At 39.1% G+C, this 139,956-nt stretch overlaps 9 protein-coding genes, 1 long non-coding RNA gene, 1 other non-coding gene and 2 pseudogenes across 20 annotated transcripts in view; 7 read left to right on the top strand and 6 right to left on the bottom strand.

Moving 5' to 3' along the window:
- LOC148740710 (uncharacterized) overlaps positions 1–3,217 on the bottom strand; it is a 4,320-nt pseudogene extending 1,103 nt beyond the window's left edge. The window contains exons 1-3 of the transcript XR_015991757.1: positions 2,384–3,217; positions 923–947; positions 128–668 (exon numbers count right to left, since the gene is read on the bottom strand). The product of XR_015991757.1 is annotated as an uncharacterized LOC148740710 (transcript). The remainder of the gene's footprint in view (positions 1–127; positions 669–922; positions 948–2,383) is intronic.
- A 6,512-nt stretch (positions 3,218–9,729) lies between these two features.
- On the top strand, positions 9,730–15,204 carry LOC111334337 (uncharacterized). The gene is made up of 2 exons (XM_022940044.2): positions 9,730–12,242; positions 12,767–15,204. The coding sequence occupies exons 1-2, from the start codon at positions 9,730–9,732 to the stop codon at positions 13,104–13,106; spliced, it is 2,853 nt and encodes a 950-aa protein (XP_022795779.2). The 3' UTR covers positions 13,107–15,204.
- A 3,092-nt stretch (positions 15,205–18,296) lies between these two features.
- LOC111334336 (uncharacterized) lies at positions 18,297–31,069 on the top strand. Of its 2 annotated transcripts, none has more exons than XM_088729777.1 (8): positions 18,297–18,794; positions 19,660–19,958; positions 23,581–23,890; positions 26,151–26,213; positions 27,449–27,558; positions 28,216–28,413; positions 28,818–29,232; positions 29,825–31,069. In XM_088729777.1, exons 1-8 carry the CDS (start codon positions 18,770–18,772, stop codon positions 30,061–30,063), a joined length of 1,659 nt encoding a protein of 552 aa, XP_088585903.1. In that variant the 5' UTR covers positions 18,297–18,769; the 3' UTR covers positions 30,064–31,069. The 2 variants fall into 2 exon arrangements, with proteins under 2 accessions (XP_088585903.1, XP_088585910.1); XM_088729784.1 differs by having other exon boundaries at positions 18,298–18,794; positions 19,660–19,913.
- Trnaa-ggc (transfer RNA alanine (anticodon GGC)) lies at positions 20,488–20,560 on the bottom strand. Its single transcript has one exon. It is a non-coding gene; the product is annotated as a tRNA-Ala (tRNA).
- An 11,591-nt stretch (positions 31,070–42,660) lies between the features above and the next one.
- LOC111334334 (uncharacterized) lies at positions 42,661–57,092 on the top strand. 2 transcript variants are annotated; one of them, XM_022940038.2, is made up of 8 exons: positions 42,661–43,167; positions 44,504–44,757; positions 47,116–47,425; positions 48,508–48,570; positions 53,128–53,237; positions 53,718–53,915; positions 54,756–55,167; positions 55,939–57,092. In XM_022940038.2, exons 1-8 carry the CDS (start codon positions 43,143–43,145, stop codon positions 56,175–56,177), a joined length of 1,611 nt encoding a protein of 536 aa, XP_022795773.2. In that variant the 5' UTR covers positions 42,661–43,142; the 3' UTR covers positions 56,178–57,092. The 2 variants fall into 2 exon arrangements, with proteins under 2 accessions (XP_022795773.2, XP_088585871.1); XM_088729745.1 differs by lacking the exon at positions 48,508–48,570.
- Positions 57,093–57,877: 785 nt separating this feature from the next.
- LOC148740708 (uncharacterized) lies at positions 57,878–69,073 on the bottom strand. The gene is made up of 2 exons (XR_015990457.1): positions 68,854–69,073; positions 57,878–59,746 (listed from the first exon to the last, which is right to left on the bottom strand). It is a non-coding gene; the product is annotated as an uncharacterized LOC148740708 (long non-coding RNA).
- Positions 69,074–69,191: 118 nt separating this feature from the next.
- LOC148740707 (uncharacterized) lies at positions 69,192–74,180 on the top strand. The gene is made up of 8 exons (XM_088729733.1): positions 69,192–69,343; positions 70,088–70,335; positions 70,902–71,172; positions 71,497–71,559; positions 71,659–71,756; positions 72,050–72,247; positions 72,513–72,921; positions 73,821–74,180. The coding sequence occupies exons 2-8, from the start codon at positions 70,093–70,095 to the stop codon at positions 73,928–73,930; spliced, it is 1,392 nt and encodes a 463-aa protein (XP_088585859.1). The 5' UTR covers positions 69,192–69,343; positions 70,088–70,092; the 3' UTR covers positions 73,931–74,180.
- A 6,514-nt stretch (positions 74,181–80,694) lies between these two features.
- Positions 80,695–98,938, top strand: LOC111334333 (glutamyl aminopeptidase-like). The gene is made up of 21 exons (XM_022940037.2): positions 80,695–81,069; positions 84,459–84,731; positions 87,611–87,788; positions 87,943–88,213; positions 89,614–89,734; positions 89,922–90,076; positions 90,490–90,603; positions 91,583–91,717; positions 92,413–92,478; positions 92,677–92,742; positions 93,260–93,441; positions 93,838–93,935; positions 94,217–94,341; positions 95,034–95,089; positions 95,493–95,643; positions 95,993–96,066; positions 96,313–96,423; positions 96,929–97,096; positions 97,742–97,885; positions 98,110–98,191; positions 98,523–98,938. The coding sequence occupies exons 1-21, from the start codon at positions 80,853–80,855 to the stop codon at positions 98,715–98,717; spliced, it is 2,982 nt and encodes a 993-aa protein (XP_022795772.2). The 5' UTR covers positions 80,695–80,852; the 3' UTR covers positions 98,718–98,938.
- On the bottom strand, positions 81,702–83,547 carry LOC148740706 (uncharacterized). Its single transcript, XM_088746953.1, has 2 exons — positions 82,970–83,547; positions 81,702–82,837 (listed from the first exon to the last, which is right to left on the bottom strand). The coding sequence occupies exons 1-2, from the start codon at positions 83,313–83,315 to the stop codon at positions 82,329–82,331; spliced, it is 855 nt and encodes a 284-aa protein (XP_088603079.1). The 5' UTR covers positions 83,316–83,547; the 3' UTR covers positions 81,702–82,328.
- LOC111334335 (uncharacterized) lies at positions 96,076–117,701 on the bottom strand. Of its 6 annotated transcripts, none has more exons than XM_088746939.1 (8): positions 117,211–117,452; positions 105,249–105,384; positions 102,519–102,829; positions 101,869–102,056; positions 101,130–101,395; positions 100,204–100,411; positions 99,510–99,646; positions 96,076–96,795 (listed from the first exon to the last, which is right to left on the bottom strand). In XM_088746939.1, exons 1-8 carry the CDS (start codon positions 117,252–117,254, stop codon positions 96,781–96,783), a joined length of 1,305 nt encoding a protein of 434 aa, XP_088603065.1. In that variant the 5' UTR covers positions 117,255–117,452; the 3' UTR covers positions 96,076–96,780. The 6 variants fall into 6 exon arrangements, with proteins under 6 accessions (XP_088603065.1, XP_022795774.2, XP_022795775.2 ...); XM_022940039.2 differs by lacking the exons at positions 96,076–96,795; positions 117,211–117,452 and adding exons at positions 98,059–99,196; positions 117,560–117,701 and having other exon boundaries at positions 105,249–105,397; XM_022940040.2 differs by lacking the exon at positions 96,076–96,795 and adding an exon at positions 98,059–99,196 and having other exon boundaries at positions 105,249–105,397.
- Positions 109,061–109,938, top strand: LOC111346080 (uncharacterized). Its single transcript, XM_022953372.2, has one exon. The coding sequence runs from the start codon at positions 109,270–109,272 to the stop codon at positions 109,936–109,938; it is 669 nt and encodes a 222-aa protein (XP_022809107.2). The 5' UTR covers positions 109,061–109,269.
- On the bottom strand, positions 113,604–115,881 carry LOC148740705 (uncharacterized). Its single transcript, XM_088746941.1, has one exon. It carries the CDS (start codon positions 114,765–114,767, stop codon positions 113,607–113,609), a length of 1,161 nt encoding a protein of 386 aa, XP_088603067.1. The 5' UTR covers positions 114,768–115,881; the 3' UTR covers positions 113,604–113,606.
- Positions 117,702–118,054: 353 nt separating the features above from the next.
- Positions 118,055–135,726, top strand: LOC111334347 (uncharacterized; annotated as a pseudogene). The gene is made up of 12 exons (XR_015996008.1): positions 118,055–118,891; positions 119,376–119,552; positions 120,240–121,174; positions 121,472–121,664; positions 125,248–125,706; positions 125,927–126,259; positions 128,082–128,232; positions 128,556–129,559; positions 129,802–130,040; positions 130,289–130,766; positions 132,342–132,365; positions 134,453–135,726. The product of XR_015996008.1 is annotated as an uncharacterized LOC111334347 (transcript).
- The last annotated feature ends 4,230 nt before the right edge of the window (positions 135,727–139,956 follow it).

The raw sequence follows: 139,956 nt of genomic DNA, 5'->3' as shown, positions 1-139,956 counted from the left end.
ATGGAAATGGATACACACGAATCTAATCTATACATCTGCCATGCTGCTTTAATGATTCAATCCTCTCTTACATTACCTGCTTACCTACGTCCTGTATGGGACACGAAGTGTACCTTACAAACACTACAATATCCTCCTAAATATTGCATGGCAGCTAGTTCATTCTCAGACAAGAAAACAGTTGTGACAACATCTTTAGCAGAATTGTTTTTCAATTCTTCTTTGGCATGGCCCAGAAGAGTGTCTGCTAGCTTGGTAGCGAAGAGTGTTGCTGCTCTCTGGGGAAGTCCTTTGAAGTATTTCGAAGAGTTTAGCACAATTTCCCCATAAAACTTAGCATAGAAAGCGTCAGAATTTCCTTTGGAAATAAAGGAATCATATAGGTTTTGGACTGTTCTAAATTCCGAAGTAGTTTTTTCAAATTCAAGACAATAATCTTTGACTTCGTCTTTCAAGGACTTGTGGAAAACTTCACGTTGTACGATATTCTGTGTCGTGTCTTTCACGAGCTGGGCAAACACGTCATATTTTAACGCTGTCTCCTTCTTCTTTTTCGTCTTAATAGCTTGGTCCTGGTCTTTGTGTTTGGCAGCAATGTGTCTACTTAAGCCTTGGTTGCTTTTACAGATCTTCGTGCAAAACTGACATGTAACTCCTTCGTTTTGAACCTACAAGGCAACAACAGATACATACCTCAGCATTGCTATGAAAGCTTTCTTGCTTTGAAAATTACACTATCATTTATAGAATTATTTCAGGAATGTGCACTGACTATATTAGGACAGAAATAGCGAAAGCAATAAATAAAACTCTTTGAGTAAAACTTTAGCTTGCGTATAAGCTACCGGCCCTTGAATTCGCGTGAAGAATCGCGTACAAATCATAATAATTCCGCGAAATAAGCGCATATTTATACGCTCACCTCCTAAACAATAGCTTCTAAATAGGGAAAGAGTACCATATAACCACATACATTAATTATGCATTCAATTTCATTAATTATGTATGCACCCCATTGTTTTTAAGACAATGACTTATTCCCACGGGTTTAGCATATATACATTACCAATAAGTACTTACTGCTTCAATAAAAGAGAAATTGATTGAAAGCGGTTTTTTCGTCTCCAGTCCTTTCTCACGTTCTTCTTCCTTCTCCCCTTCGTTCCTAACTTCTCCTCGGTTTTTTTTTTCTTTCCTTTCCTTTTTACCTTCTTCGCAGTTCTGCTGAGCCTTGAACCATCTCTCCTCAGACAACGCGTTATTATCAGACAATTATCAAACCATAGCCTTACCACTATGCTACGCAAACCAGTTAGGAGTTCCTCTCCAAAAGCTACATTTTCTTTTACCTTTCAGTAAAAAAATTTTTCATAACAATATATGTGCATTGATATAATGCACCAAAGGTCCCCTTTGCACTAAAGAATGCATTTCTTCTTCTCTACGATTGGCCAAATACCACATAGAAAACAAAATTTATTCATACCTCTTTCTAATAACATCAACGAAAGAAGAAGATAGAGGGAAGAAGGAGAACAACAACTCGGAGATGGGGAGACTTTCTCGAATATTATCGGATCACGACCGGTGCATACAGTGGTGTAAGGATCCCAACCTACTTGTGACATCGGTAAAATGTCCTCGAGCTGGGTAAATCAATGAACTTAGCTGGACGCGACGTGCTTCATCGTGAGACGGGTACGAGTGGCGATGTTCAAAAAAGCGTTGCGATGGAATGGCTTCAATGCGCCGGAATTCACCGGTGCGCACACACAGGGTATCGAAAATACATGGTGGGGAATCAAGCGAGGTTTGCCCCAAACAGGAACATCCAAAGGACTTTTCGATGGCTACCTACAAGAATATATGTGGCGTCAGCACTACGGAAACGATCCCTTTGGAAACATTATCGAACATATCGCCCAACTTTGTGAAGTCCAGAAAGACTAGATACAAAGGTTTCTTTGCATCGCTGTATGCACCGGCCTTCACGAACAATTTTCATCACTAGGACACGAAAGGATAATGAAAGAATCAACCAAAACCACAAGAACAGGTACGACACAACATTTATTTAAACTTTGCATTGACAAACTTCAAAGCCTGACCTTAGACTTAACGTTATTTTCCGGCCAATTTTACGCTTTCAAAGCGAAACTGAACATTCAGTTATATTTCAAATTTAAAAACCTCTAGAAAATTGCAAAGCCAAAACGCGCCAAATTTACCCTGTTTCAAAAAAGACTTAGGAAAAAAATCCAAATTTGAAAACAAAGACTACTAGTCTCTGCGGAGTTCTATTGTTATCGCTATTGTTTTAATTGAACAAAGACTGAATGCATATTTAATGTATGGGGTTATATGGTACTCTTGCCCTAAATAGTCCTCGAAGTCTTCATCTTCGTGTAAAACTTCAAATATAGCATCAAAATCGTCTCCAAACAGAAAATCAGTACTAGAAGTCCCTACCGACGCCGTGTTTGTTTGGTGTTGTGTGTTGGGTCGCGGTCACGTGACGGTACTTTTAACATAAAACACGAACAATAGGCTCACTCTCAGAAGTTCGCCGGCTTTCCTAACCAGTCTCCCTCTACTAACTATAGTCCCACTGTAATCCGGTATTGTGATTTTTCACTTGCCAGGATACATTCCTCCGTCCATTTGCCACTCGATTTCTGGTTGACTTCGGCTTCAATGATACAACTCTTCCTTCGAACCTTCCTCTCCAACTCTGGTAATGACTTGACATCTGGACTCAAGGGATCTTCAGTCACGAAGATGAACAGAAATGAAATGAACAGACTTGCAGAGTTGTGTAGCGCACAACTACTTTTTTAAACTGTAAAAATTCCAGATATTATTGTGGTATACAGTATCAGTTGGGTATATGTGCACGATCCTTCGCAGTAAAGCACTATTTAAGCAATAGTAAAAATCAGACCTGAAAAAAATTCAGGCCTGTACGGGATTCGAACCACTGACCTCTGCGATACTAGTGCAGCGCTCTACCAATTGAGCTAACAAGCCAACTGGGAGCAGGCCATCAAATTAATTTGACATAAACCCGTAGATGATAAATCAAACAACAAACATACGAAATACATATATATGAACTGCGGTTATGAAACGTAGATGTGCACGATCCTTCGCAGTAAAGCACTATTTAAGCAATAGTGAAAATCAGACCTGAAAAAAATTCAGGCCTGTACGAATTTTTTTTCAGGTCTGATTTTCACTATTGCTTAAATAGTGCTTTAGTGCGAAGGATCGTGCACATATACGTTTCATAACCGCAGTTCATATATATGTATTTCATATGTTTGTTGTTTGATTTATCATCTACGGGTTTATTTCGAATTAATTTGATGGCCTGCTCCCAGTTGGCTTGTTAGCTCAATTGGTAGAGCGCTGCACTAGTATCGCAGAGGTCAGTGGTTCGAATCCCGTACAGGCCTGAATTTTTTTCAGGTCTGATTTTCACTATTGCTTAAATAGTGCTTTACTGCGAAGGATCGTGCACATATACGTTTCATAACCGCAGTTCATATATATATGTATTTCATATGTTTGTTGTTTGAAGTATCAGTTGGGTTATATACTATACCCAATTTATGTAAAATGTAGATTATAATTTTACAGGTTTTTAGTGAAAGGGCACAAACTTGTGATAGGCATACATGTTATTTCCTAATTTTAAAAGAACTTTGATAATTTTTGAACATGTCGCTATACACATTTTGTTTTGTTATTCTTATTGTGTAGTTCCAGTAACTAGCCATTATCCTTCCCCCCCCCCCCCCCTCCACAGAAGGCAAATGAAAATTCCTGGGGGTCTCATTCTCAAAGACCAAAAACTATAAAAAAATATTGGGAGATTTTTCAGAATTTCTGGAGGGTGGGGGTGCTTATAAAAAATCCCTTCCATGGGGGAGATATCAATATTTTACAGAGCTCCACATTTTGTAGAAATATCCATAATCACCCTACAGACCCCTACCTCTATTGTTGCAAGGAAAGTAAAGCTAAAGACAACTTCCTGGTGGCTAGGTGTGTTAAACCAAAAAAACTTTCTGTGGATGAGATATAGATATTTTCTGGCACAATACAATCACTGTTGATGTGAACTAGTTTGAAAAAGGCACATTTTACCTGCTGCAATTTTTGCAATTCACATAGTGTTTCAGGTGACTGAAACCCAAGGTGAGCATTACCAGAGTAGTACTCCAAAAAGGCTGTACCATTCAAATTTTTACGCCCAGTGTTCCCAAGATTTTGTTTTGCAAACTCTCTGCGCTTTTCTTTCGTGGGGGCTTTTCCTCATAGTTCATTCTCGAATTTTTTTTTGCCAACTCTCTGCATCTAAAACTGTCCAAACTGGTTCTGGACAGATGATCTTCATGTCACCCAGTTGGCTCTAGTGCTCTGGAGCTTCTGGGATTAGATAAGTAGATTTGGCAGATGAACTGCCAGTAGATAACCTCCTTTCCTTACCATCCCCACAAGTGTGTCTTAGACTAATAATTTTCATTTGTTGCCCAGTCAGTGGATGTTTAATTGTTTTTAGCTCTTAAAGCAGTTTATAAACAGGATGACCACATTTTTTTTGTTGTCTCCTAGTTATCATTCCCCAACCAAAAGGCAACAGTCAAAACTGTGCTGAGTAAATTGTAAGGCTCAACTAGTTTCACTCTTACACTGGTTTCTGCGGTAAAATGATGAGACCATTTAAGCCATGGAAAACCATCTGTGTAATCCATTAGAATCAGACAATTGCTGGGTGTATTTATTACACTCTGAGTTCCAGGTTGGGCAAGAAACAATGAAATGTACTTTTCAATGTCAACATGGCCTACAACCACTTCTCCAAATTCATTAAATTCCAGACCAATTTGTTTCACTAATTCTTGGTGGGTGTCACTCAGATTACCAAAAATCTCATCTTTACTTAAAATTGAATTGATGCCAATGGCCACTTCCAATTTTTCCCCACTTGTTTCTTAGTGCATCTTGTGTTTCCTTTTGTCCAATCGCAAGGGACCCGACAATTCCACAAGAAAATTCCAAAAATGCCGAGTGCTGTTTTTTAAAAACACAAGGCATAACAACATCCTTGAAAAAAGAACCATTGTCAATTTCAAGACGCCAGTTGCAAGAATTAGGTTTGTTCTTTTGAACTATTTCGGTGAACACTTGCCTCTGGTTATAGAAACCAGTGCTTGTTGAGGGCTCTGGAGAAAACAGTGCCTAAAGTTCTGGGTAGTGCAGGAAAAGTTCATCTCTGAACTTGCATAATTTGCTGTGAAAATCATGATTTTCATCAGTTCCTTGCAATAAAAAGTCCACAGGTGACATAATTTTGGCAATCTTTGGTAAAACTAAATCTACAAGTTCTTCATCGTTCAGACAGTTCAGCAGTTCATTGACCCTTTGCTTCCTGGTATAAGGATTACTCTCGTCGTCTAGTAATTTTTCTGCACATTGTCTTAATGAAACCTGTTTCCGAGAGGTTGTCAAGCCATCCAGTTTGTGCTCCGGATAAAGACGAAGATGTTCGTTTAAATTCTTTTTGTTTTTCTGAAATTTACCACAGTTTTGAAATGGGCAATGAAGTCGAATTACTGACTCGGCGTGAAGCACATTTTCCTTTGCTCGACAAGACATCCAAACAAACAACAAAAATCACAATAAAAACAATTACCCGGCAAAAGAAACAATACATGTCTAAAAGTACTTTAAATGCTGAATATCCCCGCGTCAAAAAGCGCGCGATAATGGAACTGACTTTGAGAGAGCAACGAAGGCTCGATCAAAACTTCTTTAAAATCAGCACATATAAAAAATAAAATCAACAAAAACACACCATTCCCAGAAACAAGGCAGCTTTAATACGAATAACATTTACTGTTGATAAAGCGAATGCCCGATCCAGTACATAAGTATGAAATAAAAAAGCAAACTTCATACAAATTTATGCATGAGTACATCGAGCTTGGATTGTCTGCAATGTTCATCGCGAAAAGCTGTCAAAGTATTTAACCACGTAGACACGGAGTTTCTTTTTATGGCAGTAGCTGCATTGTTCAAACTACCCATGCCAAGTCTTCTCACTTGTTAAAGTGCGAAAGTAGATAGCTACATCGACCTCGCATCACGCCGACCGGCCGCCATGAAAACAGGTTGAATTGGTGCGCGCGTTGGTTAATGGGATACGGCATTAAAATTTCTTTCCCCAGGCCCCCGCAATGACGTCACAGATCACCTGGTAATAGCTTGACTTGTGACGGATTTGCACAGAATTGGCACAAAAAAACTCACCTCTAGCAAGCCATAAATGAAATTATACAAAAAATTTATCCTTTTAGCTTGCGCCTCTATTTATCGTGAGATTTGTCCGTCTCGTCGTGAGACCGTGAGATTGAACTGAAAATCGTGAGACTTGAGAGGTCTGCTGTGGAGGGAACTGCTGGAAGCGTGGTGGCAATGCTGTTTATTATTGCCAACAATTATTCAGACACCAGAATCAGTTACTAAGTGTCCCATTTCAACCTACACTTCCAAAAAAATAACTCCTGCATGCGTAGCATGCCTATGTTTCAAATATCCGATTGAAAATAGATAGTAACACCTACTTTGCCCTAGAACAGCTCTCAAGCATGGCAGCTCCTTTATTCGGGCCCATTGTGTGTAACTTTAGAACGGAATTCCCAAAGTTGTTCACCGGACTCGGGAAGATGACATCGGAATACCGTATTGCCCTTAAACCTGACGCCCAGCCAGTGTGCCTGTACACACCAAGAAGAGTTCCCCACCCATTACTCCCTAAAGTAAAGGAGGAATTAGAGAGGATGATTCAAGAAGGAGTCATCTCCCCAGTTACAGAGCCAACCGAATGGTGCTCCGGGATAGTCCCAGTCCTCAAGCCAAACGGAAAAGCTCGCATCTGCGTAGACCTAGTCCAACTCAACAAAAGCGTTAAGAGAGAGGTCCATCCAATGTATTCCGTAGATGAAAGCCTAGCAAAGCTGAGTAAAAGTAGAGTCTTTAGCAAACTCGACGCTAACAGCGGGTTTTGGCAACTCCCTCTCGACAAGGAGTCCCGCCTACTTACAACCTTCATCACGCCATACGGTCGTTACTGTTTTAATCGTCTTCCCTTTGGGATCACCTCAGCCCCGGAAGTCTTCCAGCGCACCATGACTAGTATCCTGGGGGACCTCAAGGGAGTCGTATGCCATATTGATGACACCCTTGTACACGCGGCAACACAAGCGGAGCATGATGAACGACTGAGAACTGTCCTTAAGCGGCTACAGGTAGCCGGAGTGACGCTCAACGAGAAATGTGAGTTTTCTAAACGTTCTGTAAAATTCCTGGGACATATTATCGACGAACAAGGCATCCGTCCAGACCCGGCCAAAACTGAAGCTATACGCAATTTCCCAGTCCCACAGAAAGTCAACGACCTCCAACGCTTCATGGGAATGGTCAATCAAATGGCAAAGTTTATACCAAACTTGGCCAATCTCAACGAACCACTACGACAACTCCTAAAAAAAGAGAACGTGTGGAAATGGGATAAAGCCCAACAGCAGTCATTTGAAGGAATCAAGAATGAACTAACATCTGCAACAAACCTTGCCCACTACGACCCAAGTCGTCCTACAGTCATCTCAAGCGATGCCTCTAACTTTGGACTTGGAGCTGTTCTTCTACAGCTCCAAGAGGACGGTACCAGGAAGCCGGTGTACTATGCATCTAGATCCCTCTCAGAAACTGAGAAAAGGTACGCAGTCATTGAGAAAGAAGCCCTGGCTGTGACATGGGCTTGTGACAAGTTTTCCGACTACGTACTCGGAATGAAGTTTACAGTGGAAACGGACCACAAGCCGTTAGTACCCCTTTTCACTTCAACTGATCTCTCCAAAATGCCACCACGCATCTTAAGATTCAGAATGCGTCTCATGAAGTACGAACTCGACGTTGTATATGTACCCGGCAAGGAACAAATTACCGCAGACACGTTGTCACGCGCTCCTATCGAGAAGAATGTAAATGAGAACATAGATCTTGTGGAGGAAGTGGAAAGCTTCACACAACAGATCGTAGCAGGGCTTCCAGCAACGCCTAAGCGGCTGCAAGATATCAGTGAAGCCCAAGACCAGGATGAAGTATGCAGGATGATCAAGAAGTACTGCCTAGAAGGATGGCCGGCTTACATGCCAAGTTCTACCATACTCCGTCCATACTGGGAGAATAAGAAACATTTAACTGTGATAGACAAGATTCTACTATATGATGACCGTATTGTGATTCCAGCAGGAATGAGGCTGGAAATACTTGACCTCTTACATCAAGGACACCTTGGGATAACAAAGACGCAAGCACGAGGCAAGATGTCTGTGTGGTGGCCGGCGATTACTACAGCGATAACAGACATGGTGACGAAATGTTTTACGTGCGCTAAGAACAGACCAGTGCCCAAGGAGCCCCTGATGCCATCGTCATTCCCATCCAGGCCATGGGAAAGACTAGCCGCTGATCTCTTCGATCTAAAGGGAAAGAAACATCTTATTGTAGTCGACTACTACTCAAGGTGGACTGAAGTTAAAGCACTTCCCAGTGAATTGTCCGAGTCAGTAATCAAAGCCATGAAAGAAATATTTTCAACTCACGGAATTCCAGACTTACTGGTGTCCGATAACGGCCCACAGTTTGCTTGTAAATCCTTCCAACTGTTTGCAAGTATTTACGGGTTCACTCATATTACTAGCTCGCCAACGTACGCAAGAGGAAATGGTGAAGTAGAGAGAGCGGTACGTACTGTCAAGGATATCCTGAAAAAGAACGATGATCCCTATCTCGGTTTTCTAGCATACCGAACAGCACCTCTTCACAATGGCCTGGCGCCATGCGAACTTCTGATGAACCGCCAACTCCGCACCCAGTTACCAACCTTCCCTGACAATCTACAACCAAACTTACGACTGAAAGACCTGGCAAAACTAGATGCAAAAGAGGAACTTTACCGCAGCAACCAGAAAAGCAACCATGACCGCAGATACAAGGCAAAAGACCTACCAGAACTTCAGAGCGGAGAGAAAGTTTGGATTCGCGATCAAGATCGGATGGGAAGAGTCCCAGCGGCATCTTCATCACCACGATCCTACATATTTGAAACAGACAAGGGAACACAGCTTCGATGGAACAGGGCAGCCCTAGTTTCAGCAGATACCTGTACAAAGACACCCGACACCCAACCAGAAGCTAACGTTGAGACAGAAATGCTGAGGAAAAAATCGAAAGTGCCAACCAGCAAAGACCTGACCACAGCTGCGATCAGGCCTACTGAGAGCTGCTACAAAGCTGAACCAGACACCCCGAAAGTGCACATGACGCGCTCAGGGAGAGTAGTAAAACCGCCGCAGAGACTTATTCAGGACACTTGAACGTTGAACATTTGAACATTGCTTTTGTTTACAGTAGACCCGTATACTGTTTGATATGTCGTTTATAATTGTCTGTTTGATTACTGTAAAAGCTTTAAGGGGAGGTGTAGTATGGTATCCCAGTGTATTATGTATACGTCTCACGTGACTAGCACATGAAGATAGATCCGCCATCTTGATTAAAACTGTTGACATTTATATTTGTCTCGTCCTGCTTCTTAATATTACAGTTGGGTACGGATGTGTAACATGATCACACTTCTGCCCGAACAAGAATTTTAAAATGGCTGTGACAATTACTTATTTACGTATTACTGACGACCACACTTCAAGAACTGCTGCTGAAGTGTTGTCGAACCTGCAGCTTGATCAAGGTTCACCAGACGCTAAACAGAAATGCGATATGCTATTGAGAGACCTTGATTTTCCAAGTGAACATCAAAACGAAGAGGACTACAGTCAGTTTGTTTTTAATGGCCAGTGTTTGATACTGGGTGACTCCGGGGCTGGAAAAACGAGCTTAGTGAACTCTCTCACTAAAAAGCCGTTTGACAGTGAAGAGTCAAGTACGCTGGGAGTCCACAGAAACTCGGTAGACCGGGAGTGGCAAAAGACAAGCCTCGAATTCGGAGATTTTGCTCGATTCGGAAAAGCTGTTCGTTCCGTAAGAGCTCTAATTTCATCAGAAGGATACGTAGCTTTTGAAAACGTAACATCAAAACTATCTTCTTTTTTTATTTGGTCGCTGTATCTGTTTTTTTCAGTGCTAGTATGGGAGTTAACGAATCCAGTTATTCTTTTAATAGTGCTACAAATTAATCTTTTACCTGGCATTCTGCCTCCATGCCCTCTTCATTTCGCAATAGGTCTCCTGTTTGCTCATTTAGCGGGCGGTGTTTTTAAAGGTATTAACTGTTGCTGTACAGGGTTACCGTGCATTGGACGTAAACATTTAGATTTGCTTTATTACAAATTTATGGTAACTATGTTACGCCTTTTTTACCTTAGTTCCCTCACTGGCAAATGTATTGATTACTTCTTAGTACCCCTAGAGAAGAAGTGGTTACGTTGGCGTATTCAGAGGCGTCGGGGTGATATTATTTTTAAAAGTTCTCTTCCGGGACAAGTGAAAGTCTACAATTACAGACAAGTTTTCTCTCCGGAATTAAACTTTTATGCGATAGGATCTTTGATTAACGGTATTGGTCTAGGTCTCAGTGCTGAATTGTTGATAGATATGTCTATTCTCAGTTATTGTGAAATTCTTCATTACACTACTATGCTGTGTTTTGGTCTATCAGTTCTTTGGTTCATTCGTTCATTGTGTAAGGGAAGTCATTTCATGGAGGGAATTGTAAGCCCTATTTTATATATTTGTATATTCGAAAATACGCAGTATAATTGGAGATCATCTTTTCCAATGTTTTTGTATGTAGCAATGCTTGCAGGATGTGCCTGTTGTGCAAGAATCTTCCATACAAATTCTGAATCAAACTTTGTTACTCGTAGCTACAATGATGTCTTGGTACAAAAGGTAACACTGAATTACCAAGAATTAAGACAGGCTCTCAATGCCAAGTTTTCAAGTCTCACATTGAGCATTCTAGACTTTGGAGGGGATTATAAAGAACATTTTGCATACCATCATCTCTTCTACAGAAGTCAAGCAATGTATGTTGTTGTCTTTGACTTGACACATTTTACTGCTGGCAATTTCCAAAATATAAAAGCAAACCTCCAAAGAATTTGTTTCTGGTTGGAATCCATCCGTGGTAAAGTAGCGACAAAGACACCAATGTTTCTTGTTGGTACACACAGAGGAAACATGAGTAAGGCCTGCCTTGGTGATTTGAATAAACATCTGCAACAGAGCCTTTGGCAAACCTTTTCTGATGATCTGATGATGAATGAAGAAGATAAGTTGATGTATTTTCCTGTTGAAAACAAATATGGAATTCATGATCAAGGAATTAAAAATCTTCAAAGGAAACTGATCCACATAGCTGAGGAATACCAAACAACTTTGGGATGCACAGTTCCATTTTCATGGATTAAAATTCAAGATGCAATCATTAATTTGTGGGAGGATCACAAAGCAAAGTTCTGTGTATCCCTGGAGCATTTTCCAACTTCATTTAGTCACTTTATTTGCAGCAACTGGTCCAAGGAAACTTTGAAGTATTTTCATAAAAAAGGCTTTGTGATTTACATTGACAAAGGTGAGAATTCAGTGATTTCTAAGTGGGTTCTTCTGAAGCCATCACTTCTAGTTGACATCACAATTCAGCTGATCACTCCAAGGACAGATGATGAATTATTTTCACAACATGGATTCAGGCGTGATTGGACATTGCTACACAACAAAGGAATGCTTACAAATTCCCTCTTGAGGCACATTCTTGCTAGAATCCAAGAAAATGAAGTAGCAATGACAGGCTTTCTTGAGGAGTATGGCATTATTTGTCCTTTATTTTACATGGTTGACAATGACATGACCGAGGCAACAGTAACACATTTTGTTCCTGCACTGCTTCCAGTTTCAGTGGAAGGGAACAAATCAGTTTGGATTGATCATCCCACAGACAAGAGGCTGTATGTGTTCTTTGAGAGATTTCTGCCAGAGTCTCTTTTCCACCGTCTTTTATCACGTGCTCACCAACTTAACAAGGAATCCTTCTTCAAGGGCCAGCCTTTAATAAGCAGGAATATTGGCAGGTTTTGGCTGACACCCACTCAGTCCTACAGGCTGCTGTATCTTAAGGAGGAGGATATAATCGAAGTGACATTTAGCTTCAGGTTTGTAAAATCAAAGAGTATTGGTCATGAATAGGAATCAAAGCACAGCTGTCTCTGACATACATGATGCAGATACCATTGAAGAAAATTACACCCATTTACAGTGATAATCCTCACATTAACAAATTTTTTCTCTAAGACATAAAGCAGACCTGTAACATAAGGTTAGAATGTCCTCTGCCATGTGATGCTCATTAAGCCAAATTACGCAGCAGTGACAATTCAGATTTTCAAATTGTGTTATTTGGATCATCTTCAGTCTTAAATCTACTTTACTGAGAGCAAACACAAAAACAAAAACAAAATTAAGTTATCAAAATCTGATGATTGAAATGCAACAACACTCCAGAATATACACCATACATGAGATAAGCTAGGCAGCCCAAGTCAATTCACTCAATTCTCACAAATGAAAGTACAGTGCATGAGATTTCTGTTTAGGTGGTACAAAGGTTGGGAAATGAAATGAAATGACTTCTGCCAGTTTTATGGCAAAGTTCTAATTGAACCATTTACATTGGCAGATGTGACGCAGAAAATTTGCATCCTTCAATTGTGTTGAGTCAAGTGTTTGGCATGGTCAAATGGCTCTGTTGGGGGCACTTTCCACATGTCAAGTTTCACTGTGGTCCTGCCTGTCCATCAGAGAATTGTCCTGGACATCAAAGAGACCATATATCACATCCAGGTGTTCAAAAGTCAATCTCAAGACGCCATGTTATTCATGTGTTACCAAAGAAAGAATCTTCATTTTACTGCGCCAACCAAAATTTTGAAGACGATCTAAAGGAGTGGCAAGAGCAAGGTGGACTAGCAGGTGTGCAACCTGTATGTGTACATAGTGCCTGTGTTACTTCTTTGTGAATGAGATTGAAGTTCTTTTTTCACTTGGTGGTGGGGCTGAGACCACTCAGAGTGAGAAGTTTGAGGATCTCTATTCAAACTAGTCTTTTGAATTTACACTTTCTAAAATTTGTTTAATGCAGATCACCCCCTCTTAAATTTCAATTTTCTTTAAAAGCGGCTAGAGCTGAATTTATCATTCAGCCAATTCATCAAAGTAATAGCTACACAAAAGTCATATTTATTTGCTACTTAGATAAACTTGTCTGACAGTTTAAAACAGTCATGTTTCATCTATGATAAAGACTTCTATTCTCATAATTCATGAACACAGTCCACAGACTACATAGACTGGAGAATTGGAGAACACTAAGAACTTACTTAGACTGTTAAAAGCGATTTTAAAAGCGTTTATCAATACTTGAACACAGCCATCGACCGAAATGGCACCACTCAAACACCTCCTTCCTCTAATATCACTTCACAGGGTAAACAATACTTTTATAAGTTACCTTATTTAGGCCATTTTTCTACTGTAGCTCAAAACAAAATACGTCGCCTTGTTAGTTGTTTTTGTAATGATCTTGACATTGAATTAATGGTTACTATGTTTAAATTAAGAAATCTTTTCTCAGTGAAGGATTCTGTCCCTAGAGAACTTCGTTCACGTGTGGTTTATAAATTTACTTGTGCTTGCTGTAATGCTTGCAATATCAGCGAAACTGGTCATCATTTTTTCACACGTGTCCGTGAACATCTCTCTTCAGACAAGTCCTCACATATCTTCAAACATTTACAAAACTCAGAAAGTTGTCATCAATCTTGCTCTGCGGATTGTTTTGAAATCCTTGATTCCGCCCCTACTAAATTAAAACTTACCGTATTTATTCGCCTATAAGCCGAGCGATTTTTCCAATAAATTAAACTGAGAACAGGTAAATTCTCGCCACGGAAGGGGGTTCGGCTTATAGCCGAGTATTTTCGCCAAAAAATATTTACGGGTGCTTAACAAGATCCGAAATTCAATGTTTATTCGACTGTAAGCCGAGCGATTATCAACAAACACAAATTTCCGAGATCACGAAAGGTAGGTACATGTAAATCATTGTTGGTTCTGCTCGACGGAAGCTCGAATCGCATAGGAGTTTCAGCTATATATTTGAACAGCCTGCAGAGCGAATGGCCATACCGCTGCCGAAGTGCGATCACGAACCGATGGAACTGGATGATCTTTTCTTCCAGATCTTGTGGGAGTCGCTGGGCCAGGGTTGTCCTAGTGCGAAGGCTGATGGAATGGCGCTTTTTCCATCTCTGGTCGCAACCCAGTGAGACTCTGAAGTCTGGATCACTGCTCAACTCCTCCGCTTTTAGCCGTAGAATTAATCCGCTTACAGCAATTCCTGTAAAAGATAACAGAGATCAATTGTTTGACTTGTTTTGACGACATGACAAACTGGCCAATGAGAAGCGGTCATTCCCGCGGTTTGTGAGACTCTGAAGTCTGGATCACTGCTCAACTCCTCCGCTTTTAGCCGTAGAATTAATCCGCTTACAGCAATTCCTGTAAAAGATAACAGAGATCAATTGTTTGACTTGTTTTGACGACATGACAAACTGGCCAATGAGAAGCGGTCATTCCCGCGGTTTGTGTAAACATTGCAACACGATCTGACAGATATCAGTTGATCGAAGCTTTTCATTGTTTTAAAGAAGCGAAAGACTTACCTTGACTCCCCTGCTCTGAAAACCAGTCCAGTAGTGTTTGATCCAATTCAGGATACTTTGGCGAAAAGCGGCCCATCGTCTTTCGCTTTGCTGACATTTTAAGCTCACCATAAAACAGCTTCGCTTGATCTTTTCGCCAGAGACGCACCATCGATTCACTGATTCCGTAATCTCTCGCGATGTAGGAGTTGTTCTCGACGGCCTCTGCTTCAGCAACGACTTTTAGTTTGAACGCTAAGTTGTATGAAGAACGACGAACTTTCGGCATGATGATCGATTACGATAACTTTGAAAGAGAGCGATTGTTTGAGACAGGATTCTGAACTCAGGTGAATGTTTTGTTATGTCACGCATGGTTCTATTTATTTACACATTAAATTCAACTTATCTGTGATTTGTTGTTACTTTCAATTAAACGACCAATAACAACTGAGTAAATAACCTACTTTTTGGTTACATGTTTCCCGAGAGGGAAGCTCCTTTTGTTTTCGGTTTAGGTTAATTCATCTCAGTTAACGACACGCGTGGAGTACTTTGCAATTATTAGGTCTCAGCTTATAGCCGAATGTTTTGTGTTTATTTTTTATTTCAATGCAACAGCTGCTGACATGAAGAAGTTTAGGGTCTCGGCTTATAGCCGAGATCGGCTTATAGGCGAATAAGTACGGTAAACTTAAGGAGGCTATGCACATAAACTGGGAAAAGCCTAATTTAAACCAACAAGTTCATCACATCAACATGACGCTTACGCTTTAGGCTTTGTATTCTTTCCACACTTTGTTACTCAAATATGTAATTTTTGTTACTTAATCATAATTAATTATGCATGTTTCGCCTGGTTATATAGTCCTAACAGTATTTCAAATATTCTGTAACTGAAGATGATGTTCGTAACATTGAAACATGTCTTCAAGATTAAAAAATGTCGTACTCTTCTTGAAGATATTGCAGTGCTTTCAATAAGACCCGGCACCCGCCGGAGCTCCGGCGGGTATTCTGTTGTGAATCGCCGGGTATATTTCACCGCGCTCAAGTCACAGTCACCACGCTAAGTCGCAATCAAGTCTCTTTCCGGCGGGTGTTGTACCGAGGTAGCCACCTATTTCAAATCTTATTGAAAGCATTGGATAATGATTTACTTTCTGCTGTCTCGACCTTTTGATTTTAATTATATTTGTATGATTTTATTCTTTAAAAACAAGACAAGTTGGACATTCAGTCACAGAATTTCAACCTGACTACACTTTTCTTAAATCAAACAGCAATATGTTTGAAAATTGAACTAAAAGTGCAGACAGTTTAACCAAAATATAAATATGTATGTGCAAATGACATAGATGGTAAATAATTTTGCCCTTATGCAATTCAACCTATGTCTACACATGAATAAAGAGGGTAAGTTTGTAAAGAAAATGTGGTGCTGTGACAATGGGGGAGTATGAAAAGGTAATTTTGTTTTGTAGATAAATATTAACACTCACACAACCCACAATTCCTCCACTTGCTCTCTCAAAGGCCAACCTTAAAAATGTCAGCTTTGAAACTTTATGATGGCCAATTTACATTGATAAAACAAAACTACCCATGTCTACTAAGCCCAGGAATACTTATGTACAAAGAATATACATAAATTATGGTACATGTTACAGGTACATTGTTCCTTAAAATTAATTTCTTATTCTGCTCAACTTTGAAACTGTTCTTTACAAAATTGAAATAAAATGTACTTTGTTATGAGTCAGGGTAAAAATACAATCCATGTAAAAAAAATTATGCCACACTTTCTAGGTAGCACTCAAAGTTAAAGCTGACAAGACAGTGCTGATAGCTCTATCTTCAACTAGTATCCATGAGGCAGGAAGGAGGCACGGGTTTCAATCCCAGCTGAATTGAGATTTTCCAGGCTTTTCTTGTCAATCTTTTCAAATGCATCTCACCTACAAGGATTATTTTTCCACTATCTGGAGTTCATCATATTGACTTATTTCATTTCACTGTAAGAACTACTGTAAATGATTGCTTCTGTTTTTCAATTCAACCCATTTTGCACTAAGCAAATTGTACCAAAAATATGAAAATCTCAGTTGCAAATTTATAAATAAATGTGTTTATCATATGACCAGGCCCCTCTCAGGCAATCCAGTAGAAAACCATAGTGAAATGTGCAGGGCTGAATGGGTTGATGTAAGCCAGTCCAGAAAAAGGCCATTTGGTTCTGCTTCCCATGCATAGCTTTGTTGCAAAAACCAATAGGAAAACAGAAATGAGAAAAAATAATGGCATAGTTTTCAAGGAATTAGGGGGTTCTTGTTCTGACTTGAAAAAAAAAAATAAAGGAAAGGTTTTAATAGGTGGTTTGCACGTTACGTCATCGCCGCCATGTTGGTAGACATAACAAGAGATATCTCTTTAGCTTCGTTTGTTCGTCCACCAGCATTTGTTCCTTTCACCGTTGTTACCTGTGTCTCCAGAGATTGGTTGCAAACCACCTATTGCAGAATTTTTTGTGCTCATGTCTGCATGTGCCCTTCTACCGTGTCCTATCTAGAATCAGTTGAAATTTATGATAAAATGCTTATTGACTGAGTTTAGTCGGGCCAAACAGGAGAGTATTTGGCTCCCAGACATGAGGCATGGACCGTGCCGCGCGAAGTCTACGTTACGACCTCGAGCCGAATATTTTCCCGTCCAGTCCTCCAATTCAGTCGATGTGTGCATGAGATGTCACCTAAGTATCAGACTATTATCGGCAGAAAAACAACTTGAAAGTTTGCTTATTGACCCAATAGAGCTGTAACAAATTATTAAATAACCATCATTCACCAAAGTAGAGGTGAATAGTGGTGTATACTTCGTGAGAATACACTGTTGGTACATATTTGGCTGATTTCCACAAATCCCCATACTTCCATATACATAGAGCCTTGAATAAAGAAACCATTACCTTTGGGGCTAAGGTACCGCAGTGTGGGTCTGTAAAATAATCTTAGCTAAATTAATCTGGATCCTGAGACTGAATAGCCTCTATTGTGTTATGCTTCGTTCTTCAAAGCCTCCCGACACGGGTAAATGAGGTGGCCGGGTATTCTGCAATTGCTCCGACTTTTTAACCAAACGATTTGAGAACAAGACCTCTTTGTTTCAATGAATGAGGAGACTGGTATATCAATACCGTCATTACCACCGCAGATGTTGGAGTTTCGTTAAATATTACAGGCAAGCGAGTCAGGGACAACTTAGACACGAGTGAAAGAACTTCGATCTTGTGTGGTGAATATTAAACCTATCATGGTTAAAACGACGTGACGCGCGATGAAATTGTAGACGGAAGTTGTATCAAACAACGCAGTGACCACGAAACAAAGTGCGTTGTACATACCCTTCCGATTGGTTGTCTACCGATGTCTCATTGTATGCTTATTGGTCAAAATCCTTGACTATAATGCCACCTGATTGGTTTTCTTACTTCTACCCAGGACTTCGGAGAGTGTATTTCCAAAATGGCGAACGACCGGGAGGGTCGACTTGCTTCCTTGTCAATTCACCGCAATGTATCGAAGGAATCGAAATGTTACATGCAGTACACTATTGACCCAGTGAATATCTAACCAATGTTTCAAACTTGAGTTAGGAATAATAACGTTAGTGGCTTTAGAAGCTTTTGGATATCATCTGCAAGATGAAATTGGCCAGACAAAGGATAGGGCGGGAAACTTGGCGAAGTAATTTTGAAGTTACCTCGTTAACCTATCGCAAATTGGAGGGGCTTTCCCTTGCGTCATTATGGAAGACTCAAGTGCATCACGGATAAATTTCTCAGTCAATGGGAACGTAAACATCGTTTTACTATGATCGATTCACGACGGAACAGATCCTCGTGCGCAGGAATATTATTATCGAGAATTACAAATTATCCATGCCTGTAGATCTTTCCTGACTAACAGCTGCTAAACGCTAAGATGCAAAGGCAAGAAAGTTTCAAAGGTACGTGAAAGATTTCGGAGTTCGATGAGATGATGTTGTTGTTTGCATGCAAATCTCGCGGAGAGTCGCCTGCAGTATTTATTTTTTTGCAATCGTGTAGAAAATATCGAGCTTTGTTTTAATTTCGCTTTCGTCTGTTTGAATTACGCAATTTTTTCGTGCTGAAAACATTTTGCAGTTATGAATATCAGATATTATTGCTGCATTAGGGCAGGTTTGGACGTCAAGATAATAATAATTATAATAACAAAATTTCAGCTGAAACGATTACGTTGCATGTAAGACCACCTTCGTTTGAAATGCGAAGTCATAACCAGGTTGTCTGGAGAAGTGTAAGATCCGTTTGTTAAGGTTGAAGAAACAGGAAAGTATGAAGTAAATTACGCTCACTGAAAATCCATTGAACATGCTTAAAAATTATATATTTCAATTTTACGGAAGGCGACATGATTTGCAGGTAAAAAATTATTAGGTTAGTCAGTGGAATATTCTGTTGTTAACCTTATCAGTTGTCACTTTAGAAAGCTGGTGCGCTTGCTTTAAAATGATTATTAAGTCAGTAATTGGCAATACTTCTGGTGACTTAACTTTTTTCAGTTTTGGCATCAGTGGAATAGATGTAATTTGTTTCATATTTTTCCAAAGTTTACCCAATGTATTGTCAACTGAAATCTGTTTAAGAGTAGTAAAGCAATCTGGTTTTAAATTTATCTTACATGTTCTTGTTGAATCAAGACTGACAAGACTGAAGCAGACAATTGCATTCTAAAGAAATTTCTCATCAAAGAACAGTTTTTATGTTAGATGAATGATATTTATCAGTTTTGAATGTTTTTTTGCAATACTACTGCTCTCCCATTTGCAGGATCTTGGCCTCTTGGTTGTTACAGCTTAGAAATGGCAACATGCAAGCTTGAAATTTTAAAAGCTTGCCGTCATCATATTGCACATATTGATGTTTCCTTGCCCGAAGATTCATTGTGTCTTCTTTCATCTGAAGTATCACCTCTTTTGCCTGGTCCATTTGTTCAAATCCAACTCGTGGTTTCACTGAGAAATGATAATCAGGAGCTGGTTGATTGCTATCTTGAGGCTGATGGAACTGGACAATTCAAAGTGGTCTGTACATTGCCATTTGCAGTACATGTAAATTGTCTAATAAAGGTAGTAGTAGAGTAATAAAACCATATAGTTGGCCTGGATAACTGGAGGATAAATGCATTGAACTTCCTTTCAGGGTAGTTGGTTTTGATAGCTAGTGAAAATCAGTTTTTCACAACCAAAATTTTTAAGGCTATTTACGATCATGTGACAAATTTAACATGGTGTCCTGTCAATGTTCTAAGCATAATGATTTTGTCTCAGGTTGCAATATTTCTGGTCATGTGTGGTTTCTAAATCACTGTTTATCTCATATCATGCCAAATTGTTCAATTCTTAGTGAATATTTTTTTTGTTTAGGTTAAAAAATCCAGAACAGTAGAACTGTATGCTTTGCCAAATTGTCATCATTTGATGGCTGACATATTATTTTCATTGTAGTGATCCCTTACCGAAATTAAGTACACTTTTATTATACTATTTCTGTAATCAAATTATGCTGCAAATAAGATACACGAACGCATATGAGAACGATCTTCGCAGTGAGCAACACTATTTAAGAAATAGTGAAATTAAGACCTGAAAAAAATTCAGGCCTGTACAGGATTCGAACCCATGACCTCTGCAATGCCAGTGCCGTGCTCTACCAACTAAGCTAACAAGCCAACTGAGAGCTAGTCATGATGGTGATTCGTAATACCCATAAAATGATGAGTCAAATGCTAACAATATATGAGAATCATATATTTGAACTGCGGTTACAGAAATGCATATGAGAACAATCTTCGCAGTGAGTAACACTATTTAAGTAATAGTGAAATTAAGACCTGAAAAAAAAAAATTCAGGCCTGTACGGGATTTGAACTCATGACGTCTGTGATGCCAGTGCAGTGCTCTATCAGTTGGCTTGTTAGCTCAGTTGGTAGTGCACTGCAATGGCATCACAGAGGTCATGGGTTTGAATCCCGTACAGGCCTGAATTTTTTTCAATTTTTTTTTTCCAGGTCCTAATTTCACTATTGCGTAAATAGTGTTGCTCACTGCGTAGATCATTCTCATAGATGCATTTCTGTAACCGCAGTTCAAATATATGATTCTCGTATATTCTTAGCATTTGACTCATCATTTTATTGACTTTATCATTTTAACCTTACATCTGACTGACTTTCCCTTGTCACATAATTTTTTCAGATTTGCATAGAAAATCAAACAACTTAGCTCTGTACTCGCACAAGATGACAAAAAAATGTGCTCGGACTCACCACTTTTAAAGTAATTGTGCACAAGTAGAAGGCATCCCCATACTGTGCCTCTTTAAGGCCATCTTCCCTTGTTTCTGAAGTCGTTGTCAGTTTTGATGTCTAGAATACCATCATCTACAAACTGAACCAAGTAGTAGTGCCACTACTAGCAGGAAAGAAACAAATTACACATTAAAAGGAGAATTAAATAGTATGAAGAGAAAGTTTCATTTCAAATATGTGCTCCTAATTGAAAAAATATAATGCCCTAACTTTGACATGAAACCATGTACAGACAAATTGAGAGGTAATGTTAGTATTCATTTTCACGTTTTGTGGTCTCTGGACCATCTCTCTTATCATCAATGATGTGGCCGGAATTCGAAATTGAGCGCAAAATCCACAAATAGACATTTCAAGTCAACCACAAGAAAACTAAATATATCTCATTTTCGCATTGTGAATGCAATTTGGGAGATGCTTTGGGCCACAACAATCAATTTCAAAAGACCTGCAACCTGTTTCTGGAATATATTTCGCAAAAAATGAAATTAAGACAAAATCAACTGGTGAACGATCGCTATGCTTCGATCTCTTTTGTTCATGGTGAAGGCATCTTAAGTTATGAACCCAAGGATTAATAGTTACAAGTATTTGAATTTAAGCTATAAAAATCCTTTTCGTAGGGTAAATAACGAATTTCAAACTACCGTGACGATTTAAGTGCAATAATTTAGGCATACACATTCCGACGTGCTTCGATTCACTGATTAAGAATAAAGGATACTAATTCAGACTTAACACAAAAGATCACAAACCTTGATCCTCCAATCATTTGGGAGCCTTGTTCAATCTTCTAGAATTGTTATTACCTTCCTTTGACATGGTTAAGTAATGATAAATATATAAGCACATACTGTAATTGAATGACAGTGAGGCAATGGGCCAACTTGACCTTTGATAAACATGCTCTTTGCAGAGCATCTGGTGAAGAGCCATTGTGGGTCACATCATCATCGGAGCATGTGGGTCATGTAAAAGTCACTGGGGTCATTCAGGTCAGCAATTGAATGAGTGAACACAACCAATGACAGTGAGAACATCAGAGGTCAATATTTATCCAATTCTTCCACAAGTAATGTTCCGAGAACTACAAAATATAGATGGAGCAAGAAGCCAAATTAATGAGTGAGAGAGAGGAGAGTTATCCAGAGGATAGAAACCTAACAAAAAGTCACATTCATTTCCGTTGCACAAGTTCCCAAAGGACAGAAGCAGTTCCCAGTAGCTCAACCTCATCTTTTTTTTCAGAGGATTTCAGCTGCCTGAACCGAAATATATTAATTTTAATGAAGAGAGTGGCAACAGCAGTGAATCATCTGATGATAATTCTATTTACCTACCTCTCTATCTGGGATGTTATCTTTCACTTTAAGGATCAAGCATTGTATTATTTTGTGCGGAAGTATTGACACCTCTGCAAAGTGTTTGTTTCAAAATATGTCACAATTCAATGGAACATATGGATGCCCATATTGCCTTCACCCTGGTGAAACTGTGAAAAATAGTGAAAGAGGACACACCAAGGCATACCCCTTTCATATATAAAAGGACATCAAAATGAAGAAGGGGACAACAAACAAAATAATATACCTGCCAGGACAATTAGGAAACAGACATATGAACAAACACCACTATTTATCAACTGAAGTACCTTTCCAGTATAGTTATTTCCTACTCAATCAGACCTGAACATGATTTACACTTGTGTGAGACATTTAAAGTAATTATGATCATTATCAACTGAAGCATAAGTGACTTTTCAGTGTAGTCATTTCTTACTTAATCAGACCTGAACATGATTTACGTTTGTGCGAGACATTAATTTAAAGTATACTTGTACCCTACATCAACAATAAAGAAAGTGATTTTAACTTGAGTGGTATACTGGGTACTTAAAGTGTACTTCAAAAATGGAACTGGAGTTGTATTTATTATTAATAGTAAGTGCAGTAATATTGAAGTATTATTGAAGTATGATTGCAGTACAACTATTATTGATGCAGTATACTTGTAGTATACTTAAAGTATACTTCAAGGTTATCTTTTTTGGTAATGATATGCATAAAATTCTACTTTTCTGGGCTTCTGTTTTGTTTTGTTTAGTGTATTGCAAATCATGGAACACATTTGTTATAATTAGAGGAAGAAAGGACAAAGGACTTTATTTGAAGTTTGTATTTAATAATACAGGGCCTTGCAGATAATGGGAAGTCATTCTCTTAATGTACACTAAAAATAATTATAAGAAGCTGCTGCTGGCCAAATGAACTTCTGATCAATACTTTGTGACTCTTTTTGACTGGTTAAACCATCAAGAGGTAGTTACTTTTATTTTCTGGTGCAGTTCAACTTATAAACCTCCTTTTGTGGTCATTTTGCAGAATGAGGGACGAGGTGTGATTGAAGCAGAAGTGAAACCAGTTGGTTGCAAGCATTTGGCAGAAACTATGGCCATAGCCTGTAATGGGAATGAGCTGCCATCCTGTGCTGGAAAGTTCACGTTTCTCCTTCCAGCTAATATTCCTACTGCTTACCACATTTTCCTTAAGTTCAGAGCATTAACTGGAGAAATGCTAGATGCAATTTCTTTACCCATCTTGACCCATTATCAACAAACAAACTTGTTGGATTATTGGGAGGGCCACTCTCTGCCATCATTGGAATTGCCCATTCCCAAAAAGCAACTAGTTGGTATGGTTTTGTTTTGTCTGTCTGTTCAACTGCATCTGAATATCTTTTGTTCAGGATGGTGTGTTTCATAGAATTGCATCATTAAATAAAATTTCATATTTTGGTTGGTTAATGAAGCAAGGTATTTTGCATGGAATTGTGAGTTGAAAACGAGGCTAAGTGAAAATTGTTTTGCATCTACTTATACATAAAGACTATAGCTAATCCAGTTTCCCTTTTTTCTTATTTTGATTCAATTAAACAATTCAAGGATAATCCATTACTTGATTGTGAATTCCACATTGAATTGTACCTGAAAACTGATGTTGCTTTCATTGCTTTGTGATTTGGGCAATATCAGTTTTGGCAGGCAATTTAATGGGATTGAATAAATCCCTCGTCAAGCAATGAATTTTCCTTCAATTACTTTCCTCGATTATGTGGACTCGTCAGGACCTCGATAAATAGTTCGGATAACCGAGAGTCCGGATAATCGAATAGTCCGGATAATCGAGGTTCAGATAATCGAGGTTTGACTGTAGTCATTGTTCATGTACATGATTCTATTTGTGAATTATGGCTTTAAATTACATGTAAAATGTGTCATGTACTGTGTACTCTTTGTGTACATTTGCCAAAAAATAATTAAATTCGTGTGCATAGCAATAAAAGTGCATTGTCAAAATCACGGTGAGGGTTCAGTAGCTTAAGGGGTCAGAGTAACCCATGCAGTAAGTTATTTTGGAGGACTCGCTTAACCATTTTATCTTTAAGAGTGACCAGCATCTAATTTCTCCTTACAACATCACACATAAAGGTCACATGAATAGAGGAAATGATCACAAACTAAAGAAGCTCTTATTTTTAAACAAATCGTCCTCATCAGCACCTGGGTAATTGTGAAGAAGAGCTCCCCAAAAAACCTGTCGGCCGACAGTCGGCCGACAGACGACCAACTGTCGGCCGACTGTCGGCCGACAGTTGGTCGTCTGTCGGCCGACTGTCGGCCGACAGTCGGCCGACAGTTGGTCGTCTGTCGGCCGACAGGTTTTGCCTGAAATATAGGCTACCTGTCGGCCGCCAGTCGGCCGACAGTCGGCCGACTGTTGGTAATGTGTCGGTAACCTGTCGGTACCTTGTCGGTAGCTTGTCCGTGAAACGATCACACAATGTTAGGGATTCTAAGTTTGCCGTTACAAAAGCATATGGGTTTAAATTATTAATTTTTTAATTTGCGTTTGTCGCAGAGTGGCAAAACGAGGTATCGTGGTCGTTTTAGATCAAGAGTTTTTGGTCTGGTTTACCAGAAACGTTGAGTGATCCGATATTTCACTCGTAGAATCGTGCCTCGCTTGATACAACATCCAACATGTTTAATACGTTGACAATTGACTTTCAAGAACCAACATGTGTATTGTTCAACATTAGATTAGCGGCGCGCTCCTAAATCAATTATCGCATCACGCATCCAAGTCTAATTATCGAATTGTTACGTATAGTATTTTATTACTTAACATAACGAGTAAAAAGATTCACAGTTGTATCATTTATTAAACTTGAAATTGGAAATAAAAAGATTCACAGTTGTATCATTTATTAAACTTGAAATTGGAAATAGCAATTCATCCCAAACCTGCAAGATAGATTACGATGCTAGCAACAAATACATACATACATACTTAACATACCATAAGAGGCCGCGTTGCATTGTTGGGCGATTGGAACGAAAGTGTTTGTATTGATACGTAGCTTATGGTTTTCAGAGTTTTTGGCCGAGTTTTCGATTAAATTATCTTCCTATGCGATTCTTAGATTGTCTGGTGTGTTGTAAATTACGCAAGTGATATATCCTATACGCATCTGATAACATTTTGGAAGAAACGTTTCTTTACATACTACCAACTTTGCCGTCGATCGGTAAGTAGGTGAAGTCTGTCGAGTCATACATCACCATTACGGATTGTTATGTCACGTTAACTGTTCGTTTTTTACACAATTTTTCTTTTTTCTTAACCTGTCGGTAGACTGTCGGCCGCCTGTCGGTCAACTGTCGGCCGACAGTCGGCCGACAGTCGGCCGACAGTCGGCCGACAGGTTTTTTGGGGAGCTCTTCTTCACAATTACCAGCACCTGAGGAAATGTATGCATGTAGAGAACGTTATGGATAATATTCTTGCTGAAATTAGGGTATAAAGGGTTCATGTGAAAAAAAACTTTCAGTTGGCTGCCGATGGGATATCTGATTCAATTTTGATCTAATGGATATTTCTTTTTTTTTTAGGCATTCTTGGAATCCCTGAAGCACAAAAGATTGTCTCATACTTTCAAGAATTGGTGGAAAATGGTAAATTTTCAGAAATGCCAATTCCTTCTCTTATCTAATGTATGTGTACCCAAAAGTCATTAAAGGGAATTAAAAAAATCGTCAACAATATTGTCAGCAGTATGCAGGAAGTTTGACTCTATGGAGTTATTTAAATGGTCTAGCCCACCACAAGTCTTCCATAGCCCAGTGGTAGAACATGTAAAGTACCATTCAGAAGGTTGAAGCCTGGTTCAACCCCTTTAAGTAGCACTCAGAGTTTTTTTTTTCTGAGTATACCTGTGTCATTCACTGAATTCATTTTTTGCCTAGTCTTATTATAATTATGTTTTGTGCTGAGCTGATCCTCACTAGAAGTTTATTTACTCTGTCTGCTATTAGTTTGAATTGATATCACCAAAAGAATTTAAGATCGTTTATAGGGAATTTGCAACAATTTATTGACAAGCTGTTGATAAATTCCATGATAATGATTGTGGTGAATCCATCATTACACATGAATGCATATGTTAAGATTTGAATGTTTTGTAATCTCACCAGGATTAAAGGGTCAAAATAATCACTTGCATGATTGAATATAGGAAAAGAAAGAAGCCAGAAAGGAGAGGAATTTTAAACAGGCTACATTGATCCTACAGAGTAATTTGATTTTATGATCAACTGAGTTGATAAACAATGTTAATTGGCTACCACAAAGAGTTTCTTCTGCTGACATTTTGAGCATTAGAGCAAGTGACAAAGGGCTGATGTTCAAAACATCAACTTTAGGAACTCTTTATGGTGGCCAGTTTAAATCATAAACTCCGTTGGTAAAATCACATTATCTTGTAATACCCCAACTATGCAGCACTACGGTTTCCTTAGAAACTTGCGCCCCAGATTAATTTTTCTGACAACGTTTGACTAGTATACATGTAGCTCTAGTGTAGTGCTTAACCTATTAATGAATCTTTCAACAAACAAGCCAAACAAAAAAGTTGCTAAGATTCCTCTGGAAAAAACAATACTGTATGTTCATATATTTCAAGAAATGTTTTTACTTGTACAATCAATTTTTTCTCATCAATGTTACCTTCATGTTGGTAATGATTTCTGAAGTGTTTTTGATGACAAACTAGGTGGATATCAAAGGAGATGTAACACTCTTTGTAAAGTGCACACAACATTCATTGAATTAAAATATAAAGAGGTGAATGGGAATTTTCTACCCTATTAGTTGAATAGAAATGAATATTTTATTTTTCAATTATATTCAGGTGCAATTGGATGCTTCAGACAAGATCAGCTCCGTCTCATCCAGCACACACAAACATCCAATCATGTGGAGGCAAAATTTCAGGATTTGCTTCTTGCTGTGCAGTTAGAGGTATTAAACAGTAACAGTAAATTTTAATTACTTTACTCACAGCTGCACCCTTTGAGACACTTAAGTGACGGACAGAAATTTTAATGTTTTGACCCCTCAGCGTTACCTGTCTTTCGTTTAAACCTTGTGTTGGATTGTGTCCCATGTCTTATGCATGAAATGCCAAGGTCACTGTTAATCTCTGGTGAGGAAGAAACCAGATTATTTTGGCTGTATTTTTGTATATGTATGGGTCAGCTTGTTGACAGTTTACCAACAGTGTATGAAACACAGGTCTGCACAGAATCATCTCAATTCTTTTCAACAGGGTTCCCACGCTCCTTGAAAGTCCTTGAATTGGGTTCCTGAAAGAGTGCAAAAACCCTGTTTCAACAAATACTGTAAAATACCTAAAAAAAAGCGTTCCTTACCCAATCTAGTGCCCACCCCCCTAGGCCACAAAGTCAAACTAGGGCCCCACTCTGATAAGTCCCCCCCACACACACCTTTTTAAATGGTACTTAAAATAACTTTTTAGATTGTATTACAGCAGAATCAGAGCAGAAGAATAACAAATGCCCTCCTCCCTCTACTAAATAAACACTTGGGCGCTTATTTGAGAAAATACAATGGTATATTTAAAATACTCATGTGGTTGAATTTTAATTTATTTTTCAGGAGTGTCTCATTTGCTATCAGATGGAAGATCTTGAGGGTTGCAAGCGTGTAGGTGAACATGTCTGTATTCAGGCAAACAGGAACCATTCAACAAACTATAATGCCCTTGTTGGAAGAGCAAAAAGTGTTGTCTCTGGGGCCTACAAGATGGAAAAAGAGTTTGTGAAAGCAGAAGAACTATTGGATTCCTCTACTGAGGTGTGTTGTAACTCCTCTGTTTCATGGTATCTTTTACAGTGTGAGACCTTTACACCCCAGCATCAGTATGCATATTCTCCTTACAGTTCTCTATCCATTTGTGCTGACAAGGAGAAATTGTTTGACAATGAAGAGCTTCTCTACTTGGTGACTGTTTCCTTTAATCTTGCAACCTTAATGTGTGAGTCAGGATTGATATTGAGAAATTAGATGCTAGTCAGTCTTAGGAGTCAGGTGCTCAATGCTTTTGATTCCTCATAAATACCAAGGGCCTATTTTAAGCCATGCTAAGGCCACTTTTTACATTATTTTATTGTAATTCAGAGTCCTGTTGCTACCCAAAGAAAGCTGGAAGGAGGGGGAAGGCTTGAGTTTTGCAGACTTTTTATTTTTGTTACTTTCAGCTGTTACAGGCAGTTGTTCCTGGTGTGGAGACTTCAATCAACCGCACAAGGTTTGCTGCTTTGTTGTGCGAGAAGGCAGATGTTGTGGGAATCAACACATCAGAAGAAAAAAAGTTGAAGAAAGCCTTGAAGGATGTCATACAGCACTACAGACACCAACTTGAGGGAAATCAAAGCAGGATAGCCAGGAGTCCTAGAAGAGCTCTTATCAGGGCAATACTCTACTACCTTTGCTCAACAAAAGATAAAGCCACCAACTTGCAAACAGATGTGTCCCATAAGGCTTTAACACGAGCCGAGGAGTTTGCTGAACAGTTCATGAGGGAGTTTCTTCCCAATTGTCCTATGAGAGATAGGGCAGGGTTTTTTAATGCTTATGGTGATCTGCTAACAAGGAAAGGACATTATGAAGAAGGTTTGTGCAAAGTTGAGAGTTTTGTGCTCTTGACATACATACATCACATGATATCAATTCAATGGTAATTATGGAAACTAATTATGAAAGACACCGTTACTGTATAATACTGTCTATGGAAGAATATGGGAGAATGTTATTGCTTACAGAAGATTACAAAATAAATGTTAATTTTTGAGGATGCATCACAATTTAAGAACTTGAAGATTAAAAGAGACCCAAACTTAAACTTTCCTTATAGAATGTTGTAGTGAGTTGTCAAGTGTTATTGCATTCATAGCAAAGACTTACTTCTTCATTTGCTGTGATACTGGGGCCAACCTGCAATCCTCTTAAGGGATTTATGTTACTCGTTTATTTTCTCCTATATACATAAAAATACATTGTACAAATGAAATAATCATATGGTTCATTTGTACCAAGTGGTACAAAATTATCTTCTCTGATTGGTTGTGTACAAGAGTGCCCATGTATACTACCGAGTTTAAAGATAAGAACAACAGAAAATAAAGAGCTGTGATCAGTTTATTTCTGCGATATTTGTTTTCTTTTTCTTTTCTTTTTATGTCTGTTTTCTTGTTTCCACGCACAGCCACCCATTCAGTGTCTGAGGCATTGAAAATAGCGGAAGATCTTCAACTGGGGATAGATATAAAGGGAGCACGTGACCGACTTCAGCAACTCAATCGGCTGGGTATGGAGCGAGCGGAGACTGGAAGGAGGCATCCTGAATTTGCCGAGAGGAGAGTGGAGGAATATCACGGCTTCCAAGGACCAGGGTGTGAAGTCCTTCAAGGACTTCTTATGGAACTCGAGAGGGCAATGAATTGAAACCCTAACAGAAAGGGAAGCTCCAATACTTCGAATAACGAGATTTACCATCTCCTTTATTTAAGTAAACCATCACGAACTGTCAGTCGCTGTCTGAAGCACACTCCTGGTAGTATTTTTGTAAAAACAGATTTCACAGTTGGGTGTCCTTTTGTTGCAGCATCCATTCAACGTGTGAATGTACATACTCTAAAATATAGAGGAGGAGTCGGCCAGTCATATTTTCCTCTATAGCTCTAGAACGTAGGCGTGTAGAGCTGTAACTTTTTGTTGAAAAGCTGTATTTTTCCCTTTTGTGTAATAAAGATGGCTTGAGGGAGAGAAAAAGTAATTTACTGTAGTCGCAGCCTGATCAGCTCGATCAGCAGAATGCGAAAAGACTAGGAAAGATTTCGGCGAGTGAGCTGCCTCATGGATGAAATTCTGTTTTTCTCGGATAAGGAACTTCAATGTAAAAGTAACCAGTATATTCACGGCTGTAGTCATTAGGTGCGTTGAAGAAGTCAGTTCTAAGGACTGGTCTTGTTTTGCCGGTTTGTGCCTCACATAGGGGTGACCTCATCGCAGCTCACCCACTTCAAAGAAAATGTTGCCGTCGTGATATTATTTACCACTGTACTGTAATGATTGCAAATCGTGATACATGTATTCCAGATGGCAGTATATAATAACGTATTTTTTGTATATCGCATTTAATGGGGAGATGGTAACAATTTTACCTTGCTGCTAGACTAAACTGTTACTAAGGGGTTGCCGTTTTTTCCAACAGTGTCAGAGAATCTTGAATAGTCATCCTTGTTTATATAATGGCTTTGTTTTAAAAGCATTTCAGAGAGATGTGTGAAGGGGCGAAAACTTCTGTTATAGGAGGATTGACTGGTTTTCACGTATGAAAAGGTACACAAATATCTGTCGGGCGTAAGCTTGTTAACTGTAAGCTAATAAGAATTTCATTTAATTTTAAAATGTGTCCTTTTCCTTACAATAAAATGCAAGATTTGTTGGATGTTTGGCATGTTCATCGTGTTTCACAAAAAGCACAATCCTAGTTATTGGTCGTTTTGTTTTCGACCCCCCAAAATCGGACCGTCCGTCGCGACTTAAGGAGGGGGGGGGGGGGCATTGACCACTTTCATAAATGGCTGCTGGATTAATATTCTTTTGTTTGAATTTAAATTAGCCTTTCTGGCCTCGCTTGAGATAATGTATTCTTTTGAATTTTGTACGGGAGAACGAGGCCAGAAAGGCCAATTTAAATTTAAACAAAAGAATATTAATCCGGCAGCCATTTATGAAAGTGGTCTATTGGGATTTTCGGTTTTGTGCTAAGAAAACTTCGGTTTTTCGGTTTTAGGGTTCATTGAGGTTTGCGGATTTTCCGTTTTTTAGCGGTTTTCGGTTTTCGCGAAAAATACCAACGGATTTTCGGATTTGATATCCGATGTGGTTTTCGGTTTTTCCCATTTGACCTTTTTGGGTTTCGGTTTCTCTTCGATCTGAGCGGCAATTACGCGCCTCCACTGATCTCGAATAGCCTCCAAACGCAAATGTTATTGAGAGGAATGCGTGACAAACCAATTGAAATATCGCAGGGATCCCAAGGGTGTTCACACGTCTTGAATAACGCCTAAGACTTTGACCATCCGTAGGGGTTCACGCGTCTTGGGCCCCGTCCACACGTATCCGGATATTTTTGAATCCGCAACTTTTTCTTTCCGGATACGGATATCGTCAACACGTATCCGGTGAATTCGCAAGCAGATCCGGATATTTTTTAATCCGCTCTCCAGAGTGGAAATTTTTGAATCCGATATCATTTTGGATACGTGTGGACGGTCGAATCCGGATATTTTCTGATACGATGACCTCAAAATTGACGCCAGTGTTTACCGCGCAAAGTTAAATATGGCCGCCGATCAAAGGCAAATAATAATAATAATAATAATAATAAATAGATGCTTATAGGGCGCATTTCCAATCTCAATGCGCCTAACAACAGATTATTAAGACATAAGAATAAGTATTTAATTAACAGTAATGTCTTTTAAACAAAAATGTCTTAAGCCTAGTTTTGAATGTTTCACTGTAAAACAGTGATTTACGAAGCAATCTAAAATATTGTTATGGCTATATCCTATATATATATTATAGGGCTCGTTCAGGACAATACAGACTTAAGAAGACTAACAGTCCTTAGAATACGCCATACACTTAGAATACGCAATATCTAAACCTATAATAAATTGCAAATTCGCGATTGCCGGGTGAGGAAGATCATGGCTAACTACCCCCTGGGGTGGGATGGGTGGGTACTAGGGCCCGCAGTAATTGGCGCAAGCTGTTGCGGGTCCCCGCCTGTCGGCGAAGCTAATAAACTAAATTAAACTGACTTTTAAAATGCCTTATTGGTGTTACGCTGACTTAAGACTCGATAAAGTGGATGATTAACCTATAAAAACGACGAATTCAAGGATTTGCAATTCATAAAAAAGAACTTTGATGGTATCTATAATCGACCGTGCTTGGAGTTTTTTTACTCAAAAGCGCTGAGGGAATGAAAACTTTCTTACTTTTATTGTGTACTTCTTACAGATTGATGTTTATTTACTAATGTTTAATACTGTATTTCATGTAGATTTACATCAGGCAGAGTAAATTGATATTTACAGTTCACAGTCCGAAAGGTCAAGATTCGAGTTAATTGCCTTAGAGCCTTCTGAGCGTTCCTGATTCTTCGTCTTTTCCTCTGAGCTTCCTGTTCAGAGGGCCCTGCAGTCTCTTTTTGCTTTATACCAGTCTCTTTTTGTTTTAATCCTGTGGGATGCCTCCCCGCCATGGGACAGACGCACACTGGAGGACATCCACCACACAGTAATCTCGTGAGTGGGAAATTAACGTCTCCTACTCCAACTCTGCAGGAGACGGGACCTACGGTTTATTCGTCCTTATCCGAGAAGACTAGAATGTCTAACCATTTCTTGATGTTATAGAAAGGCAGCACATTCTCGTCAGTAATTTTAAGACCTTGAGTGTTGGTCCAGCCGGGGCTCAAACCCTAGACCTCCCGCTCAACAGTCCGGCGCCCTATCTATTGAGGTAACCGAGATGCGGTTAGTAATCGGATTAACTTTTCTCTGTAGATCATCTCAATGGAGAAGTGATAATGAGGGTACTCAGGACATCACTGATTCTGACACTGACGACAGCGACTCAAGTGATGACCGTATGAAAGAGTCTGAAGTAGAATCAGATTTGGATGAAGATGATGTGTTAGAAGTTTGCTCTTGCCCCTGTGATGAAAAGGCGTGTGACAGTGATATTGACGAGGATGATTTGAAGACGGCTTACGTCGGCATTCACGTAGATAGTTTATGCAAGAGGCTTAACTAGCTTATCAAAAGAGGAAAAATTCAAAAGGACAGAACTTTTTACAAGTTCGTCAATGATGCCGTAGAAGTAATGTACGATCCGTTTCATCCGTATGACCGAGAGGTTATTGAGTTCTTTGACACGACTACATACCTGGGTGGTAAGGGTACGGCCTCCTTCATTAGAGGTCCTATGAACCTTGGCGATGGTAAGGGCAGCCACAGGACGAAAGAAAAGAGAATAAATATGGGTGGACCCTCAGAGTCAGTTTGTAGAAAGTACCAGGCTGGCTATACACCAGACCCAGGTGTAATAAAGGCGTTGTCCCTTGCTTTCATCGACCTTGTGAAGGACGACGGCGAGACTGCTCCTCTTCTCATGTCGGATAACTCAGAAGTGACACCGTGTGCCTTGGAAAATGATGGAACGCCTTTGAAAACAGCGATAGAATTCGATTCGCGCCTTAAAGAAAATGTTGCACTAAAATTCAAAGTTGATCTTGCTTATGTCAAAGAGCACACTAATCCTTCTGCTGATGAATGTCGAAACAATATCATTACAGAGGCCGTTGTTTCATCGTTAACAACCTTAGACAAATTCAGTTTACCTTGTGCAGTTGATTACGCGACACAGAAAGGAAAAACTGGGGAGGCAATGGCAAATGAGTTTGAAAATCACATCAGGCGTGCGAAGCATGCCAAAGGCGCGCACCAGGCCAGCGGAATATTTTGAAATTGTAAAACGTTAGATGTGAAAGCTTTTGTAACGTTTGCTTCAGTTTGCGAAAACAGATGACCGTGAAGAATGTCAGGGAAAAGGTCATATGAGCCACATACCATCTGTAAGATGTTGTGATCACTGCCTTGATAAAAGGTTCATTTGTAGACGCATGGTTGTCTTAGTTCTGTCGACAGATTGTGAGTCGGGTAACAAAACGGCGTTTGAGATTATCAAGTCAAAAATCGTGAAAGGTGAAGTAGATCCGTACTTGTGGCTATTCTCGATTTTGCCTGACTGCCCCCATGTAGGAAAAAGCCTTAATTAAGGCATCATTTTCAAACTGGTGACTGAAATGCGGAGATGAACGATGTAACCTCTCCCAGCTAAGAGCCCTGCGAAACAGATCGGATAACACTACTGAGGAGAAGTTTTGAAAACTGATTTCGAAGAACTATCATGTCAAAAACAAGGATCGACAAGACCCTCCGCCGTTCTTGAACTGAGCAAGCAAAGCATAATTGACGAATTGAGTGAAATTGGGTTCGTCTGTCAAATCATAATACCAGAGCTTGACAAGTTTACGCAAGAAAATCGCATGGGGATGATCCCATCACCCATAGGTATTGCTATTGCAAATTATGGGTGGGTTCTTTTCCTGGCATTTGATGCGAATTCAAATACATCCACATTATACAGGGCTCGATTGCACACTCCTGTTGATAAGTTAATCTCGCTTAAAAAAAGGCATAAGGGCAAAAGAAGTTCATTATGCGCATGGTATTGCATTCCTTGCTGTGAAAGTGGCCCAGTTAAGGCAGTAGAGGTTTTTCCCAGTCTATCGCGATATCCTTGAAAGGAAAATGGAAAGCTGATCTCGTAGAGATCGCTAATAAGTTGAAATTGAGCTCTGAGGGAACTGTGCAAGAGATAAAGAATCGTATAGAAGAAAACTGAACTGAAGTATGACGGTCTTTTGTCGAGTAAAGAAGACATAGTTTTCCGCAGAAACGATAATCAACCATCGTTTGAATCAGTGGTGTGCGTAGACAGCAAACTTTTGTATGCAAGTCAGAATTCTGGTGGCGATCAACGCAAAATTGTGCAGTTAATCCTACAGAGTGATGGTGTTAGGCTCAAGTGTATTGAAGAGCATACTATCGTGTCGTGTGATGAAGACTGGGAAATGGTAGACAGTAGGTGCATCAATGACAGCTACCTCCTTGTCTAACCAATCAAGTCTGATTTTCGCTATTGCATAAATAGCGCTCTCTCTGCGAGGATCGTGCATCATACGTATCTAATACCGCAGTTCAAAATATACGAACTTCATATATACATTGTATCTGATTTATCATCACGGGTTTATTACAAATCAACTTAACGGCCTGCTCCCAGTTGGCTTGTTAGCTCAATTGGTAGAGCGCTGCACTAGTATCGCAGAGGTCAGTGGTTCGAATCCCGTACAGGCCTGACTTTTTTCAGGTCTGATTTTCGCTATTGCATAAATAGCGCTCTCTACTGCGAGGATCGTACATCATACGCATCGTGGTATAATTAGGATAGATTTGACAACAAGACAGCATTCCCTCATTCTTGATGCTCCAAGCGATCCATGCATTTTAACTAAATTTGGACCATTTTAACTCAATTTAGAAGGCAGCATGGTCGAGTGGTCAGCGTGTCGGACTTGCAATCCGTCGCTCCCGGGTTCAAGTCCCGCCCTGGCCACTACTTGGATTTGTTTCACGGTAGCTCCAAGTTTCAAATCCTCGGCCATGCTTGTGATATAGCCAAATGGTTTGCCTTCGGCCAATTGGGATTCTTAACAACGTTATTTTCAATTTTAATTATCTGTTTAAGTTGTTTCGTGGAAAACCTGTAAACTAGCTTCTAGCTAAGTGTTTCTCCACGCTAAACTGTTTATTATTATTATTTTTTTTTTGAAAAACCTTTATTCACTATAATCACTAAAAGTATTTACAAAAATTATGATAAAAATTGGCCCGCTTCGTTTAATAGTAATGATAGCAACTTTTTACAATTTTAAACCATATATCTAATTATTTACAAATTTTTAAAATAATTAATATTAATGTTCCACTAAATAGGGGACTGATTACAATTTATGAGAAAAGAAAAAATTTAGCATTACTAAATAGGAAAAACTATTAAAATAATAAAGACCTAAATATTATGAGTGCCATCGCCATCGTCATCGCCATCGCCATCGTCATCGTCATCATCATCGTCATCACCATCATCGCCATCATCACCAATCAGAAAAGTTGTTCAGTTTGGAATTTGAGATCAAATGGAGAAGTAGATGTGTTTGCTGGTAAAGAAGAAGGCTCCTTGGATGGACCAGTGACAACATGTTATTTTAAGCAGCCGATGGGAATCGCCACCGAGTTTTACAGTGTAGTTTATGTGTGCGAGGCACAAACAAAGAGCATCAAACTAATGAGCAAAATGAACCATTGCACAAATTTCCTCGGGGAAATTGGCGTAGTCTACGAAGCTTTCTCTGTTCGAATTCATAACAAGGGCGCTTCGTATGAGTAGAAGACAGCAGAAGAAGCGATCAGTTTGATTCGCCATTGTAAAACTGTTCTAGAAGAGCATGCATATCAAATACGTACTGAGTAACATCACTGGCGCCCTGAATGGTCCCCAGGGCCATGTCTCTGCAAAAACAATTAATGTCGCGTTCCCAGTGTCGTAGACGCGTGGCGTTAGGCACTGGAGTTCGCCAGGTCAACCATGGTGAAGCACTAGGCGGTCAGCAAGATTCAATGTTTATTATAATCAAGCTAATCCAACTATTTACAGCACTTGCGGTGAAAACTAAAAAGAAACGTGCGACTCCTATAGTTGTAATAACTCTGAAAGTACTCCGAAAGATCCTTACAGTGTGATGGATTCCTAACAATTGAGTAAACGTGCTTAGGAAAAGACTAATCTAGTGCATGCCTTCTGACGTGAAGGAAATAAACTGAATAAAGCCTTGTACGCCTAGCCGAAACAAGGCTGATAGTTTCTAAAGAAACTGTTTGGGGCTGCGTCGGTGGGGGTAACGAAATAATTTGGATATATCAACAAAGTTGAAATGGTAAATTGGCCACAGTAACGATTACAAAAGCTGACGTTTCGAGCGTCAGTCATTCGCTCTGATGTAGGGCTAACGCTCGAAACGTCAGCTTTTGTAATCGTTACGGTGGCTAATTTACTATTTCAACTTTGTTGATATATCCAAATTATATAGCCAAAAAAAAGGATATACGATTTTTTTAAATTCATTTTTTCATTTCATTTATTTGTTTTAGCAGGTTGATAAATTGGCAACTGTAAGAGCTGATGTAGGCCTGCTGTCCTTACCCACCCATCCCACCCCAGGGGAGGACATCCATCACACAGTCATCTCGTGCGTGGGAAATTAACGTCTCCTACCCCTAACCCTGCAGGAGACGGGACCTCCATTTATTCGTCCCTATCCGAGAAGACTAGAATATCTAACCATTTCTTGATGTTATAGAAAGGCAGCATATTCTTCTCAATTATTTTAAGACCCTGAGTGTTGGTCCGGCCGGGGCGCGAACCCTCGACCTCCCGCACAACAGTCCAGCGCTGTGTTCACGAAGAAAAATAATCCTTGAAAGTAACTAATTAAAAAGTTTATTTGCGGATGACGTGACTATTAACTCTGTTGAGTTTATGGAATGGGGCCTAGGAAGACTAGCAGACATTCTAAGAGAGTATGACTAGCAAGCACTTGATCTTTTAAGCTGTATGACATTAGACGTTGAAAACTGTTACGCCACTGTCCATTCCAAGAAAGTGAACTTGTCTAAGCTTGAGTATGCTAGGTCATTTGGTGCAACTATGAGGAACAGCGTGAAACGTGCGGCAAGCTGGGCTACATATTATCACACCAGTCGAAAGTCCTGGTACCCAAAGCCCGACACAAATTAAAGCCGTCTCTTGATAGTGTACCGTTGATGATTCCTCAACCCGCAGTCAACCTTCCTTCAAATGACTGCGACATCTTACGAAACTGGGCCTCAGCATATGGTGCAGCAGTAAGACAAAGGACTGTGCGGCAAGAAACAACAGTGGCGAAGCACGGAACATTGCCAGAGTTTCTTTATCAAGGCGGCACCTCGAAGGTGGTGACAAGGTGGATTTGAACTTCGGAGTTAAAGAAGATGAAGATCTGAACGCGCATGAAGTGAGTGAAGAAGCTAGTGTATCTGATGAAGGCCAGAAAGAATTTGACTAAAACAGCGATGAAGAAGTTGACGTCAGTACTGATGACGTCAGTACTGATGATGTCGTGATGACGTCAGTACTGATAAAAATCTGCAGATGTTGCTAGTTCACCTTGCTGGTCTCTGGACCAGCAAGGTGAACTTGCAACATCTGCAAATTTTCTTTTGGGTGCAAGGTCGCGATCAGTGGAAGGGCGGTGAGGTTCAATAATCGACTGCTGGTTTAAAAAGTAAGTAAACGTCACAACAAGTTCTTGCCGGCGTCTAAAAAAAGGGACAAATTGTTCCGCCGAGCTTCGACGGTGCAATCGGAGCTTAGACCAGGTTACAGGCCACGCGTGACTGATTGATTCAACATTCCAATAGAATCTCCAAACTTTCAGGTCTTAGTTCTGAAATGGAAATGTTACATTAGGGATTTTCGATGGAATTTTGCAGAGCTATAACTTTTTGCGACTGCAAAATTGCAATCCAATAGACTTTTGTGCGACTTTCCCTAATCAGTTAACTGGGGTCCATTACCTCTTCGAGAGAGCAACTGAAATAAAGCCTATAAAGATACTAAAAGATAAGAATGCTAAGTCCATGGCATTCACAAAATACTGTAATGAAACTAGCGTAGTTTACTCTGTATGTTCCACTTATCACCACTGTATCGGATCGATCAGGGTTTTAATAACTGGGGTGTTTTGCTGCGGTTTCGGTTTTGATCGATTTTTGTTTCGGTTTTGGATGATTTTTTTCTACGGTTTTTCGGTTTCTAATAAGCCCCAATGCCACCCCTCCGCCTCCCCCCACTCCTTAAGGAAACGGTCAACAGTTTGTTATTTAATTCTTGATGTTTTAATTATTGGCTCCTTGCGGAACCAATGTATTGGTCTCCTGCATAGTCTTATGGGTTAGAGCACACAAACATTAAAGCAAACGCATAAATGATATGGAGTACAAGGGACTGCGTCGAGACAGGACACACCCAGTGTAGTTTTTGTCTCGTCCTCATACCTTCTCGTGCCAATATTTTCACGTCGCAAAGTTCGCCCGAGCTTGAGAGACAAGCAGCCTTCTGGCAGTCTCGTGGGAACTAGTTTCAGCTGTTTACGTAATTAGTGAGACAATTCTAAGGAAGTGAGGATGTCGAGGTGGAAACCGTTGGCAGAAGAGATGGAGGTGAAATGTGCAATGATGACTGGCATATTGAAAACATTAAAGGATATTTTGCAACATTTCATTTCCCCAAGCACTTTACTTGCGACTCTTGAACGAAACAACGAAGTTGTTTTCTAATTACCCAAGAAAGCCTCCCGTGGTTAATGATAACATAATGTAAGCGATGAATGGATGCGGCCAGTTCAGTTCGATATGTAATTGCAGCTGACGCAGTCAAGAGCAGTAAAATCATAGCTAATTCATTGGTTAAAAAGACTTCGACACTAAAACTCGCAAGTTTTTCTGATGAAAGAAAACGATCCAGACTGTTAGTAACTCAGTCAAGACATATGGTTAGTTACAAAGGTTGCATTTATTCAGGATTAACTCTATACTAAGCCATCTTGGATCAATTCTCGTATTAGTTGATGGTCACACAACAAAAACAAAAAATAAACCAAACAGACGAGTCACCCTGAAAAGTTATAATTACTTTCTAACTGAAGGTGGATACATCATTCAGATAGAAAACCACTCTTCCGAGTTGAACTGAACTGAATTGGCAAAAAGCAGTAGCAGAAATATCCTATCAATCCAATTAGGTTTTGTTATGTTTATGGAAGCTCTAATAATAATTACCTTGTTCGAAATCAGTATGTTATGGAAACGGTTAGGGTTACACTGGTGTCACGAGAATCATTTCCCTCACATGAATAAAAGTTCTTTGCTCGAAGACAATTACAAACTTTTAAGAAGGTTTAAAGTTATACGTTGGACCAGCATTAGGACCCTCGGCAGGATCACTGTTCTCTTTAATGGGCGTGCTCAGTAACTTCTAAACTATAAACTGTAACAAGCTTGGTTATCGGCCCAGCAATTTAAGCCTGACTGATACTCGATGCAAAACTCAGCCTCGTTCTGGGTTATGTCCACCACATTGCTTTACGCCAATTAAAAAGTGCTACGTAACGCCTCTTATGCATATTCCTGCACAGGAAAGACCAAACGGAATTACTGAATCTGGCCCTTTACAGCTGGAATAATAATTACGACTTTGTCTCCGACAAAGAGGCGGCAGTAAGCATTATTATAGCCTATGAGCAGGTAGTTCTTTGATCTCGTCACGCAACATCGGAGAGAAAGCGTTGCGTGACGAGTTCAAAGTGGGGCTGTGGAGAGGGCTACAGGAAGCGTGCTACCAATGCAGTTTGTTTTTGCCACCAATTATTCAGACACCAGCATCATTTACTGTGTCCCATTTCAACCCACATATCCAAAAAATAACTCCTGCATGCGTAGCATGCCTGTATTTAGCTTTATGACAATTGTATTGTAAATTTCTGTTTTTGCTTATTTAGACTTAGTAGTAGTAGCTCCACATCAGCTGTACAGTTGCCTATCTCTAAAGCCTACTTATCAAATAAATGTACGTATGCATGTATGTATGTATGCATGTATGTATGTATGCATGTATGTATGTATGCATGTATGTATGTATGCATGTATGTATATATGTAAGATGGAAAAGGGCACTTGCCAGTAAATCCATATCATTTTGACTGGGAACTTTGCGTCGACGTGGGATAGCTGTGATCGTAAACACATGAAATGCCTCCCGGTTAGTTCAATGGATAGAGCGCCGGACTGTTGAGCGGGAGGTCGAGGGTTCGAGCCCCGGCTGGACCAACACTCAAGGTCTTAAAATTACTGAGGAGAATGTGCTACCTTTCTATAATATAAGGAAATAGATAGACATTCCAGTCTTCTCGGATAAGACCGAATAATTTAATTTAATTGATTTGATTTATTACAGACTCCAACAATTTATTACAGATTCCAACAAGTGCTCAGTTGGACCTTTACGCAGACGATACGACTGTCAACGCTTTTGTGGATGTGAAAAACTTAGCCAACTTAAGTTCGTTTTGTAGTCTTTCGGTTTTCCTTATATCGAACCTTCATGTATCCGTTCTATAGTTTTTACCGCCTGTGCTGTACAAAGACTGCCAGCTCAAGTGAATAAAGAGTTTGATGCTGCTGCTTGTCTAAAGTTCAACACTGTGGTTATACTGGCGAACTCCGGTGCACAACACCACGTGTCTGCGGTATCGGGAACGCGACAGTAGTAACTAATTAAAAGTATAATAACAATAATAAAATTACTCAATGCAACTTATCGTGAGATATTAAAATATACAATACATATTATGTGGATTCAAGACCGATATTTAGCAAACAAATGTTTCTTAGCACTACGGCAGAAAACATGTTCTAAAATGTTTCTTGTTGCTATTGGGAGTCCGATTGAGCAACGTTGCCGCCGAGTGCTGGAAAGTTCCTGACTCTCTAGGAGTAAAAAATACGGGTGCTGTTGATGATCTTAAATTATAAGCAGTTACTTCATGGAGAGTCAGTTTCAGATACTCAGGAAAGGTATTATTGTGGTACAATGATTTATGAGCGAGTTTGAGAATATCGAATTCAACGTTTTCTTTAACTGGTAACCAGTTTAACCTAATAACATCCTCGAGACCTGCAAATTTTCTTGTGACAAAGCCAGCACACGCATTCTGTAGACGTTGGAGACGCTTTTCCAGATGCAAGGGATGAACTACCGTGTAAGCATAGTTCAGCTCTGAGAGAACTAGGCCTACTGCGAGATGTTTTCTAACGTGCATGGAATGGCGCTAGATTTTTGAGCCTACGCAGAACGGAGAGAGTCCCATATGACGAGCTTAACAGAGGATCCACATGTGTGTTCCATGAGAGATGTTGATCCATGTGAAAAAACCGTAGGTCCCGTTTCCTGCAGGGTTGGGGTAGGGGACGTTAATTTCCCACGCTCGAGATCACTGCGTGGTGGATGTCCTCCCCTGGGGTGGGATGGTTGGGTACTAGGGCCCGCAGCAATTGGCGCAAGCTGTTGCGGGGTCCCTGCCTGTTGGCGAAGCTAATAAAAAAAGATAAATCAATTTGGACTTTTCGGCGTACCAAGGAAGCTCTTCGTACCCCCTTATTAAAAAAGAGGACTCAAAATTTCCGTGGGGAATCCATCTCTCCCCTCAGTTGGGTTTCTTACTCTAACCCAGGACTTCGCAGTAAGCTATACTAAAATGGCGGACGATCGGGAAGGTCCCCTACCTTAGCTTCTTGAACGTATTTCACGACGAGATATCGAAGGCATCGAAATGTCACAAGTAGCACGTTATTCACACAGTGAATATGTTACCAAAGCTTCAAATTTGCATCAGGAAAAATAGTGATAATAGCTTATGGATTTCAAGAATCTTTGAAAAAGCTCGTTGACCTATCGCAAACTGCGATAATCGCAATTTGTGATAGGTCAAATAATTTACTTGGAGGGACTTTCCCTTGCGTCACATTATGTTTAGATATGGAAGGCTATTCTACATCATGTGACAACCTTCCCAATGGAAAAACGTGAAAGTCGTTTTACTACAATTCACGTCGGATCAGATCCCCCCCATAAACAGGAAACTACAGTATTGTCGATAATAATTATCGATTTACGATTCTTGCTGGTGAAGCTTTCCTGACTAATAGCTGCTAAACTTTACGATGCAAAGGCAAGAAACTCTCAAAGGTACGTGAAAGATTTTGAATTTCGATGGGGCATTTAGTTACTCCCAAAAATCGCCTGAAGTATATTTTCTGTTTTCACTTTTGTCTGAATGGTTGAAGGTTAAATTTTTCGGTGTTTTTTTTTTTTTGGCGTTGAAACTTCACTACTGATTGTCGCTGTTTAGTGTAGGGTTGGACGTCTAAACAATATTGTTGATCATAATGATAACATTTCATGAATATCAAAGCGATCTTCGCAGTAGCGATAACATTGAACAATGCGATTGCGTACATGCAGATTTAGAACCAACTTCGTTTGAAATGCGCAGAGTTTATAACTAGGTCGTCTGGAGCTGTGTAATACGCTGTCATAAGAAACAGGAGCGTATTATTAAATGATTATATACGGTCACCCCGTTCGATGGTCACGTCGTTCTAAGTCAGTTGAAGTTCCAAGTTTCGGTCAGATCGTACACTGATATTGAGTTAATTAATTGTATAAGTAGGTAGTCATGCTTGTTCCATAGCATTAACTCATCATTAGTTATTGTATAAATGTAGGTAGCTTCAAGGTATTAACATTTGGGGTGCTACTCTATATTCCAAATGTAGTCCCATCTATTACGAAGTCATATCATTTTAATTCCAAAATTACAAACTTTCTTGCCCGAATTCGGGACGTATTTTTACCGTCAACGGTGTTAATTCATTCTTATGCATTATATTGATCGACATTTTTGCAGTAATAAATATCAAGCTTTCTTTTGGACACCCTTAAGTGGAACAAGGTTACTTTATAGTGGAACAAAGTGACAATGGTTTGGGACGAAAATGAAAACAAAACTTGAAATGAACTGACTTGGAATGAAATTCCCATGAAAGTGAAAGTGATAGATGTTATAATTGTATTAGTTTTACAGTCGATGATATGGTTTGTGTGCAGATAATGATTAGGTTAGTTAATTAACAGAATACTCTCTTGGTTACATTTTTTAACACTTTATCAATTATCATGCTATAAAGCTGATGCATTTGCATTGAGTTAAGGTCAAATATCATAGATACCTTTGGTTGAAATTTTAATATTATACCATATTTGCATCACTGAGTGGAACAATTTGTTTCAAATTTTTTCCAAAAATTGACTCTGGTTTGATCTTGGTTTGACAGTTTTCTCAACCTTAAATACAATATGAGTTTAATTTTGTACCTGATTAAATGTAAACTTGTATGTATACAACTATGAATAAGGTTGAAAATAAACCCAATGTTTTTGGAGAGGCAGAATTAATGTCAAGTGTATAAAAGAGCCTCCATTATTGAAAGTTTTTCCAACAATACTGTTCTCCCATTTTCAGGACCTTGGCCTCTTCATTCTTGCTGTTTAGAAATGGCAATGTACAAGCTCGTAATTTTAGAAGCTTGTCGTCATCATTTTGAACATCTTGGTGGTTGCTCTCCTGAAGATTCACTGTGTCTTCTTCCATCTGAAAGAGCACATCTTTTCCCTGGTCCATTTGTTCAAATCCAACTTGCAGTTGCATTGAGAACTGATAATCAGGAACTGGCTCAGTGCCGACTCAAGGCTGATGGAACTGGACAATTCAAAGTGGTATGTACATGTGCAGGACAATAGAAGTAAATTGTTTAGTACCAGGCATGGATCCAGGGGAGGTGAAATGGATAAATTTTCATCCCCCCCGGCCTTTTTGCTGGGCCCCCTTGTTTATTTTTATTTTCTTATCCCCCAAATATTGAAATAATATTTTATTTCTCTTTCTCTGATTGAAGTGGAGAATGTGCATAAGCGATGACTGGTTCTACCAATCAATTTATTCATTTTGAACCCACAAACACACTGTCCAGCATGTAATCCAAAAACGCCTCGTTTCCATGCTTTAGCGACTTTGTGTAGTAATGTATTCATGATTGCATATTTTTCAGGAATCAATGTACACACGGTAAACTCTCATTGTTCTTGACAAAGACTAGCAACAATTCAAATGCAACAAGGCACCAAAAGCTATTTACTATTTCGACAAGAAATTAGTCGTCCTGGTTTAGAAATCCGCAAATGAATTTACAAATCTAACATAATATAATTGGCATTTGCGTTCGCCTAAAATTCGAAAATGTTAATTATTCATCAGAAATCAATCATGCTGATGCACAGATTGACCTCAAACACCTCAACTAGGCTTTGGTTCTATTACATTATTGCAAAAATTCATCCCCCATTTCAATATCCTGGATCTGTGCCTGAGTACATGTGATAAAGCTCTTAGGTTGGCATTTTAGTGCTTTGAAAATCATGGAATCTATTTGTAATAAGGAGAGGAAGATAGGAGTAAAGGACTTATTTGGATGTAATAGTCTCAGCAGGGTCGTCATTAGAAGCCAGTCGGCAGCTGGAACCCAATGGCTGTTGGACTATATTGCACCTGTCCAGCTACCAAGTGAATTGTGATAAAGACAGAAAATATATTTGAACTGATTCTAGCGTTAATTAATGTAATGTCTAATTTTAAAAAGTCACTCATTTTTCCTAGAATGCTGGAAATCACATCTCAGAAAGTTTCAAATTTTTCTGGAGGAGCATGCCCCCAGACACCCCTAATGCTTGCTAGTGCAAGCAGAAGTCAATTCAGTCACCAACTCAGTTCAGATCATACACCTATTAAATTTTCTTGTGACAATCCTGCCTTTGCCTCGCAAGCAGTGGGAAGTCATTCTCTTGTTGTAAACTAAATATGATCACAAATAGAAGCTGCATGCTGACCAAATGATCCCCAATACTTCATAATTTGTTTTGATAGCTTAATATGTGACTTAGAAAACTGTGAACACATGAATTTGGAATGTGAAAAGCAGTTAAGTGCAATTTAATGGAGTTAACAACAAAGAGCATCAGCATTCTCTAGTAGTCAGCGGTTTTTGCATATGTGCATGCATCAGAATTCCATGTGCGCTGTGTTTAAGGCACTCTTGTGTGTGCTTTGAGCATGTACTTGCAGTATTCCCAGGTAGTTTTTCCTCACCCATTCCCTCCCTTTATCCTATTGTTTATTCAGTTTGACAGGTGCTTGTTTCCCTTTCCTGTGTGGGGGCTCATAACTGGGTTGCTAGGATTTGCCAGCCATGGGAGAAGTCTCCATCTAGGAGCTAGCTGCCAATAGTGGAAGCTCCTGGATGTTTCAGGCACTCAACCTCCACTTAGGGATGCAGTTGTTAATTGTGCACTAACCAATGAATGGCATGCGAGTATTGTGGTTTATTTTCACAAAATTATGTTGCCATTTTGACACCATCATGACAATGTCACCTTTGTTTAAAGTAACCACACCTGACATATGAATAGCTCTCATTAAATTTAGAGAAGAAAGGTCATATTTTTTGTTATAATCAGGTAAGTTGTAAAAAAACTTGCCAGGATCATATGCTTTTTAAAAGTGCAGATTTTAAGCACTGAAGAACAGTTGTCTTGGCTAAAGAGTGACTCTCATCCCACCAAACATGATGCTTGATTCTTAATACATTAGGAAATGTTTATCTATATGAAACATGATAAAGATTGCATTTTCTTCATTATGAGTTTATTGCCAGGTGCTTGTCTGATGAGCTCCTTGTTGTAGTTAAGCCCTTTTGGCTGGGGTTACTACTTAAATGGGTTACAGTGCTGTTGAATTTTTTTTCTTTTCTCTTTTTTTGAGTTAGATTCATTTGGCTTGTTTTCTATGTCTAACCAGAGTGACTGTAGGTAACAACCAATGCATCCCATGTTAACCCGTCCAAGTGTCTTGTTATTTATTGTAGAAAGAGCAGAAAACAAAGTTTTATAATGCTTTTAGACTTGCTTGCTACTGGTTAGTACACAATTTTAAAATGTCCCAGACATATTCTGGTGTTTACGGTTTTCTGTGTCCCACAGTAAACCCTTACTGATAAACCACATTATATGCTCATTTTGCAGAATGGGGGACAAGGTGTGATTGAAGCAGAAGTGAAACCAACCACTTGCAAAGCTTTGAAAGAAACAGTGGCCATAGACTGTTGTGGGAATGAGCTGCCATCCTGTGCTGGAAAGTTTGTGTTTCTTCTTCCAGCTAGCATTCCCACTGCTTACCACATCAGTATAAAGTTCAAATCAGTAGCTGGTGAATTGCTTCATGAAATTCAGCTATTCATTTTGACCCATCATCAAAATACAAACTTGTTTGACTACATGGATGGCCACTCCCTGTCATCAGTGGAATTGCCTGTTCCGAAAAAGCAGCTTGGTGGTATGTTTTTGAGCAAGTGCATCTGAATTATTTTTTGCTAAGGCTGATATTATTTTAAACGAATCTTCTAGTTAGTCATGTGAATGATTTTATGTGTAAATTTAATGGCTTTCTACAAGGTCATACCTGTTAAACTGTGTGTTGATTATGTTCTTAATTAACACAAAAAACGGTTGACTCATGTGAGTAGCAATAAAATATTACTTTACATACCCCTCTATGTGAAGGTGTAGTCTGATCGTCCGGGTGAGTGTAGTCCTGAGAAGGACTGTTGTCGGTGGTAGTGACTGACGTTTCGACAACCTGTGCGGAAGTCATCATCAGAGTTGTTCTACCTGCTCCATGCAAACGACTCATTCACGACATAAACATCACAAACAACCGAAAAAGAACGACCTAACTTTACCGACAGATCGAAACAGACCAATCACGACTGACTTACGTCACTTGAGTCTTACAGCCAATAACATCACGGCAAAACCAACCGATCATTTCACACGAACTGGAATAAGAACATTCTACTGACAATCATTCACTTGACTCTGATGATGACTTCCGCACAGGTTGTCGAAACGTCAGTCACTACCACCGACAACAGTCCTTCTCAGGACTACACTCACCCGGATGATCAGACTACACCTTCGCATGTTACCCCCGGGTTCAAACCATTTACTGCATACCCCTCTATCATCCCAAAGCCTGAGTTTTTTCAGGCTTGTTTTCTGCAGTTACTAAGATTGTAGCTCACGTGTGAGGATTATTGATTTATTGAATTTTCATCTGCAACTCAAAAAAATTAATTAATTTCAATGAAAGTTGTGAGTACCTATCCTTGAAGGGTAATATTAAGCCTGAACTGTCAGTTCCTAAGGCGCATCACATGGGTTTATTACACGTTCGTGTAGCTTGGGGGGGGGGGGGGGCAGAAAAACTCAAGTACTATGTGCTCAATTACTGTGTACTCAAGTACTGTGCTTAGTGTTTTTTGTAGACTTATTTAATGTGCATTAAATCTCTTTCATTTGGCATCTGATGGTTTCCAAATCAAGTTTTAATTTTTTGTGTACTGCATATATTTTAAGGCATTCTGGGAATCCCTGAAGGTCAGAAGATTCTCTCACATTTTCAAGAATTGGTGGAAAATGGTAATTTTCAAGGGATTGCTACCTAATGATAATAATAATAACCTTTATTTTAAGAGGGTGACACCAATTACTTTGAAAGTATTCTCCCTAGTGGCCCTGTAAGACATCATTCTATAATTGATATTGTTTCCTACAGTCATTACAAGAGTTCAAAAATTGTTAACAACATTGTTAGCTGTATGCAGGAAGTTTGTCACCATAGACCTACATGTACTTAAATGGCCTATAGCCACCATGTTAGTCTCCTAGAGCTTAGTGAGTACTATTGGGAGCACTCAGAGTACTTTTTCCATGTCTGCCTGCGTCATTTACAGAGTAAAATCTTAAAAAGACGTGGGTTATTAACCGAGCATGAGGTCAAGATGGCTGGATATTGACCATTAGTTTCCTTTTTGCATGGTCCATAAAAATGTGAAAAAAGAATGAGGCTAATATTTAGACCCTGTTCATTTTTGGAACCTAAACTGTATATAGTTACTGAAATAACAATAATAATGGTTTTGGCAATGGAGTGCTTTTGGATTGCGTGTCGTAAACAGCCAGTCTTGACCTAACAACCTTGGTTAATAAAGGATTTATTACATTGCAAAATGATTTCCCTTTATTAAAGTGCACCTAAACCCAAAATTTTTTTTCACTTAATGAAATGAGCGTATTTTTTGGAGTATTTCTGTGCAAAAATTTTTTTATGTGCTCAAATCTTCAATTTTCTGCACCCAGTCAAGATACGGAAAATCGGCCGCCATCTTGCCCCACGACTGAGTTTAAAGAGGAATGGCTCTAGCGGGTAATGCGACGTCAAATCGAGAACACGAAAGTCTGCATTTCACACATTTTCACTTGTTTGAGAAGGTTGTAGTCAATATTGTCTGAAAATATGCCAACTAAGTGTGTTGTAGAAGGATGTAGCAACGTGCGAACTTTGGAAGAGTGTATCGCGCTTCGTACATTCCTCACACAACACACCTAGTCGGCATATTTCGGACAATATCAACGACAACCTTCCCAAATAAGTGAAAATGTGTGAAATGCAGACTTTCATGTTCTCGACTTGACGTCACATTACCCACTAGAGCCATTCCTCTTTAAACTCAGTCGTGGGGCAAGATGGCAGCCGATTTTCCGTATTTTGACTGGGCACAGAAAATTAAAGATTTGAGCAAATAAAAAAATTTTTGCACTGAAATACTCCAAAAAATAAGCTTATTTCGTTAAGCAAAAAAAAATTTTTGGGTTTAGGTTCACTTTAAGAATTAAGAATGACTTTTTTACTTTGAGAGCTGGGAGAGAAAGCCAACTCTGTTTGTAGCACAACAAACTCAGGAAAGTCATTTCTGTTTTCTTTGGTTTGACTTTCTTCTGCCTCTTTTTGCGCTTCCATCACCGACATATTGTCCAAGAGCTACAAACGTAGTTCTAATTCAATTTTTTTCATGCGTGGGATCAATGCAGATAATCTCAAACCAATCAGAGCACAGGATTCACTTCATCTTTCCCACAGGTGCTGCGAGCGATGTAATAAATTGTTATTAACCAGGCAGGAGGTCCATATTGGGAAAAACTGTGCTTGAGGTCTTGGATGCTGCCTGAGACTGCAGGTTGAGGGTGGTACTCAAGACAAAGGCCACAGTTTTTACCAAGACAGACTGACCGTGGCTGGTGGAAAAAACAACCCTTATAATTTAGGGCTGTAATTAGGGGAAGATCCTCCATTGACAGAACAATTTTGGGCAAACAGATGGTACGGTAAACAGGGAAATGCAAATTAAGAAAGCATGATACAAAAAAAGGGCAGGTGGCACTTTGAAAAAAACAACAGCACTGGCTTGACAAGTGAACTTGGTTTAAATGACCATCACAATGACTTTTTCTTCTTCATTGATATTATGGAAAGTATTATCCTCTTCCAACAACAATTAATCTACAAAGAATTACCTCTGTTCAGGTTTAAATGTCAAGGAAAGTGAAATTATTAGTAAATTTAGAAGTATGTTTCGAAATTGTAAGGGTCTGCTTGTTTGCTTGCTGCAATGGTGTTAATGTAAATCGTGCCTTTCCTCTACCAAAAAACTGAAGTTAAATGAGACACCTTTTCTAGCTCGACACAGGGGGATTTATTGCGATCTTAAGTCATCAAACTGCTTCAGTTTCTTTTGTAAAATGTTCGGTAGACATATCCAAGTTCTTGTGACTTGCAAAGAATTAGCGAAAGTTTATTTATAGTAGAACTCAAAACTTTGTTCAAAGTCTTACATCTAACAGACTGTTATGGAGGATTTGAAGATCTCAAATGAATGAATGTTACATTCATTTGATTAAATTGTTGACTGCAAACACCTCTTGTTTTAACTTTCCAAGTTACTTTTTGAGGAAGATTATTGAATAACAAATGGTTTGTAGGTCCAGTATCTTTCTTTTCAGTTAAACACATTTGGTACGACAAAATTCATTTCAAAATCAATTTTTAGGGAAAAACCATAGTGATTTTAGAGGGAGAGAATTTTAAATTATATTTATTATATATGTAGTGCCTAAAGAAATCTTTGCTTATAAATGCTGCTCAGCTGGGAAAACAAAATATATTTATGAAAATTTGCAATGAAGCTGAGGATGTACCAGGCGACACAACTCGTAATGAATAGGGAACTGCCTGCTTGAGTGGGTGGGATGGGAGAATATTGCACGCACTTGGAACCAATCAGGTTGCAAGATTTGTAGAATGCTGCCCACTCGTAGTGTTTGATGGAATAGGAATAATTTCAAAGCTTTGGATGGCATGTGTATTTTTCGAGTGAATATGCACAGTTTATATTCTCTTGGTTGTTACATATTCTGTGCAGCTGATACCCTGGCTGATTCTCACCTGAAATTACTCTACTCTGTCTGGTATTTAACAATTGGTTCATATGTCAGTGTGCATTCATCAAGATATGAAGCATGCAGGAAGTTTGGAGAGCACAAAAGATGCATAAGAGTTGCTTGAGGCGTAGCCGAGAGCAACTCTAGTGTCTTGAGTGCTCTCTAAACTTCCCAAGTGCTTCATATCTTGATGAACACACGGCTGACATATGAACCAATTGTTTTATAACATTTTCAACATTGTAGTTTATGTATAAAGGGCAGAAATTCCCTCTCCTACTCTTCAATGCATTGTTTATTTTGTTTCGGAAAAGTATTTCGCCATGCTTTAATGATCTTTTCTCAGATTGATCAAAAACTGACAGGTGAATTCATGTATGGAAAAAATGAAGTTAGAGTTCCAAAATGAGATGAAACCATTGACTATTTTGTTTTCCCTTTCTCAGGGTTCTTTCTCGGGAGTTAAAAAATCCATTCCCAAAGAAAAAGTAGGCTGATCTTCATCGGCGTGTTTGCTTGTTGCCATGTCTAGTTTAACTTTTTTGCAGAAGTTTTTCCTGTTTTTTAATGAAAAATGCTGAAGTCACCCACAAGAAAAAAATATTTTCAAGGTATTCGTTTGCTGACATCACCAGTGTGTACAATGGAAAATTGAAGCACGCTCGCGCTATTGAATTTGATTGCACAAAATTAATTTACAAGCTATGTTATAATAGTTTTTTATATCAATTATTATTTGTCTAGAATTTGCAACAATTTATGTGGATGAATCCATCATAAGTGCATGCACAAGTTAAGATGTTAAATGGTTCTTAACTTCATCAGTGTTGAAGGTGCAAAATAAACACTTAAATATATGATAGAATATAAAAAAAAATTTAAAAGACTGGAAAGGACATGAATCAAAACAAGCTACATGTACTTTGTAAAGTTATTTGCTTTTATTTGTTGATCAATTTGAAACTTCAGCAGCTCCCCCTTTGTGGCAACCCCTTAATTTGAATTTTTGAAGATTTGTTTGTACAAATTCTTGCCTTCCAGAGCAAAAACTGGTGGTCAAATGCCCCACCCAAGTGCCAGATTTGATTATAATTTTTTTTACAAATGCAAAATCAAAGATCATGACTTACCACACGTTGACCAAGCTTTAAGGCCTAGACCTTGTAGAACTTTTCTTCTTAGCCATTTGCTCACATGAAAGAACTATTTACCTTTAAACACCTCCATTATTTAAGATATAAAGCTTTTCTTCCTATGGAAAGCCTTGACCCTTCTGGTTCAAATTCTCTACCCCAGTGAGACAAGGTTCAAATTCCCCAATCCCCACACACAGACAGTGCCTGTGGGTTGCCAAGGGGGAGATGTTGAAGCTTCAAATTGTTCTGCGCATAATCAACTGAGTTGATAATGTAAATTGGTTACCATAAAGAGCTGATATTTTTTAACATCAGACCTTCATCATTTGCTCTTATGATGCTTGACCCAGATATTATCAGATATCTCTTCCCTCTAATTTTAGGTGGGGAACTATTTTTAGTTGTTGTTTGATTACCAAATTATGTGGATATTAAACTAGATGTAAGACTCTGTGAAATGTGCATGCCACTCAGTTAAAAGATAAAGAGGTAATTAGGAATGTCCTAACTTATCCTTATAAGTTGGAAAAAATTGAATATTTCATATTTCTGTTTCTTTTAGTTGCAATTGAATGCTTCAGACGAGATCAGCGCTGTCTCATTGAACACATACAAGCATCCAATCAAGTGGAAGCAAAATTTCAGGATTTGCTCCTTGCTGTGCAGTTAGAGGTATTAAACAGTAACATAGTAAATTTAGTTGGCTATAATCATCTCATATCCAACAAGCGCGAGTGGAATAATTGTTTTATTAAAAACGCCCTCAAGAAATTATTATTTTGTAAGAAGAAACTGGATTTTTAGCTCCCTTTTGATTTTAGGCTGACGCGTACGCTTACCATATTTGTAGATTATGGTATATTGGCTCATATACCATAATGGCTAAGCCAATAAAAAGTCTTGAATTGCATTATCCAATGATTCAGTTTTTAATAAATACATGTAATATTTGGGTCACTGTGGTTTCGGGTGATGGAGGAAACACAATGATTTGGCCATACATGTTTTTTACATGTACTTGGCTAGGTAAGGGTCATCTGGTTAAATGACAGTTCACATAGAGTATATGAAGTGCAGGTCTGTGCAGACTTATTTTCTTTTTGAAAAATAGATTTTAAAATGTGATGTGGTTGAATTTCATTTCTTTTTCAGGAATGTCTCATGCTCTATCAGATAGGGGATCTTGAGAGATGTAAACGTATAGGTGAAGATGTGTGCATTCAGGCAAACAGGAATCATTCAACAAACTATAACGCCCTTGCCGGAAGAGCAAAGAGTGTTGTCTCTGGAGCCTACAAGATGGAAAAAGACTTTGTGAAGGCTGAAGAACTATTGTATTCTTCTATTGAGGTTTGCTGTGACTGCACTGTTCCATGCTCTGTTCCATGCTCTGTTCCATGCTCTGTTTCATGCTCTGTTTCATGCTCTGTTCCATGCTCTGTTCCATGCTCTGTTCCATGCTCTGTTCCATGCTCTGTTCCATTCTCTGTTCCATGCTCTGTTTCATGCTCTGTTCCATGCTCTGTTCCATGCTCTGTTCCATGCTCTGTTCCATGCTCTGTTTCATGCTCTGTTTCATGCTCTGTTTCATGCTCTGTTCCATGCTCTGTTCCATGCTCTGTTTCAGGCTCTTGTCCATGCTCTGTTTCATGCTCTGTTTCATGCTCTGTTTCATGCTCTGTTTCATGCTCTGTTCCATGCTCTGTTCCATGCTCTGTTCCATGCTCTGTTCCATGCTCTGTTTTATGCTCTGCTTCGTGCTCTGTTTCATGGCATGTTTCTCAGTGAGACACGGAGATGCAGGAGATACAGGACTTTACATTGTTATAAAGTTAGTAGTATGCATATTCTCCATATTGTTCTCTTTACATGTCGTAAGGTGCTGACAAGATGAATTTGTATAACAATCAAGAGCTTCTGTAGTTGTTGATAATTTTCTTTATTCTTGGGACCTTAATATTTGATTCAGGGATGATATTGTGAAGAGGATTAACTCTAAGGGGTCAAAACTTAGGGTCAATGCAGTTGCTTCCTGATGAATCAAAAGGGCCCATTTTGAACCCCACTAAGGCTTCTCTTTGTAACATTCATTTTATCGTGATCCAGAGTTCTGTGGCTACCATTTGTTAAAGAAAGCCAGAGAGATGGGGGGTAGCTGAAGCATTGCAAACATTTTTTGTTTTCTTTCAGCTCTTACGGGAAGTTGTTTCCAGTGTAGACAATTCAATCAACTGCACCAGGTTTTTTGCTCTTTTGTCCGAGAAGGCAGCTGCTGTAGGAATCAACAAACCAGAAAAAAAGAAGTTGAAGAAAGCCTTGAAGGTTGTACTGCGCAACAGACATCAATTTGAGAGGAATCAAAGCAGGATTGCTAGGAGTCCTAGAAGAGTTCTTATCAGGGCAGTACTCTTCTACCTTCGTTCAACAAAAGATAAGGCCACCGACCTGCAAACACATGTGTCCCATAAGCATTTAACACGAGCCGAGGAGTTTGGTGAACAGTTCAAGAGGGAGTTTCTTCCCAATTGTCCTATGAGAGACAGGGCAGGGTTTTTTAATGCTTATGGTGATCTGCTAACAAGGAAAGGGAAATATGAAGAAGGTTTGTGTAAAGTTGTAGGTTTTGTATTTTTTTAGATACAATTAATTCAATGGTAATTATGAAAACTAATTATGAAAGACACCATTTCTGTATATACATTGGTTACAGAAGATTACAAATATTAATTTTTGAGGGTGCATCATAATATTATTTCAAAATCTAAAGCGATTAAAAAAGGCCCAAACTTAAAGTGACGTAATAGAATGTTGTATTTAGTTGTCAAGCGTCATCCTTGTTTATTTCCTCTTATGCACATAAAAATACATTGTACAAGCAAGCTATAACTGAACCAAGAATGAAATTAAACCTTAACATATCCATGTCTGTAATTGTAATATCTGCTGCGTACATGATGTGATAAGCCCACATCTTCCATTTGTTTTCTTTTCCATCTTTCTCTGACGAGTCTGTGGACATAAAAATGACGTGAGGTCGCTAGCCAAATGCCACAGGTTCTCTCTTTTTTCTCTACACAAGATCGTAATTCAAGCCGAAGCGGCTGTGCTCAAAGAGTTAAGTAGTATAGTGTAAAGGGGCACTGTGGTACACAGCCAATCAGAGAGGAGGATAATGCACCACATGATGCAAATGAAACAGTCATATGGTTCATTTGTACCAAGTGATACAAAATTATCTCCTCTGATTGGTTTTGTACAAGAGTGCCCCTGTATACTGCTGAGTGAGAGGATAATAAGAATAGGAGAATGTAATGAGTACTGATAGTTTATTTCTGCGATATCTATCAGTCTGTGTTCTTGTTTCCGTCCATAGCCACCCGTTTAGTGTCTATGGCGTTGAAAATGGCAGAAGATCTTCAATTGAAGATAGATATAAAGGGAGCACGTGCCCGACTTCAACAACTCAATCGGCTGCTTATGGAGCGAGCGGAGACTGAGAGGAGGCATCGTGACTCGGCTGAGAGGAGAACGGAGGAGTATCACGGCTTCCAAGAGCCAGGGTGTGAAGTCCTTCAAGCACTTCTTATGCAACTGGAGAGGGCTATGAATTGAGACCCTAACAGAAACGGGAAGCTGTGACACTCCGAGGAAGGAGAATCACCATCCTCTTATTCAAGTAAACTACCATGAACTGTTATCCACTGTCTGAAGCGGGCTCGTGTCAGTTTTTACAGTTGGGTGTCCTTTTGTTGCAGCAACTTAATTTTATAACTTATATTAAGTTGAATTCAACGTATAACCGTACTGACTAAAAAATAGAGGAGGAGTTTGCCAGTTGTATTTTTCTCTGTAGCTCTAGAGGATAGGCATATAGAGCTGTAAGTTGTCAATGAAAACTGTTTTTTTTTTCTTTGTTATAAAAAAGATAGCTTGAGGGAGAGAAAAGTAATTTGCTCCTACCTGAACAGCTCGGGACGGATTTCGGCTTGTGAGCTGCCTCATGGTTGAAATTCTGTTATTCTCGGATAAAGAAGTTCAAGATAAACAGTAACCAGTATATTCAAGGTGATAGTCATTAGGAACGTTGCTAAGGACTGGTCTTGTTTCGCCTTTTCGTGGCTTACATACAGGTTGACCTCATCGCACCCTCCCCTTTTCTCAGAAAAATGTTACCGGTATGTTACAATAGTAACAGGTAGTATACATATGCATTTAATGAGAGGCAGTAACATATTTTTACCTTACTGTTAGACTTGACTGTTATTTAAGTTGGTTGCCTCTTTTTCCTGACAATGTCAGTAGAGAATCAGTTTTAAAAGTGTTTCAGAGAGAATTAAGAAGAGGCGAATACTTCTGTTATAAGTGTATGTATGAAAAGGTACACAAATATCTGTAGGACATAAGCTTGTTGTTAGGTGTAAGGTAATAAGATATTCATTGTATTTTAAAATGTGTCCTGTTTCTTACAATAAAATACGAGATATGGTGGATGTTTACCATGTTCACCATGTTTAACGAAAAGCACAATCCTAGTTATTGGTCGTTTAGTTTTCTACCCCTTAGAAAATTTAATTTATTAGATTCGCCGACAGGCAGGGACGCCGCAACAGCATGCGCCAATTATTGCGGGCCCAGTAAACCCACCCATCCCACCCCAGGGGAGGACATCCACCACACAGTAATCTCGTGCGTGGGAAATTAAGTCTCCTACCCATAACTCTGCAGGAGACAAGGCCTACGGCTTATTCGTCCTTATCCGAGAAGACTAGTATATCTATCCATTTCTTGATATTATAGAAAGGTAGCAAGTTCTCCTCAGTTATTTTAAGACCCTACGTGTTGGTCCGGCCGGGTCTTGAACCCTCGACCTCCCGCACAACAGTCCGGCGCTCTACCAATTGAGCTAACCAGGAGGCGGTAGAAAATCGTATCGTCTGTAGCGACTTAAGGAAGCGGTCGGCAGTTTTTTAAATTAACTTTTGATTTTTTAACTACTGTTTCCTGCCGGAACCAATGCATTGTTCCCAGCAAGGTCGTAACGGTCAGAGGACAGAAAGACGAAAACAAACGCATGAATGTCTTGTGAATGCAAGCTGCTGGGTCGAGAAGAGACACCCGGCTTTGTTGGTCTCCTTTTCTTTTCGAACCATATATTCGGTCTGCAAAGTTCGTCCGAGCTCGAGAGGGAAGCAGCCTTCTAGCAGCCTCGATGAATGGATGTGGCCAGTTGTCCGACCTGAAATGGGGCTAACGCAGTAAAATAGCCAATTAAGTGACATAAAGACGATGCAGACTGTTAACTCGAGACATGGTTAGTTACGAATGTTTTATTTATTCAGGATTGACTCTATACTAAGCCGTCTACATTTGATTCTCGTGTTAGTTGATGGTCTAACACCAAAAACAAGAAATCAACCAAACAGACGGGTCACGTTGAAAACTTAGTTACTTTCTAACTGGAGGTGGATGCATCATTCAGACAAGTAAAAAACACTCTTCTGGGTTGAATTGAACTGAATTGTCAAAAGGCAGTTGCAGAAATATCCTATCGATCTAATTAGCTTTTGATTTTTTCTTAATCAGCATCCCACGCACGGGCTCATCCTCTGGCTCCTGAGAGTGTTTGGCACCTCACGTCTTCCTCCAATATTACCGCCGGTCATGAGAATTAAGGAAATGATCATCAACTAAACAGGCTTATGATGGTAAAACGAATTCTCCTTGTCAGCACCTTGAAAAATGTATGGAGAACTTAACAGTATGAAGAATATGCACACTGTTATATTATGGTGTAAAGGCTCAAAGCCACTAGATATCCTACCAAACTCCAAATGTCTATGGCTGTGTCTACCATAACTGGCAACACATTTCTTCACACTTATTAATTCAGTTCAATCTACAACCTCTACAAAATAAACCATTAAAAAGATGAAGAGAAAAAAAATTAAAATATGCTACATTATCAACAAACGCTTCTAACTGGCTAGATTTAAGGCCAATGATAAGTGGTATTTTCATGTACACTCTATCGCATGCATTTCGATTGTTGTTTTTTTTCCCTCAAGATTAAGGCCCTACTAAGGGTAATCCGGCGACACAGGATGTTTTGCTAAAAAATTAGAGGGGTACTGGATACTTGAACAAATTAAAGGATAAAGTATAGTTAAAACTGATAGAGATTCCGGGATACTGAACTGGAGTAACAGGGATACAAACCACAGGAATCGATGGGATACGTGATAGTTAGGCCAAATCTTATAGGTTACAAGATACTCAGACCTCCCTCGCCAAAAAAAATGCTAAGCGAACTATTCAGTGCAATCAAATGCAAGCTCTAATAATCACTATAATTTGAATGTATCAACAAAGTTGAAATGGTAAATTGGCCACCGTTACGGTTATAAGAGCTTACGTTTCGAGCGTTAGCCCTTCGTCGGAGCGAATAGAGGAATCGTGGGTTGTGTGTGCTTTTAAAGGCAGAAAATGGAGCTACGTGATTGGTGGGAACATGGCAACGAGAAAAATAATAATCATTACCTTGTTCGAAATATGTTATGGTTACATTAGGGTTATATTAAGGTTACAGTGGTTTCACGAGAATCATTTCACTCACATAAATGAAATTTCTTTGCTAGAAGAGAAACTTAAAACTTTCGTTACGGTTTAAAGTTATACGTTGAACCAGCGTTAGGACCCTCGACAGGATTCCCGTTCTCGTTAATGGGCATGCTCAGTAACTCAGTGACTCGTGCTCAGTAACTCAGTGACTCGTGCTCAGTAACTCCTCTAGGTCGTTTTTGATATTGAACATAGTGCCGATGGCGGTTCCCAGTGATTCCGGAGAATCTTTGAAAACTGTGCAACTCCGTTAATGTTTTTAAACAACGTTTAAGGACCAAATTACTCAAAGAGTTGTAATTTTATTTGTATATTTGTATACAAATAAAATGGGGAAAGTCAATAAAGTATGTATGTATGTATGTATGTATGTATGTATGTATGTATGTAATTCTCCCAGAAGCTTGGTATATTCTCTGTCGAAGTCTTCTGCTTTTGTGTACGATATTGAACCAGGCTTGTAATCTTCCATCTTGGGATTGTCTATCATCGATCATCGGCCAAACATCATTTGGATCAAAGTCGATCTTAGAACAAGTGAAGTGGAAGCGAACATCACATGGCTATTGAACAGGAGAAAATGCAACACGCCCATAAGTATTTATTGGACGACTGGTCCATCAAAAAAATTTACGGGATCAACAAAATTTAAAGAATGCTTAGGGATTCAGAAATGTAGCGATTTTGAATTCCCGTGGTCCTTGTGCCGAGTTTCAGCCAAATAGGTTGACCACCACTTTCGGCTCCTGGAACACTTTCTCAGACAGGGACACTTAAGCGTCTTCACTCATGGTTACATCTTTAGTCTTTGAAAGAACTTCAATTAGGTTACACATATGTGCTAACTGCGACGAGTATTTTAATTAAAATCGAGACTCCTTCGAAGAAAGGTCGAGTTAAATTTAAACGTCGCAGCATTACTTCGGAAATGTGGCAGAGGCGTTCCCGTATAATTTCGGAAGGTTGCTATCAATTGGTCTGCCGTTGACATATCGATTTGTTTACATCTGAGTGAGTGACATATTTGCATATTCTGCCCATTCTAATAGTCGTTTGTACGCTTCGTGTACCCGCGACTAAAAAGTGCCTTTCAGAACACGGAGAAAAGTTTTCTCCAATGGCCCATTTTCCAAGTAGTCATGTGTTAGAGATATGGTGCCGAAAGGTCAAGTGTAAAGTCCTTCTAAGTGGCACGAAAAATAAAAGCTCTTAAGGGGAAATGTTCGGGTCTTTGTGAGCAATATTTCGTGTTGTTTACAAAATGGTTTATTGTTCAGTTGCTCACGGTACCAGAGGGAAAGATATTTCCGTAAATCCTCTATCAAGCTCCCCGGGGGCTTATTTCTTTCAAGCATTTTTGAGGGGGGGGGAGGCTTAATAGGTATGGGGGGCTTATTTAATTTAGCGAAACGATACAAGGGAAGAAGCAAAGCTTTATGGTGAATTTTCAGTTGGCATTTACCGCCTATCTACCAGCAGCTCTCAAGATCACAAACTAGTTGGACATTTGTCTGTAGAATTATCATTTCTGCTGTGTACATTTTTTATCTCGTGAAGGTTGCAGCTTAGAATTTTCACCGACAGGAGCAAGGTTTCTCGAGGACGGACTTGTGGTTCCCGGGCGGTACACTGCTTTGTCCAACGATAAGAAAATGGTGGCAATTCTACACAGAGAACTAGAGCGCAAAGTTGCGAAAGTTAAGTATATGAAGTTGGAGGTCATGCGGCCAAAGACCAAAAACAATATGAACTTCCAGCCTGAATAAATCATAACTGATCAGTCCACGTTAAACGTTAATTTTTTTTGTGAAGAATAAGGATTGGGGGAGGGGGGGGGAGGGGGCTTAATAGAGAGGGGGGGCTTATTAACTTTCCTCCTCTGGAAAGGGGGGGCTTATTTGAGAGTGGGGGCTTAACGGAGGATTTACGGTAGACCATATTTGTCCTACTTTACTTTCCCTTGCGACACGAGAATTTAGAGAATGATTTTAATTCCGCCGTTGGAGCAGAAAGAACGTTTTCACCGGCTAACAAGTCTGACAAATTGAGGATAAGTAGTGCACATCTTTTATCCAATCGTAAAAAAGAACATGGAAAGGTAGAGGTAAAACTCTCGAATCAGCTTTGCCAACGATTATCAAACCGAGCGAAGACAGTGAAGAGTGCTCGCTACGAATCAAAAAAATTAAATTAACTGAGGCAATGTTAATAAATAATAATAATAATGTATATGAGAACGATCCTTCGCAGTAAAGCACTATTTGAGCAATAGTGAAAATCAGACCTGAAAAAAATTTCAGGCCTGTACGGGACTCGAACCACTGACCTCTGCGATACTAGTGCAGCGCTCTACCAATTGAGCTAACAAGCCAACTGGGAGCAGGCCATCAAATTAATTCGATATAAACCCGTAGATGATAAATCAAACAACAACAAACATATGAAACATATGTGTGAACTGCGGTTATGAGACGTATATGAGAACGAATATAATAATAATAACAATTTTATTTATATAGCGCTAAAATCCAATAATTGTCCAATGTTGTAAGCGGACCCCGGACAGAAGCTCTGGAATGTTAGAGAGGTTGCACATCCAAGCATTTAAAGTTTTTTAGTGTCTGGCAATTTTTCCTCGCTTGTCTGCAAGTTCTCATCCAACACCTTTCCGTGGTCTTCGACATAATCGGCTATTTTAATGTTTCTTCAGTTCATAACTGCAGCTTTCTAAGATAAATCGAGCAGTCCTACTTTTCGCTTTCCTTTGGCACCATCATAAATTTCTCTCTTTCTGGCAAACGATTATAACTCATCCACGTTGAATTTCGAAAAGTCCTCGTTACCCTACTTTTACATTAGAGATAAACTCGTTGTTCGTGCCGTCGAAAGCGACTTCGCTCTTCGCTCGTTCTTGTGCCCTTGTTTCGGCACAAGATCTCTGACTCGTGATAACTCGGAAATGGGCCATTATTGAATTTGAAAATTTGTAAGAGGAATACATTGGAATTCCGGCCAGCTCTCCTTTTTATGGTAATATCAAGAGGATATTCGGTAGCCTCGAATGCACAGGTTGCAAAACGTGCATAACTTAGCCACGGCTATTTAGCAGCTTAGTCCTGCCGAATTTTAATTATGGTGTGTCCGTTTATGGTGCGGTAGATTCAGACCTCACGGTAATACAAAAATTTCCTCTATAGGTGCTTTAAAAGAAAATATATATCTAACAGAATAGACATTCGAGACCTATTAGAAAAGGCAGATAGAGAGCTCTTCACGGTACGATCCACTGACCCCGGTTGCCCGCTAAGCAAAATTATTCCCAACAAAAAAGAGACAAAATACAACCTCAGAAATAAAACTGTCCATCATCCTGGAATAAATTCGGAAAGGTTTAAGAATTTGTTTGTAAATAGGCTAGCTTTTAGATATAATATTTAGATTATAATTTGTCTAGTTATAGTTAATGATTCTTACATTATCTTTTTTAATATTCAACGATTCTTAGATTATCTTTTAATATTGTAACTTGAGATATGCACTTTTATCTTCAGAGAATAAAAATTATTATTATTATTATTATTATTATTATTATTTTTATGATTGAAAGGAGATGAATCCTTTTTGGCGTAAATCACCTTAAACGATTAAAATGATTATAACTTAGATATTTGTTTCCTTTAAATATATTTTAGCAGATTGTCCTGGTTTATGAATGATTTAGTGTTAACCAACTCCAGTAAGAACTTACTACTTCAGTGGCTCTGATATAAGCCTTGATCCAGAAGGTGTGTATGGCCAATGATTCCCACTGAACCCTCGGTTATCAGACTACACTACTGGGTCACAAGCCTACAGAAAAGCAGTGCAATTCAACAAAGCGTACACAAGACTTCTTAAATCACTGGAACACACGGTCGTTGTGTTTCTTGGACCATCATGATTTAATTTTGGCAAAAATTTTCGAACAAAGAAACTTGCTGTATTGTTAGTTGTTCTTCTTACGGATATATGATTTATCAAAACACTGAATACTTGCGGCAATCGTTTGCAGTCACACTTCCGCACTAATTCGGCTTAATTCCCATGCAACATCATGGGAAATAAACCCTGGTTAATGTGAGACCTCAGAGACGCATGGTGGCGTTACTTCCCCCGAGTGGTACCGAAAGGTTATTTTATGGGGTCCTGGCCCATGGACTAATCGCATCCTTTGAAGATTGGCGATAATTTGGCGATCCTCAAAAATTTAGCAATTTTTTCGATTTGGGGAACGGCTCTTATTTTACTTTACTGGTTGACTGATTTTCACTTAAACAAAGAAAAAACATCCTCGGAGACCCAGGGGCTGTGAGTCGATTTCAAGTTAAGGACAGAAGAGCCCCTGGGGACATTGTCTTACAAGACTAGTTCCAAACGGTGGCAGTCGTTCTGGCATCTGATTGGTGCCAGAAAATCTTTGTGTTTTTCTGCCCAATCAGAGTGAAGTGTGCTTTGGAGTCCTTTCGTGTTTCAATACGGACACATACAAAAAGCTCTGTTGCTCGCCATGTTTCTTTGGGCCGTGCGACGAAGCTTTGCTCGATGTGAAAAGTTTCAGTCTCAGCACACAATGTAAGAGAAGTCGATCAGATTGTCCGCAAAAATCTCACCGGAAATTATACTGAATACTTTCGCAGGTATCACAAGAGAACGCGTTTAAAAGTTTGCGAGGTTCGTATAAAACAAAATGGTTGCAGGAGTTGATATGTCGCTTTAAACGTTAGACGAGATGTAAGCTTAAATCTTTCTAGATTTTTGTATAATTTGCTGTAACTGAAACTTTTCCAGTCCCGTGAAGTTATTTCGTCGCACGGGCCACGCATGTATATCGAGCAACTGGCGCTTACGCAGCTTTCTGTGCGCGCCAGAATCTAATCTAATCTTCGCTTGAAAAAAAAGAAAAGCTAAGCGTGGAAACTTTTGTTTAGTAGATGTGGGTAGATGACCCTGTACTATGCTGACATTTACAATAAAGCAAACCCGCCCTTTCCATCTAATATTTCTTGGCCTTTGGTTTTGTTTTCCCCAATGAAAGCAGCATCGATTCCCAATGATCAAAGGTATTTAACTTGGTCTTCAAGAGGGGGATATTGGGGCCTCAGGGAAACCGCAAAACCGGAGAAAAAATCTCCAAAACCGAAAAACCAACGAAAAAAGGCAGCAAATCCGAAAACCGCATGAAAACCTGACAAAACCGCTACATTTTCACCTTTAAAGGGGTCAAAAAGGAAAAACCGAAAACCGCATCAAAGTGTTCGTGAAAACCGAAAACCGAATGCAAAGACACGTAAAATCCGCAAACCGCTCTGAACATCACAACCGAAAAACCGAACCTTTTCGGCCCAAAAACCGAAAAACCGATCCAAAAAACAGTCAAAACCGAAAATCCCAAAGCCCCTCTCCTTCAACAATCGACAAAAGAGGTGAAATGACAATGACCAAAGGACTAGAAGAGCCTTCGTCGCCTTTCGAGCTCAATAATTTGAACAAAGTAGACAGCAGTTGAAAGATTAATTTCTTTCCAAACCCCTTCGGTAACTGTCCGAAAACATCTCTCCTTCCCACGATGTTCTCGATAATAAGTTTTTGTTTAGACTTTAATTAACTAACCGGAAACACAGCTAAGCTTTCTGTAAGCGCTTGCTGAAGGTCTTCCACGAACTTAACGTTCCCTGCAACCTTGGCCATATTGTGAAAGACTTTACTACAAAGCGAAGATTAGTAGGGATGGACCGATACCGATACCAAATATTCGATACCAGCGATACCGAGGTGGGATCGAAAAATATTGATACTAGCGAAGCGTATCGATTCTTTCGATACTGCACGTGACCTACCCGTGCTTTAAATCTCCCGCGACTAACCGCTGACAAGCAGACGAGTAGACTCCGGGCTCGAGATCGTGCATGTGTACATATGTGGGATTGCCGCAGTATACCGGTCAAAGTGGCGGTTTCTTCCATTCTTTAGTACAACATTTTAGTGTGATATAGGACCCGATTTTACCAACGTACTGTAAATGCAAAGTCACTCAGTACAACGGCAACAAAATCACAACTAATAACAATCCATGGCCAGGCAGTGCAAGGACATATCTGGAGTAACAAAAATGAGTCACAAACTATGCCTGCTTACTAAAGAAAAACCTCGAGCGAGAAAAGTATTGAGAAAGATTAAACAGTTCTAAAGCATGGCACCCTGTATGGTCCTGTATGCCTGGGAGTCTCTGATTTATCGAGTATTGAAGCGTGGGATCCATAATAAGTCGGGCACCCGCGGTTGGTTATTATCAGTGACAAGTGCAGTGACTGATAGCCTTTCAGTGCACGCCTTATGATCATGAATGCAAGTGAAAGTTGCAGATTGTTTAATATTACAAGTAAGTAGAAATGTTGTACCACTACGGTCTTCTTCATTTCCTCAGGAAAATTAGAAATGAGTCCCAATAAATTAGGATTTTTGACATGTTTGACTGTCTTGTTGATGTTACTATAGAGAACTGAGTAGAAAACCGTACGAGTGTCACATTTAGTCACTCGGATCACGTGAATTACTATTTATTTAAATCTGATGTCACAGTATCGGTATCGATATCGATATCGAAGAAAAAGGTAAATATCGTACCAGGTATCGTATCGATTCGAAAAAGCCGTATCGGCCCATCCTTAAAGATTAGATTTTGGCGCGCACAGAAAGCTACGTAAGCGTAAGCGCCAGTTGCTCGACCTACCTGCGTGGCCAGTGCGACGAAATAACTTCACGGGATTGGCAAAGTTTTAGTCACAGCAAATTGTACAAAAAATCTAGAAAGATTTAAGCTTACATTTCTTTTAACGTTTAAAGCGACATATCAACGCCTGCAACCATCCTGTTTTATACGAACCTCGCAAACTTTTAAACACGTTCTCTTGTGATAACTGCGAAAGTATTCAGTATAATTTCCGGTGAGATTTTGGCGGACAATCTCATCGATTTCTCTCACATTGTATGCAGAGACTGAAACTTTTCACCTCGAGCAAAGCTCCGTCGTACGGCCCAAACAAACATGGCGAGCAACTGAGCTTCTTGTATATATCCGTATTAAAACACATGAAAGGACTCTAAAGCACACTTCACTCTGATTGGGTAGAAAAACACAAAGATTTTCTGGTACCAATCAGATGCCAGAACGACTGCGACCGTTTGGAACTAGTCTTGTAAGACAATGTCCCCAGGGGCTCTTCTGCCTCAACTTGAAATCGACGCACAGCCCCTGGGTCTCCGAGGATGAAGAAAAAGGAGCTGACGCGACCAGGGCTTTAAAGAGGAACTGAAGCCTAAAGTTGGTATATTGTTTGCATTCATTTCTAGTTAGCTTTAGAGGAGTAAGATAAAGTGTCGATATTCATTTTCGTTCACTTCTTGTTTTTTACGAGAAAATTCGATTTGAAGTTGCCTTTTTCCCGCTTTTGGGGCTGTAAGACCGTCGGCTCAAAATGGGTCAGCAGCGTTCGTTTATGACGTCAGTGGTGGGAACCAACTTAAGAAAAACAACTGTTACTATTTCATTTTCGTAGTTAATCCCCATTACAGGTCACGCAACTTCGATAACTCCATAACCAAACCAAATTTCTGTAGGAAGAGTACGGGTTTATCATCTTTCTTCCCCAACATTGACGTAAGAGCAAGCTAAAATATGAATATAGAGGCAAGACCAATACAACGTAGATAAGTAAATTTTAAATGACCGCTGACATCGCTTTTCTGAGCCGTCGTACTACGAGGCCAAAATACCACTTTAAACCATTTTTCCGAGGCGAAGTTGGGCCCAAAGACTGAAAAAACTCTCGAAAATTGCTATTTGAACTATAAGCTGCAATTTAAAAATGGTTCATTTTTAGGGTTCAGTTCTCCTTTAAGGTAACTGACCAGAAAAAAAGAATCTAAACGAAGGTATGCTTACTAAGCCTAAAATAGATTAAACACACGTCTGAGCGGAGACCTAGAGGCATTTCTAATGACTTTACGCTAGAAATGTTTAGTTGTAAGGTCAACAAGAACAAAGTAAAAACCTGCTTCACTGACTTTGCAATCCTGTTTTTGTATATACAACTGTATGACCTTCTTTTCGTCTATTTTCGACAAATTCTCCCGAAGTCAGATGATTTTCCGATATGGAAAATACCCTGATGAAATTTTGAACAAATAATCTGATCCCTACGATATTTCACCTACGAGAAGTTATATTGGTGACATTTGGTTTTTTCACGCATACGCGGCTATTCGAGATCAGTGGAGGCGCATAATTGCATACCACTCAGATCGAAGATAAACCGGAACCCGAATAAGAAAAAACCGAAAACCACAGGTTTTATAAAATGTGGTACACAGGCTAGTACTGCGTACAGCTGTGCTCTGCAAAAGCACTGTGGGCATCAGACGGAGGGTCAGTGAAGAAGAAGTAATTTATGCAAAGAATCAAGGATGAATATGAGTGCGAAATGTAAAACTGCATCTACCCATCTTGGTTCTATTGTCTTTTCCCAGGGTTAAGGTTTGCTAATTAAGTTTTTCACTAATACTTACTACGAAATATTTAGTACTTCGGACACGAAATAAAGGAGCTTAGAATTCTTTATTTAAAATTACGAACTGTACGGTTGAAATATCACCTGTAATCATAGTCGCATTGCCTAAACGTAACGTGACAAATATACCATCCAAAGTATACGAGAACTCGAAAACTCAATAAACTGTGACAAGTTTTAAAACTGATTGTTTTATACATGACAACTTGCACGTTTTAGGTGCTTTGGCATATTAGATTAATATGGCATCACATAGAGAAGACACAAACAGCAGTGATAAACATATTGAACTTGCACATCTTGATTATGACTTGACGTTTCGTGTGTACTCCACATACAGTTTCAAACGTAATCGTTGGAATTTAAAACAGCTATGTTTTTTTTATATAACTAAGGTGAGGGGACGGAACCAAGATTAAGCAAAAAACTTAACAATTAAACGATAACACTAGAGCAGATTAATAAAACAACAGCTTTTCACTTCCGACGTTCACGTTGAAAGCTAGCTCAAGTTCTTGAATAAGTAAGGACTCCAGACTTTGATTTTACAATGGTAGTCTGTTTTGCCCTTTGCCAAAATATCAAAATGATCCCACTTGATATTATGTCCAGTGGCCTTGACGTGGTCGGCAATGGCTGAAGTATTGTCGTTTTTAGCGAGGGCCCTAAAATGTTCGGTTTTTCTATCGTGAAAACGATAAACGACGGCTTCACGATGTAATGGTTTCGTTCAAGTTAGAAATGAAAGCCTCGCTTCCGGGTTGTTATACGCGCAGTCGAAAACACCAAGCCAATACAGGTTTACGATTCTTTCTTTAATTGTTCCTTCGTACTCTTATTCATGTGGCCTTAGGGCACTTATCGAAGCGATAAACTGAAACAATTGCATTAAGAAATCACCTAAATATTCGTTTTCTTTATAGCTAAAGTGATCGTAGAGCTAAACGCACGTGATGCCAAAAGGAACTTGAAAACAATCAAATCTAGCGAAACCTATAACGTATGAATACACACTCTCATAACAATTAACATTATAACCTAAAACAAAGTAAATCGTTGCTTACCAACGTTCGCAGGTCTTGATTTCCTAGAGAATTTCGCTCTAGTTTCCAATAGATCTTGATCTCAAGGAGTCTTAAGTAGAAATGAAATGCGAGCTATGATCTATATTTATCCGTGATGCAGTAATCACGGCGGTGACGTAAATCGAACCACAAAGTATTTCGCGACGTATTCCGATTCTAGCGGAAGCGGTAACAGTGCATACGAAACGTCAAGTCATAATCAAAATGTGCAAGTTCAATATGTTTATCACTGCTGTTTGTGTCTTATTTTTTATCAAATTACGATGGCCCAAGAACAAAAGCAGTTATGACATCACATATTGGGGAATCCCCAGAATAGTAAACATTGAGAAATTTGCATTTCTCTGTGGACTTCAAATCGTTCATTTTACTTTATTGCGCAGTTTACTTTCTTCGTTGAAGAAAGATGTAATATCTCAACCTCAAATTGCCATTGGACGAGTCTCACACACAGGATTTGATTTCTTAAGTAAGTTAATTTTGTTTGTGCAAAATACCGGAATATAATCAAAACCTAAGCTGTAAAACAGATTCGAACTTTGATCTCACATTGAAGAAAGCAGAGGACCGAGCGAAAACCAAAAAATGGGCCTCGGCTTAAGCTGACTCTTTATTTTAGTTCGTAATAACCTTTATTAGCCTTCATTGTGCGATATATATTCATATTATTTTGTTAGGACTCTGGAGGCTACTCGTGTGAATTTATCATCCTTAAGTAATTTTGCCGCACGATGCAATACGTATTCATATAATTTTGCTGTATAGTCTCGAGGCGATTCGTGAGAATTTCGTTTAAGGAATAAGGAATAACAGCAAAATGTCGACGAATGTATGTTAAGATAAGCCTTGGAAAGTTTTTAGCGGTTTTTCTTTATGTGATTCGTCAAAATTTGACTGCAACTGTTTTTGTTTTGATCAACCCATCGAACGCCCATTCACCGCCTCCTTCACTTGTCAAGCATGAATTAGTAATGACTGGATCAGATATCCCTGTGAGCACATATAAACTAAGCGAGTCTTGATACACTTCACCACTATTTTTACTTTTTTCTGCCCTCCTACAGTAAGCCGGCGTAGCAATTTTGCTCATAAAAATATTTCTGAAAATCCTAAAAAAAATTTCATCGAAAAACGATTTTACCAAGCTTCTTTAAAGTAGCGTTTCTGACCATTAAGTGAATATTTACTGACTCCGTCATTATTGAATTCGTAGCAAATATGTCAGAAGAAATATTTCAGCGCCAAACACCGTGTCTCAGCATTCTCGGCTTTAAAAGATACCATGGATTCTACCCATTTTATCGACCTCGACAAATCCCTCCTAGCTTGGACAGTGCAATGGAAGATCCTTCAGTCCGTTGGCCATATGTCGTCGTTGAATATCAACTAGGAATTGAACTATATCCCAGTTGTGAAATATGTCGATGGGAGATGAATCCTGCCGAGGCTGGATTTTTTGTTGTGAGTAAATCATGATCATTAACTCTCCGTTGAGAGTTAATATTACTTGACTAATTTCATGTTCAAAGTCTTCGCGAGGTACACACGCCGTTGAGGAGCTTTGAGACAATAGTCTTTTTTACAGTTGTGGCCTTGGTGACCAAGCCTTTGAACAGGAGTGAGGCTAAGGGTGACCCTGTTGGGATAGAGACCTGTATCTAGTTAGCATGATTACAAAGAAATTTGCATTTGAAAAGCAGCAACATCTCTCTCATAACAAGGTCACCCTTAGCCTCACTCCTGTTCAAAGGCTTGGCCACCAAGCCCACAACTCTGAAAAAGACTATTAAGCCTTCTCTACCACACGTGCGGTTTTAAGGATTGAGGATGCTGATGAGGAGGGGGCGGAGGTTAGGGTTATGGCTAGGGTCAGGGTTTATTGCTCGAGATATTTGTTGACCTTCTTCAGAGATTTCCCCGTGGGTGTTATAAACCAAAAGTATACCCCCCTCAGTGTGCTAAGTTAAAAATTGTGAGTTTAAGTTTAAGTGATAAAGACAAAATATTTCATTTGTGATTTTCTCTAGAACCGTGGAGAGTATCTGATTCAACTGAACATCTCATCGCCAGCAGTGATATTAACCTCATCTCAGAACCGCTTTACTGGACTGATCACCCTCATTCTTCCATCCACGAGACCAGAGAACTTCACTCACACAGTACGGCTTTGTACCTCTTTGGACAGGAACCGAAATGTGGATCATTTTCAAAAGCTATTCTCGGTTCCAGGCCCCCACCTGGATGACTTTCAGGAGGGACCTGGAATTGAGCAGCCCGTCAGAAAGTTGAGACCGAAAGGTATGTAACTCCACCATAGGCAGGAAACTCCATTTAGATGTGTTGAAGCGCCTAACCCAAAACGGCGCGAAAATTAATTTGATGTGATTGTGAGGTGGAGCCCAGGATTTGTTTTTAGGCGGAAAGAAAATGAAAAGAGGACATCTAGCTTCAAATGGAAGCCTCTAAATAATAATATTGCCTGAACTGTAGCTATATTCATATTCTTCCTATTCAAGTGCACGAGTGTCAGAGTTAAACTATTTATTTTAGTACAGTAAGTTCGATCTCATTAACTGTTGTAGCAGGCCATTAAGTGTTTTCATTTCATTGACTGGTTAATAGGTTTGTGGTCCAGTCGCATAGGAATGTCTATGGTCGGCCACTTTCAGTGTCTGGCTGATAACGGTGAGTTTTTGATGATCTCTTTAAGAGTGCAACTTAAAACACAATTGTTGTTGCTTTTTTCCTCAATAATCCCATTTAAAATCCTATTTTTGTTCAAAGGAGACCATGTTCGTTTTATTGAGCACAAAGAGTTGTTCCAGAACCTTATTGACAGGAATCCTCGGTTCGTGGACTTGCTACCACTAATATTGTATGAAGTGAGTGCTTTCAGTTTTTCCATTTAATTTTTTGCTGGTATCTGGGCTACTTATTTCATCTTAATACAATTCATTTCACAATAAAGAGGAGCAAGCTTGATCAGAATCACGGCATTTCTCGGGCGCCTTCTCTTTTACGTTTTAAAACAGTTGTAAAACATAAGAAAGTGAAAGTATACTTATTCACATGCTCATGTTATTCAGCGTTCTTGCCCTTCTCCGGGAGTGGGAGAAGGTGGCAGAGGGTACGTTCCTTGCTTCACCGAGAGGTAAAAAAGTTATCTTTTTCATAGGAAGCATTACTGGATTTGCATGAGAACAAACCTGAGAAGGCAAGGAAACATGCCAAGCAGGCCTTGGAGATGTCCCAAAGATATCATTCACCCAATCATTGTTACATGCTTTCCAAGCTCAAATATGTCCATTCCGCCTTAGCTCGTAGAGAAGGAGACTATGAAAAGGCTCAGGAGTACCTGGATGTTTCTGTCGAGGTGAGGGTAACAAAAATATATTTATGAAAACTAATCGACATCATTTTATGGACGTTTCCCTGAGGTAATTGGGGTTTTATCAACTGAGTTGATAATGTAAATTGGCCACCGTAAACAGTTTTAAAACTCTTTCCGATAGAATTTAAAACTCTTTACCGTGGCCAATTTAAATTTTCAACTCAATTGTGGGTTGTTTCAAGGCCCAACTAACCATCGTTTGACTATTAAAATGCCTAAACTTAATTTTTCAATCTTTAAATTCAAGCTTTTGTGGCCCTGTGCAGCAGGAGAGGAAACAGCAGAAAACAAATACTTCCGTGCAGCATTTCTTGCAGAAAAATCAGCAAGAGTCGGTATTACAGCTCAAGAAGACATCTTGGCAGAGAAATATTTTCAAGATGTTCAAAATCACTTGATTGCCGATTCAAGGCCTATTACCAATCGCTGCCAAATCCGATCAAAAAATCGACAGATTGCTTTCTATGTAAAATCGTCCAGGCATGTGAAACACCTTGACGTCCAGAGAGTAGTTCCTGAGCAACAAATGGCCAAAGCGTGGCAACTGATCCAGGAGATAGAAACAGATCTCTTAAAGGACTACCAGAGTAAGCAACGCATGAGTTTTGACATCATCAAGACAGACTACTTCATCCGAAGGGGAAACTACGTTCAAGGTGAAAAGATCTTACATTCAAAACAGTTACAGTACATTACATATAAGAAAAATCATTTACGTCGAGAAATTGATGAAGGGTTTACTGCTAGAGTTTTGAGATGATTTTCAATAGCCCATAGTACTTCTGCAAAAGCAGTAGCTAGAGATTCCCACTCGATCCGATCTTGCTCAATGTCAGTTGAGGCAATAGCACTCAAAAGACGAACGGTTCGATCGAGAACTACAGATTGTGCTTGCAAGTCATTGATATCCGTTTCATTTTTATGTATACACTGCTCTGTTCTTTCGAGCACTGACGATAAAAACTCAGGTAAGTCTTTTTTCACGTCAAATTCTGGCTCTACGTCCGCTATGATGCCAGTTAAAACTTACCGCACGAAAACATAAAGCCTGAAAGTTCCCGTATGCTAGTTATCATTTCCGGTCACTAACCGGAAGCAATTTTGAGTGTATTTTTTTTCATTGAATTGAACTTGAATTTTCATTGAATTGAACTTGAATTTTCATTTAATTGAACTTGAATTTCATTGAATTGAACTTGAATTTTCATTATTGAACCTGAATTGAAATTGAATTTCATTGAATTGAAATTGAATTCCATTGAACTGAAATTGAATTGAAATTGAATTGAAATTGAATTTTAGTATTGAATATTGCTACAATTGGCTTGCCATAACCAAACTTTATTGACTTCTCTTCATCTTTCTTTCCTCTGTTCTCAATCCATGGACAACTCATCTTTGAATGCAATTTTTTGGATAATTATTAAATAAGATTTGGATTTTAATAGAGTTATTATATGTATTGTTATTATTACTATTATTATTATTATTATTATTATTATTATTATTATTATCATCATTATTATTATTATCATCATTATCATTACTTCAAAAGGAATAGAGCCTTCCGTAGAAGCCTTTCAGATTGCCGAAGAGAAAGCCTGGCACGAATACAAGGATGTGGCTCGTGAGAGACTTCACTTGTGTATCGGAAGGATGACATGACGTGACCTGTGAAAAAAAACAACACCCAATGAAGGAAAAATTCTTATAACGAAAGCAAAGTTATTAAAGTCAGTAAAGAACAATGAGTTAGTTATAGGGAAGCCATGCTGAATCTTACGCTGGTACTTTTTTATCTGGCTGTACATGTATAGACTGGAATGAGCATAACTTTCTTGTTCGTAAAAGCTTTAGCTCGAATTCATATTGTTTTTGCACCATGAAGATAAGAACAATAAAAACAGTAATAATAGCCATGTCACTATTATCTGTATAACTGTAAAGAACTAGATACCGATACCCACCATATCATCATTATTATTATTATTATCATTATGTTTAAGTGTTCAACTCGTGCGAAGTCTCACGACTGCTACATTGAATCATTATGAATAATAACAAACAAAGAGCGTAAATTTCGATTAAAAAAATTCTCGGTCATCAAATTTTTTCCATACCGACGCAAAAAAATCTGCTCGGGCACACGGCCGAGATCGGTCATTGGAAAATCTTCCAGTTGTCGATTTCCGTTCTCAGCCGCGAGAAATGTCTCTACCAAAGCCAAGTAACTTTCGGTTTTTCTTCACTAATTTTTGTATTCTTAAGCTTCTAGGAAACCTTGAACTTCACTCTCCGTAAACTATTCGAATCTCCTATTGTTGTTAGCGGCTGGTATCTCATAAAATTTCGATGAATGGCCTTCGACTGAGAATGGTGAACGCTTTGCCATTCACTCATCCTTCATCTGACTGAGCGGCCGCGAAAGGCGAATGACGTGTCAACAACTGATTGGCGATATCAAACGCTCGTAAAAAAAAGGAATTTTACACATGTGAGCTTTTTCTCAGGACTAGAAATCCTATAAAACATCCCTATTTTTATTGTTAAATTAGAATTATACAGTATTTTGTCGTACCCGACATGCCAACGCTCTTATAGATAGCGTTGAGTGGAAGACTTCAAGTGCATGCATTTGAGGAACGAAAAGACTTGGATTTTCACATTTAAAGAGGCTCAGATTGGGAAGTTTATGGATTTGCTCTCACTTTCGTCATTTATATTTTGTCTTCTCAGTTTTTGTACTGAAAAAGTGGAAAATGCTGAGCAAACCACGCATACAGATTTTACTAGCGCAGGACCTACGTTGACGGCAAATTGCACGCAAAGGACGATACTACCAAGGTCTGGTTGACGAACGTAATCCTTTCTTTAATGAAAATAAGTGTGACCCGCGTAATAATACGGTCGCGTACGGTTTTAAACTAAAGCTTATAACATGAAGTTCAATAGTTTAATGCACTAACGTTACCTGATTGTCTAGTTATGACAGTTATCCGTAGTTTGGGTTGGATAATTTGTATCCTAGAATTTTAGACACCTTTATTTGAATAGGGTGTCCATCGCGGCTGACTTTGAATTAAGTTGCATTAACCGTTATTTGATGATTCAATGCGATTTAATCAATCATCTGGAGCCGGTTTAGTAATGTTGGGACGTCACGTATTAAAAAACCGCTTGATTTAGCGACCACTCATTATTTATCGCCTAAGGGGGGGTACACTGTGGGATTACATGGTTATCAGTGGGGATGGAGGGGACAATTCGTCGCCAAAAGAGTTTAAACGGAGAGAGGACTATGGAAAATCGACTCCCAGTAACTGTCAATGAAGGGAAATCATAAGAATATTTCCTGATCTACATTATGAGGGGGCCAGGTAAATTTCTTCACGACACAGCCAAAATCATCTCCGCTACAACTCAGTAGGGAGGTGAAAGTGCCATTCTGCTTTCAGCGCGTTTTTCCTAGAAAAATGATTGATTCCGGGAAAGCAAGACCCTGAGTCTTAATTTTTCAAATTACGAAGCCCATTGGCTTACACATTTGACAGTTGACAGACATCAAATCTTCACAGCCTTACTTCTTTTATTCGTTAACCACGTCACCATAAGCGCGTACCTTCGGAAAAGCAAGTCTAGTGTGAAACAACGCTTTAAAGAAAAATCCTCACGCCAGCATGAAATCCGTCTCTATTCTGGTGTTTCTGATGTGTCTCTCAGACGGTGAGTTCACCACAGCTTTCCTTGATTACTTCTTGCTCCCTTCAATCCCGTCTCTACTGCTCAAGATACGATCTGTTTGATAAAATTTAAAACAAATGAGAAACGATCAACTATTTGTTGGAGTTACCGATAGTTTCATTTTCATTTTTATTACGACACTTGAGAAGATCATTAGAAGTTGCATCAAAAGTCTATTTCTAAAACGTTGCCGAATCTTTCAGTAAGACATTTGAGTCAGTTAGCGCCCATGTGAATTCAAACCGTTGTTTGCGCAATGAATTCGTCGTCCTGCATTCCTGACTGGACGAGGTAATTTTTCGGCTCTCAAATTCCGGTATTTGAAAGCCTTGAGACCTGCTGATACAAAAGAATATGAGCTGGTTCATATTCTCTTGGCTGATATTAGATGTACAAAGACATGCCGGTGACCGTAACGTTGTGCGAAGGAAATTAAATATTGCGCCCTACGAACAGTAGAATGCGGAAAAGATTTCTAGATTCTTAGCCGTCATAATGGAGGGCATATGATACGCTTTGCACTGTTTGTTTCGTTGAAATTTATTCCCATCGTAAACCTTATTTAATTTTCGACAGGAAAGATACAAGCGACTAACCCAAACGTATTTCATAAACCCGTGGTAAGTTACGATTTTGCCTGCCTCCATGTGAGTGAATCTTGCTACTTTGTAGGAGGCACTGTGGCTGAGTGGTTAGAGTGTCGGACTCGTAGTCCGCCGCTCCCGGGTTCGAGTCGCACCCTGACCACTGGATTTGTTTCACGGTAGCCCCGAGTTCAGATCCTTGGCCACCCTAGTAAATAGCCAACTGGTTTGCCTCCGGCCAGTTGGGGTTCTTAATGATGTTCTTAATGATGTTATGTTCAATTTAGACCATTTGCTTCATTTGTTTGCAAGGACCACAATGGAAACTACTGGTTCACCAGTAATTGTGTAATCCTATAAAAAGACTTTTTTTTTTCTTTTTACAGTTTACGGACTGAAGCAAAGATATCGCGGCAAGATATTCGAAATTATGTCAAGTACAAGTGAAGTAGCGTGTGAACTTGCTTATTTGAAGTGAAATACATCCGGATACTTTTTTCTTCTGATACTTTGATTTCTCAGCAAGTTTGTACTCGTTCCATTGATACGTGCTGGATAAATCGTTACAACTGAATTGGTTCATAAGGCAATATATTTCTTGCCCTGACAGGGCAAGAAATATATTGCCCTACAATTAATGTAGGGCAATATATATTGTATTGTACTAAGCCCCGGTAGGTCTTGGACCAAAAAGAGCACCATGGTTATTTTCCAAATGGCCAACTAAAGAACTGAAATTTTCTCAGGGTATGGCTTAAAATGCTACAAATGCATTAGTTTAAAGAGTTGGGATGACTGCGCACTCAATCGAACAGAAGTGACATGTGCCGGTGGACTTGATCGCTGTGGAAAAGCGTCCGTGAGCTTCACAGAGGATGGAAAACAGCAACATGGCTTTGACAAAGACTGCGTTTCTTCAACACTGGAATGCGGTGACTGGAAAAAGTCTGACTTCTGCAAAGACAAAGAGTGCAAAATAACTTGTTGCTCTGAGGACCTGTGTAATGGAGTTGCATTGCCCGTTAGGGGTTCTGTTATCTTTATCTCATGCTTTGTAATTGCCTATCTATTTTAAGGTTTAGGCGATCAGTATCGAGTTTATGTGTTGTGTATCAAGAATGTCATTACAACTCAGTGATAACAAGACTATTTAGAATATTTTTTAGAGCAGGGTTTTTGTTCTTGTAGTTCAAAATGGGTAAACGTTTAATTTGTCTTTTTTCCTTTTCATATTACTGCTGGTTTTTGGAGAACTTTGGTTTGCAGAAATGAGCAGCTGTAAACATTTTCTACCATGATTTGCCAAGCTTTGGAATTTATCTTAAATAAAACTTTGATTAAGAAAAGAAAAAGACTCTCTCGGCTACTTTGTTTATCTGGCCTCGAAAGCTCTTGTTAAATATTTTAGAGGAGTTGAAATTGGTTTAAAACACGCAGTGATAAGTTGATACAGTTGAATTATTCACTAGGCTTAGGCTTGACTTTATTTTCGATTTTAATCTAAACCAGAAGGGCCTACTCTCCTCTAGGAGAAAGATAGCTGTAAGTGTTTTTGTTGAGATTTTGTGCATCTGTTTGGAATATAAAAAATTGATTGCCAATGAGAGGGATCATAAGCATATCACAGAGCCTCATGGAAGATTAGGTAACTATTAATTATCATGTGACAAAACCAAAATCCTCCGAACCTCACCCTCCCCTCCCCCCTCTCCCGGCGATAAATAATAACCTGTTCCTTTGATGAATAAGAGAAAATTTAGTTTATCACGAGGCGTGCTAATTAATTGAGATAAAGGTTCAGGAGATAAACAACAATAAAAGAAAAATTTCTTCTAGGATCTGGCTTAGAATGCTTCAGTTGCACCAATCTAAAGAACTGTGATGGCTGTGCAAGTAATCTAGCAGACGTGGCATTTCTTTGTAGACGGGAACCAAGTCAAGTATTTAGCAAAAGTTGTTCCACCTCTCAGATCTGTAAAAAGTGTCCGACATTATTTAAACAAGTATGACATCTGTCACTCCTATAAATGCAAAGTGACTTGCTGCTTTGAGGATCTTAGTAGTGCGGCTGCATTACCTGTAATCGGAGTTTTCATTTTTGTCACAAGCGTAGTACTGGCCTTGGCATTAGTTTAAGTCAGTCGGCGATCAGCGAAAGAAGCCCGGATTAATTATGCACGACTTCTGCTTCAAATCAAGTCTTTCATTGACTTCACTAGATTTTTATCATAATTTTTATTTACTGTAATTTTAACTTTCGCTAAATCGAATGCTGGGTAGAAGTTAAATTTAACCCCACCACGGACCGCCTCTTGTGTAGACGCCGTTTGAAAATTATACTTTTTTTCACTTGCGAATCACCAAGGTATCAAAGTATGTCGGGTCGAAAGGTCAGAACGGTGAAAGCTAAAGAAAAATTAAATTAACTGATAAAATTAACGTAAAGGATAAGTAAAGGAAAAATCAGGGCAAAAATTTACTTACATTCTGTGCCTTAAAAAGTCGAAGAAGATGCTCACACAAACAATCTGTACATTAAAACACGTGCGAGAGACTGGGGTTTTTTGTCGTGTGACCAAATGAGAAATTATGTAAGAAGACATTATGTAAGAGAAATTATGTAAGTGTCCAAAAGCAAGAAAACCAAAACAACGACAATGATACAAAACAAAAAAATGTCACATCCTAGTTTTAGACTAAAAACCACCTCCTCCCCCTCTTAACTCGAACCAGCCATCATTTTACTGCATTTTCTAATGTAATCTTACCTTTTAGAAGACGAACTAAATTTGTCAATACTAAGAGAGCTCTCAAAAGATCACGAGTACATGAACTATTGCTGACCGTGTTTGTTCTGACAACATAACATTGAATAAGTAAATTTTCTTTCTGGAAAAATCAACTCAAATGTGGTTACAGCCTATAAGCCCAGAGAAACCTCACGAAAGTGAACGCCACAAAAATCCTAGAGTTTACGATGCTTTGCTTGAAACTAGATAGGATATTCACTTGAAAAAGTCCATGGCTCAAAGTTTTATTTAAATTTGTATCTAGACTTTTGGTTTGCAACACCATTCAGTCAGGTGCGCTAAATGATATACAATCTACTTTACTAGTAAGCTAACGAAGTGCAAATTTTGTGTTGGCATTGGTGCCCGAGCAGAGAACTTCATGAAGGGCTTAAGAGTATAAAAGGTCAGTTGAAGAAAGACAAACTGACGTGGGATGTCGCGCTATTATCCAAGAGTTCTTTTCTTGTATCAAGGTCTTCGGTCTTTGTTTCAACTCAGTACAAAGTCTACAAAGCCATACCTAATCTTTCCCCCGCTAGGCTCTTATTTAAAAAAGAAAATCAAAGGACGTTCGAGAAAAAACCGAGTTGTGTGTTCAACTGATGTCCCAGTTGACACAAGATCAAATCTTCAGTTTTGAAAAGGATGACGGAAAGCTGGCTACAGAAACTGTCAACATCGAATGGTAATATCATAAATTTTCATGTTTTTTTTTTTTTTTTTTTGTTTTGTTTTGTTTTTTTCGAAAGATCACTCATAAGTCTGACCTGATTGATTTCACTCACCAGTCCTTTTATTCATCACTGGCAAGTAAATCTTGCCAAGGAATTATTTCCCGATAAGATTGTTTCCTTAAACAAAACAATTTTAGGGACCTTAAGCAGTCAGGACGGCAACACCAGGGAAGACGTCGATTAAAAAATTAATATCTACTTTTAATGAGAATTTTGAAAATGGCTGCATGTATTTACCATCTCATACGACACCACAACTCAACCTCAACATAATGTATAAAAGTAGCGTTGAGTTCTAAATGCAAATTAAAATAATTTGCCGTCACGGTTTCGGTTCAAAGACGACTCAAAGTTTGGTGATTTCACGTTGTTGTTTTGCAAAGGACGGATAAGAAATGTACTAAGTTTTAAAATACACGTGCTGAGCTATTGTTCTGCCAATTAGATCGTTTGTTTTTCCACGTTCTCGTTTCCGCGTCGTGGTTTCCGGGCTGCGTGAACGAAGCGTTTGTTGACGGGTGGGTAAAACCATAGTTGCATAACTTGGTATTTAATGCACGGCGTGACTCTGAAAGATATTGGTCCATGTGAAAGTCGTTTTGCGAGTACATGTCCACTTCAGCTTTGACGTGTATTATTTCTTCTTGGGTTTAACATCTTTATCAAGCAGTCCGCTCTAACCCATACAATAATTTATTTTCGTCGACTGAATTCGAACATCTCGCTAAATAGCGATATGGCAAACTGTTCAACCGAGGCACAAATGCCTCTGCATGAAATCGACGGTGATCCTGAAGTGAAGACGTCTGGAAAAGGAGAATTTAAAGGAATATTCTTCGACAAAATCAAACTAATAGCTGTTGCCATAGTTATAGTTCTCTTGTTGATTATCATAATAGTTCTTGCCGTCATCCTTGGTCAAGAACGTGCTAGAAGAGGAAAAGACGAGATCCGTAAGTAAAGTGATTAATTGTAGCGCTGTAAAAACATGCTCTCAGTTTCATTTCAACCCTGCTTGCCAGGAAAAGTCCCTCAATTTCTCATATTAAACTACAGTACCGTTCCTCAGATAGATGGCACTTTATTTAAACTAGCTGTAATATTATGGACATCTCGCTTCTCGATTTGCCAAATGCCGGTGGATATGATACATTAAAAGCGATTGTGGTCTGTTTGAAGAAATATGCCATCACATTTACTGTTCTCTATATCTAGTGACTTATCTCGAAGAGAATTTCAATCACTGTTGTACCAGTAACTTTTTTTTTTTGACTTACTTGAAAGTTTGATTCAGTCATTGTCTGAATTTCTATTATTTACGCGTTCAACTTTTATGCAAATTACACGTTGGCAAACGGATATGATATGAATAATTATTTGTCTGTGACGGCAAAACAACCAGGTCCATAGGTTGAAACCCGGTTTAACCTGCGTAAAACACAGCTTTGACAGTTTCTGCATTTCATTTTGTAGAGTAATGTCAGCTTCTGTCGCGGTAATATATTTAGAACATCGCTTTCCACTATTTCGCAATTTGGCTTAAGGGGGCATTCTGGTCTAAAACTAGGACGATTGTGACCACAACTTTTAAAATTCATAAAAAATTCAAAATTTAGCCTAAATGGCTCACATTTTCACCAAAGAGGCACCTGATTATGCTTTCTTCAATATTGATCTTAAATTGCTGACCATGCATTTCTGAAGTTAATTATTAACCCTATAACATAAAATATTATTGTTAGACTTGATACACTGCCCCCTTTTGTTTCTAATGAAAATGCAGTCAAATAAACTTATGTTTGGCACATCAACTCTATATAAAAGGGACTACAACTTAATGGGGCAAAATTTGGTTACGGCGGATATTGTTGTCATGGCAACCAAATGAACATTTACTTTATGTTTTTTCCTGTAAATATGCTCCTATTTTATATGGTCTAATTTTGTCCCATTAAGTTGTAGTAGTCTATATGTTAAACACTTGAGCCAAGTTTGACTAACATACCTTAAATCTAAGAAACAAAAAAATAGGGGGCAGTACTGGCAGTAGGAAAAATGGCCATTTTTCAGAAAATAGCCTTAAACATTTGTAAAAGAGAAAAAACAATGAAAATGACTTCCATTCTCTCAACTACTGATTTGCTTTGATATTTCACCATAATACTATATCAAACAGCAGTAAATGTCACCAGGGAATGGCTTTTATGTCTGTTCATTTTTTTTTTCTCTTTCTTGATGGTCCACTGTTCAGTCCAAGATCATTGAAGCCTCCCGCCTCATATGTCACACCTTCCCGGTTGGACCTCAGCTCTTCATCCCTTTGTTTTGCCTGCCTCCTCATGATTCTGTAGTTCTTGTACTGTTTGTCCACTCTTGTCTCAGCCTGTTTTACTCTTTTAGAATCTCTCCTCTCAACGACATCAGTGTGGGCTTCTAAGAGAGCATCCTCATGTCTATACCATGTATCAATTGAAATACTGAAAGGCATATCTAACACTTCGCACAGTTTGGCTATTCCTTCCCTTCCTAAACCCATTTCAAAGGCACCATAAACAACTCTCCGATTTAAATCTTTTCCTTGGATAGTATTCGGTAATGTGGCATCAGATTTGTGGTATCCAGTAGCAAGTAGTTCTGACATTCCACATTCATCACACCTGGCATAGATGGAACTGCTCAAGCCAAATGTACTTGTACAGTCTTCTTCTAACTCAACATGGCCTAAAACAGCCAAAACAAAATAAACAGTTAAGAAACTTCATAACATAGCTATTAAGTTAAGCAGATTGTAGGTAGAAAGATAGATACGTTACATACAGATTACACGTGTATGTGATAAAGCTCTAGACTCACCTGAAGAGCATGTAGAGTGTGAATGAATCCTGTTACAAAATTTCCTTAAGCTATCCATGCTAACAAGGCGATAACCATTTGCTGACTCGAAAGCGTTATAGGAATTCTCGTCTGAGAGGCTTTCGGTCTCAGAGACTTGAATCTTTCTGGAAGATGCAGGCACAGCTGGTGGTGGAATTAGCTCGCTGACCACATCATCTTCATCGACGAAAGTAACTCCTACTGTTGGTCGTTTCTCTTTATTCTGGCGCTTTAAATCATGGACTGAAGTGCCTCTGAAACCACTTTTTCGCTTTTTCGAAACATTTTTCCTTAAAACAGCTTGTTTGCGTCCTTCTTTAGGCATTGTAATTCGAAAATATTATGGAGCAATGCGAAAGTATTATGGAGCAATGCAGAGTTTTGGCCGAGAGCTGAATTGGCTTAGTAACCTAGCTTAGAACCGAAAAGATTGTACCTGTGGAACGGACTCTGGTCACACCAGACCGTAGGAACGTGTTTTAACAAGTTATAACGCATCGATCGCAAAAATAACGCAAAATTTGAAACCGTTGCTATGGAAACCGAAAAACAACAAAAAACAAGGCTAAGAAAACCTCATTTTTTACTGACTCGCAAACTGGAAGTGGAAAAACTGACATCAAAACTTTAAACTAGACAGATTTGCCCAACTAAAGAGGCCATCAAAACATTTTCGAAAAAAATAAAGATTTTTAATTTTTTTTGACCAGAATGCCCCCTTAAGTGATGGATTACTCGGGCTTGTTTTATTTATAAACAGAATATTAATTTCTTCTAAAATTTCTTGTGTTTTTGTTCCCATAATCCACGTGTTTTCGTGATCATAGTTTTGTCCTCCTTGTATTCTTCTCTTTCTTTCCATTCTGCAGCTGAGTCAGTGTTTCCTCTGTAATTTATTTTCTAGAACCCTCTAGCTCTGCAGCAGAAACAATATCAAATAAACCGTTGAATGTAAAACGCACGTTTTGACAGCTAAAGGAACATTTCAGAGGTTTTGTAATGCGTGTTAACCAAAATTGACGCAGCAGATGTTGGGATGATCATTTTTCTGTAATACCCTTTTGTTTTTCTAGAAAATAATTGTAAAAACAAAAGCGGAAGTTATGCGCTGTATCAGGTAAAAGTATGTGTCCTTTTAAAGGCCTATTTTTCAATGCTGTTCTCGTGATTTTTTTTTTCAGTCGCCTCTCTAAGTAAGTCGCAGAGAGTGTCACCTAGATGATATTTCTCAATGATTCCAAGCTCCTGACCTAATTTAACTGAATTATGACGGCGCACCCGCAAAAAAACTGTAAAGATAAGGAGCACGATGAACAAATGTGAAAGTCAGATCATTAGAGTCGGTTCTTAATTTATAACTATTCGTAATCTATTAGTATTGCCAGTTGAAAGGATGGAAAGCCAAGTATGTCGATGGCATCTGAAGCTCGAGTAACGATAGTATCTGAACATCAATCTAATTACGCAGATCCTGGAGGTGAGACTGAGGAGGAGAAGGAAGGCGGAAGTCCAACCCCTCCCGGCCCAACCACAGCAGGCCCAGAGCCTTGGTGGAGAATTCGGCTTCCTGATAATGTGATACCATATCACTATGATCTCACCTTACACATTGACATGAATAAGCCGAACTTCAAAGGCAAAGTCAAAATTTGGTTCAAAGTGACGAGTCCCACCCCCTACATTCTAGTTCATGCCCTCTACATGAACTTTACTGCAAATGAAGTCAGGAAACTTTCCGGGGGTGAGTAACATTCAAACAAACATTTAGACAAACTGAATTTAAACGGAACCTGAAAACTCATTTATTTAGGATAACTTTTTGCTAACTTAAATAGTTTTTAGTTTTTTTGCAATTTCCTTGAGTTTTTGTTTTTAAGTTTTATTGTAAAAATCTATAAATTATATAATGTTACAGAAAATAGATATCTTCTCTTTCATATTGTAAATAATCGCTCTATAAATTGTGAAAATTATTATTATAATCATAATTATTATTATTATTATTATTATTATCATTATTATTATTATTATGCAGTATACACGTTTGGATGGTAGTGAGCTAAGCAAGATAGGGCGAAAATTCGTATCCTATCTGCATAACAGGACTGTTAACTATAATAATATCTAATACTACTTAAATATAAATGATCAATATAAAACGATAAAAGTGTCAATTGGCCCAATACTAAGATAATTTTTTTTTTTTTTTTTTTTTTTTTTAAATGTTCATGATTTACTGTTCGGTTCTTAAAACATCCTTATCTTAGAATGTTCATAAAATCCTGTTCATAAAAACCAAATCATAATGTCATTAAAATTCTTACGCTGTAACCAGTTTAAATGTTCTTGCAATGTTCAGAGTGCTACTTAATACAGCTTTCTGCATTCTCAGCAATATTTCTTTGTATCTTGTAGCAAAGAAGCCCTTCATTTCAGTTTCCATGGCTTTAGACCATCCTCCAAGTACATCTATAATGACGTTTACTTGTGAGATCTTGTATCCTGGCTGTTGTTTTGTCAGCTCAAGTCTAAGTGCTCCATACTTCTTGGTCTTTTCTCTGTCTTTCTTGTCTCTGTTGTTGATCCAAGGGCAGCTCATTTCCACCATAAGTACCTTCTTGTTTTTGCGGTCGATGAAACGTGCATCTACACGATTAGATTGTACGTATGTATGATCAGCATATACAGGTACATCCCAGTATGCCTCAGCATCAGGTGATTATTATTATTATGCAGTTTATTGAACTTCAGCATGCCAGGAAAAGAAAGTTTCACAAGGCGCACAGCGTAACCTATGAAACTACACAGCGTTGCACTTATAAAAAATATAAACACCTATTTGCTAGCATGGAAAATTATTTCAGCTACAACTAATACTTATATACCATCGCTAATTTACAATCTATTATTAATATACATAACAACTAAGTCAGGTTCTGTGAATAAGATTACTGTAAAACTTATAAACTAAATTCTCTACATAAGTCGATTAATCTTCTAATATACGGAACTCAATATTTTAAATTTCCTTCAATGTTTAAAACTATCCTTCAAATCAATATTCATGCGTAGGAATAAACTTCATGCTTATATAATGTTCTTGTAATGTTCAACCTTTCAAAAGTTTCGTTTGTAGTTTTACTGTTCATGTTATGATCTTAAAAGTCCTCGCAATGTTCAACGTACTTGACAATACAGACTTCTGCATGTTTCGTAGCACATCTTTTGTCTTTTTTCCCAACAACTTCCGTAATCCCTCTTCCATAGTCCTTGACCAACCCCCAGGCACGTCCATGATAATATTGTGCTGCTGGACTGTATATCCAGGGTACCGTTCTTGTAACTCCCATCGTAGTGGACGATACTTTACTTTTATTGTTATTATTATTATTATGCAGCAGTTTAAAACTTTTGTATGCTATATACAATAAGAATAGTATGACAGGGCGCATGAGCGTAGCCCGTTAACTATAGTGAAATCAAAATCTATATACTGAACAAAAAAAAACAAAAAAAAACCCTCGAGAACTAAAAAAGATAAGCTATTCGGGTATCCAAATCTAAAATAGTCATTATAAATTCTTTAAAAACCCATTACTTATTTCGGCTATGAAAGAGTTAATCAGTGACGATCACTTCCCAAGTTTCTAATAATCCACAGAATTTTTAAAGGCAAAGAGTTAAATAGTACGCGATGTTCATTGTTCATGTTGCAACTTTAAATGTCCGAGAGATATTTAGTGTTCCCGAGATCACAGCCTTCTGCATATTTTGAAGAATTATTATTATTATTATTATTATTATTATTATCATTATTATTATTATCGATATGAAATGAGATGGTGGCGAGTCTTTCCTTTCCAAATATCAAGAAGCACAAACGTTATTCGGGACATATCAATATGGTGATTAGGCGACCTGGAAAGCTCACTACACTTTCTGAACAGTTTAACCCGGTACAAGAAGATAAACAGCACAGATGTAAAAATATCATCTATCTTGGTTTATTCACGTTAATTCGGGCACCGAGTCAAGATGACATTATGCGGTTGAAGTGTCAAGTTTGACGCCGATCATCTTACTTAAAAAAAATAACAGATACACTTCTTTTTTTGAAATATCTCAGAAGACGGAATCTGAACCTCTCGACTCTGATTAGCTAATCGTGCGCTCTTAATTGGTCCTTGTTCTACACTTTACTTTATTAAAGTACAAGAGTTAACTTTTGAAACATATTACTCCAGAGAATAAGCATCCTGGCGTTTCAACTCTGTGAATATTAGCACTATTAGTAAATAACTTTTTTAGGACCATGTTTCTACACCAGCTATTTATGAGTTTTGAAGTCATTAGAATCATTATTTCCATCTCCACCATAGTACAAATTTCAAGCCATTTGGTCAGGTGTAGTTTAATACTTGCGTCTTGTAAACTTGATCGAAAACAAGATTTAATTCAAGGTGGCAAAAAAGTAAAGAACGCGGCCTTATTAAGTGAGGGTCACATTATGTTGTTAGAAATATTGGTTGTCCGATATGCCTCAAATGTATATATGTCAAGCTAAATATGGCAGGGAATGATGATTATACCACTGATGCATTTAAACCTGTTTTCTTAAAGGACTCGTTCCGATAAAGCGATATTTCAAGTTTCGAAAGAACCAATTCCTCGTCACAGAGCTGGAGTCGTCATTGGATATTGGCCGATATACTACGACACTTGAATACTCTGGAGAATATGGAAAAGACCTGAGGGGAATGTACAAATCCTCCTTCACAGACAAGAATGGCAAGGAATCGTAAGAGCATCGGCTTTGCCAGTAGTAATAGAAAAATGGATTATCTAATAACATGCTTCAATTTTTCTTTATTTTCCATTCAAACTCGTAACACTTGAAGTAAAGCTCAGCAGTGGTTATTGTAAAATTATGTAAGCTATTGCTTTCCTTTCAGATTTTTTACCGCCACCCAATTTGAACCCTTGAGAGCACGCAGAGCGTTTCCATGCTTCGATGAGCCTGCAATGAAGGCGACTTTTAACGTGACTCTGGTTCATGATCCTAATCTAGTCGCTCTGTCCAACATGCCAATCTATCGAAGTCAAATTGATGATGGATGGAAATACGATCACTTTGAAAGGACAGTCATTATGTCTACTTATTTAGCTGCCTTTGCTGTTGGTGACTTTAAGTACAAGGAGACTAAAACAGACAGGGGCATACAGGTTCGCAGTGGTGTTTGATAAGTTATTTCTTTTCTAATCATAGGGGATAGACTCAGCTAACCATCAGCTACGTGATCCTCTTATCTAAGTCCAAACGGTGGTCATTAAGTTAATTTCTGGGGCGAGAAGGTGCCTCTCTCAGGGAAAGTGTATAAATAGGAGGCAGCGAACTCTTAAGTGAACTTCATTTAAAATGCTGATTAGTAAAGTGTGTGTTAGACCAGTATTCCTCCAAGCAAGAATGTCCAAACTTAAAGCTTGGTAATTTACGCTATAGAAACTGCGACGAGTTTCAGTGATGTGGGCGGTCAGGCTCGTGAAAAGACGTCAACTACTCTCTTTTCTTTATTTTGCATGCTTTATCCAATTTTCGTCAAATGCAGGGGAATTGGGAAGCAACGAGGTCTGGGACCGAGAAACGGTGAAGTCTCGACTTGCAAAGCAGTCAATTCACGGGCTTGTTAACAGGCTCCTAGGCTATTCGAGCCGCTCTAAAATTTATAAAGCATTTATTTGCTGCCATTCTTCTTGTCTTTATTGAGAAAAGTTTCCGCCACATAGCTGACGAACGTACTTCATGGTTTACAGGTGGCATAACTAACGTCGCCTGACTTTCAAACAAGTACATGTTTCACATGTTTCAGTTTCAGTTTCAAAATAGTAACTGAGTTCTGCCATTTAATTGAATCACCAAAACACGAAACCACGCTTACCTTAAAGTGGGGCTAACCGCTCCAGAACAATTGAAAATGACACCCACAGTACGTTTTAAGCAGATCGAGTGAATGTGTCTACATGAAAATTTTGAAGCAACGGGATCAACAAAATTTAAACTTTCCTCACAAGTAAGCGTTTCATTGTCATTATTTCAGAAATTGTGCTCTGTTTCTTCATAAAGAACAAACAGGAAAATCCCTGAAAATTTTTTATTTACTGATTTAGTTTTGCAAGTGTCATAATGTAAAGGCCGTCAGGAATCAGCCGATAGAGATAAACTTAATAAGTATTGATTCCAGCCTAAAGCTCGTTACAATGAAATGGGAAAGCGTCTTCAGATCTTTAAAAAATAACCAGCCAGGCAAAGTTTCGCAATTTCCAAAGTTAACCACCATGTTTTTCGTCGAGAGAGCCTCACTGAAAATTTCCCGTGAGGTTGCTTTGCAAGTTGTATAAACATCGTTTCATTTCATTTAGGAGAATGTTCGGGAAGTAGCTCCCCCCGGTTCAAATGCGTACATTTGTCAGTGCTGCTTAGTTACGGAGAGTTGTCATAAAATTAAAGAGAAAAGTCTCAAAACGAATATTAAGTGACACGCATTCAGCCTCCATCAACCAAAAGAAATTAAGAAATCCATTCGTGATCAGTTACCTGTGGTGTTTGTTTATTTGTTTGCTTGTAGATCAGAATTTACACAAGACCAGATGTTCTTGATCAGGCGGACTACGCTTTAAAAGTGTCAAACGAGACATTTATTTACTTTGAAGACTTCTTTGGTATAAAATATACATTACCAAAGTCAGGTAAATATTGACAGTTGGAAAACTTTTCATAAAGACTGACCTATGGTTATTGGCTTCATATTTAAGGTTTATTAATCCGTTATTTAAGTGACTGAATAACTGAGAATTTAGAATAATGTATTTAATGCTAAAAATACTAATTTCAGAGCACAAGCATAGTAATGTCTTGAGTTAAATCGGCTTGCAGATGGCATCGCACTTCCGGTATTTGGCCCTTCCGGAATGGAAAACTGGGGCCTTATCAAATATCGTGAAACGAATTTGCTGCTGATGGAGGGTGAGACTTCATCTTCGTCGAAAGAGAGCATCGCAAAACTGGTGGCACATGAAGTTGGACATCAGGTAAAAAACTGTATTTAAGGGAAACCTTCTCGAGAAGCAGGGACAAGTTTTGCGGTCTTCCTGTTCCAAACTCCTAAACTGTGGGAGTACTGTTCACAGACAGAGGTTACTAAATTACATAAACCGTTCACGTAACCGTTTTATGTAGCAGTACATTTTTTTTGTAGTTTAAGATGCGTGCCTTTATCCTACCTGCGGAGCCATTGCCCTAAGTGTCGCATGATGACGTTCTAAACCTCTTTTTGTGAGAATATTTGTAAAAATGAGGTCATTATACTATTTGGGGGGAAGTAGGCATATAGTAACAATTTAAAATTCTGCCCTATGTATATTTATGACTTTCACAATTGCTAAGTTATGTTAAGTGAAGATTTAATATCATAGTTCTTCAACTTTTCCATTTTTATCTCTAGTGGTTTGGCAATATTGTTACCATGGAATGGTGGACAGATCTCTGGTTAAACGAAGGTTTTGCTACTTACGTCAGTTCGATCGGAATGGATCACGTACATCCCGAATGGAACATTGTAAGTTCTTTACTTAAAAATGTATTCTACACATCGACGCTATTTCAAATGAATAAAGGCTGATAGTTTCGAAAGAAACTGTTTGGGGCTGCGTCGGTGGGGGTAACGAAATAATTTGGATATACCAACAAAGTTGAAATGGTAAGATACAATGTATATATGAGGTTCATATAATTTGAACTGCGGTATTAGATACGTATAATGCATGATCTTCGCAGTAGAGAGCGCTATTTATGCAATAGCGAAAATCAGACCTGAAAAAAATCAGGCCTGTACGGGGTTCCAACCACTGACCTCTGCGATACTAGTGCAGTGCTCTACCAATTGAGCTAACAAGCCAACTGGGAGCAGGCCGTTAAGTTGATTCGTAATAAACCCGCGATGATAAATCAGATACAGTGTATATATGAAGTTCATATATTTTGAACTGCGGTATTAGATACGTATGATGCATGATCCTCCTCTGATTTTCGCTATTGCATAAATAGCGCTCTCTACTGCGAGGGTCATGCATCATAGGTATCTAATACCGCAGTTCAAAATATATGAATTTCATATATACCTTGTATCTGATTTATCATCACGGGTTTATTCCGAATCAACTTAACGGCCTGCTTCCAGTTGGCTTGTTAGCTCAATTGGTAGAGCCCTGCACTAGTATCGCAAAGGTCAGTGGTTCGAATCCCGTACAGGCCTGATTTTTTTCAGGTCTGATTTTCGCTATTGCATAAATAGCGCTCTCTACTGCGAGGATTATGCATCATACGTTTGAAATGGTAAATTGGCCACCGTAACGATTACAAAAGCTGACGTTTCGAGCGTTAGCCCTTCGCTCCGACGAAGGGCTAACGCTCGAAACGTCAGCTTTTGTAATCGTTACGGTGGCCAATTTATCATTTCAACTTTGACGCTATTTCAAAGGTCATTAGAGTAGTTTAAAGTAAGATATCTTTGTCCACAAAGTCCTTCCATATTTTAGATCGACCAGTTTATCGTCACAACAGTTCAAGATACTTTGCAGCTAGACGGACTAGCAAGTTCTCACCCAGTTAGGATTCCTGTTGAAGATCCCCAAAAAATTGGAGAAATCTTTGATGCCATCTCGTACAAAAAGGTATCACTATGGGTTTGGAATAGTAACTTTTTTACTCTCGAAGTTGTACTTTCTCCTCAAAATATTGCCAAGCAAGTTGCCAAGCAAATTGCCAATCAAACTCCAGCCATATGCCACTGAAGAATGGGAAATACCTTGTGTCGCTGGGATACATTGCCTGATATTCATCCGATTCCAAGAAATTGGTTTCTAGAAATTCACGATAATTCGAAGCAAGAGTGCCACTTTTTCCCCAGTCACAATGACATTTCAAACCCCACGATACTTATCTGCAATTTCCATATTTATTGGAGGCTCGGAAAGTCTGTAGTCCATCGTAGCTGCTTCAGTTGTTTGAGGTGCATGTTTTTGAGCCTTTAGCGTGACGTGTTGCAGAAGTTTTTGTATTTCATCGTTATTGTTTATGTTTCGTTTGGTTTTTTTTTTTTTGTTTTGCCAATCTGCTTGCCTGTTTACTATTATATGTTTTTTGAAATACAACAAAAAGTTCATTGGCCAAGTCTAAAGTCAGCCAGGGATTCAACTCACATAACCATAAACATGTTAAAACCAAGAATAGTATAAATAATATTAAGAGAATATAAAAAAAGCGCCCTACACAAGGGAGCACGTTTTGTAAACCACCATTTACGGGAGCAGGTGTAACCCCGGCACAGCTATAATCATTTTTGAGCTCTTCCTTTTTTCGTCCTCAGGGAGCTTCCATTCTATTTATGCTTCATTATTATTTGGGAAACAAAATATTTCGTGATGGATTAAAGGTGCGTTTTCATTGCGTTCTTTTCATCTTTCTTTCATTTTCCTCGTTCCCAATTTAAACGTAAATTTAAATTTACGTTGAAAACCTTCTTTTAAACAACAGACTGCGGCTGCTTTTCAATTTTTTTCCATGATGATGAAAATCGATTGTATTTTGAAATAAGTTGTGTATTGGATTGACTTTACTCGGTCGATTATAGAGATATCTTACCGATCATGCTTATGGAAATGCTGAAACAGATGACTTATGGGATGCAATGACGAAGGTGAGGTTTGAAGATTGTTTTTTAAGTAAACACAGAACCAAAACTTTTCTACACTCTCGTATTCTCCTTTTTAATAGATTCTCTTTAGAGGCCAGAGTTTTGCCTCGCTGTTCCCTGAAAAGGGCCTTTCCAGCAGCCTTAGCGTGGCTAATAATCAGGGTAACGAATGTCCAATCCGGAAACTCCAAATTTCTCTTCAATTACTCCATATATTTGTCCATCCTCAGGAGTTCTGAGTCGAATGACATGTGTGTGCGTGTAACTTGTCTCCTAATTTGCTTAGCGTCATTTCGCTTTACTTGTTTGTCTTCATTTGCAGAGCGCACGCGAAACAACTGCATTTGCACTGAAGAATGTACAATTTTAGTTTACAAATAGCATAAAGGAATTGTGCTTATCAGTACTTAACCAGCATAATTAGTATTGATAAGTTGTCGCACATCTTAAAGATGGTGGTAAAATATACTTATAATTTTCAGATATAATAAAATCAAATTGAATGTTTCCATTTTAACAGGCAAGTAAGGCTGCTGGAAAGACGATGGACGTAGGCAAACTAATGAACACCTTCACGCTCCAGATGGGGTACCCTGTGGTGACCATAACATCCACAGATGCACCAAACACATATCAAGCAACCCAAAACCGTTTTCTTTATTACAAAGATCCAAAAGGAAACTATTCGTCTTCCCCGTACAAGTAAGCAGGATCATTCATATGATTTTTCATGATTGAAGTTTCATATAAGGTGAGGAATGTAAAATACTCCATTATTCATTGCTTGCTTCAACTGAGTACCCTAAGACGAGGTGAGAGAAAGGACAAAAATGTTTGCAAAATTTGAACTTTAGGTCAAATTCTTTTAAAGTTCCTGAAAATTGTTTCAGAATCCATTTACAGCGCAGAGCTCAGGTGATGTTCTTTCTTCATTTACATCTAATTGGCGTATTAAAATCGCATACTAAACCTTACGTCGGATTTTTTCTCCCTGCAGACTTGCTCTAAGTGTCTCCCTGTTTAATCAATATATAATGTTTTTTTATTTCGCTCTGCTTTGCAAACTACTCACCTGAATCTAATTCTGTTCTGTTTTAGTTACAAGTGGGTGATTCCATTTACCTACTACACTGGATCAAGCAATTTTAATGATCCCCCAACAGATACAATGTCGACAATAATAGACAAAGAATCAGGTAGATACCCTGAGACACCCATGTTTTCTGGTTTTTTTTTACTATATATAGCGCCACGTTCCAGTGTGGCAGACCGGTTTAAGCCGAAATGCAAGGACTTATTCCTTGTTAACTCTTGTTCTTTAATTAATTTGTGAGGAGTTTTTGTTTGGCTTCATGTGGAAGATGGTCATCATTAATGCTATAAAGGTAAAGAGTGCTATAAAAGAAATATTAGTGGGATCATGGTTATAATGCAAGCACTTTCGGCAAGGTTACTAATTGAAATCAATGTATTGCAGTTAGTTTGAGTTGGGATGGAAATGGTTGGATAAAAGGAAATATTGGGCACACTGGTTTCTATCGTGTCAATTACGAAGAAAAAAACTGGGATATGCTGGCTAAGCAGCTTGAAAATAATTATAAGGTAAAGTATGCGTTAGAACTCAAGTTGGATTTATTTAGCAGAAAGATGATTTAAACGTTTGTACTTAGGCCTGTTAATCGATTTTAATCAGTCAGTTACTCATAAGGGAATTATTTGTATTTGTCACTAGTCATTAGCCAGTTCTCTTCAGATGTCAACAACAAACAGCACACCAGCAACAACAAATTTTTGAACGACTTAGCTAACTATAAAAATGTATTAAAACTGGCAAATTACACTTGATTTACGCCACATGAAGGTTGCAGTCAAATGCGTTGTCATAGACTGTCAATAGTCCCTTTTACAGTTGTGGGCTTGGGCTTGGGGGCCAAGCCTTTCAACAGGAGTGAAGCTAAGGGTGACCCTGTTGTGATAGACACCTGTATCTAGTTAGCATGATAACAAAGTAATTTTCATTTGAAAAGCAGCAACATCTCTATCATAACAAGGTCACCCTAAGCCTCACTCCTATTCAAAGGCTTGGCCACCAAGCCCACAACTGTAAAAAGAACTATTTGGACAGAGTCCATCCTCACACAATAAACTGGCATGGACAATTTACTCAATCGCAATTTGTCAGTTTGTTAGGCGAGAGCATGATCTATACTTAAAGCTGTGTAGTAAAAGCATTACAAAGATAACGTAATTTTCAAAAACCCTATCTGCATAAATGACCATTCAATTACTTACAGGTGTTTAACACCACTGATCGCGCCGGGCTTATCGATGATTCCTTCAACTTAGCCAGGTGAACAAGTTATAATCCGTAAATTCACCTTATATAGTAGATTATTAACGAAAGTTGCACCGGTTTTAGGTTGCGTTTGTCTGATTACTTTATAAGTGTCTTATGCGTGATATGGGTGTTTTCCTATCAGAACCTGAGTAAATGTCTGTTTTAAGAGTCTCCTTCGAAAGGGAGATTGTGATCGGATAAATGATTCTAAACCCTTCTATTCTTAGGAGCAAACCTTTCTCTTTTATCAAACACCAAATTGTCCGAAATTAAATTGAATAAAAGGGCAGACAATGGAGAGAATTTATCTCAAGGACTCGGATGTGAACGAGTTAATAGCATGCCTAGTTGTAAAGTGTGTTGAGCGCTATAGTTAAAAAAATATGTTCCAGCTATTTTTTTTTTTTTATTTTAGAGCCAACCTATTGAATCACACGAAACCTCTGAGTATATCAAGTTATTTGGACAAGGAAGAGGAATACGTTCCACTGCTATCTGCCTTAAGAAAATTCTCATATATATTGGAGATCGTTCCATCCACACAACCAGCCCACAAATATTTGCGGGTGAAGATTATTAATTATTCAGTCTTTTCTTTTCCAAGTTAAGGTTCTGGATTGTCTAGCGGGCGGTTTTAGTTAGCGCTTACCTAAAGACGTCTTCAGTAGCATTAAAATGAGTTTGAAGGGTATACAGGTCTATATAGGGTCAAGATGAAGAATGGCTCGGCATCGGCAGCCTTTGAAGAAGATAAATTCCGCTGTCGTGTAGCTTACAATTTTCTCTCCTATCGAAGAAGGCAAGCTCTTCGATGTCATTATTTCATCCGTTCTTAACACGATATACAAGAGCCACACACTTCTCTGCAAAGCTCTTCAGTGCTATTTAAAAAATGGCTGTTCTTTTCATCTCTAGATGTACGTGGAATATTTAACAAAAACTCAGTACATCAAGCTTGGAATCAAAGATCAAGGAACACATCTTGACAAGTATAGGAATATTTGAATTCATTCATTTATTCATGAATTCATTCATACATCCACATATTCATTAATCTATTTTTAGATGATTATTTAACATTAATCAATTTATCAATCCTTTTCCACTGCTTTGTAATCGTTTTCTTGATAATTCAGTTTAGAAACTTATGAAACAAAGTTGTCCTCGTTGTTAGGCTAAACTTCTGGCTAGAAGGCACACACCAACAGTACAGTGTATTTTGTTTGTTTTTCCAGATTTCTAAGAACAATTCTCCTGGATGCTAACTGTGAGGCTGGAGTCAGGTCATGTCTAGGAAATATGACGAAAATGTTTCAAGATTGGATGAATGACCCAGTCAAAAATGCGTGAGTACTCTGCATTACATTTATTAATTTAGAACAGTTTCTTGTTGAAGCTGCTGACTAACCAGATCTTCTCTTCTGTGAGTTTTTTGCTCCCCGATAATTCTCGTATGCTCCCGCTACTCTTTCAGTGGATTGTACCGGAAAGTAAGCGACTTTGTAATTGCGCAAACCCTTAAAGCCCAGACACATCAGGAGATGAGTTTCATATAATCACCTTCACCTATCTCCTTCATGCCATGTGGCACTTAAAAAAGCTTCATATAATGCTACTCTTCAATTCATATTCCGGCGCATCGTCAGGTTTTCAATGATCTGTATCTCTCTCAGCGCTGTGACTTTCAATTAGCTGAGTTTGGATCAGTGCCTCTTTCCCTGTCGGGATATCAATGTCATACGAAGATTTGAACATTGAGTCAGATGTCTGTAACTTCAAGCAAATATTTGACCTACCCTTTTCATCACCGCCTTACTTAATTATATGTTATTGGACGGCTTCACTTTGTAGTGTACCAGCGGATCTCAAAGCCCTAGTTTACCATTTTGGAATAGTAACAGGAAGAGAGAGGGAATGGAACTTCGCCTTCGATCAGTTTAAAACTACGAATGTAATATCAGATAAAAATACACTGCTCTACGCCATGGCAGGATCACAACAGCCTTGGATTATTCAGAGGTAAATGCTGATCAATTTTCAAATTACAGCTTTTGGAGCATTTCCATGGATCCTTATAATTGTATTAGCACTTATGCCAGTTATTCATGTTTTTCCCGCGGGGTTTTTTTTTATGTTTTTTTTTTTGCTTTTTCATGAAAGTTGCTACGATAAAGAAAGGAAACACATACGATATAAACTGTACTACTTTTCAAGGCTCAGAAAATTTAGTCGCTTTTTTCGGAGAAAATTAATCCTGGTGTTAGCTGGATTTCTAACGAAACCCTTCATTTTCTGGAGATATCATCACTGAGTGACAAGGTTGGACCATCCTTGTAAAGTAAGGTAACTAACTATAATAAAGGTGTTTAACAGCCCAATTCGAGGTACGAACAAAAGACATAGCTTCGAGGTTCCCAGTAATGAGCCAAGCTTACTCAATACATAATTCCCAAAGTTTCGAACTGAGTCTGTTTTCAAAACTGATTTTTTTAAATATCTAAATTGGGCTGCTTAAATATTTATCTATGTAGAAATCCATGTTTTTGTTCTGATTTTTTGCGCTAAGGAATGACGCTCACGATCCTCTCGGTTTTTCTCGGAAAAGCTCAATGAAGCTTATTTTACTGCTCAAACCTATTATTTTCAACTTTTTTTCATTTTCAGATACCTAGAGTACGCTTTGGATCCCTTGAAAATCTCGCCCCGCAATCTATTCTATGTAATGTACTACATAGCTAAGAGTAATGAAATGGGCGCCAACGTGGTGTGGAGTTTCTTTCAGTTAAAATGGGATGTAATATCCAAAATGTGAGTATGGGGTAAAAGGAATACTGTAAAAATCCTTTGCAAGATACTAAAAATGGACTTGACAATCAATTTGCATTAAGTGTAAACTGGTGATCTCGCTCTCTATGTAAATTCCAGTAAGCAAAGATTTTTGTTCTTGCTCACCCGAGAAAATCAATTTGTATATCAGTGTATATCAGTTATCAAACTTTAATTTGAAAATAAAATTTTAATTATTATTGTAGGTATGGAGGTTCGTATATGACTTTAAGGCGTTTCATTCCTTACGTGTCCAGGCGATTCTCTACAGATTTCGAGTTACAGCAGGTAAGTTACTTTTGGTAATGGTTAAATCTTAGGGAACCAAACGCAAAAAAGGGCAGGGAAATAAATTGAAAGAAATTTGTAAAAGGAGAGATTATTATTTTTTCTTTCCTTAAGTGCTGTACCATTTATTACCATGTAGTCTCCCTCCTAAGTTGTGTTTACTGTAATTTACTTTCAAACTCACGGCTTGATGAGTTTTGGGGGTATGTTGAGCCATGGCTTTCAGTCAGATTTAAACAAACTTCATATGAAAGAACCAGAAAAATACACTAATCGACAAAGTTACAAATTTGTTTTCTAATTACAGCTCTATTAACCTTTTTTCTTGCAGCTGCTTGATTTTATCGAAAAAGTACATAAGGATGGACCCTTATCGTGGAGCGTTCAACAGTCGATAGAAAAAGTGAAAGCAAATATACAATGGCGAAAAACAAATGAGAATGACGTAGAGGCCTGGTTAAAGGATTTCTTTGCTAAAAAGTCCAAAAAAGTTACTGATGATGGCTTTACTGATCCAGCAAAATAAGCGATGAATTTCTTTGAAAAATCACGATTTCACTGCCATGTACTTAGCTGTAAGAATATTGCTGAGCACGCTTTAAAAAGTAACAAGTTTAAAAACTTTCCCGTACCCCGCTTTTTCCTTTTAAGCTTTAGATCTTCTCTCTAAAATTATTTCTTGTATCCTTTGTTCCTTTTATATGAATAGTAAGATTATATGATTGTATTAAGTTACAATTTGTGATAGTTTGTAAATCATCATTCTTCAGTATATCTTGAAAATAGCTTTTTTATCCGTCACAACAATCACTTTTTTAGTTAATGCAGTGATCAAAAAAGATTTTGTGAGACAGAAGGTTCAGGTTGACTCGTTTATTCCGGTCGGTTTCTTCCGAGTCGATCGTGCGCACTTGCAAACTGATCACTGGCTATCGCTGACAACGCAGATATTTCCATCGCTAGTGCAAATGACGCGATTATTTCTGCAAAGCGATAAATGCGACCCTGAAAGATAGAAATTTACATTAGATTTGGTAGTGAAAATATAAATAGATCAAGTTCACTAGCACTGAATGGAGAACTGTTCAGAAAAAGTGTTCAGGATTGTCAGAAATTTGCCGCCAGAAAAAACCACGCGATCGTGATGGGAAAAGAACGGTCTACCTTGGAAGTAAAATATTCTCAAAATCACACGACGCCTCCGAAATATCTCAGTAGTTTACACTGAAAATTTTTGCAGTTTTTTTAAGGATTAATGTTTAGTAACTTGACTATTAAATGCAAGACACAAAAATGAAATCAAGAGCCTCTCTATCACCTTTCCAAGGCATCCCAGCATGCTCAGTGATTCTTTGGCAGTCGGTGTGTATGTTCCACCTCCCACTGTTCCAATCAACAGGGTTGGGAGAACGAGACATGCATAGATACCTGGTTCACTTTTCATCCCAGCATACCCTAAAATAACAAAGGTTGGTCTCCATGTCAATCAAATTGAAAAGTTACGTCACTTATTACAGTTCATGAAAAGCAAGAGCAAAACGATTAAATCACACCAGGTAGGTGTGGTTCTCCTTTTCTGAACATCCATTTTATAACGGGTAAAATGTGAACACTAGAACTACTCGGCAGAATTAAAGGTGCTCTGACAGTTTTCCGGTACCAAGTTAGACTCTGGTTGGAGAGACGACGTGAGAGTCTAATATCACCCCAGAAAACACAACCACATAAGCACCTCCTGATTAACAGTTTGGCCCTCAAATCTTTGCGCCAGTGGGACGCCTTTTCTTTAGCATGGCGCTTTATGTTTCATTGTTCAATTCAATTCTCATTCAGTACAAAATTCTCTGATTTCCAACAGAGAATCGGTTTCCTCTTGGGGAAGGATATCGTGTTGGCATTCCTGGCATTGTCATTACCGGTTAAATTTTTCAAAAATTAGCGCGTTTCCAACCAATGTGTTTGAGGGGGTTGTATATGATCAAATCCATATAAAGACAATCCTGCTATCTTACCTTGCCCAGTTGTCAACTGTATTTCTTCTTCCGGTGATATCTCAAACACAGACCAAGAACTCTCATGAACACAGGCAATGTCCTGTCCAGTTGCTGTAAATATGGCGGCCAATGTGTTGCTGACTACTTGATTAATACCATAGGACCCAGACCTCTGCCCACTTAATGCAAGTGCATTAAAAGCTTTAACCAACTTCTTGGAGTCAATCTGATGTGTGCAAAGAGGTATTAGAGAAAGTAACAAAGACGGTGTCTTGCGAGCATGGTAAGGAGTATTGTGAGCGAGAACCTTAACAAATTAAACCTATTACTTTTACAGTATCGTGGAGGCGCGGTGGCCTCATGGTTAGTGCGCTCGACTCCGGATCGAGTGGTCCGGGTTCGTGCCCCGGCCGGGACATTGTGTTGTGTTCTTAGGCAAGACACTTTACTCTCACATTGCCTCTCTTCACCCAGGTGTATAAATGGGTACCGGCAATTTAATGCTGGGGGTAACCCTGCGATGGACTAGCATCCCATCCAGGGAGAAGAAGAATACTCCTACTCGCTTCATGCTACAGAAACCGGAGTTAAGCAGCGGCCTAATGGGCCACTAGGCTCGTAAACAGACTTTACTTATTTTTTTACTTTACAGTATCGTCAGGAAATTCATGATTTAGTATCCGTCTGGTGTTACAGTTGGAACTCAGGATATTTAGGTCACGAAACAAGCTGAAAGGTGAAGGACAGTCCTCTGCAATTTGCTTGTAAAGCGTAACTGATACTCTTTGATTTCCCAAGAAAAGTTATTGCCAAGTATGTGATTGCCTCGATGTTTTCGTGAACGTAAAAAAAACTAGTATCCACGATACGTCAAAAAAGGCCTAGTATTTTCACGTGAATGAATCTTTCAGCGAGCGATGATGATACGAGGCGCATCCACTTACTTTAAAAACACTTTTAAGGGTCGACTCGGTAATATAAGCTTCGGCTTGAACTTCAATTCCTCGCCCAGTGATGTAGTTCTTGGGAATGTTATTTTTGTCGCCACTGAACTTAGTGTCAATGTAATATTCCCGAATATTGATGTCAGGGCACTCTTGAGCGATCCTCTCTTTGGCCCAGTTACAAGCGTGCCAAGTGGTAACGGTGACAGCGTTTTGGCCTGCGGCATCAGCAGAATCGTAGACAAATTCCATCAGAAGATTGCGACCTAAAATTTCCAGAGTGTTCCACTTCTTGACAATCCTTTGATCACAACAATTCAGCACTAAATTCATAACTTTATGAAAAATATTGTAAACTATCCAAGCGGGCCGCTTGTCACAAATAAAACTAGCATGAGGCTAAACTTGCCAACTTAGGACTTCAGCATACCTCACCTGATCCCTGTAGTCCTCACACCACAAGTCTGAATTACATGAGTTTCGAATTCGAGCAGTCGTAAATTTTCTTTGTCCATCGATAATGGTGCAAATTAAGCTTAAAACTGTCTTAAGTAAATAAAATATTAATTTTGTAGAATGAAACTTTATTTCCCGAATTTCCCCCCTTAAGCTACTTCTTCTCATGCCCGCGACAATTGACTCGTTAGTGATATTTCAGAGTAAAAGGAATAATAAACATCAAATAAGAAGCTATCACATATTTGTACGAGTAAGCAATTGTATAATGTCACAGCATTACCAACAAACCAGGGCTGCAGAGACTGAAGCTTGCAGTGTTGGCTGACCTCACCAGCTTTGGCTTTCAGTTCGTCAAAATGAGACATAAGCCAGTGTGACAGTTTGTGGGCTTGATGCATGCAATCTGTACCAAAATATGGCACTCTTTGGATCCTGCGCTTTATGACGCGCGTGGTGACCCCACCGCACCTTAAGTAGAGGAAATAGGTCTATGAAGACAAGCTTTAGCACAATGGATAGGTGTTGGCTAGGTCTGTATAGGGCGGAATGAAAACATAAATTTTCTTTATGAAAAAAAAGGCATATTAGGAGAAAGTATATGAGAATGACTCGCATAGCTGCCTGGGAGAGCTCTTCTCGATTTCTGTGGCAGGAAACAATTACGAATGTTGCATTTCCTCCTTAATGGTTATAGGTCGCAAATTCTCGCCTCTCTCTCCCCTCCCCCCGCCTCATTGCATATAGAAAATCCTCTTTGCCGAGGCAAATAGTCCTTATCGCTTGTCAGTCTTTTAAAGAATAGTGAGATTAAGGTCGACCTTGTTCAGACAGACACGAGGAGATATGTGATAACACTGAAATGTTCAAATGAAAAATTGCAAGGTTTGCATCATGATGACGTAACCTTCGTTAAATGTCTTTGCAACTAACCTTGTGATGGCCTTAGCACCCCTTGACGTAGAGGCGACAATCGCCCCTTCGGTTGTAGCGATAGGACACAGAATCTTTTCATTGTGCACGTGATCTCCTTTGATGAGCAAAGGCCCAGCTATACCCTGCGGGATCTTAGCAAGTCCTATCGGATTTTCTATGTTCCCTTTGAGATTTTCAGTTGTATACCCTTGGGACAGTTTAGGATCCCACCACTGTCCAACGTTTGCTAGAGACACGGAAGTAACTTGTTCAGCCCATTTTCTCCTGTTGTCGCAGTCTTTCAGACGATAACTTCCTTTGTGGGGAACCTGAAGTTTTTTAACCACAGAGGATGAGTAATGAATTTACTGAAAAATGACAACTGTTAACTTTATCTGATGTCGAAATGTAAATGAAGATGGTTAAGTTAACTGGTCTCAACGCACTAGATACAGTTGCGAAATTTACGCAAGCAATGACGTCGCTTATTACTTTCAATTAAATACTTTTAAAACAAAACTCGCCGGACCACAAAATGTTAGCCTTCGTCTATCGCAGTCTCTCATACGCTAAGAGAACGGACGATAAATTTCATTGCCCGTCAACTTTCTTTAGACGTTTAGCCCGTGCTATTTGCGTGCGTGCGTACGTATTTTTTTACGTTGTCTTTTTGCTCTTAACTTAATGTAAAACGGTTCTTATCATGTTTTAAATTTCAAAAATGGACCGCCATTTCACAGCCATTACTGATTTCGTGCTTAAATAAGTAGATAAATGAGGCGAAACATCGTCATTGCTCATAAAGGCGGAGCTTACAGTCATTAATATACACGTGCGAGGTTCAAAATGAATCAGGTAATTTGGTTATATTAACTAAGTTAAAATTGTAAATTCGCCACCATAAAAGTTCCTGTCATGTACTTTTTTACAATTTATCATTGTAAATTGGCCACCGTAGCTTTATAACTCTTTACGGTGGCCAATTTACAATTTCAACCTAGTTGATATAGCCAAATTACCTTGTTACCCCCACCGACACAGCACCACAGTTTCTTTAGAAACTTCCACCCTTTATTCAAAATGAATCAGTTCAACTCCCAACGGCCCTTGGGACGGCGAGAAATCAAAGAGAGAAAATGTTTGCTCTAGAAGTGCAGGAGTTCATGCTATTTCTCGACATTGGATTCCCTTCATATGTTGAATGAGCCCTTTTATACTTTTTAAGAAAACATCCATATGCAACCCAACGTGTTGATATTTTCATTTAGAAGAAATTTGGCCTCAAAGTTATCATACACCTATTTCCCATACTGAAATTTACCCAAAGTAGGTCACGCTATTATGAAAATCTTTTCTTTAGAGGCCATATGCAACTCATTTGATATTTTAGATACTTAAGCTGTGGAAAAATTGAACGCAAGGGGTCCTTTGCCTATTGCGGCCATTTTTCTTCATTGTGTCATGTCATTTGTCGTCTCGGTCTTTTAAATTTAGCGCCATTGCAGCCGTAAATATACCGGATGTGTCACAATTCTGCGCGATGGGGAGTCGTCGCCCAGACTCTCAAGTCAGATGCTTATGCATAAATGGAAAATGCTCTGCAAACAAAATATGTATAAAATGTGTGAAAAAAAAAAACTCATACAATAAAAATATTATGCCAGACAAAATTTTTCGGTTCGTAGACCTACCTTATTATCACTTATTTTCGCGCGACTTTAATTTCGCGTGTTTGGAGTAAGAATATTTCGCGGGATTTAAAATTCGCGATTTTGACAAATCAACGTTTTTGAGGGTAATTCAATTTCGCGAATCAAGTAACTGGTGCTCGATTTTTAAACTTCCATTTCTGTATTTTATTTAACCATAACGGAATAGAAAGCTCAAACGCAACAAACAACTGGCTTAAATGTTCAACAGTGTCAGCAACTTAGTAACATCTTTTAAAAGGGCTAATAGAAGCAAGATGAGTCAAATGATGAGGAATAAGGGCACGCGTTGAACTGAAATTTGAGCCGTCCTACTCGTATGTAAACTCCTAGCAGACGGAAAGCTTAAATAAAGGATTATATAAAGATCTCTAAATTTCGCGTCTTTAATTTTCGCGGCAGCTTTTTTCCGCGGGACTTTAATTTCGCCAATTTTTTTAAATCGCGAAAATTAAGTCTCGCGAAAATAAGTGATAATAAGAAATCAGCACCCCAAGAGCAGGACACCATTCAAAGTAGGACGAAATTTTCAGAGGAATTTGAAGATTTAATCAATACTAGTCATCAATTTCATATTTGGGTAATCATGTATATAAAGGAGTTGAGCATGACAAGGCCATTGTAAGATGACAGAATAGTTCAACAGCCAGAACAACCTAGAAACTTCCCTCAATCTTCATCGCAGGTGGGGCACAAAGAGTGTTGAAACCTAAAGTAGGGCCACTGTTCTCCAAGTTGTTAGCAATTACCGTGACATACATTCTGTTCAATCCTGAGATGTTGTGTCCTTCAAAAACGGGCTGCTATTTATAGGCAATTACTTGGGTGAGATTATTTCACTGATGCATCCAATTCAAATAATGGTCACGCTGGAAAGGATGAGGCGTTTCAGCGAGTGTTAAGAACCTTCGAAGTCCCTTGCAGCTTCTTTGGTCGATATTGCCTGCGAGTCGTTGCAGATTCAGGTTTTTCAAATCCATCATTTCTCCATTACACTGAGGAGGGAACTCACGTCACGATTTCACTCCCAGCATCTCACCTGAATTTCTTGTCCTGAATCTTTACCGCTGACACGATCACTGAAACATTGTTTTGTCAAACTGAACTGCTTCTGAACTGGAAAGCCACCATGGGATAGTTTGATTCTCCGAAACCAATCCCTCAACATCCTTAACCTAACATGTAAAACTGTAAAGTATATCAGTAATAATGTTAACCTCTTTCTTTACATCTTGGTCAACTGATTTCTATCTTAAACTAGACGCATAGCTGCGTGAACTCGGGCTTTCAGTATCGCATATCTGGAGTTATCTTTAGGGGACTGCCATATTGCCATTGTTGCTGTCGTCACGCAATTTTGTCATTGCTGGTCATGAATAAGTCTACTTGTGTTTTTTTGTCTGCTGGAGTGTAATGGTACTAGACAACAATCAAAATAATATTACTATATAGAAGTAGGTTCCTAGAGATGCCAAAGGTTGAAATTCAAAGACTTTTCAATGACTTTGCAGGCCAAGTTTTAGAAAATTAAAGGACCACTTTTAGAAAGGTTTGTATGAGCAATTTTAAAATTATTTAATATTATTTCTTAGCTTTTCCATGTAAGTATCTTAAGGAAGTTAGCACAGTTAAGTACTTGGGTATCCACATTAATAATAATAACAATAATCAACTTTATTTAAAGAGGGTAAAACACATAACAGTATAAAACTGACAAACCAGTGGCTATAAGATAAAATGTTCTAATCGTTTATAACTATTCTTAAAAAAATCTAACATGGCCTTCTTAAAACATTTGATAGTAGGTTTCATTCTTATGTCCAGTGGTAAGGTATTCCAGAGGCGCGAGGTCGATACTGTGAAAGACCTACCTCCCTCTGACTCCCATTTGAATCGGGGACAGACGAGGTTTAGTTGTCCATGTCTGCTTGATCTTTCATTTATGTCTGCATTTCTTACGAGCATTTGGGACATATAAGGTGGACAGTCCCCAGACAATCGTTTGTACACCATTAGTGACCTATTTACTTTTGCCTCATGAAAGAATGGAACCCAATCCAATTTCCTAAACAGTTGTACGCTATTCGCTTTAGTGTCAGCTCCGAGAATTACACGTGCCACGCGTTTCTGAAGTTTAAAGACTTTCTGCAAATTCTCAGCAGAACAAGATGTCCATATGGTTGATGCATAAAGCATTGTCTGCTTGATCATAGCATTATAATAAAGTATTGATAGTGCACTCACATGGATGCAACATCAGGATTATATATGCAAAAAGGTATATCCAAAGCTTCGCCTGCTTAACAGACTCTCTCTTTTTCTATCTAGAGAAGTGTCATTAAAGATCTACAAGCAGACCCCACTACCTATCCTCGATTATGGCTCTATCGTGTGGCTTGACTGCCCAAAAGCAATGGCGGATAGGTTGGAAAGACTACAGAATCAAGCTCTTCGTACAATACTTAAGGCAGACAGAAGAATTTGTTCCCAAGTGATGCGTGAGACGTGTGGTATACTGTCGTTAAGAAACCGTAGGCGATTTCTTCGCTTTCAACTTATTTTTAAAATTGTGTACAACTACAAATGTCCCGAGCATTTGGTTTCTTATTTGCCAAAACGCTCGAGCCTTCGAACAAGAACACTGAGAGATGAACACCTATTAAATCTTCCACAAGAAAAAACCGCAATTGGACAAAATACTTTCAAGTTTTCTGCTGCAAAGGACTGAACAGCCTTCCTCTACACCTAAGGGAAATTAGTGACTTTAATTTATTCAAATCAAATATATATAATTTTTTATTACAATGTGATAAGCGCGATCATCATTGTTCTGTTCAATAGTATCTAATTTGTTATTCTTTTTTTTTTAACATAGTTATATCGTATATATCTATGTACATATATATATAATTTTCCATTTTAATAGTTTTAATAGTTTTATATTTGCTACACATGTATTAATACCAGCGGTTCCTTGTGGAATTGCTGACACATTTTTTGCAGGTAAATAAAGTTGTTTATTATTATTATTATTATTATTATTATTATTATTATAAGTAATGTAATTTTCAACTTGAAAATTGCTAAAGAAAAAGCATTGCAAAAATCAAGCCCTAGTCCTCAAATTCAAGTACTTTCAAGGCCTTAAATTTTTTATTTTTAAATTCAAGCATCTTCAAGGACTTTAAAGGCTTTTACGAACTCTGAGTAGATAATGTATTTGCCTTAAATTGCAAGGAGAAGGAAATTTTTATCTATTATGGGTGCTGAGTCATAGTTTGTTGCAAAATGTTCACCCAAGGGAAGTTGTCAGAAATCAGTAGCTTTGAAGCAATATTACTGTTCAATAACTCAAATTGTTTTTAATGGGAAAATCTCTGAATATTGAATATTGCTGATGGCCACAACAAGAGAAGCAGTGCTATTTTCAGTTTTAGTATATTCAATTAGAGGCATTTGACGTTCATTAAATACCAAGGGCGAATACACATATTTTAACCTTTTTGTGGGTTTAAAAATACAGGTCATACAAAAATCTGAAAACCACATCAAAAACCCTGTGCATTCACTATCATTTCTTACAAGATTTTTGAGAACTGATTTGCTGTCAACTGATTCAGACAATATTCCTTCACTGTAATCACTTTTAGGATCTAACCTTATTTCAGTTTCCCAAACACCAACAGTTTTTGGCAAATCATCTGACGGTAAATACTTGTTTAAGGATGAATTTTCATATACCGTAATATTTTGCCATACTAAATAACATTAGATAAGGGATTTGAATTCCAATAACTACATGATTTTAACACAGGGTAGCAGAGTGAATAGACAGCCACAGCACAACTCATATTGAACTTTCTGGTTTCACAGGCACGACTCTGAAAAAGGTTACTATTTTGAACTTTATTAATTTTAACCCCTTTCAACTCAAATATATCATTGTTATGTATACTCTGAAATAATGTACTAAGCTATTCAGTGACGAATACAACTGATTTCCAATATTCATTATTGATACAAGATTGTTAGCAGAATTGATTCCTTGTTTGTTATAGTAAACCAAAGAGCATAAACTCATTGCAACATATTGTTTTCCTGAATTTTGTCCAAATATCAACTCATTAGCTTGGCTAGATGGTGCCATCATTGTTTTGCTAGGGTTAATGTACATTGGAGTAGGACCAGGGTTTTTCTCTATATCTGAACTAAGTTGAAATTTACAATAGTTTGACACGTTTGTCCGACTCTTATAAAGACACATGGATCTATTACAAGAAAACATTGATAAATACCGACTTACTCGCAATTTCAATTTTCAATTTTTCAATTTTCTTTATTTCGCACTTAATAATATACATGAAAAAATTTCTCAGTTCTGATTGGTTAAGATGAATGCAGTTTTCAGTTAATTCAGTGCAGAAGAGGGTTAATTCAGTGCAAAGAAAGAAACAAACCAGACATTCTGATTGGTCAGTAATCAATAAAACTCTTAGAGAGCCAATCAAATACGAGCCTTGGACGTCGCAACATTTGGATACGCTGAAAATTTGCGAGCGAAACAATGGCGGGTGTTTTAAGTAGGTTTTGTTCCGTCACCGCAACAACAATACAGGAGCTGAAAAACAACTCTACCAACGAAAACACGGTAAAAAGCACTGCTTTTTGGTTGTCGGTTTGGAAGAAGTGGTGTTTGGAGAAAGGAATTGCCGCAGAAATCGAAAACTACGAGCCGACGCAGCTTAACAGTTTGCTCGAGCGATTCTACGCTGAAATTAAAAACAAACGTGGGGAAGATTATGAACCGGAAAGTCTGAAAGTAATGATTACATCGCTTGATAGCTTGACACTTGAAGAACAAAGGCTATAAACTGTCCATTATTCGCGACAGAGAATTCTGTTCCTCCAAACAAGTACTGGACGGGAAAGCGAAACAGCTTCGCTTAGCTGGCCGCAGCAAGCGCCCAAACAAAGCTCGACAACTATCCGAAGAGGAAGAAGAAATTCTCTGGAAGAGCGAAAAACTCGGTGGTATAACCCCAGAGTCCTTAATTAATACAATGTGGTGGCTACCTACTCAACAATTTGGTCTCCGTGGAAGGCAGGAACACCATGGAGTGAGACTGGAGGATTTCAGAATCATGAAAGGTGATGACGGCCTTGAATTTCTTGAGTTTGCTGGAGGGCCAACAAAAACCAGACCCGGAGGTTTGAACGCAAAGCCAAGACAGTTTCAGCCCAAAATGTTTCAGACCGGCGGAGAGAGATGTCCAGTTGCGTTGTTCCGTCAGTACATCAACCGTAGGCCTCGTAGTTTCAGGGCGAGTGGTTTGTTTTATCTCTCGATAAAATACAACAGCGGACCTGGCGATGAAACTTGGTACAAAGTCCAGCCCATGGGAGAAAATAAAATCAACTCCATGATGAAAAATATCATCTCCCAAACCAGCCTTCAGTCATCCGAGAAGCGGTTTACCAATCACAGTGCCCGAAAAACGCTCGTTAGCAAGATGAAGAAAGCAAATCTCGAGAGGTCGTCCATTGCAAAAGTCACTGGCCACAGAAATATCCAGTCTTTAGATGACTACGATGAAGCCGACGAAGACGAACAGCGACAGCTTTCGCGGGCCATCTCAAAAGGAAATAGTACACCAAAATCCGCGTCGGGGGCGGGTAGTTCATCTGGTCCTTCCGCTTCAAATGCAGTAATTTCACACATGATGACATGATGAGCTCTCAAGCGCAGAATGTGATGAATTCCTTCACTAACTGCACTGTGACATTTAACCTCAACAGCAAGGCCTCGCCTGATAAACCTCGCAAACGACGATTCCATTTCATCTAAAGTGATTCGGACACAGACTGAACAATTCCTTGAACTGTTTGGCCGGACTTCGAACGTTTTTGCGCCTTAAAGATGTGAAAATTTCATATTTTATCTGTTGTTTTGATCGTACACGGTTGTTTTGACCGTACACACAATGTCACTTACAGAGTTTGAATAAATTTTTTTTGCACGTGACGCGCGCGCTTTTCTTCTGTATAATTATGATAATTTTTTCATGTATATTATTAATACGTAATCACATGATTTTTCTCGTGCAATTTGGAATAAATAAGCACTTGTAAATTTTTTCAAAGACCACAAATTGCACTCGCCCTACGGCTCGTGCAATTTTGTTAGTCTTTGAAAAAATTTACTCGTGCTTATTTATTCCAAATTGCACTCGAAATCATGTGATTACCTATACATACTGTATAATTCAATTTAATTATCCTTTGATATACCCTCACAGAACAATTCAGCAAATACTTCTCATGTTGTGTAATTGTGTTATTTAATCTTACCCTCTTCATATTAAGTTTACTAACATTTTTTGTAACTCTTCTAACCTTCGCATAACGACGTAGCCAAGAGGACTTCGGTATGCTTAGACGAATACGCTCATAAACAAATTCTTTCAGTTTTCAGCCCTTTCTTCTGGGTTCTCAATCACGTTTAAATACGCGGTTATGTTTACATGTAAACTTAATATGACATAGCTCCATTGATGTAGCAGGCTTCGCTTGATATTCCTCGACAGAAGGTTCACTCGTAAAGGATCGCCCGTAAATTGATCTCTCGTGAAGTTCGCGGACCGACCCGTCCCCAAAATGCTCCACAAGTTTTAGTGTGGGTCTACCGCGAACGGTGTGTGACTTTCTATGTCTATTGAGCGTAATAACCATCGAATTTCTTCCACATACATCAAGCAAGGACTCGTCCACGAAGGCAGCCATTGCTTAAGCCCTGCACTCTGGGGCTCATTCAAGCATGCACATACACTTCACGCATGCGCTGTAGTGGAACAGCGTTTTGTGACTGAACGCAAAAAAAAAAACCAAGCCGAATTTATACCTCGGGTGTTTCCTTAGGAAAGCCCGAGTAATTACATTTGATAAATTTGACTTTCTAGGGTACACATATTCCAATCATTTCTCAATACAAATGAATAAAGGCTGTTATTATCCAACTACACCTAGACGAGTACAAATAACGCCATAGACGAGTACAAATATCACGCGGTATTTGTACTCGTCTATTGCAGAGTACCGGTTAAACAGGTTTTCTCGCATGGCGCAAGCGAAGAATAGTAAAATTAAACGAGACTTACCTGTAAGTTGAAGTTTGATTGAGATTCTACCGAGTTATAAAGTGGGAGATTACATGAGATAGCAAGCGCATGCGCCAACTCAGTCTTTAAAAGTTTAATGTGAGTGATTCAAGGTACCACACTACATTAGGGTGGGTGGGAGGGTATGTAATCTCCCAGCACTTTATAACTCGGTAGAATCTCAATCAAACTTCAACTTACAGGTAAGTCTCGTTTAATTTTACTATTCTACCTCGTTATCGTGCTGTAAGATCACATGAGCTTTTAAAGCAACACGAACATTAAGCATTGTCATGGCAAAACTTTTATTTTACACATGTGTGTTACTTCACAGTGCTGAGTACCCTGTCAGCAAACATGTTCTCTTTAACAATAGGTTTTTTGTAATGCTTGGCAAATGTTGACTCAGAGCACCACCCAGCTGTTTGCAGAATTTCATCAAGACTTGCTGAGGCATTGTTGGCTGCAGATGTACTGGCAGCCCTTGTGCTGTGTGATTTAAATCTGGAAGAGTCAATTCCAGAGTCAGTGAGAACAGTCTTCACCCACCGGCTTATAGTATCTCTACTAACTTTCCTGAAAGGTTTTTGATAACTAACAAACAATTGGCCTTCTGAGCCTCTTAAGTTTTGTGTTCTTGTGTTCTCTCAGGTTTCTAAGAGACAAACCTGGGGAGCTGTGTATTAAGTCTACTTGCGAATAGATCAATTTCTGGGATGCCCCAAGGGTAGTTATTTGTCTAAAGATCTCCCTTTTTAAGGCCCATTCAGTGCGGTCATTAAATAAGCGGGACTCTTTGTCAGCCTCAGTGTTTTCTACTCCAGCAATGTGAGTTGCTGTTAACCAGGTGTTGTTATTTACACACCAATCCCATATGTCATATGTCACTTGATTGCAACTTGGAGATTTTGTTCCACCCATAGCATTAATATAAGTTACAGCTGTTGAGTTGTCACAAAGTATTTTGACATGCTTATTATTTAGCCTTTTACCAAAAGCTTGCAAGGCGAAGTGAATTGCCTTCAATTCTAATTCATTGATGTGCAATTGGCTTTCTGTAGCAGACCACAAGCCTTGGGTTTTATCACCATCAAAGTATGCACCCCAACCCTTCTTTGACGCATCAGTTTTAATCTCAATGACAGGATTTGCATGTGATATTGGATTTAAGGCCGTATCTACATTTTCAAACCACCAAGCAAGATCATCTTTTGTACTTGGGGACAGGGATATGAGAGCCTCAAAGTTACCCTTATGTTCTCTTAAAGCCAAGTTCTTTTCTATCTCTAGTTTCCTATAATGAAGTTTCCCAAACTGTACCCCAGGAAAGCTGGAGACAAGTGTGCCGACTAATTGGGCTAGCTCGGTGATGGTGGTCTCATGCTTGTGTTGCATTGTTGTACAATTAGCTTTTACTTTCACTTTTTTGTCATCAGTGAGGGTAATTGTCATTGACACAGAGTCAAGGACAAAACCTAAAAATATGATTCGCTGAGCTGGTGTGACAGATGATTTTTGCCCATTAATCACAAACCCCAAACTTGAAAGTAATCTCTGCGTATCAGAGATATTAAGCAGGCATTCATTGGCACCTCTACCCTGGAGGTACGAATCACCTATGTACCCCACATTCAGGTGACCTATCTGTCTTAAGGTAGAGTACACTGGTTTTATCAACTTAGTAAAACGCCTTGGTGCAGATGAAAGCCCATTTGGCATACATGTGTATTGGTAGAGAAAACCCTTCCAGTAAAATTTCAGATACTTGCGATGTTCAGTAGCAATGGGAACTAAGTAGTAGGCATCTTTTAAATCGATTAATGCCATGAAACAGTTTGGAGTCATGAGTCGCACAGCAGACCACAGAGTATCCATTTTGAAATGGTGTTTCTCTATGTGCTTGTTAAGCCCCCTTAAATTCAAAATCATGCAGTATTGACCACTTTTCTTTTTTCTTACAAATATAATGGAAATGTATTCATCTGTAGTGTGTACAGCAGGCTCAATGACACCTAATTCAAGCAGGTGAGCAATTTCTGAGGTAATTATTCCTTCCTCTTTAGAGTCAAACTGGATTTCAGGCCTTAGCCTTAGTTGAGTTGGATTTGCAATCTCAAGCTGTCAGTGCTGTACCATATCCAATATATCTTGGTCTGCTGTGATACTCATCCATGTTGAAAGAAAATGCCTCAGCCAACCAGCAAATTCATTTGTTGTTAGACTAACCTGTATAGGGTTTGAGCTTAGTCGTTCTTCTTCTTCCCCTCCTGCTTCCTTCTGAAGTGGAGGGGTCTCTGGAAGTTTAAATTCTTGAACTGCTTATTGTTGGAATTGTGAGGGCGAACATATTTCTTTCCACGCCAGCCATGGTGTTGCTGGCTACTTTTTGAGTGATGAGAGCTGCCGTCCTTGGTGAGCTTTGAACTCAGCCTGTTTGTGTCTGAGATGTCTTTAACAGCCTTTGGTAGATCATCTCCAAACAATTCGGCCGTCACTGGATTTGATGGGCTGCAAAGGTGACTATAATTTGTATTGTGTTGTGGTCTCATCAACTCTCTCCGTCGATAGTTTAACTCCTGGTTAGCATTTGCCAAGAGTAGCACCGCATCCATTAGGGCACTAACAGTATCTTCTTTCTGAGTTTCTGAGTTGCCCATCGACTTGTTCACCTCTGATACGACTACTATTATTCCTTTAATCAGGCTTTTCTGAACCTTTTGGAATTTTAAGTCAGTTGACCGAGCTGACTCATCTAGATTGTTCCAGACACCCTGATTGACCTTTGTCTCCGACAGGGTGGCGCAATTTTCGGGAGTTTTGTGTTGTTTCTTTAACTCCATTATTTTGTCTTCGTTACCTTTCTCCCTCGTAATCTTATCCACAAGTGATGCAAGTTCCCCGTCGATAGCGGGACCGACATGTTCGGTGAGCTGTAGGGTTTTTGTCAGCTTAGTAATCAGAGGATTGCTGTTCTTTCCTTGTTCGTTTAGTCTCTTTTTCTTGGCGGGTAACTCTTCCTCGACCAGTGATTCAACATCGTCCTTAGACACACTCGAATCACAATCATCGGCCGAGTCTTCGTCACCATTGCCGCCTGAACGTGATGCAATCAGGCTGTTCAAGTCATTGAAATCCGCGTTCATTGAATCCCTTAGGCCTTCAAATGAACCCTTGAGGGCTTCGGCAATAACGGAACCAAGAGCTGCCGCGTTTAGGGTAACACCAGAACTTCCTTCGTTCGCCGAGTTTATGGGTGCTTGAGCAGTTGAAGGCCTTTTCCCGCCTTTTTGTGAGGCTGGTTTTCCAGCTGATTTACGCACTTCATCAGTGCTAAGGTCCTCCTTAGAGGATTTTTCCTTACCCCTGACCTCTTTAGGAGGGGTTAAAGATGGATTGTCAGCCATTTACAGCAGAAGATGCGGCGTTTTTTCTCTCAGTTCTAAAAGCGCAGTTGGACTGACGAAGGCGTAAGCTTGCACTGATTTGGCGCATGCGCTTGCTATCTCATGTGATCTTACAGCACGATAACGAGGTAGAATTGGATTGTAGTTACGGAAAAAAAAACAAATGGCGGACAATTTGAATCATATTTCCGACGACGAAGAGTCAGAATGGCTGGTAAATATAGATCCAAGTTCATTAGATGAATCGAACGAAGAAAAACAGCTTGACGACCAGAAAATTTCTTCATTAAATGAAGAAAATAGAAACAGCAACACAACAACGCGCCAATTCCGTTCCGCTTCGCATACTTCTGTCACGCACTCCCCGTAAAATATCCGCGAAATTCGTCCGCACTGAAATAACACTTTGGCGTGTTGGATAATAAATGACTTATTAGACGTTTTAATGGCTGCCGGATTAATATTCATTTGTTTAAATTTAAATTAGCCTTTCTGGCCTCGTTCTCCAGTACAAAATTCAAAAGAATACATTATCTCAAGTGAGGCCAGAAAGGCTAATTTAAATTTAAACAAAAGAATATTAATCTGGCAGCCATTTATGAAAGTGGTCAATAAGATATATTTATTATCCCACTACACCTAGACGAGTACAAATAACGCCATGGACGAGTACAAATATCACGCGGTATTTGTACTCGTCTATTGTAGTACCGGTTAAACAGGTTTTCTCGCATCGCGCAAGCGAAGAATTGGATTGTAGTTACGAAAAAAAAAAATGGCGGACAATTTGAATCATATTTCCGACGACGAAGAGTCAGAATGGCTGGCAAATATAGATCCAAGTTCATTAGATGAATCGAACGAAGAAAAACAGCTTGACAACCAGAAAATTTCTTCATTTCGTTGAATTCACCAGCGGGTTTTAAGAGGGCAGTTAGAGGAATGGATTTGGAAATGTTGATGGACGATGGTGGCTGTGTGGGCTGCTTGGTTTGCAGTGCATGATTCTTAGTTATATCTTAGTTAGGCTCAGACTATTCCTTCCCGCCACGTCTTTGCAGTGCATGATTCTTAGTTATATCTTAGTTAGGCTCAGACTATTCCTCCCCGCCACCCCCCCCCCCCCCAATGTCTTAAGGTGCCCTAGCCTAATTCTGCTGACCACAAATTTTATGCTATTTATTCGTATATTTTATGCTATTTAATCGTATATTAATACTTAGTTATTTCTTATTTTATTTAAATTATCTTGCTGTGTCCTTACTTAGTGGTTTTATTACTGCATTTTATAATTGACACATGAATAAAGTTCATCATCATCATCATCATTTAATGAAGAAAATAGAAACAGCAGCACAACAACGCGCCAATTCCGTTCCGCTTCGCATACTTCTGTCACGCACTCCCCGTAAATAAAACATCCGCGAAATTCGCCCGCACTGAAGTAACAGTTTAGCGTGTTGGATAATAAATAACTTATTAGACGTTTTGTTGTGTAGTATCGCTGAGTATTTTTACTCGTTATTTATATTTTGACTCGCCCTACGGGCGAAATACTACACAACAAAATATACTACAACAAAATATACTACACAACAAAACGTCTAATAAGATATATATAGTTTCGAAAGAAACTGTTTGGGGCTGCGTCGGTGGGGGTAACGAAATAATTTGGATATATCAACAAAGTTGAAATGGTAAATTGGCCACCGTAACGATTACAAAAGCTGACGTTTCTCAATAGCTTAGCGTCACGCAACACCTCCAAAGATCAAGGAACCTAGTTCATTTCTTGTGACTGAATTGCCAGGGAAAAATTAGCTTTTCGAAACCTTAGACGTTTCCAGTTTCACTGCTTAACCCTTTAAGTATAACTTCCATCTGATTTCTCCTTATCACCTCCGAATCAAACATAATGGCGGTCATCCGGAATTATCGGTTGCAAAAGCTCTTGATATTGTTTCACAAACTATGTTTAATAATACTAAAAGAGAAAAACGTATACTGATCGATGTTAGGGCGTAAAGGACTATTTTCCCAATATTTCAACGCTCGTTAGCGGTTAGATGGCCGTAGTCTTTTATTCTATCACGAATTCTGCGCATCCATTTTACAAAATCAAAATTTTATAATTCAAATTACCATAACATGCTTGACAGACGCTGTAGAAGAAATACTCCTCCTCGACGACCAAAGGTAACCTCAAAACATCCCACGTCCCCAACTGAAATTCACTAGGACTGATTTCCGAGTAATACGACAAAATCTCCCATCTCGACAAGACAAATTGATTCCGAACGAAAAAAAACATTTCAGCGATCGCTGTCAAGCCACTGAGCATGCCGTGATTTGATATTAAAACAGGAGTAAACATGTTCTACCAAAGGACATGAATGACACAAGGGACCATTTCGCTCAAATAATATATAATACCTAGACTTACCACGACTGCTCTCCAATGTTGTGTGACAACATAGCCCACTCCATGTAAGTTGCGCCCCCTGCGCGGGAAACCGGGATCGATATTTTTAACGAAATGTGACTAAAATTACATTTCGTTTCCCTACGTTCCTCACTTTCTCCGACGAAATAAACTTCAGTGTTAATTCACAAATTACTGGACCGGGCTTGACAGATTACGGACACAGCTATTGTTTTGGAGTAATTGACGGCTGTAGTGTAACCTTCAAGAATGTTCTAGAAGTAGCTGTGTCATACTGAGTCATCCCTGCGTTAATATATAAATAAAATCTATCGTAATGTTACGGAATGTTCTAGATTCTTAACCGTACCTCTAAAAGCCAAGCTTGTAACTAGGTGTACGAGTAGTTTAGTTGCTGATATAGCCCGTTAGATACCAATAAAGGTGTATGCTGCAGAATACGAGACGTCCACACTTCAAAGGCAAGACGGTAATACCTATCACGTACTTCAGCTTTGTTTATCGAATCATTTGATAGCAGAATGGGCAATGTTTTGTTGTTGCGTGACTGATTTGAGTGACGGCCGTTCCATTGCCTATTGGGGACTTTTTCGTGTCAGGTTTAAAGAGAAATCTAAGAAATTCAGAAATAAATGAGACACAATGTTTCAAAAACGTTTGACGAAATAATAACCAAACAAACAAAGGTAAAGGCGTTTGCCTGTATTTGCGATCACGAACAATGTCTCTTCGGGAATTTCATACGGAAGTTCAGATTCTTAGAAAAATCGCCTCTTCTGGGAATTGGCCCTGACTGTTTGAGTCTGCGCAATAATACTCAGATTGTTTTGACGGCCTTAAATGTGCTTGAGTTGCAAAAAAAATTCAGGCAGGTTGAAATGTTGTCAACCTAAACAGGTTTCGACAAAAAGCATTGCCGACAAAGCCTCCATCACATGATAATCAGTGTTTTGCAAAAACTTTAACTCTTCGGTCAAACCGTGTACTTGTGTTAGCATGGCACATCGCCGAAATAAGCTGGCGAAACATAAAATTCCGGCTAAACCTAAAGAAGTCGAACTGAGCATAAATATCTGGGGCAGTCGTTTTCATTCAGAGAGAGAGAGACGAAGTCGTCGTCAAATTGAAGATTTCAAAGATTTACTGAAAGCCTCAAGGTTCCAAGTTGCGAAAGCGCAAGAGCCGGTTAATTCCCCAACTGGGAATGCCAGAATCATTAGCATCCATTTGAAGACAACGGAATCTAGCAAAGCGAAGTTTTTTGAGCGATTTCGACGAGAATGGTGTTCCTCTATTTGCCAGCGTGGCGACTCGTTCTGGATGGAGTCAGAGACTCCCGAAGATACTTCCAAATACAAGACAGATGAGACAGGGCAAATGATTAGAGTTGCTTCCTTCAGCTTTGGAACATTTACTACCCCTGGCACGTACGTACAGCACTGGTCGAGTGAACAAGATTCTGTTTTCATTCAAGATGGAAGCATCGAAAGCGAGTTTCAGCATGATTTGGGAACCTTCACGATCTTCTTCTTCAAGGGGGGCGCTGTTAAAGGATCTAGAGAAATAAAAATTGAAATGGAACACAGGCAGTTTGAAAATTATGTCGTCGTCGATGAAAACTTTACCAATGGAAAAATTAGCTTCTATTTTCCCCTGCAGTGGCCACAAAAAATATCCGAAGGTAAGTATCCTAATCGAGACAAGGAATATTGTTTCCCATTCAAATATCAAGAAAAGAAAAGCGGTCGAAGCAACTAAGGGAGATATGTAAGCACCTCCGCTTCATGTTTTGAGATCAAGAAATTATAAAATTATTCTAGAAAAGAAAAAGGCTGCGCTAAGCTTTTAGGCCTTCACTGAAAACTTGCGTTGCCATCCCAATTTATCAAAATTTTAAGTATCTCACGAGAAGAATTTCTGTGAAACACCTTCCATTACTGACTTGGATTTAAGTAAACGACGAAGGAGACTTGAAAATCCTTATAGTGTTATATTAGCAGTCATTTCGAAACTGCGATGATGAATGAGGTTAGACTAACGCTCAGATTGATCAACTTTGAAGTTTTAAATTCCATTTTGTAAGAAGAGTTTCCATTCCTTTTCTAAAAAATGTCCTGGTGTGGGAAATTATGTTTATAAATGTTTTAAATTCCTATCGAATACAGAATTAAAAATCAATGGCCGCACAAACTACGACCGCCTGAGTCACTTCCTAGGATGCAGTCGAGAAATTTTGGGCTCAAGTTAAGTGTTATGCTTAAACTTTCCTCTGAAAGAAAGAATTCTCGAGCAAGATGAGGCAGATTCCCCTCTTGGATTGATGACTGGCCTTTCACGGAGAGGTAAGCACTAGTTATTCAGGATCGTGTTTACAATATATGAGGACTCTGCCTAATCAATCGACCGTGACCGACTTAAGCATTGGGTGTTTATTTTGCCATTCTCCAGAACGGACTTATTTTCAAGATGATAACAGGAAAAAAAAAGAATCAATTTGACCTTTTTATTGTTAGTCGAATCTGTCTGAAAAACTTGCAAGAATTTGATTCCAGTTAGCTAATTTCGAGTCTGGAAACTTTATGTCATTCAGTTTCACACTAGTTCTTGGGAGATTTCTGATAGTATATGTTTTTATACAACTTTTATTGATTCACTTTTATTTATTTTTATTTTATAACGTTATTTATCACGTGATTTAGGAACAAGTCAACAGTTATCGCCAGAGGGGGGAACCGAAGATTTTTGGGGGATCACATGGTTTTCAGGGGAAACCCATATCCTTAGGGGGAATCAGGTTAATTTTATTGTGGCACAACCAAAATCCTCCAAACACTCACCCGCCTCCCCCCCCCTCCCTCTTCCCAAGCAATAAATTATGACCGATAATTTTTTCCCTCTCTGATTCATGTTCAATATATATTTTTTCTTTCGATTTATTTATACAAATGTTTTCTTGCCTTTTTTTTCAATTAATTACTTATCTCTCTATTTATCTATCCATCTGATCATTCAGATATTCACTTTTCTAGGCTTTTCTCTTTGTTTCTCGAGTATAAATACAAGGTTTCCTCGAGGACACACGGAGGCTCCAAAGAAACCCACACTCTCGGACCCCAAGATCAAGTACGCTTTGGAATGTCTTTTGTCTCGAGGCTTCAAAGTTCGTGATCGTGTTTCTCGAAAGTTTTACGACTTGTTACGAAGCGCCACAAACAGGTATGGCTTACTCCTGGCAAACACCCTCGTATCTCCAGAGAAAGTTTGCAAAGCTCTGTACAAGTTGGTCAACATTGTGGAGACGGATCGATTCTGCCCTTTACAGCATTACCTTGAGAGATTGCTCTATGGAGACATGACACATCTGACGGCATTTGAATTTGAGATTCCGCAGCATTACGTATACGTACCTCGACTTATCGTTACCCCTACTCAAGATTACCTCCTGTCCGCAGAATTGGTTGCAGAGAACCGTGTCATCAGGGAGTATGGGCACGAGCAAACGATGCGAATTGCATTCCGGGAGGAAGACTTTTCCAAGCTCTCATCAACGTACCCAGAAGGCCTCAAACACGTCTTGAATGAACGTGTAGTAGAATTGCTCTCTAACGACATCCACATTGCTGGGAGAAAGTTTGAGTTCCTGGCTTGTTCCAGTAGTCAGTTACGTGATCACGGTGCATGGCTGTACGATAAAGAGCACAGAGCCGCTGACATAAGAGGATCGCTTGGGCAGCTGAATGAGATTAGATGTGTTGCCACCTATGTGTCTCGCATGGGTCAGTGCTTCTCGTCCACAAAGGAGGCGGTGACAGTCAGCATTGAAGAGGGTTGTACTGTGGAAGAAATTCCAAATATAGAAGTAAAATATAAAGATGTGTATTTTGAATGTTGTGACAACTTTAGATCTGGAAAATACACCTTAAGTGATGGAGTTGGGAAAATCAGTAAAGCCTTGGCCGAGAAAGTACGTAACAACATATCGTGCGTATTTCATCCCAGCCTTTTTTCATGCTTGAAATTTACGAATCAAGTCATGTCTTCAAGATTTTCTATTCAGTGTTATGAAAAACTTCTTGCTTTTACGTTACTACATCAGATTCAAGAGTCAAGAATGAAAACTTTGTGCCGCGAGCATTTTGACGAAAATTCGTATATGGGTAAATGTGTTAATGACCTACAGTGCGCAGCAGTGACTTGATTTATCTCCCACGAGAACAGTTAAACCATTATACTTTTCAATATGCTGATATCCTATTTTCAGGTGGCAGATAGCCTCGATTTGGATCCTACCCCGTCTGCTTATCAGATTCGTGACGGTGGTTGTAAAGGGATGCTGGCAATAGATCCCAGGCTTCCAAACGGCGATGAAAAGGAAATCCTGCAATATCGCAAGAGCATGAAAAAGTTTAACTCGAAGCATCCAGCTCTGGAGATCTGTGAGGCAACGCGGCCGAGTAAGTTACCCTTCGACTGTTATCCGTTCAGGAATGACTTTGAATGCAGTAAATGGTTTGAGCCCGGGGGTAACATGTGAAGGTGTAGTCGGATCGTCCGGGTGAGTGTAGTCCTGAGAAGGACTGTTGTCGGTGGCAGTGACTGACGTTTCGACAACCCGTGCGGAAGTCATCATCAGAGTCAAGTGAATGATTGTTGTCAGTAGAATGTTCTTATTCCAGTTCGTGTGAAATGATCGGTTGGTTTTGCCGTGATATTATTGGCTGTAAGACTCAAGTGACGTACGTCGGTCGTGATTGGTCTGTTTCGGTCTGTCGGTAAAGCTAGGTTGTTCTTTTTTGGTCGTTTGTGATGTTTATGTCGTGAATGAGTCGTTTGTATGGGGCGGGTAGTTGTTGACATCTGTTTAGGGGAGTCTGTTCTAAGTTAGTAAACCAGCTTTCCAGAGTCAGTCGTTGAAAATAGTCAGTGCTGTAGGTTAGGCATTGCGCAGAGTCCCAGTCAATGTTGTGGTTGGTAAGTCGATGGTGTTCAGCAATGTGATTGCTGACATCACCTTTCCTCGTCGCCCGTCTGTGTTCAGTCAGTCTTGTTGTGAGGTTTCTGCCAGTCTCACCGATGTAGGAGGCTTGGCAGTCGGAACAATTGATCTTATAAATCGTTCCCTGTCTGTTCCTCGGTTCGTCTTTGTCTTTAACGTTGGTTAGTAACTGACGTAGTGTGGTGATGGGTTTGTGGGCGACGCGGATATTGAAGGGTAGTAAGATGCGCGAGATGTTTTCAGACATGCCTTTTATGTACGGCATGGTTGCTGTAGTCGTAGGGGTTGCGGTGTCGTTTGTTTCGGTAGTGGTAGTGGGTCGGTGAGTGTTTCGTCGGATGAAGTCGTTGTTGTACTTGTTCTTCGTAAAAACACGGTGAAGGTATTTGTTCTCGTCGGATAAGCTGTCTGTCGAGTCACATACTAGTTGTGCGCGTCGTGTTAGAGTTCTGATAGTTGTGGCTTTGTGTGATGTAGGGTTGTAGGATGACTCGTCTAGTAATCTGTCGGTGTGTGTCGGTTTTCATGTAAACTGTCGTTCATAATGAGTTGTCGTTGTGGCTTACCAGGCAGTCTAGAATAGGAAGTTTGCCATTTTCTTCGACTTCAAGGATAACATCAGAAGCAAGGACCAAGGATAACATCAGAAGCAAGGACCAAGGATAACATGAGAAGCAGAATTGCCTCCACTATACAATCAACGTCACTACATGACAGCAACTTGACTAAAGACGAACAACGCGCACTGAAACGACTGAGAAACGACGAGAACATAGTCATCCTACCAGCCGACAAAGGACGAGTTACTGTTGTTATGGACAAAACTGACTATCACGACAAAATGGACGCACTAGTTAACGACAAACGAACCTACGAAGAACTCAAACGTGACCCAACTCCTGCCCTTCAACGTAAACTCAACAGTAAACTACTGACACTCAAGAAAACGAACGCCTTTGACACCCAACGGTACTATCGACTGAGGTGCTCAGTACCACAGCCACCGAAACTCTACGGTTTGCCGAAACTACACAAACCTGGTTTCCCGATGCGACCTATTGTTTCTTTCTGTGGCTCTCCCACATACCAACTATCCAAGTACCTGACGACAATACTACAACCGCTAACCGACAAATCCAGACATAAACTACAATCCACTGAAGACTTTATTAACGCTACCAAGACTGTTCAGATACCTGACGACTACAAACTAGTGTCATTTGATGTGAAATCGCTGTTCACAAGTATTCCACTTCAATTAGCATTACAATGCACTGAGACTGCAATCCGAAAATCTATCGACCCACTACCGCTACCAACAGACGACATCATGGACTTGCTAAACATTTGCCTAACGTCTACTTACTTTCAGTACAACGGTAAACACTACAAACAGTTACACGGCACTGCCATGGGGTCTCCAGTTTCTGTTGTTATAGCAGAAATTGTGATGCAGAACATCGAGGAACGCGCCCTTTCGACTTGCCGACAAACGATACCGCTTTGGTTACGTTACGTTGACGACACATTCACCGCCGTTCGACACGACGAAATTGACGCATTCCACAACCACCTTAACGAACAAAACACTGACATACAGTTTACCAGAGAAGTCGAAGAAAATGGCAAACTTCCTTTTCTAGACTGCCTGGTAAGCCACAACGACAACTCATTACGAACCACAGTTTACAGGAAACCGACACACACCGACAGATTACTAGACGAGTCATCCTACAACCCTACATCACACAAAGCCACAACTATCAGAACTCTAACACGACGCGCACAACTAGTATGTGACTCGACAGACAGCTTATCCGACGAGAACAAATACCTTCACCGTGTTTTTACGAAGAACAAGTACAACAACGACTTCATCCGACGAAACACTCACCGACCCACTACCACTACCGAAACAAACGACACCGCAACCCCTACGACTACAGCAACCATACCGTACATAAAAGGCATGTCTGAAAACATCTCGCGCATCTTACTACCCTTCAATATCCGCGTCGCCCACAAACCCATCACCACACTACGTCAGTTACTAACCAACGTTAAAGACAAAGACGAACCGAGGAACAGACAGGGAACGATTTATAAGATCAATTGTTCCGACTGCCAAGCCTCCTACATCGGTGAGTCTGGCAGAAACTTCACAACAAGACTGACTGAACACAGACGGGCGACGAGGAAAGGTGATGTCAGCAATCACATTGCTGAACACCATCGACTTACCAACCACAACATTGACTGGGACTCTGCGCAATGCCTAACCTACAGCACTGACTATTTTCAACGACTGACTCTGGAAAGCTGGTTTACTAACTTAGAACAGACTCCCCTAAACAGATGTCAACAACTACCCGCCCCATACAAACGACTCATTCACGACATAAACATCACAAACGACCGAAAAAGAACAACCTAGCTTTACCGACAGACCGAAACAGACCAATCACGACCGACGTACGTCACTTGAGTCTTACAGCCAATAATATCACGGCAAAACCAACCGATCATTTCACACGAACTGGAATAAGAACATTCTACTGACAACAATCATTCACTTGACTCTGATGATGACTTCCGCACAGGTTGTCGAAACGTCAGTCACTGCCACCGACAACAGTCCTTCTCAGGACTACACTCACCCGGACGATCAGACTACACCTTCACATGACTTTGAATGTCGCAATTAGATCATTGAACTACAAAGGGAGTTTTGACACTAAATTTCTCTCAACTTTTTGTCTTCTTAAACAAAACTTTTATGACAGCTGATGCAGAATGAGTACTGAGGTCTCGATGTTGCAATCCAAACCGTGCATCTATCTCTGGAGATTTCGAATGCAACCAGACATGACCCAGTAATTAAAATTTTCCTTTGTTGCAGCTAATAACGAAAACCTCTTGCCGAAATTTTGGTGTTTTTCACAGAGACTAAATGTTATTTTCCAATTTAATTATATCGCATAGCCGTCATCCGTCCTAGATGAAACTGCTGAGGAACTTTTTTTGCCTTCCCTTCATTTTAGACCTTTTGTACCTCAACCGTGAATGTATCATCCTGTTGAATGGCCTCGGAGTTCCTGATGAGTCATTTATCAGTCTTCAAGATAAAATGCTTCGTGGCCTGGCCTTAATGTTACTGATTGAAACGGTGGCACTGGAAACTCTTCGAAAGACCAACATTCCAGGTGGTTTGAAAATCACAGCCTTATCACGCAGTGGTTTAAACGTTACCCGAGAACCGTTCTTCCGCTCTCTGTTGCTGGCCATATATAAGAGTCGGCTGGGGGATTTATTACGAAAGGCCCGGATTGCTATCCCAGAAACCCATGGCCGTCTTTTGATGGGTGTCATAGACGAGACTGGTTCTTTGGAATATGGTCAGGTGTTCGTTCGATACTCGAAGCAGATCAATTACCCAGGAAAGCAGCTAAAAATACTGAGAGGCAATGTGGTCATAAGCAAGAATCCTTGTTTTCATCCAGGTCAGTGTAAAGTACGTATATTACTGGTTCTTAAAAGGATTTTCTTCCATTGCAAGGATTTTCTCAGTTACAATTCCTTAATTATTAATTGGAATTTTTATTATTTTCCTTTCCATCATACATAATACTTGACAGAGGTAAGGTGGTATGACTTCGTCGTGCCTTTTCGTTCTAAAGTGAGCTTCCACGTCACTATTACCACTTAATTTTCTATTCATAGGTGACATGCGCACTTTTGAAGCAGTGGATATCCCAGCTCTTCACCATTTGGTCGACTGCGTTGTTTTTCCAGCCAAAGGCAACCGACCTCACTCAGATGAAATGTCAGGTTCAGATCTCGACGGAGACAAGTATTTTGTCACGTGGTATGACAAGTTGCTCCCACCTAAAGATAACGTTGCCCCAATGAACTTCACATCCCCGGAGAGGGTGGTGCTACACAGACCCATAGAAGTGCCTGATATGATTCAGTTTGTAGCAGACTATATAAAAAATGATCAACTGGGAATTATAGCAAATGCTCATCTTGTCCATGCAGACCACGATGATAAAGGTAAGCTTCTACGATTCAGATTATTAGGAGAAACAGAATGGACCTTGATGAAACTAAGAATTAATTGACCACAATATTTAGAGAAAATCAAAATATCAAAGAACTGTATCGTTCTGTTTAACTATTATCCACTAAGAGTTACGATCATTACAAAAGCAAACATTCGAATCTTTTTTTTTCAGTCTATCTTAAATCAAGCATCAAAACCCCAATTGTCTAAAACCTATAACCTCGTATCACTGATTCTAGCAGTATACATGACGCGTGTCGTGTGTGGACCTAGGTAGGATCATTACATTTTATGCAACCAAAAAGAGAAGGGTCACCAACAGTTTTGGGAAGGATCATATCTTTTTTGGATCACACGGGGTTTTGGAATACCCAATTTATTCTCAGAATTCCTCAGTCGGTATGAATATGATTATTCAGGGGTCAATCCATGTGAAGTTTTTTTAATCATTACAAAGATGGCTGCTAGTCTTTGATGACTAAGATTTCGCCAGCCAAGTGCCTGTAAAATGCTCGTTGGTGGAACAAATCGTGTGCGATGTCTTTATTGTACCGCGGTGGTACAATATCGCGGTGGGACCGAGAGGTCCCGGATGACCACGCTAGTTTAGGACTGTGTGACGTTTTTTCGAAAAAAGTTTTGGGTAGATGCTTAAGTTAAGGTTCCTAAAGTTTATAATATTCAAGGACTCAACTTCTACAGTTTAATAAGGACTACCGAAGGCGTTGTAAGGCATTTAGGACACAGATGTGGGTCTTTCTATTTATTTTAGGGATTTGTTTTTTGTTTATCGTATATTCGTACTCGCTTTGTAATGTTAGGCTCTGTTGTTTTCTTGTAGTTTTCGTTACCGCTCTGTTCATCGTTTCCAGATCAACTATCTACAAAGGAAATCAATAGTAGCAATCATCACTGCGTGTAAACGAACTTGCTGTGATTCCTTTTCAATAAACCAAGTTGTTTTGTACGTCGTATGGATAATCGAAAGGTGTTAGTGTAGTAGCTCTGCTGCTACACTCGTTAATGTCGTCCTCATTGTTCGCATTCAGCAAAATACTAGCTGTACGGTTTTGGAGCTTCTGTTTTTAGTTTCAGTCGCCCCAAACAACGATCTTCTCAGTTTCCCCAAACAACGCTGCAATCATCAAAGTTTGGCTGGACTATGCTATTATACAAACCAATTAGGACATTTGAAGGAATAAAATACCTTATTCTTTTAATTCAAAAGAGGCAATCATTTGATAAACACTCTGTATTGGACAATTCCAGTATCAGTTTTGATCAATGTGTACGCCAAGTGATTTCGTGGAGGGAAGCTGCGTTACTGGATGGTCATTTGTAATGAAAGATGGAATTTCAGACTGAGATAATTGATCGCCTCTGCCTCGATGCAATCGGGGCGTGCAATCTGAACTTCTGGGTTTCTATTTCCCTTCTGGAACTCTTGATTCAATTTTCATTTGTTTAATTTGTTTCATTCATGTATTTCATCATTATTTCGTGCGGCTTCCATTTTAAGACGAACAAGATCATTTACGTACTGCGCTACCGAGCGAAACATTTACCATCTAAAAAGTGAAATCGTGTCCTTAGGATTAATAGTATTTCTACGTTACTTGTCTTTGTGTTTGCGATCGTTTGAGGCTGATGAAGTGTTGTGCAAGTACTAGATTGACTCCTTTTATATACGATGATACCTTCCCATCTGTAAGGTTATGGTGTCGAATTTAAAGGATAGGACAACTGTGGCGACAGTAATGCGAAGCACAGATCACTGAAAGCCCTCATTAATGTAACGTTTCTTCATTTTAGGTGTATTTTCGGACGCCTGTATCAAACTGGCCCACATGCACTCGGATGCCGTAGATTTTCCAAAAACAGGGAAGTGTCCGTCGTTGCCCAAAGATTTGAGGCCAGATCAGTACCCAGACTTCATGATGAAATCCGGGAAACCCCGGTACAAGTAAGTTTTGCCGATGATAGCCAATTCTTATTTTATATCACATTTAGATCATCGTGAGTGCTTAAGCCTATTTAATAGACAGAAAAACAGCTTGTAACACTATACCATTATGCATCTAAAGTGACACGTACCCAAACGACCTTATCGCAGCTGTGAGCGAATTATAGCGATCCACAACCGAGAAATGGCTACACTATAAGACTAACAATTATTTGGAGGTTTGTTGATCCACACTTCCACACACTACAGCATGACTCTGAAAATGAATATTTAATCATTCTTCTATGATGTATGCATAGGAATAAATTCTTTTATATTTTCAGTTCTCAAAGGATCTTGGGAAAACTCTTCCGCAAGTGTAAATCCCTTGATCGTGCCCAGCAGTTCTCAAACGAGGTCTCTCAGACCCAGATCACTCCCGACCCAGACCTGATCGTTCCAGGATACGCGCATTATCTTGAAGAGGCGAAGGCAGTGAGAAATCACTACAACACAAGGCTCGCTGGGCTGATGTCTTTATATGGCTTAAGAAATGAAGGAGAAGTGATAACTGGCTGCCTTGTTAAAGTAAACACTCGCCTCGCTGGTAAAACCGATGAAAAATAGGAAGTGGCGCAGATGATTCAAGCAAGTCTGTCCACACTACGTGCAAAAACGCGGCACGACTTTTACGATGAATTCGGTGGAGAAGAGGAAGTGATGGATGAGTTTGAAAAAACTGGTTACTTTCCCGATGAGATTTTGCAGAAAGCTTCGGCATGGTACATGGCAACTTATGGAGACAAAGGTAAAGATGAAGTTCAGACGACTGCTTCGTCTACGGATCCAAATCATCGACGGGAGAAAGAAGGAGACCTGAAAAGATTACTCAGTTTTCCTTGGGTGGTGGACCGTATCCTGGCAAGTATCAAAAAAGCTAAGAATGAAGAGAGGGAGAGGGATGGAACTCCAGCACAACATGCCGTAGATGCAGTCGGTGACGTCATAACAGATCAAGCAGCTTACTTTTTTGATAAGTTCAAATCAGAGCTAGTTGATACCCGAGAGGTTCAAATTGAAGAGCGAAATAAGCTAAAGAATACGTTAAACCGTCTTCTTGGAGAGGCCCGGGTACCAAAGCTGGCTTTATTCGACTCCTCGCTGACTGGGATCTCTGTCGGAGACGAGCAACAGACCCATGTCGAGATTTATGCTCATTTTAAATGGAATGCATCTGAGAGGGAGCAGTATGAGTGCCTTCGATGGCTAAGAACAGTACTCGACCGAGCGGGTGAAGTCCAAATGCAAAGACACCCTGTGGTTCTACACTTTCAACGCTCCTCTCAAGGTATATGAAATAAGTTAATGTCAAAGAATTAAGACAACTTAGTATGTGTTGTTTTCTAACACTACCTCAGCTCTATTTTCTATAAATTGACTACCTCTGTTAGACCACCTTATTGACCCTTTTAAAATGGTGTAGTTATGGTCTCGAGAGCTTTGAAAAGCGTCCTGATTTTTTTTATCTAGGTTGCCAATTATTAGACGAAAGAAAATGTATCATTGTCCTTTCTTTGCATTTTTATTTAGGTTTCAAATTATTGAAGCAGGACTACTACATTACAGCAGACTCCAACAGATTCCAAAAGAGTGTCTATGTCAGTATGCAGGTTCAGCGGTGTCCTCGACTCCTCCATCTGCTGCTAGTTTTAATACACTGGGGGCGACGAAAGCATCTTATTGAGAACTCGGGGCACGGCTTCCTGTCAGACGAAAACCTGGCAACCCTTTTTCTCGTCTTTTGTGAGGAATCTAACTTGATTAATAAGGTTAGTCTCCTTCATTCGTGAATGAAATATTTAAAAAAGAAAGTGAAATGCTACTAGCTGCATAGGCTCACTTTCAATGATAATATATGCCAATGAAACTAACAGACAAAAAATTTAGAGACAGGATATGATGCGCGCTGAAAATATATGTCTTCCTTTCAATCAAGTCTAGAATTGAAGTTTAATTTTTTCACTGCCACTGTCGGCATGTCAGTAATCTTCCTCTGTTTATCATACTTTTTTACCAGTTGAGCAGCGATGATTTGCAGAACTTCACATCACGTCACCTTGGTTTACCGTCCAGCGCCGAACAAACTGAGGCTGAGAGGGTATGGAGCAATGAAGTGCTGAGAGAAGATTATCAAGAAAGACTTAAAGGACTCAAAAGTGACATCACTCCAGGGCATCTATTGGTCAAATTTTTTGATTATTACAGTTTAGTGACAGACGATGATCCCCTTCATTTGCGAAATGTGAAAAATCCAATGAAAAGCCACGAAAAGCTTTGTCCGAACGTTTCTCGGGAAGAAAGTAATCGCTTTTCCGATGCTGCTCTTCATACGTTCCATGAACTTGCACAGTCCTGTAGTCTGGATAGTCTTACTGCAACATCACATGCAGAGAACACGCGTGAACTGAAGGAAACGATGACCATACCAAACACTAGTTGGGGCGCACTCCGGTTCGCTGAAGAATTTGTAAGAATGAAGTTATCAGCATTAACGTTACATTAACCAACAGAAGCGAACAACTACAGACCTATCTCCCTCCTCAGTATCCCTGGGAAAATCTTAGAAGATGTTGTCAGTGATACCCTGAACAACCATTTGCACACACAAGGCTTGTTATCTCATAGACAGTGGGGTTTTCGGAAAAATTATTCAACTGAAAGCCTCTTACTTCACCTAACAGAGACCTGGAAAAATGCGCTGGACAAGGGCCTAAAAGTGGGCGTGCTTTTTATTGACTTTCGAAAAGCATTCGACACAGTGAACCATACCATCCTCCTAGAGAAGCTAAAGGCAATTGGGATATCTGGCGATTTGCATTCGTGGCTTACCGATTACATGTCTGCACGTAAACAATTTGTCCAAATATCAGGATATCAGTCCGAGCACAAAACCATCACACATGGAGTTTCCCAAGGCTCAATACTAGGGCCAAAATTATTTTCAATATTTGTAAACGATCTTCCAGAATCAATAACTAGTGGTGAATTATTTATGTTTGCCGATGATACCACTATTTTTACAATTGGAAACAACATCGACGATATCATCTTAACACTCCAGTCTGTACTAGACCAGCTGTACACCTGGTGTCAATCAAACAGATTAATCGCCAACGAATCGAAATCTGAAGCCCTGATAATTTCTAGCCAGAACTTTATTGGCCGCCTGCCACGCTTGGCCTTTGGTAATAGCTTTATTGAGTACAAAACATCATCTAAATGTCTTGGGGTGACAATTGACAGCAAGCTATCATGGCAGGAGCACATAAAGAACGTTTGTAAGTCATTCAGCAACAAAGTTGCAGTACTGAATCGGATAAAGTTTTTACCGATACCAACCTTAGAAAACATTTATTATAAAACTATTATCCCTAGCGTTTTGTATGGCATTGTAGTCTGGGGGTCTTGTTCTTCAACCTTGACGGATGATATTGATCGAATTCATTTAAGAGCTACTTGAATTATTTACAACCTACCCCATAGCATCCACAGTGATGACATCATGAACGCTCCACACTGGAACTCTATTGTTTCATTTTACATTAGGAGACTTTTAGTTATTACGTACAATATCTATCATGGAAATAGCATCGAGCCTCTAAATGACTTAATAGTGAAATCCGAGACTCCTTACGACTTAAGAAAATCCCTAAAAGTTAAGGTTCATAGACCAAGAACAGAAATGGGAAGATCTTCGTTTAAGCACAGAGCTGCACTATCCTGGAACCTCCTTCCCGAAGACATAAAGAACAGTTCAAACTTAACTTCCTTCAAGAGAAAACTCAGGGAAAATAAGAGAATTCTGAAATCTATCAGTTTTGCTAAAGCCTCCTGCAGCGTTTCCTACAAATCTGTTGACTTTAAATACTTTTAACATTTACTCCGTATTGTTATTAATATTTTTTTCCTTTAATTGTCATTATTTACATACCATTTTCGGCCTATTCACTAATTAGGTATTTATTAATTGATAGTTTAGTTGATGCAGGTCCACATCAGGACGTAATGTCTTGCCTATCCCTCAACCTGCTTTATTAAATAAACTATGATGATGATGATGATGATGACGTCAGCTCACATCTCCTTACGACCAGGTATTCATTTCGTTCCGAAAAATTTTAGTCTAGTGTTTTGCAACGGGTAAAAAGAGAATCAGTAGAGGACATAACCCTAATGCTGGCACCCTTGCATTTTGTTAGTATACACATATATGGTTAAATGATAGGATGGAGAGGTGCGTAGATAGTTTATTTGGTCGTCCAGGATGGTTGGCTGATTGGAGTGATTGGTGGATGGTCGTTTAATCTGACGAACTGGTTGGTTGCTTGGTTGATGTGGTCGTTTCACTGATTGTTTTTTGTAGAGTGTTAGTTGGTGGGTTGACCCATATGTTGGCTTGGTTGGTTGGTTGGGTTCTATGGTTTCTTGTATTTATTCAATTCGTAGATAGTTGCCTGGTTGTGTCGTTTTTCGGTTGCTTGGTTGTATTTTGGCAGGTTGCTTTGATTGTATTATTCAGTTGTTTCCTTTCTTTATTTTGTGGTTGAAGTGAATGGATCATTTGTTGGTTTGGTTTGTTTGCTGGTTAGCTTGGTTGATTTGCCTCTCGTTGGTTGAATTTGTGGGTAGTTTTGGTAAGTTAGTTAGAACTTTGTTAACTGGCAGATTGGTTGGTAAATTAATACGTTTGGTCGATTTGTTGATCCAATGTATGAAGCGCGATATCCTCTTGCAAATTTCGCACGTTGCTACATCCTGCTACAACACACTTAATCGGCATATTTTCGGACAATATCGACTACAACCTTCCCAAACAAGTGAAAATGTGTGAAATGCAGACTTTCGTGTTCTCGATTTGACGTCACATTACCCGCTAGAACCATTCCTCTTTAAACTCGGTCGTGAGCCAAGATGGCGGACGATTTTCCGTAATTTGACTGGGCACAGAAAATTGAAGATTTGAGCAAATAAAAAAAATTTTTGCCCAGAAATACTCCAAAAAATACGCTTATTTCGTTAAGCGAAAAACGTTTTGGGTTTAGGTGCACTTTAATTTTTGTGTATTTGTCCAAACACGCCTTTGGACTTGTTACCTGGGAACTGTGAGAAGAAAAGCGAAAGTGACCAAGAAATATTTCGAGACAAACTGCTTCATTCAAAATATTTCTTGATGGACTGTTAGAAACAAAAAACGCACGGACTTTTTGCGTGTGAGAGATCGTTGTTACTCGACTTCACGACCAGAAAATTGCGCAGCATTAAGTTGAAAATTCTGAAAGTTGTATTCTTTGACACAAAATCCTCAATTAAACAACCCTCTACGGACATAGCATACATGTAGTTTAAACATAATATTCACCGGGCCGTGGAAACGTCAATTTTTTGCTAGGCCTCACTCGAAGTAATAAAGCTCGGTTTACGTTATAGCCATAATTCGCATCGCTGCGGAGATTCGAAATGTCGTTGACTTGAAACAATGTTCGACAGCTTATTCAGTTTCCATTTTGAGCTCTAGAAGGTCGAACGCGGTCGCAAAGGAACGGAACGGATAATCCGACTTGAAAATTTTGAAAGTTGGCCGTTAGGACTTCAGTTTGATCATTTGTTGAGATCGCGTTAGTACTAAGTAGCATGGGAAGGTAGGGGGAAAGCGTCTCTCACGCGAGACAATCGCGCTACGCGGGTTTCAGTGTGTTAACTTACAGGGGAGGATTTAAGAAAACTTGACCAAAGTGTGATCACAAATTTAAAAATAATGAAATAACTTAAAAAAACGCAGAGTAACCCATACTTTTGGCTGTGCAAGTGAGAGTGATAGGTAACCCCATTTTTTTTTTATTGGATTTTGATAGCCTTGGTAGAATATATTTTGGCTTGCATAGTCATTGGCTGGGCAAAATTAGATCCCTATTAGCAGGCACCGTCCTTAATACCAGAGTTTAGAGTGCATGCTGATAGCTCAGCAGGTTTCTCCGCATCGCGATCCGGACGCTAAATTGGTCCGCGTCTACTAAACGCCGAAATGATACCAAGATATGTTATTAACGAGTGTATGTAACCTGACCTTATTAAGCTGATCAATAGCTTCTACTGTAAGCTATAACTCGACATTAATGATGACGGATCGAACTTTAAACTATCTCGTAAATTAATTCTGCTGGATTGCTCTCTTCATTTTCAGCTCAGACTGGTTACATTCTTGAGGCCACAGGAAATTATCTCACGCTACACACTGTTCAAAATGAACTGGAGAAGATCGAAACAACCTGCACATCGTACATTTACGACCATACCGTGAGTGTGGCCAGTCAGTTTCTTTTCTTGGACCAAAATGAGCCAAATGATTCAGTAAGTTTTAAGCGCCTGAAGAAAGGAGACTGTGCAGTAAACCTAGATCGTTTGAATGAATCACTACGGCTTTGCCTCGATGATGAGCCCAACGACGATTTGGCAGAACGGAAGTTCCTCACCTTGATTTCCTCTCAAATGAGGGTTTTTAACCGGGAGCATTTACCTCACGTTCATGGTACTGAAAGACTGATGATCAGGGCTGAATTTGGTACCATTTATGTTCAAAACGCACAGATTTTTGCATCAAACGTTGGAGCCGTTGAGAAAATTCTGAGTCAGAACGCGGATGCTAAAAACCGGCCCGGATCCATTCATGCCCTGCCAAAAAATCTTATGACACATAAATTTCTACCATTGTTGGGCGATGGTAAGATCTGGACTGCAGCGTTCCCAAGACCTTCCCACAAATTAAAAGCTATGAAGAAACATACACCCTGGGAATAAAAGAAGGCAGGAACCACATCAAAACCGTGCTCTATGACAGCGAGTTGCAATTTTTTGACTTAAAAATCCCTCCCATTAACTGGGTGGTCGCAGACGTCAAAGCCCCGCGCCTTGCAAGAGCGACGTCACCTGACATCGATTTCCGCGTCACCGTCTGTTCCGAAAGAAACCTTGGAGATGATAAAGACGAAGTTATTAGCTCACCTGGTTACGAAATGTTTAGAACAAAATCAGTCCTCAGCAAAACAGACGATACGAGTTTGGAATTGGCAAGTGGCTTCCAAAATAAAATTTATTTTCTCAGACATGATAAAACTTCGATCTACAAAATTTCGGATGGAAACCTGTTCCTTGAAGTAAAGGAAGTAGTGAAATATGATGGAAAAGGTTCCAGGTTTCTTAAACCCTTTAAAAACTTCACCGAAGCTAAAATATTTGGATTTTTTGATGGTAAAGGTGGTCCGGAGGAGGCAGTGAAGGTGTCCAGAGACTTATGGTCAGCGGCTAAGAGGCTGAGATCACACATTAGATAAAATAACTGCTTTTACGCAACGAAAATATAGTAAATTTGGAATAAATTTTGTAAAGTTAAGCGGGAAAACGCCCCATTTTGTGACACAAGTGCAATCTTGGAGCAAAGCAAAATGATCACAGTTTAAACAAATTTTATTTATGATGTAACTTCTTTTCCCACGATGATTGAAGAGGAAATTTCTTGCCTGACACTTAAATTGTGGCTTTTAAAGCCACATACATATGATGCACGATCCTCGCAGTAGATAGCGCTATTTAAGCAATAGCGAAAATCAGACCTGAAAAAAATCAGGCTGATTTTCGCTATTGCTTGAATAGCGTTATCTACTGCGAGGATCGTGCATCATATGTATCTAATACCGCAGTACAAAATATATGAACTTCATATATTTTTTCATTGTATCTAAAAGCCACATAATTATCAAATTACGTGTCTTTAAACATTTTTTTGATCAACGTACTGTTAAGGAACCTAAATCTGAAACACTACTACGCTTAGCCGAACTAGTGCTCACACTCAATTGTTTTTCATTCGAGGACAACTTCTTCAAACAGACCAATGGTGTAGCCATGGGTACCAAAATGGGACCTGGCTATGCCAATCTTTTTGTAGGTTTTGTCGAACACCAATTTTTCAGCCAATACAACGGCTCCAAACCTGAACTCTACGGTCCCTACATCGACGACTGTATCGGCGCTACCTCCTCTACCAGAGAGGAGCTGACTCAATTCATAACCGCAGTCAATTCTTTTTACCCGGCTCTGAAATATACCTGGAAAATTTCTGACAATTCCTTATCCTTTTTAAACCTCAAAGTTTCAATTGAAGGCAACGGTTTATGGACTAGTGTGTACTACAAACCTACAGACTCGCATAATTTCTTGTTGTATTCGTCTTCGCATCCATCTCACGTTAAGAATTTCATTCCTTTCTCTCAGTTTTTAAGACTTCGTCGTTTATGTAGTGATGACTCTGATTTCCACCACAAATCAGAGTCAATGTACCAGTTTTTCGATAAACGTGGTTACCCTGTTTCTGTCGTTCAAGCGGGTTACCACCGCGCCCAACTTATTGATCGACATTCAGCACTACAAACGTCACAAAAGGAAGATTCTGACCGCATTCCATTCACTCTCACGTTTCACCCTCACAACCTCTCAGTTAAATCCATCATTCTTAAAAACTTTAAATTACTTCAAAACGATCCAGAGACAAGCACTATCTTTTCGCAGCCTCCGCTCATTTCATGCAAAAGCGACTAAAACATAGGAAATTTTTTGGTCAGAAGTTCTTTTCAGACTATGACCAACCAGACACTTTTAAATGCACTCGTGCACTTTGCAAAACATGTCCTTTCATTCACAACACTGAGAAAATATCGGGACCCAAACGATCCATTAAGATCACCGATCACTTCACGTGCACCTCCGCCAATGTAATCTATTGCATAACCTGCACTTATTGCAAAAAGATATACATCGGCGAAACAGGCAGAAGACTAGGTGACCGATTCCGAGAACATCTTCGTGACGTGGAAAGGAATGACAGGGACATATGGAAACCAGTCGCTAGACATTTTAAGTTACCTAACCATTCTAAGCAACACATGGCAATCTGCGGTCTTTCCTTACGCTTAGATAGTATGGAAAGCCGTAAAACTCTTGAACAAAAGCTCATCTTTCAAACCGGCAGTCTAAATCCCACAGGTATCAACGAACGCTTTTCATTCCACTAATTTATTCCTGTTTTTCTCGTTGCCATGTTCTCACCGATAACGTAGCTCCATTTTCTGCCTTTAAAAGCACACACAACGCTCAACTCCTCTATTCGCTCCGACGAAGGGCTAACGCTCGAAACGTCAGCTTTTGTAATCGTTACGGTGGCCAATTTACCATTTCAACTTTGTTGATATATCCAAATTATTTAATTATCAATTTAAACAAGTATCAGATAAAGTTGGAGGCTGGGGATGACTTACAAAAAATTCACTGAGACTTCGGTTTCGTTCCTGACATTAGCTCTGATTATTCTTGGGATGAAAAATCTCACAGTTTGGATTTGTGCTGCGAGAATGTCAAACCTAGGATTGACCGTTATAAATTTACAAATTCTACTTCACTATGAGTCACAAATAAATACGAATAACAAGCAAGAAGGTACTTATCTTTTTCTGTGGCAATTTCCGTGAAAATCATGTCAAAGTCTCCCTGGCGTTGTCAAGTTATTACAGTATTGTAACAACGGTCACATCGTTAACTCACGTCACACGGCTGTTTTTTTTTTTTACCATTAAAAGATGATCTTGGGTCAGTGTCATCACTCAGAAACAAATTGAATTCGCTCCGAAAGCCTTTCATGTCAAATATTTTTCTTTTAGCAAGGTCAGTTTATGTGACCGCACGTGTCTAATTTGAATTGACGAAATGACTTTACTGTAAGGATTTTATTTGGTATATTTCAGTTTCTATGATCTTAATTTGACAATGTTGAATCTGCTCAAATCTAGTATTTGATGTCCTTTTAGATTTTACAGACCATGGTAATCAAACAGAGAGTGAGTCTGTGTTGTTTTTTAGTTACTATGACCTGTAATTCTTGTTTTCCCATTGAACTGTAAATTATTTTCAAGATTCTTCTTTTATCAGATTTACACGTGTTGATTGAGCCAACGAGTGATTTCATCCTCGTGCCAACCAAGCCAATGAACGATTTCGTGGATGTTTTATATAGTAGAAAAATTCTCACCATGTTGTGAGAATACGTGCAATAACACTAGTTCCTTAATCCTTTTGTCGACTTGTGTTAATAACAAAGGTTGTTGTTGGACAAAACAAATATCTCAGTTGCGATTATAGAACTAAGAGATTCATCGTCTTCCTCACAGTCGTCATCAGAGGTTTGCGCTGTGTGTAAATAGCTGGGGGAGTGCACTACTTTTGTCCTTATCTCTGCTCTGACTTTTCTCTGTCTCTCTGGTCTGTATTTCGCTATCCTCCCTTTATGACAACTTCCTTTTCGAAAATTGTCTCAGAAGGCAGTAGTTCATTAAATAGACCGTCAACAGTAGTTCAATAAATGGATCGTCAACCAACAACGCGTCGTTTATCAATTTCAATGTGACGTGTGTGATGCGGGTTATGTGGGCTATACACGCGAACACTTACACCCACGCGTGGATAGACATAAACGAAAGGCATCCTCAATATATAAACACTACCACGAACGGCACAGCGAAGTCCCGAAAGACCTACTGAAACGTTTTAGCATTCTGAAAAAGTGTAGTAACAAGTTCGATTGTTTGGTGAACGAAATGATTTTCATCAGAGACCTAAAACCCACTCTGAACGTGCAAAGCGATTCAATTCGCGCAAAAGTATTTGTTTAATTAGCTCCTAACATATTTATGCTAATTTAGTGTTACACCTTGCCACAAACTTTGTAATTTTTATTTCTCCTTGACTATGGCGTCATGATGACACCATCCACTTCGGTTTTTATCGTTGGTTTTTGCCAGTCTTTGCATTTCCAAATCTTTATTGATAAGAAATAGACAGACTGGAAATGCATAATAGACTGGGGCACTAGGTATTAGAGCCAGGGTGAGTATGATAGCACTTGGCCGCCCACTTAGGGATTCACTTAAGGCACTCCATCATAGCATATTGCAGGACGCTTAAGGTTTCATGTTTCAAATGTGAAACGGCGCAGAGGTTTACTAATCTTAGCCTGTATAGCTTGCAAATTAGTCCATATGATCCACGCCCAGATTTGGTGGACAAGTAATTGATCGCTAGGAAATCAAGGATGTGTTGTCGAAGGCTTCCAATGATTTTCCTTAACAGAAATCCTGGTCTTGAATCGCTAGAGAGCTTTATCTCCTTTACGATAGATGGTAACGACGGCTTTCAACACGCTCGACATAATATGTAAACTTGCCTCTAATGACTTGGTCGAAAGACGGGAGAACATATGGAAACCTGGGGCTGGTTTACCAGTTTAAAGATCTGGCTAAGCAGCGCAAAATCGGGAAAATAGCAAGATCCAAAAGACCTTTGAAGCGTTTGACGGTTAATATTGAGCTGCTTTGTTGACGGTTTACGGTAAAAACTTATCCTTTTTGACGGATGGCGATTAAATCTAAGGCCCTTTGATACGGGTTGACGGTTAGACCCATTAAAATATTTGGATAGAAAACTTGAATGGCACAGATTTTGACTGATGTGATCTCAAATTGGGTTTGGTCCACAAGGAAACCCCAAGAGCAAATGAGCACCTTTTTCTTTTCAACTCCAAATGAATGGAAAGAAAAAGAAGTAACCAGAGTCTATCATTTGAGCATAATTTTCTTGACTTCC

Source organism: Stylophora pistillata, chromosome 1 (assembly GCF_964205215.1).
Source record: "Stylophora pistillata chromosome 1, jaStyPist1.2, whole genome shotgun sequence".
Taxonomy (NCBI): domain Eukaryota; kingdom Metazoa; phylum Cnidaria; class Anthozoa; order Scleractinia; family Pocilloporidae; genus Stylophora; species Stylophora pistillata.
The sequence above is the reverse complement of the archived record's forward strand: the minus strand, read 5'-3'. Positions and strand labels throughout refer to the sequence as shown.

What these genes read in the sequence shown, in the direction of transcription:
- LOC111334337 (XM_022940044.2), top strand. Translation starts at nt 9,730, where the DNA reads ATGGCTGTGACAATTACTTATTTACGTATTACTGACGACCACACTTCA. An exon ending in GAAGTGACATTTAGCTTCAG is followed by an intron (nt 12,243 to 12,766) that starts GTTTGTAAAATC and finishes TTACATTGGCAG; the next exon opens with ATGTGACGCAGAAAATTTGC.
- LOC111334336 (XM_088729777.1), top strand. Translation starts at nt 18,770, where the DNA reads ATGCAAAGGCAAGAAAGTTTCAAAG. An exon ending in TTCTTGCTGTGCAGTTAGAG is followed by an intron (nt 27,559 to 28,215) that starts GTATTAAACAGT and finishes TTTATTTTTCAG; the next exon opens with GAGTGTCTCATTTGCTATCA. An exon ending in GAAAGGACATTATGAAGAAG is followed by an intron (nt 29,233 to 29,824) that starts GTTTGTGCAAAG and finishes TTCCACGCACAG; the next exon opens with CCACCCATTCAGTGTCTGAG.
- LOC111334334 (XM_022940038.2), top strand. Translation starts at nt 43,143, where the DNA reads ATGCAAAGGCAAGAAACTCTCAAAG. An exon ending in TATTGTATTCTTCTATTGAG is followed by an intron (nt 53,916 to 54,755) that starts GTTTGCTGTGAC and finishes GTTTTCTTTCAG; the next exon opens with CTCTTACGGGAAGTTGTTTC. An exon ending in GAAAGGGAAATATGAAGAAG is followed by an intron (nt 55,168 to 55,938) that starts GTTTGTGTAAAG and finishes TTCCGTCCATAG; the next exon opens with CCACCCGTTTAGTGTCTATG.
- LOC148740707 (XM_088729733.1), top strand. Translation starts at nt 70,093, where the DNA reads ATGTCAGAAGAAATATTTCAGCGCCAAACACCGTGTCTCAGCATTCTC. An exon ending in CAGAAAGTTGAGACCGAAAG is followed by an intron (nt 71,173 to 71,496) that starts GTATGTAACTCC and finishes ACTGGTTAATAG; the next exon opens with GTTTGTGGTCCAGTCGCATA. An exon ending in ACCTGGATGTTTCTGTCGAG is followed by an intron (nt 72,248 to 72,512) that starts GTGAGGGTAACA and finishes TTTAAATTCAAG; the next exon opens with CTTTTGTGGCCCTGTGCAGC.
- LOC111334333 (XM_022940037.2), top strand. Translation starts at nt 80,853, where the DNA reads ATGGCAAACTGTTCAACCGAGGCACAAATGCCTCTGCATGAAATCGAC. An exon ending in ATGCCATCTCGTACAAAAAG is followed by an intron (nt 91,718 to 92,412) that starts GTATCACTATGG and finishes TTTCGTCCTCAG; the next exon opens with GGAGCTTCCATTCTATTTAT. An exon ending in CAGATTTCGAGTTACAGCAG is followed by an intron (nt 98,192 to 98,522) that starts GTAAGTTACTTT and finishes TTTTTCTTGCAG; the next exon opens with CTGCTTGATTTTATCGAAAA.
- LOC148740706 (XM_088746953.1), bottom strand. Translation starts at nt 83,315, where the DNA reads ATGCCTAAAGAAGGACGCAAACAAGCTGTTTTAAGGAAAAATGTTTCG. An exon ending in ACACTCTACATGCTCTTCAG is followed by an intron (nt 82,838 to 82,969) that starts GTGAGTCTAGAG and finishes TGGCTGTTTTAG; the next exon opens with GCCATGTTGAGTTAGAAGAA.
- LOC111346080 (XM_022953372.2), top strand. Translation starts at nt 109,270, where the DNA reads ATGTGGTGGCTACCTACTCAACAATTTGGTCTCCGTGGAAGGCAGGAA.
- LOC148740705 (XM_088746941.1), bottom strand. Translation starts at nt 114,767, where the DNA reads ATGGCTGACAATCCATCTTTAACCCCTCCTAAAGAGGTCAGGGGTAAG.
- LOC111334335 (XM_088746937.1), bottom strand. Translation starts at nt 117,254, where the DNA reads ATGGAGTGGGCTATGTTGTCACACAACATTGGAGAGCAGTCGTG. An exon ending in GGTGCTAAGGCCATCACAAG is followed by an intron (nt 102,057 to 102,518) that starts GTTAGTTGCAAA and finishes CCTCTACTTAAG; the next exon opens with GTGCGGTGGGGTCACCACGC. An exon ending in TCTGCAGCCCTGGTTTGTTG is followed by an intron (nt 101,396 to 101,868) that starts GTAATGCTGTGA and finishes TGGAAATTTTAG; the next exon opens with GTCGCAATCTTCTGATGGAA.